This window comes from Cherax quadricarinatus, chromosome 20, assembly GCF_038502225.1.
Source record: "Cherax quadricarinatus isolate ZL_2023a chromosome 20, ASM3850222v1, whole genome shotgun sequence".
Lineage (NCBI taxonomy): Eukaryota > Metazoa > Arthropoda > Malacostraca > Decapoda > Parastacidae > Cherax > Cherax quadricarinatus.
The window spans coordinates 42,266,618-42,410,796 of record NC_091311.1 but is presented as its reverse complement, the minus strand read 5'-3'; the positions used below and the strand labels follow the sequence as shown (position 1 = coordinate 42,410,796).

General features: G+C 39.6%; 4 protein-coding genes across 10 annotated transcripts in view; 2 read left to right on the top strand and 2 right to left on the bottom strand.

Annotated features, from left to right (window-relative positions):
- The window catches only part of LOC128700885 (selenoprotein M-like), a 19,708-nt gene extending 8,718 nt beyond the window's left edge, over positions 1 to 10,990 (top strand). The window contains exons 2-4 of the mRNA XM_053794362.2: positions 9,871 to 9,941; positions 10,387 to 10,456; positions 10,712 to 10,990. Coding sequence (XP_053650337.1) covers positions 9,871 to 9,941; positions 10,387 to 10,456; positions 10,712 to 10,861 — 291 coding nt within the window. The 3' untranslated portion in view covers positions 10,862 to 10,990. The remainder of the gene's footprint in view (positions 1 to 9,870; positions 9,942 to 10,386; positions 10,457 to 10,711) is intronic.
- A 3,400-nt stretch (positions 10,991 to 14,390) lies between these two features.
- LOC128700864 (ribosome biogenesis protein BRX1 homolog) lies at positions 14,391 to 53,935 on the bottom strand. The gene is made up of 6 exons (XM_053794325.2): positions 53,788 to 53,935; positions 42,110 to 42,265; positions 38,332 to 38,452; positions 21,822 to 22,079; positions 20,606 to 20,700; positions 14,391 to 17,965 (listed from the first exon to the last, which is right to left on the bottom strand). The coding sequence occupies exons 1-6, from the start codon at positions 53,890 to 53,892 to the stop codon at positions 17,777 to 17,779; spliced, it is 924 nt and encodes a 307-aa protein (XP_053650300.1). The 5' UTR covers positions 53,893 to 53,935; the 3' UTR covers positions 14,391 to 17,776.
- Positions 53,936 to 64,771: 10,836 nt separating this feature from the next.
- LOC128700825 (metallophosphoesterase MPPED2) lies at positions 64,772 to 97,287 on the top strand. Of its 6 annotated transcripts, none has more exons than XM_070087001.1 (9): positions 64,772 to 64,905; positions 67,192 to 67,326; positions 68,272 to 68,421; positions 72,277 to 72,421; positions 73,252 to 73,367; positions 74,893 to 75,050; positions 79,495 to 79,721; positions 83,535 to 83,685; positions 89,466 to 97,287. In XM_070087001.1, exons 3-8 carry the CDS (start codon positions 68,290 to 68,292, stop codon positions 83,657 to 83,659), a joined length of 903 nt encoding a protein of 300 aa, XP_069943102.1. In that variant the 5' UTR covers positions 64,772 to 64,905; positions 67,192 to 67,326; positions 68,272 to 68,289; the 3' UTR covers positions 83,660 to 83,685; positions 89,466 to 97,287. The 6 variants fall into 6 exon arrangements, with proteins under 6 accessions (XP_069943102.1, XP_053650265.1, XP_069943101.1 ...); XM_070087002.1 differs by lacking the exon at positions 64,772 to 64,905 and adding an exon at positions 64,944 to 65,356; XM_053794290.2 differs by lacking the exon at positions 67,192 to 67,326 and having other exon boundaries at positions 64,777 to 64,905; positions 73,252 to 73,365; positions 74,897 to 75,050.
- Positions 97,288 to 102,462: 5,175 nt separating this feature from the next.
- Positions 102,463 to 143,942, bottom strand: LOC128700878 (fork head domain-containing protein L1). 2 transcript variants are annotated; one of them, XM_070086998.1, is made up of 4 exons: positions 143,919 to 143,942; positions 131,007 to 131,130; positions 104,430 to 104,496; positions 102,463 to 103,543 (listed from the first exon to the last, which is right to left on the bottom strand). In XM_070086998.1, the coding sequence occupies exons 2-4, from the start codon at positions 131,087 to 131,089 to the stop codon at positions 102,644 to 102,646; spliced, it is 1,050 nt and encodes a 349-aa protein (XP_069943099.1). In that variant the 5' UTR covers positions 131,090 to 131,130; positions 143,919 to 143,942; the 3' UTR covers positions 102,463 to 102,643. The 2 variants fall into 2 exon arrangements, with proteins under 2 accessions (XP_069943099.1, XP_069943098.1); XM_070086997.1 differs by lacking the exon at positions 143,919 to 143,942 and adding an exon at positions 137,576 to 137,842.
- Between the last annotated feature and the right edge of the window lie 237 nt (positions 143,943 to 144,179).

The window sequence follows — 144,179 nt, the reverse complement described above, 5'->3', positions numbered from 1 at the left end:
TTAATGTTGTATATTCACTGTAAACATTGAACATTAATATTAATATATGATTATATACACCTGGAAAATACTAGAGGGACTAGTACCGAACTTGCACACGAAAATCACTCACTACGAAAGCAAAAGACTTGGCAGACGATGCAACATCCCCCCAATGAAAAGCAGGGGTGTCACTAGCACGTTAAGAGACCATACAATAAGTGTCAGGGGCCCGAGACTGTTCAACTGCCTCCCAGCATACAAAAGGGGGATTACCAACAGACCCCTGGCAGTCTTCAAGCTGGCACTGGACAAGCACCTAAAGTCGGTTCCTGACCAGCCGGGCTGTGGCTCGTACGTTGGTTTGCGTGCAGCCAGCAGCAACAGCCTGGTTGATCAAGCTCTGATCCACCAGGAGGCCTGGTCACAGACTGGGCCGCGGGGGCGTTGACCCCCGGAACTCTCTCCAGGTAACTGTTCAATATAAATATTGTATACAGGTGTGGATTCCAAACTGATGCTCAAATATGGGCCTGACGTATATGGTATACAGTGTCTTGAATGATTCCTTACTGAGGTATCGGAACGCTATTCTTAAGTTTGCCAGACTCCCGTATGCTGCAGCAGTTATCTGGTTGATGTGCGCCTCAGATGTACTCGGTATTACTCGCCCCAAGATCTTTTTCCTTGAGTGAGGTTTGCAGTCTTTGGCCACCTAGACTGTACTGTCTGCGGTCTTCTTTGCCCTTCCCCGATCTTAATGACTATGCGTTTGGCGGGGTTAAATTCAAGGAGTCTTGCTGGACCAGGCCTGTAGCCTATCCAGGTCTCTGTAATCCTGCTTGATCCTCGGCCGATTTAATTCTCATTAACTTCACATCTGCAAACAGGGATACTTCTGAGTCTGTCCCTTCCGTTATGTCATTCACATGTACCAAAAACAGCACAGGTTCTAGGACTGACCCCTCTGGAACCCTGCTCGTCACAGGCGCCCATTCTGACAACTCGTCACGTACCATGACTCGTTTCCTCCCTGTCACATATTCTGATTCATTTCAGTGCCTTTCCTGTTATGCATGCCTGATCCTCTAGCTTTTGCATTAACCTCTTGTGAGGAACTGTCGAAGGCCTTCTTGCAGTCCAAGGAATAAAACAGGCCCCTGTGACGCATTTCCTTTGTGTTATCCTGGGTGGCTAGCCCTCCTGGTTAAAAATCCGAACGAAGTCTTATCTTAACATCTGAATCGACACGTCACGTTTCGTCTCCCAACTCAAAGGAGGGCTTCGTTATGCAGAGCATTTCGAATTAGTTTTATAACCGCTCAGCATGCTGTTGCGTTCAACGAGACATAGGTTACTTGACCTTTGGGGATACGTAAATATATCTGCATTACACACGGGCCAAAAAAAAGTAGCTGGAGAGCCTAAAAGTACGTACAGTTTTGACAAAAGAAATAGCCATGTGAAGTAGAACATTGTCTAAACTAAACAGTGATTAGTGTACAGTATATACGTGTACCAAGCGTGCTGCCACGCCATTGGTCGCAGCATAGTTACAGGTGTTTGGTAAATGTATATGTACTGAACACCTGTTCTTCTAAACTGTACAGCTGGTTGGTTCCTAATGACAGTTTGGATTTATGTTCATTTTTATTTGAATTTTGTAAATTTGTAATTAATTTTAGTAGCGTGTTAGAAAATTCATGACTTGAATACGTTAAATTAATGAATGTAGAATGCATTATGCTCATGGTCATTCCAGCTCAAAATATTAAGCCTAACTCCTCCGGGGATGTTCCTGGAATATCTGAGAGGGGCTCTTGAACCAAGGAATTAAACCTGTCCTCTGAATGGAACCTGATTGCCTCCCATTCCTTGGTGGTGGCCTGGTGGCAAAAGCTCTCGCTTAACACATTTGGCTTGTTTCCTTACACCGGTTGTCCATGTTCACCCATCAATAAAAATGGGTACCTGGGTGTTAGTCGACTGGGGTGGGTTGCATCAGGAACAAAATTGACCTAGACTCGACCTCATTTGCCCGAAATGCACTACATAACAAGCGGCTTTCTATATAGTAGTATGTCATTGATGTCAGCTAGGCCTGTATACCTTGTTCATGTAAAAATAATATATTATTGGGTAGATCTTGCGACAATTTTCGGTCTTGTTAATTAATTTGTAAATTTTAATTTATAATTTAGTTTCGGTGCTAATTAAAAATGTCTGCATTAAATATTGGTTTCACCTTAATAAACAATTCAGTTCAAGGAAATGGTTTGGAACTAGACATGCGCAGTATTAACATATTTTAATGAACCTTCGTTACAAGAACGAAGCTGCGTACAGTTAATCACAAGCCTCCAAGAGCCTACGGGGTGACCCCGTGGCCTGGCTGGCAAAGCTGTCTTCACACTCGGAGGGCCCAGGCCCGGCTTCGATTCCCGGCGGGGTGGAATAATTTCGACGCGTTTCCTTACATTTATCCTGTTCACCTAGCAGCAGGTGGGTACCTGGGTGCTAGTCGACTGGTGTGGGTCGCATCCTGGGGGACAAGATTGAGGAACCCAATGGAAATAAGCCCTCGATGATGCACTGCCTTTCTTGGGTTATCCTGGGTGGCTCATCCTCCGGGGTTAAAAATCCGAACAAAATTTTATCGCGCGCGCGCGCGTGTGTGTGTGTGCGCGCGCGCGCGTGTTCGCGTGTGTGCGTGTGCGCGCGCGTTTGTGTGTGTTTGTGTGTGTTTGTGTGTGTGTGTGTGTGTTTGTGTGTGTGTTTGTGTGTGTGTTTGTGTGTGTGTGTTTGTGTGTGTGTGTTTGTGTGTGTGTGTTTGTGTGTGTGTGTGTGTGTGTGTGTGTGTTTGTGTGTGTGTGTTTGTGTGTGTGTGTTTGTGTGTGTGTGTTTGTGTGTGTGTGTTTGTGTGTGTGTGTTTGTGTGTGTGTGTTTGTGTGTGTTTGTGTGTGTGTGTTTGTGTGTGTGTGTTTGTGTGTGTTTGTGTGTGTTTGTGTGTGTGTTTGTGTGTGTGTTTGTGTGTGTGTTTGTGTGTGTGTGTTTGTGTGTGTGTGTTTGTGTGTGTTTGTGTGTGTTTGTGTGTGTGTGTTTGTGTGTGTGTGTTTGTGTGTGTGTGTTTGTGTGTGTGTGTTTGTGTGTGTGTTTGTGTGTGTGTGTTTGTGTGTGTGTTTGTGTGTGTGTTTGTGTGTGTGTTTGTGTGTGTGTTTGTGTGTGTTTGTGTGTGTTTGTGTGTGTTTGTGTGTGTTTGTGTGTGTGTTTGTGTGTGTGTTTGTGTTTTTGTGTGTGTGTGTGTTTGTGTGTTTGTGTGTGTGTTTGTGTGTGTGTGTTTGTGTGTGTGTGTTTGTGTGTGTGTTTGTGTGTGTGTGTTTGTGTGTGTGTGTTTGTGTGTGTGTGTGTTTGTGTGTGTGTTTGTGTGTGTGTGTGTTTGTGTGTGTGTGTTTGTGTGTTTGTGTGTGTGTGTGTGTGTGTGTTTGTGTGTGTGTGTGTGTTTGTGTGTGTTTGTGTGTGTGTTTGTGTTTGTGTGTGCGTTTGTGTGTGTGTTTGTGTTTGTGTGTTTGTGTGTGTTTGTGTTTGTGTTTGTGTGTGTTTGTGTGTGTTTGTGTGTGTGTGTTTGTGTGTGTGTGTGTTTGTGTGTGTTACCATTTTGTCCTAGGCACAGGTCGATTAGACACTAGGCCTGTTGTGTGTGTGTGTGTGTACTCACCTATTTGTACTCACCTATTTGTGGTTGCAGGGGTCGAGTCCTAGCTCCTGGCCCCGCCTCTTCACCGGTTGTGTGTGTGTGTATACACTCACCTAATTGTACTCACCTAATTGTGGTTGCAGGGGTCGAGACTCAGCTCCTGGCCCTGCCTCTTCACTGATCGCTACTGGATCCTCTCTCTCTCTGCTTCCTGAGCTTTGTCATACCTCTTCTTAAAACTATGTATGGTTCCTGCCTCCACTACTTCACTTGCTAGGCTATTCCACTTGCTGACAACTCTATGACTGAAGAAATACTTCCTAACGTCCCTGTGACTCGTCTGAGTCTTCAGCTTCCAGTTGTGACCCCTTGTCCCTGTGTCCCCTCTCTGGAACATCCTATCTCTGTCCACCTTGTCTATTCCCCGCAGTATCTTGTATGTCGTTATCATGTCTCCCCTGACCCTTCTGTCCTCCAGTGTCGTCAGTCCGATTTCCCTTAACCTTTCCTCGTACGACATTCCCTTGAGCTCTGGGACTAGCCTTGTTGCAAACCTTTGTACTTTCTCTAACTTCTTGACGTGCTTGACCAGGTGTGGGTTCCAGACTGGTGCTGCATACTCCAGTATGGGCCTAACATACAGTGTACAGTGTCTTGAACGATTCCTTATTAAGGTATCGGAACGCTATTCTCAGGTTTGCCAGGCGCCCGTATGCTGCAGCGGTTATTTGGTTGATGTGTGCCTCCGGTGATGTGCTCGGTGTTATGGTCACCCCAAGGTCTTTCTCCCTGAGTGAGGTCTGTAGTCTTTGTCCACCTAGCCTATACTCTGTCTGTGGTCTTCTTTGCCCCAACCCAATCTTCATGACTTTGCATTTGGCTGGATTGAATTCGAGAAGCCAGTTACTGGACCACATGTCCAGCCTCTCCAGATCTCTTTGCAGTCCTGCCTCATCCTCGTCCGATTTAATTCTTCTCATCTTCACGTCATCTGCGAACAGGGACACTTCAGAGTCTATTCCTTCCATCATGTCGTTCACATATATCAAAAATAGCACTGGTCCTAGAACTGACCCCTGTGGGATCCCGCTCGTAACAGGCGCCCACTGTGATACCTCTTCACGTACCATGACTCGTTGCTGCCTGCCTGTCAGGTATTCCCTTATCCATTGCAATGCCCTTCCTTTTACGTGTGCCTGATCCTCCAGCTTCTGCACTAATCTCTTGTGGGGAACTGTCAAAGGCCTTCCTGCAGTCTAGGAAAACGCAATCTACCCACCCCTCTCTCTCGTGTCTTACTTCTGTTACCTTGTCATAAAACTCCAGGAGGTTTGTGATACAAGATTTGCCTTCCATGAACCCATGCTGGTTTTCATTTATAATCTTGTTCCTTTCCAGGTGTTCGACCACTCTCCTCCTGATAATCTTCTCCATGACTTTGCACACAATACATGTCAGAGAGACAGGTCTGTAGTTTAGTGCCTCGTTTCTGTTTCCTTTCTTAAATATGGGGACTACATTAGCTGTCTTCCATTTCTCAGGTAGTTGCCCAGTTTCAAGGGATGTGTTGAAGATTGTGGTTAGAGGCACACACAGCATCTCTGCTCCTTCTCTAAGGACCCATGGGGAGATGTTGTCCGGTCCCATCGCCTTTGAGGTGTCAAGGTCACTTAAAGAGCTTCTTCACCTCCTCCTCAGTTGTTCGTATGTCATCCAACACTTGTTGGTATATTCCCTCTTGATGTTCCCTTCTGTGCTGTGTTCCCACAGCCCTTCCTGTCTCTACTGTATAAACTTCCTTAAATCTCCTGTTCAGCTCCTCACATACCTCCTGATCATTTCTTGTGAGTTCTCCACCTTCTGTCCTTAATCTGATCACCTGGTCTTTGACTGTTGTCTTCCTCCTGATGTGGCTATACAGCAGTTTCGGGTCAGTCTTGATTCTCGATGCTATGTCATTTTCATACTGCTAAAACTTCCACTACATCATTTGAGGCATTTAGCAGTTCTGTGCAAACAAGTGACTCTGCAATGTACAGGCCAACCCCCCCCCCCTTTTGCCTGTTCACTCTCACATCTGTATAGGTTGTAACCTGGGATCCATATTTCGTTGTCCAAGTGATCCTTTATGTGGGTCTCAGTGAAAGCCGCGAACATTGCCTTTGCCTCTGCAAACAGTCCACGGATGAAAGGTATTTTGTTGTTTGTTGCTGGCTTTAGACCCTGTATATTTGCAAAGAAAAATGTTATCGGACTGGTGGTATTGTTGGTACTGGGGGGGGGGGATTTTTTTTCCGGCATTAGTATCTATCTGTTGGTTTGGAGTGGAGGCCATCGACTGTGGTTCCACTCCAGGAGTGACTGGATTTGGTGTACGATTTCTGCCATTTCCTGCCAGTTTTTTTTCCTTCCTGGCACTAAAAAACCTCTCCCTCTTGGGTGGCTGTGGCTACCCAGGTTTTCCCATGGCCTGGATGTTTTGTATCTTTTTGTCCCCTTTAGATGGTATGCCTGGCAATTTAAGTTATAGCACAGTCTTTCCTGTACTGAAGAGGTACACAGTTCAGGGTGAAAAAGCTTACAGGAAGGGAGTTTGCATTTTCCTGTTGTCATATGGGCATGGCATTTTCTAGGGTGGTCATAGTTGCACGTCCCATCTGTTTTTCCAGATTTCCCATGCCAGCAGATACCGAGTGCATAGTATGTGCACAGGCTTGGTTTCCGTTTGCCTTGGGTTTCTGTGACTGTATTCCCTGTTGGTGCATGTTTCCCTGTCTTACTTCTATCCTCCCTAGCACCAACAATGGAGCTCCCACCATTTGTTTTTGGTAATATATCCTCACTATTGCTAGTGGAGTCCTCTTGTTTGCTATTTCCTGCGGTATTTCTAGTTTGCAATATTGGTTTTCTTATCTTTGACTACACTTGTTTCCCTACTATGGCTCCTGTCCCCTATGAGGTCATTTATATGTATTCCTTCCTGCGTATAATTCCCGACTACCTGGACAAAATCTCCAGCTTCACCATTACTGTCTCCCAGGACAGCACCTCCAGCTTCACCATTACTGTCTCCCAGGACAGCACCTCCAGCTTCACCATTACTGTCTCCCAGGACAGCACCTCCAGCTTCACCATTACTGTCTCCCAGGACAGCACTATCAGCCCCCCATTTACTGACTAGTGTCTAATGGACATTTGCCTAGGACAAAATGGTAACTAACACAGACAGGCTGTTAGAGATGACAGAAACAAGGGGTCACAATTGGAACTTGAAGACTCTGATGAGTCACAGGAATGTTAGGAAGTATTTCTTCAGAGTTGTCAGGAAGTGGAACAGTCTCAAAAGTGAGGTAGTGGAGGCAGGATCCATACTTAGCTATAAGACGACGTATGATAAACCTCATGGAGCAGAGGGGGGGAACCTAGTGGCGGGGCCAGGAGCTGCGAGTCGATCCCTGCAACCACAACTAGGAGAGTACACACACACACACACACACACACCGAAGGTGTAGGGAGGCAAAAACTAAGTGCAACAGAGAATGGAAAAGGTACAGGAGGCATAGGACCCAGGAAAACAAGATTAGTAGAAGAGCCAGAAACGAGTATGCGCAGATAAGGAGGGAGGCCCAGCGACAGTATGAAAACGACATAGCATCGAAAGTCAAATCTGACCCGAAACTGCTGTATAGCCACATTAGGAGGAAGACAACAGTCAAGGACCAGGTGATAAGGCTGAGGAAAGAAGGTGGAGAACTCACAAGAAATGATCAAGAGGTACGTGAGGAGCTCAACACGAGATTTAAGGAAGTATTTACAGTAGAGACAGGAAGGACTCTGGGGGGACAGGCCAGATGGGGACACCAACAAGTGTTGGACGACATACATACAGATGAGGAGGAGGTGAAGAAACTGCTAAGGGACATCGATACCTCAAAGGCAATGGGACCGGACAACATCTCCCCATGGGTCCTTAGAGAAGGAGCAGAGATGCTGTGTGTGCCTCTAACCACAATCTTTAACACATCCCTTGAAACTGGGCAACTACGTGAGAAATGGAAGACAGCTAATGTAGTCCCCATATTTAAGAAAGGAAACAGAAACGAGGCACTAAACTACAGACCTGTGTCTCTGACATGTATTGTGTGCAAAGTCATGGAGAAGATTATCAGGAGGAGAGTGGTCGAACACCTGGAAAGGAACAAGATTATAAATGAAAACCAGCATGGGTTCATGGAAGGCAAATCTTGTATCACAAACCTCCTGGAGTTTTATGACAAGGTAACAGAAGTAAGACACGAGAGAGAGGGGTGGGTAGATTGCGTTTTCCTAGACTGCAGGAAGGCCTTTGACACAGTTCCCCACAAGAGATTAGTGCAGAAGCTGGAGGATCAGGCACACGTAAAAGGAAGGGCATTGCAATGGATAAGGGAATACCTGACAGGGAGGCAGCAACGAGTCATGGTACGTGAAGAGGTATCACAGTGGGCGCCTGTTACGAGCGGGGTCCCACAGGGGTCAGTTCTAGGACCAGTGCTCTTTTTGATATATGTGAACGACATGATGGAAGGAATAGACTCTGAAGTGTCCCTGTTCGCAGATGACGTGAAGTTGATGAGAAGAATTAAATCGGACAAGGATGAGGCAGGACTGCAAAGAGACCTGGAGAGGCTGGACATGTGGTCCAGTAACTGGCTTCTCGAATTCAATCCAGCCAAATGCAAAGTCATGAAGATTGGGTTGGGGCAAAGAAGACCACAGACAGAGTATAGGCTAGGTGGACAAAGACTACAGACCTCACTCAGGGAGAAAGACCTTGGGGTGACCATAACACCGAGCACATCACCGGAGGCACACATCAACCAAATAACCGCTGCAGCATACGGGCGCCTGGCAAACCTGAGAATAGCGTTCCGATACCTTAATAAGGAATCGTTCAAGACACTGTACACTGTATGTTAGGCCCATACTGGAGTATGCAGCACCAGTCTGGAACCCACACCTGGTCAAGCACGTCAAGAAGTTAGAGAAAGTACAAAGGTTTGCAACAAGGCTAGTCCCAGAGCTCAAGGGACTGTAAGAAGGCATTTGACACAGTTCCACACAAGAGATTAGTGCAAAAGCTGGAGGACCAGACAAGAATAACAGGTGAGGCACTGCAATGGATTAGGGAATACTTGTCAGGAAGACAACAGCGAGTCATGGTACGTGGCGAGGTGTCAGAGGGGGCACCTGTAACGAGCGGTGCCACAGGGGTCAGTCCTAGGACCAGTGCTGGTTTCTGGTATTTGTGAACGACGTGACGGAAGGAATAATTCCGAAGTGTCCCTGTTTGCAGATAATGTGAAATTGATGAATTCAGTTGGACGAGGACCAGGCAGAACTACAAAGATCTGGACATGCTGCAGGCCTGGTCCAGCAACTGGCTCCTGGAGTTCAACCCCACCAAGTGCAAACTCTTGAAGATTGGGGAAGGGCAAAGAAGACAGACTGAGTACAGTCTAGGGGGGGGGGGGGGCCAGATACTACAAACCTCACTCGAGGAAAAGGATCTTGGAGTGAGTATAACACCGGGCACATCTGAGGTGCACATCAACCAAATAACTGCTGCAGCATACGGGTGCCTAGCAAACCTAAGAACAGCATTCCGACATCTTAAGGAATCGTTCAGGACCCTGTACATTGTGTATGTTAGGCCCATATTGGAGTATGCAGTTTGAAACCCACATCTAGCCAAGCATGTAAGGAAACTAGAGAAGTGCAAAGGTTTGCAATAAGACTAGTCCCGGAGCTAAGGGGTATGTCCTACGAGGAGGTTAAGGGAAAACGACCTGACGACACTGGAAGATAGGACAGATGAGGGGGGATATGATAACAACGTATAAAATACTGAGGAATCGACAAGGTGGACAGACAGGATGTTTCAGAGATGGGACACAGTTGGAAGTTGAAGTCTCAGATGAATGACAGGGATGTTAGGAAGTATTTCTTCAGTCACAGGGTTGTCAGGAAATGGAATAGTCTGGGAAGTGATGTAGTGGAGGCAGTATCCATACATAGCTTTAAGAAGAGGTATGATAAAGCTCCTGGAATAGGAAGAGTGACCCAGTAGCAGCCAGTGAAGAAGCTGGGCCAGGAGCTGTGACTAGACCCCTGCAACCACGACTGAATACACATTTTTTTTTTTTTTTTTTTTTCAGAGCTGCGGTGGATGACGTCTGAACAGACTCCCCGAGGTGAAGAAATTCATCCACGAGGATATTCCCTTTTTGTATCCTTTCTAACTTGACTATTTAAATGTTACTGTATACAAGTCAAAAATATTAATAAAAGTGGATAGTTCTTTTTAAAATTTAACTAATTTTTTACTATTAACAGGTGTGGCCGCTAAGGAATTAGTGGTTCAGTGGAACCTCAAAAATCGAACTGCTCCCAACACAACCAATTATGTAAGTGTATTTTTGTAAGTGCTTTTATAAGTGTATTTTTGAGGGTCTGAAATGGGCTAATCTAATTTACATTATTCCTGATGGGAATAAATTCATTCGGTAAAGGCACTCTAACAGCCTTCTGGACCGAAGAAAGTTCGATATTTGAGGTTCCACTGTATGTCTATTGTATCTTGGCAGAAAATTTGTTCATTAAATTTTGCTCTGAAATATATTGCTGCAGTTTAGATCACACTATACAAATTTCTTCCTTAACTAGACTATTAGCCACAATGTGAGATATCAGCCTATTGGTGGTGCTCCCCCAGAGTTGGTACTGCTCAATAAATTTGACAAGGTTTGTTTGTTTTTTGTTATCTTCACAAATGTGTGCTAATCCTGTCATACATAGTACGTACATTAATTTTTGTAGTCATAAGGTTTTCATGAAGTTTACACTAAATATTAGTGTAAACTTCATGAAACCCCTCTACTTGCTACACGAAACATTAGTGTAGCAAGTAGAGGGTAATATTTGAAAATGGAAAATTATTATTTTAGCTTTAATTCAATGGGTAGACACTGTTGCATTTTTAATTATTTCTGTCCAAAGGAAGTAGAGCGCATTCCTCTGGAGAAGCTTAACCGCGAAGAATGCAACCAGCTGCTGCTGAAGAAAGGCTTCTACAAGAAGACTACCAAAGAAGAGGAAGTACCAGAAGAGTACCTCAATGGCCCTTATAGGGAAAGGGAAGAGCTCTAGATGAATTTTTAACCATTGTGTCCATTAATGTTAAATTAAATTTTAAGATTGCTTAGTTTCTTTTAGTTTTTAAGATATTTAACTGATGCTTATGACACTGCTCAAATTTCAATATTATGAACCTACTATGAAAGGGGTGGTGTAAAGGGCTAATGGCTCGCATTACTCTTGGAAGCTGCAAGGGTTAGATATTGTTTGTGCTTGTGTTGTCAAAGTACATTCAAAATTTTGTAGTTTGAATAAAAAAAAAAAAAAAAAAAACACTGAAGAGTTTTTCTACCTTCTATCTAGCTCTTTTGAATGCACAAAAATTTTAATTGCCTGTGTAAATGTATTTACCTAAGAAAAATAGTGCAGTAGCATACTTGTTTTGTAGATGGATTTTCAGTGCCTTTTGAAGACTGCTGTCTGCAGGTGCTCCTGCCTCCTATTGTGTAGGTTGCAGCATACTATGGACTATGCCTGCAGCTTAGGCATTTCTGCCTTAGTCATGGTTTTCATGATCACTGGGATGCCTATAGGTTTCTGGAAACTTTTAGGGGGTCTTTTAACATAATGGGTTTTAACTGATGCTACAGTGGAACCTCGGTTTTCATGATTATTTCGTTCCAGAAAGTCTGACGAAAACCGAATTGTGCAAAAACTGAAGCAATATTTCCCATAAGAAATAATGTAAATCCAATTTAGTCTGTTTCAGACACCCAAAAATATTAACAAAAAATACATTTTATAGAGAATAACTATAGTTTTACATACAGAAAACAATGAGAAATTAATATAAATAACTAATGAAATGGATAAATGAGCATTTAACATCACGTTTACCTTTATTGAAGACCCTTGTTGGCGTATGGAAGACGGTGAGGAGAGAGGATGGAGAGGTCTGGAAGGGAAATCCCCTTCCATAAGGACTTCAGGTATCAAGGCCCTATCTGGGGGTTACCTCCCTTTGTCTTTTACTGGCACTAGGACCAGCTTGAGTCACTGTACCCATCACAGAAAAAATTCTGTCCAGAAAGGTCTGTTTCTGGCATCTCTTAAGATTTGCCTAAAATGGGACACGACATTGTCATTGAACAGGTTGCAGACACGGCTTGCAACAGCATTGCTAGGGTGATATTTCTCCAAAACTTTGCAGCTCACTCCACTTTGCACACTTTCTTAATCACTGAAGAAGGCACGTTCTCCCCTCTTCCTCTGAAGCAATTTCCTCGGCTCTGATCTGTTGCAGCTCTTCCACATCCTGGCCACTCACCTCCAACCCCATGGACTTCCCCAAAGTTGCAATAGATTCCACAACAGGCGTAGAGTCGTCAGGGTCAGCCTCGAACCCTTCAAAATCCTTCTCTTGGGTACATTGTGGCCAGTTTTCTCCAAGCAGAGTTCATCGTCCTGGAAGTCACTTCCTGCCAAGCCTTATCTATAAGGCTTGTGGAATTGAGGATACTGAAGTGATTCCTCCAGAACTTAGGGTAAATTAGTGTCCGAGGTGACTTCAAAGCACCTTTGAAACATTGCTTTGGGGTAGAGTTTTTTTGAAGTTTGAAGTGACCTGCTGGTCCATGGGCTGGATGAGCAGTATTAGGTATTGGTCTTCAAAGTCTGGAGGATAAGCAGGAGCATTGTCCGTTGCCAGGAGGCACTAGAGTGGCAATTGATTTTCCAAGAGGCATTTCTTCACACTCGGACCAAACACTTCATTGACTGTCTCAATGAAAATTTGCCTCGTGACTCATGCCTTATTGTTAGCCTTAGCAGTGCCCTTTCCTCCTGCGTGATGTAGGTCCTCTGGCATTTTCTTCCAAAAGGAGGTCTGTTTTGTCACAATTGAAGACTTGTTTGGGGAGGAATCTTTCAGCCTCTACATACTCCTTGAATTCATCAACGAATTCTTCGGCCACGTTTCTGAACTTGCAGCCTTAACACATTGTACGTCAGATGGCTTCTTGAATTTACCGAACCAGCCTCTGCTGGCCTTAAATTCACTAACAGCAGCAATCGTTCCAGGCATTTTCTTTACGAGATCCACATGCAACTACCTTACCTTTTGAACATCAAAATGGTATAGGCAACAGTTAGGCAACTTTATTCCGAAACGTTTCGCCTACTGTGTAGGCGAAACGTTTCGGAATAAAGTTGCCTATGTGTCTTACCTACCTACCTTACCTTTTCACAAATTTATACTCCAAAACACTATCTCCCACTAACCGTTTTTCATTGGTCCACACCAACAACTTCTCTATCATCGATTGTTTGCAATCTGTTTCATTAGCACATACCCCTTTAGCAACATCAGCTTCCTTGATTTCTTTTTTTCTTTGCCAAGATGGAACTGATTGTTTATGCGGATTTCCAGTACATTCTGGTGAAATCGGCCACCCGTATGGCACTTTCGTACTTAGCTATGACATCTTTTTTAAATTCTATTGTTTCTTTTGCCTTCTTTCTCAAAGGGCTGGCACTCGGAACTTTCTTTAGTCCCGTGGTGGCTTATTTAGCAGTTGCGCTCTATAAAAAGAAATGTTTTGGCTGAATGTGCGGGGCGATGCTCGCTCAACGATTAACAAAGGCAGACTAAGTCACTCAGTGCTTGAGTGGGGTAGTGACGCAGGTGGATGCATTCAGTACGGACCATTGTCAACTCTACGAAAACAGGCAAAATTTCGACAGGAGTCGTCGAAAACCAAGGTTCCACTGTACTCGTTTTAACTTGACACAAGCGTGTCGAGTGCTTATGCTCGGCTTTCATTTAATTTCATTTTGTTGACGTTTGTAAAATATTTTTACTGTACTCGGTGACCTACATAGTAAAAGTGCTCTGAAAATATCACTACTGTCTTAGTTTAGACAGGATATGGGTGTCTGGCCCTCTTACAATCCCAGAGATAATCCCTGGACACTAAGGATAAGCTAAGGGCACCTCACCCAGTTCTTTATTTGCAGGTGTCCTTGGCCCTCCTGTGGGACTTTGGGCACGTTGACTGATAAGACAGTACGAAAATTTTAGGCTAATGCTGTTAACAATACTATGACCATAGCTGATACTCAATTTTAAGCAGAAAATGGGCACACCTTACTGTTAACCAACACACAGTATACCATTTTGTAACTGCTGTTTAATTAAAAATTTGACTAGAACATCTGATTATAATCTGTAATTTTAGGCTCTAATTTTAGTAGTAAAGAGGAAATGTTAATGTCCATGGGGAATGTGTTCAGACACTTAACTTTTGAATAGTTTTCAGGAATGCACTAAACTGGGTCCATATTAATACTATGTATTGGAGAGCACTGTTTTTGGATGTACCCTAACTTTTTAACAAAGTAACCTATTATACATCCACTATTATTACAATCAGAACTAAATACTAAACCCTCAAGGGTCACACCTTCACAAACTTTTAACTCTGGCAACTTCAGCACTGACCAATAATTGTTTTAAGCTGTACATGCATACTTTTCAAGAGGGTAATGAAAATGCTTTTTTTTTTTTTTTTTTTTTTTTTTTTTGTAATGTTGATTATAAAACTTCCCGTCACTTTTAGATGGACTGCAAGTTAGATATCTTCTGTCCTGATCTATCTGTACTTGGATGTGGATGATTCTTGGTATTATCGTCCCTGTTTTGGACCCAGGTGACAAGTGAACTACATAGGCACCACACAAGGATTGCTAAACATGCAGGGCACTCGCCTAACTCAACACAGTGGTCTTCAAGGGGTTCTGATGCTGTTGAAGGATTCTTGATAAGGAGTTGAAACTATTCTCCCCATCCTTATATCAGACCCGTTTTCCCCCCTCGCCCCTTCAGTTTCCCACGTGTTATGAACCTTACGAGTTTAATATTTTCCATAAACAAAGCCAAACAGTCATCCCTGCCCTACGTCATTAATTGGTTTCAGAGCTGTGACTTAACCCGACCTTTGGTGTAAACTGGGTTATGTCACTGCTCTTGGAACCAATAAATGTGCCTTAAAATGACGATAAATACAGTAAAGTGTAAATAGCTCGTGAAAGAATATAACTATTGCTAAACTTTAAAGAACACTAAAAACACAGTCATACGTTTTAAAGAATAATGAACAAAAAAATTGACATGTTGCTGAATAAAGCAATGATCACTGAACTGAAATTCTCTAGAAAAGTGGCGTAAAGGCGAATTTGACGTAGGCCAAAATGACAGAGTACGACTATATTTAAGGTTGAAGGGTGTGTGCAGTTAAATTTACACTGCACTCGAGAGGACCAGAGTTATTAGATCTGTCCCAAGGAAATAAATTATAATAATGCGCTAAACCCACTATCCCCCCCACCCACCCCCGTCAAGGGAGGCTCCCTGATGCCCATTGGCCTGGCTGTCAAAGCTCACTTCACACACTGAAGGTCCAGGTTTGCTTCCCAGCAGGGTAGAAACATTCGATGTGTTTCCTTACACCTGCTGTCCTGTTCACCTAGCAAGTAGGTACCTGGGTGTCAGTCGATTGGTGTGGGGTGTATCCTGGGGGGGGGGGGGGTTTAAGATTGAGGACTCCAGCGGAAATCAAGTCCCTCGACACACTGCCTTTCTTGGATTATGCTGGGTGGCTAACACTCTGGGGTTAAAAATCTGAACAAAATCTTATCTGAGGAACACTTTGTGTAAGGAATTAACCTATGCCCCAATTCCTTGAATAGTCTGAATGCCTTCTATTACCTTGGGTGTTGTAAGATCCCCTACAGGTAGTGCTCACTGAATGTAATAATAAATTCCAGATGATGTATCGACCAAAACTAATGGAGGGAACACTCCCAACTAAGATATATAATTTAGAACAATGCATCCCCTCCATGATGCTGGTGAGGGGTTCATGATCTAAGGAATTGGACCTTGAATCAAGACTGAATGTCTTGAATTTCCCCAGGCACTGTATGGCCCCCTATGGGTTAAGCCCTCCCCATGCCTGTAATAACTGCAGCAGCAGTAAAGTAAAAAATTATGAAATATGATTTGCAATCTCATAACACTTGTATTACAATCAAAATTAAGTGCTAAACCATCAGGGTCATACAGCAAACACTACTGTATAAAAAAAAAAAATAGGATCTGAACCCACTAAGAGCCAGTCTATATAAATTTTTCACCAGGTATATCCCCACCCCCACCCTTTTTAAATTTTGATTTGAAACTTACAAACCTCTGGATTATTCAGTGTTGCACAGTATATGGGAATCTGCTTTAATACTTTCAGGGTCAAGACCCCTGATCTCAAATTTGCTCTCAAAGTTGAATTTTCAAAATGAAAATAAAAATTATGATATGAGAGAATTTTTTTCTAAAGGTAATGAAACCGAAAGTACGAAATTTGACGAAAAACTTTTGAATTGCGCTCTTGCAAAGTTAGCAATCTCGGTAATATTTATGCATCAGCGATTTTGCCCATTTTGTGCCCCATTTTTGGCTAATTCCATTGTTCGTCTACCAAACTCGGCTCTTTTGCTAGTATTCCCTTTATTGAATGAGAGAAGAAAGTGCCCATTTACCCATTTCAACTACCCAATAGTGATCAGTAATTTGACCAATTTCACAAGTCAAAAATTGCCAATTTAAAAATAGGGTCCAGAATAAACAATGTAGACATTCCTGGCACTAAAAACATTTACTCTGTTCCTTAGTCACATCTCCAGGCCATTCTTATATTATGCATGCTTTCCATTTTGAATTTTTATCCCCTCGAGGGAGGTTCCTTGATGCTGGTGAGGGGCTCTTGATCTAGAAGATTTACTGTTATGAAGACTACTGCATTATTATAATAATTGTATAAATAATGTCAGTGCATTCCTAAATGAGTATTAGACTGGCAAGCTGGACGCGTATTGGATAAGTGACGTCGCCTGTATACTCTGGAATATTGGCAATAATCAAACATTTCCGCTACTCTGAGCTCAATTTCAAGCTACCTTCAGTCCTGAAACCAATCAAAATCATCTCTATTTCTGTATTATATCTTCTATCAAATGAGACCAAGAAACCGAGAATACAACCATAAAGACCATATGAAAATATACAGCAGTCCCTATTTTAAACCAAAAACTTGTTTTTTTTTTTTCATTATGCACTGCATGCTGCAGGATTATTTTTTTTTATATGGTGCACACTTGCTGCATAGACGTATTCTTTCATATCAAAGCCCAAATTTAACGCTCACAGCTTATCTGAACTGAGTTCATGGCGTTGTACTACAGGACCAACACTGGCTTCAAAACCATTGTATAACGGGACCGACAACGAAAGGGTTGAAGGCACCTCACGGAGGGCAGCCAGAATAAGTGTATTAGGGTATTTAAGTAAAAAATTAGGTTTACTCTTATGAAATGTTTGAGTTTCCAGCACACATTCATGAGCAGTTTTACACTGCCATCAAAAAGTGGAGAAATACCAGCCACTTATAGGAGGCTGAAAAATGAACTGCAGAATATACATAATTTAACTTCATTACTATATCATGAATACCAGGATGGCCAAAACCTAGAAAACAGATTAGAAACAGCAAGCCTCGACTGTGAAAAATCACAGGCCTAAAATTGCTCTGGCAGTCTGGATTAACAAATGAAGCAGAGGTGGAAACAATGAATATGACTGCAACAAGTAGTGCACACAACAACTATGCAAATTATCATTTTAAACTAGGTATTTTTAAATCACAATGAGCAAAAAAAAAAAAAAAGCATATTGTTTAATTATAGGATTGGAACTATTGGTATATTTTCAAGTACATGTATATACCCAGTAGTTGGGCAACATCATTTGATTAATTTGGTTTCAAAATAATGTTCTCAGATCCATAACCATTACACCGTAGATGAAAAATACTAAACATTTATTAAGAGAAAATCATCAGGTCACTGGAAAAACACTGAAATAAAACCAAAACCAAATCAAAACTTTTTACGAATAAAAAGTTGCTTTTCACTACTAGTAGCTTCTTCTGGAGGCTTAGTCTGAAAGATTTCGTTTGTGGGATCACCACGATAAGGCTCCTTGGGCGCTCTTCTCTTAAAGCCTTCTTTCTGATGTACTTTCTTAATGTATTTGGAAGCCCCAACCTTACGTTTCTCACGTCGCATCTGTTAAAAAATTTTATATTCAGTTTCTTAAGGATTAAGAAAATAATCCTTATAGTAATGTGAAATTAATTTTAAGATGTTGTAAAGAATTGTAATTTAGAAAAATAGCCTGCATAAAATGCTAGAAAATTATTTTTATATAAACTAGATCAAGTGTTTACATTGAAGCACATATGTGAACAGTATTTAGATAAAGGTAGGGAAGTTTTTATTGCATTTATGGATTTAGAAAAGGCATATGATAGAGTGGATAGAGGAGCAATGTGGCAGATGTTGCAAGTATATGGAATAGGTGGTAAGTTATTAAATGCTGTAAAGAGTTTTTATGAGGATAGTGAGGCTCAGGTTAGGGTGTGTAGAAGAGAGGGAGACTACTTCCCAGTAAAAGTAGGTCTTAGACAGGGATGTGTAATGTCACCATGGTTATTTAATATATTTATAGATGGGGTTGTAAAGGAAGTAAATGCTAGTGTGTTCGGGAGAGGGGTGGGATTAAATTTTGGGGAATCAAATTCAAAATGGGAATTGACACAGTTACTTTTTGCTGATAATACTGTGCTTATGGGAGATTCTAAAGAAAAATTGCAAAGGTTAGTGGATGAGTTTGGGAATGTGTGTAAAGGTAGAAAGTTGAAAGTGAACACAGAAAAGAGTAAGGTGATGAGGGTATCAAATGATTTAGATAAAGAAAAATTGGATATCAAATTGGGGAGGAGGAGTATGGAAGAAGTGAATGTTTTCAGATACTTGGGAGTTGACGTGTCGGCGGATGGATTTATGAAGGATGAGGTTAATCATAGAATTGATGAGGGAAAAAAGGTGAGTGGTGCGTTGAGGTATATGTGGAGTCAAAAAACGTTATCTATGGAGGCAAAGAAGGGAATGTATGAAAGTATAGTAGTACCAACACTCTTATATGGGTGTGAAGCTTGGGTGGTAAATGCAGCAGCGAGGAGACGGTTGGAGGCAGTGGAGATGTCCTGTTTAAGGGCAATGTGTGGTGCAAATATTATGCAGAAAATTCGTAGTGTGGAAATTAGGAAAAGGTGTGGAGTTAATAAAAGTATTAGTCAGAGGGCAGAAGAGGGGTTGTTGAGGTGGTTTGGTCATTTAGAGAGAATGGATCAAAGTAGAATGACAAGCATATAAATCTATAGGGGAAGGAAGGCGGGGTAGGGGTCGTCCTCGAAAGGGTTGGAGAGAGGGGGTAAAGGAGGTTTTGTGGGCAAGGGGCTTGGACTTCCAGCAAGCGTGCGTGAGCATGTTAGATAGGAGTGAATGAAGACGAATGGTACTTGGGACCTGACGATCTGTTGGAGTGTGAGCAGGGTAATGTTTAGTGAAGGGATTCAGGGAAACTGGTTATTTTCATATAGTCGGACTTGAGTCCTGGAAATGGGAAGTACAATGCCTGCACTTTAAAGGAGGGGTTTGGGATATTGGCAGTTTGGAGGGATATGTTGTGTATCTTTATATGTGTATGCTTCTAAACTGTGTATTCTGAGCACCTCTGCAAAAACAGTGATAATGTGTGAGTGTGGTGAAAGTGTTGAATGATGATGAAAGTATTTTCTTTTTGGGGATTTTCTTTCTTTTTTGGGTCACCCTGCCTCGGTGGGAGACGGCCGACTTGTTGAAAAAAAAAAAATAAATAAATAAACTAAGGAGTGTGACTAGAACCTTTTAAAACAGAAAAACCATTCTAAGCATGAAGAACACGTCAGCATTCCAAAATATAAAGAAAAATTATCATCCTGTAAGAGCAATGCGGAGACAGTCGAGTTTGTCATCTGCCAAATATGAAGTGGTTAAAAGTTATTAGGCAGAAACTAATAATAATCAGAGAACCCTCTGGGATTGGTTGGTGACAGGCTTTAGGTAGTATTCACTATAGATAAAAGTTTTAGCACAAATAAATTGCAGATGGAGGAGGACTTAGAAAAGGTAGGGGAATGTAGACCAAGTGTTTACACTGAAGTGAATAATATTTAGATAAAGGTAGGGAAGTTTTTGTTGCTTTTATGGATTTAGAAAATACATTAGATAGGGAAGCAATGTGGCAGATGTTGCAAGTGTATGGAAAAGGTGGTAGGTTACTGAAAGGTGTTAATTAAGTTTTCATGAGGCTCAGGTTAAGGTATGTAGCAGAGAGGGAGATTACTTCACAGTGAAAGTAGGCCTTAGACAGAGATGCATGATATCACTTTGGTTGTTTACCATTTACAGATGGGGTTCTAAAAAAGTGAAGAGTAGAACAGTTTCACATGATAATTAATGTGTGTGCAATAGTGTCTGGTAGTGAAAGCATGAGCCTCAGTGGAATAAGCAACTTTTAAACTACAATTTCTTGCCACTATAAATGTTAGTAAAATTGCTAAGAAAAATTTAAAAGGTAGCCAAACTCAAATTACTTTCTTATGCTGGAATTAATTTAAGATTATCACTGTGGAGCCACTTTGGTTCTTTATAGGCAATGAGTTACTCTTTATAAATGAAATTTGTAAATAAATAAGCTTTTAACAGAAAATGGATAAAATATAAACTTATTTTAATGCACAGATTTTGTTACAGTGGATAACTAGCTGAGATGTATACAAAACATAATTTATCTATGCAAAACCAAAAGGCCAATTATCTTACCACATTGGGGTTTATAAAATGTGGGTTCTCCCAAAAAGTAATTCCTCCAAAACTGCTATCAAACACCTTAATCGGGTCTAGAACAAATCTGGGACCTGTGAAAATAATGTGATCATATTAATATATCTCCAATCATTCTTTATACTACTGTATCTAACTATCCACTAGCCTCTTTACTCTAAATGGTATACAAGTTGCACTGTCACACAAAAAAAATACAATGTACTCCCAACTTAGTTTATATTTACTGAAAATTTACACTACTTGAAGGGTGGATAAATATTTCCCTTAGTTTAGTTCAGTGTTTCATCAGATTCCTATAAACAATCATATGCTCAATTTTATACATGGTCCATCACAGATTCAAACCATCTAAGATATGAAATGAATCAGTAATTTACTTTTATTTTCAAATTTCCATGAACCCATTCTAGTGTTCCTGTCTTTTGTTCATGAGCCAGACAGGGTCGTGATTAGTGAATGAAGGTTTGAGCTTCTACCACTGAATGACAAGAAATACAACATGAACCCATTCACCAATTGCAGGTTTCATTTTACTCTTATACTGGTGAACAGTTCTTGATTCAAGGAATTGGAGTTACCCTATCTCTATCCTCAGATCAAACCTGACTATCTCCCATTCCCATGAACTCCATGAGTTTAGATAATGATAATAATAATAATAATATTAAAAATAATCCCTTTTTGTGGTTAAGCCCCTAAATATATTTCACAAGTCTACATTAAAACAATTCTCTCCTCTAGCCTCTACATTTATATAATAATAATCTCATCTACTTTATAGACATTTAATATAACTTTCGTTTATAATTTCAAAAAATTAGTCTTTCTTCTGTTACACATGTAAAGTACAAACAGCCTTCTCAAAGTCAGCTATCTTCTAAGATATTTTTAATTAGTATGCTAAGTCACAGTCACAGAAGCAGCCAGTATTCTGAGGCATAACTTACAGGAAAACTGGTTTCGAGACAGAAATCTGTGGCAAGTTAAAAGGTGGCTGATTATCAAGTTAATTTCATATTAAGTTAAATTCTTCAGCCATAAAACAGGACTCTTCATTTTATTTTCTAATGCAAATTTCCTGCAACTTCTGGAGACTGTTGTCTAATAAAGCAGAGCTACACTAACTTTTCATTATAAAGGAAGAACAATACTTAGAATTAAAAAACTGAACAAAAGTAATAAAACCACTAACCAATCTCAGAGAGCTTCCCATCCATTCCTAATATTTCATAGTTGCGGAACCAAATTTTATTATCTAGGATGGAGAAAGTTAAAACATGGTCATGAAAAGGTTGGCTTTTTGGGTGGTGGTTTGGGGTACCAAAACTCTGCACAAAAAGCTCCTTCATCACTGACCAATGGGGTTCATCAAAGGCAGGATCAAAACTTAAGAATGGTCTTGATCCCTTTAGACAATTGCCAGTCATCTTGAGTTCTTTCATGGTGTGTGCTGAAAATTAAGAACATAAGACAACAATTATAGTTTTGTTTGAAAAAAAAAATTCTATGAAATTCTACGAAGTTTCACACTCTGAGAGGAAATTTTCAATACGTATAGTAATAAGAAGCCCATGAAGCTATTTCATTATGGTAGGACTCCAACTTACAAACACTTTAATTATGATGATTGGTAAAGAGAGTGAGTGAGAGTGAGTGTGAGTGTGTGTGTGTGTGTGTGTGTGTGTGTGTGTGTGTGTGTGTGTGTGTGTGTGTGTGTGTGTGTGTGTGTGTGTGTGTGTGTGTGTATGTGTGTGTGAGAGAGAGAGAGAGAGAGAGAGAGAGAGTGTGAGTGTGTGAGTGTGTGTGTGTGTGTGTGTGTGTGTGTGTGTGTGTGTGTGTGTGTGTGTGTGTGTGTGTGTGTGTGTACACTCACCTAGTAGAGGTTGCAGGGGTCGAGTCCAAGCTCCTGAGGGGTGTGTGTGTGTGTGTGTGTGTGTGTGTGTGTGAGAGAGAGAGAGAGATAGAGAGAGAGATAGACAGAGAGAGATAGACAGAGAGAGATAGACAGAGAGAGATACAGACAGAGAGAGATAGACAGAGAGAGAGAGATAGACAGAGAGAGAGAGATAGACAGAGAGAGAGAGATAGACACAGAGAGAGAGATAGACAGAGAGAGAGAGAGAGAGAGACTGGCTTATGCATAGAGATCTGCAGTTACAAACATCTATGACACATTCTTTATACTGTTGTTTTCTATTGGATAATAAGTTCAGGATTGTACATGACTTGCTTGTAAGTTGAAACAGGAATGCAACTCATTCTAAACCCTTTCAGTGTCAGTTCCATTGTGTCACAGCTTTGACACTAGTGTCAGTCCTGTAGTATAATGCCATGAGCACCGCTCACTCAGATAATTTGTGAGTGGTAAATTTGGGCCTAGATATGAGAGAATGGGTCTATGCAATAAATGTGCACCATATAAAAAAATCCTGTAGCATGCAGTGCATGAGAAAAAAATTGGAACTTTTTGGTTTAAAACACATTTTGCAATGTATTTTTGTATGGTTTTTATGGATATATTCCCAGTGTTTTAGTCTCATTTGATAAAATGGAAGATATATTACAGAAATAGAGAAGATTTTTATTAGTTTCAGGACTGAAAGTAGCTTGGAATTGAGCTCAAAGTAGCGGAAATGTTTGATTTTTGCCGATAATCCAGAGTACAGGTCACTTGTCCATTACACATCCATCTAGCCAGCCTAATATGCATTGAGAAATGAAATGACATTATTTACACAATTATTACAACAATATAGTAGTGTGCATAAAAGTAAATTTTCTATTTTTTTGTGAAAAAAAAAATTCAAAATTAAAAGCAAGCGTAATATAATAGGGGCCTGGTGATGTGACTAAGGAGCAGAGGAAATGTTTATTTAGTGCTAGGAATGTCTACATTGTTTATTCTAGACCCTGTTAGGTAAGACACATATGCAACAGTTAGGTATCTTTATTTTGAAACGTTTCGCCTACACAGTAGGCTTCTTCAGTCGAGTACAGAAAAGTTGATAGAAGCAGAAGATACTTGAAGATGATGTAATCAGTCCATCACCCTTAAAGTTTTGAGGTGGTCAGTCCCTCAGTCTGGAGAAGAGCATTGTTCCGTTGTCTGAAACAATATGAAGTTGAAGTGACAGGATGGAGCCTTTTATAATGCCAGGAGGTGAGACGTAGGTTGCGTTGGGAGGGCAGGTCCCTCTCAAACCCAGCCGTTCTCACTTGTAGAGATTGTCGAAGTTGATGGTCTGTATCTTGGTACAGACCATCAACTTCGACAATCTCTACAAGTGAGAACGGCTGGGTTTGAGAGGGACCTGCCCTCCCAACGCAACCTACGTCTCACCTCCTGGCATTATAAAAGGCTCCATCCTGTCACTTCAACTTCATATTGTTTCAGACAACGGAACAATGCTCTTCTCCAGACTGAGGGACTGACCACCTCAAAACTTTAAGGGTGATGGACTGATTACATCATCTTCAAGTATCTTCTGCTTCTATCAACTTTTCTGTACTCGACTGAAGAAGCCTACTGTGTAGGCGAAACGTTTCAAAATAAAGATACCTAACTGTTGCATATGTGTCTTACCTAACAATCTGTCGGTATTTTATACCATTTTAATGTTTATTCTAGACCCTATTTTGAAGTTGGCAGTTGTTGAATTTTGTGTGAAATTGTATTCATTCGACAGAATAGAAGGAATACAAGCGAAATACCAATGAGTTTGGTCAATTGGATACAATGGAATTGGCCAAAAATAGAGCTTAAACTGGGCAAAACTGCCGATGTGTAAATATCGCCAAGACAGCTAACTTTGCGAGAGCATAATTCCCTAAGTTCTCCATCCAATTTTGTACTTTTGGTTTCATTACCTTTTGAAAAAAGATTCTTTATCATTTCATAAGATAAAATATATTTTTTTTTTTTTTTTTTAAATTTTTGACCCTGGGAGCAACTTTGAAAGCAGGAGTCGCAACACTAAAAGGGTTAAGTTGCGGTTCTACTGTGTTATAACTCTTGTTCCACTTGAAGCCAGTAATGGGCTTTTCATTCAAGGAACTGGACCTCATCTTTCTTGAAGTGAACCAGATTACCTACTATCTTAAGACACTGCATGACCCCTTTGGGCTTAATGCTTCTGATAATAATAATAAATTATAATAGTACTGTAATTTTTTTTTAACTCAATGGGCACAACCTACCAAGGCAGGGTGACCAAAAAAAGAATACTAGTACTAATAATACTACTGTCATAATAATAATAATAATAATAATAATGCAGTAGTAATAATAATATTATTAATAATAAAAAGTACCTTCAGGCATTAAAATATTCCTCAGCATACTGGGCACTGTACCCATCAGTTTACAGGTTTTTCTTTATGTTGTATTCTGTACAAAAACTTGAACATACCACCCTTCAAGGGAGGTTCCTTGATGCTGGTGAGGGGCTCTTGATCTAGGGAGTTGGATCTGTGCTCCAGTTCCCTGAATTGAGCCTGAATGCTTCCCATCCCCCCCCCCACATGCGCTTCATAATCCTACGGGTTTAGCGCTCCCCCATAATTATAATAATTGAACATGTCACATTGGATCATTAAAAACAAGCCTTGTATTGTTACTGAGTATTGTACATCCCCATCTTCTAAATTTACAACAAATTTTTTGTAGGTTACTAACAAACTGGCAGACTTACACATAATCTTTAACTACAGGTTGTGCTCCGGGTTATCTCGTGTTTTCACGGTCGCTCTTATGTGCTAGAACTTTAATTAGTGTCATCAATCCTATACGATACATCCCTCTAGCGCCTGGAACCAATCTTGGGCGGAAAACATTATATACTGAGTCAAAAAAGGAGAATTAGTGTGCACTACCTAGCAGAGTTTACTGCCAGAGGGGAATCATAGGCCTGTGTCCCGTGTGGAAAAAAATAATAATAATTGAACTTTTCGTGTCAGAGGAAAGAAAGTCTCCCTGATAACATTGAGTATACATAGTGTATAGTGTATACTACAGTGGCTCCCTAGTATATTGATGATAAAGGCTAAAGTGTCATTTGAAAACAGGTGAATTTGTAAATGAAGTGATAAGCCTATAGAGGCAGGTGCCAGAAGTCGCCAGAAACTTACCACAGGTCAGCTGTTTTTAAAAATCTTCCTGGCTTGCTAGTGTACTCGTATATAATCTAGTGATACCAGTGAATAGCAGAATACAGTGTTGTAGTAGCAACTAACCAGTATTATAATGGTACTTAGTGGAGTGGAGTGACTTTCATTAGTTTCTTTTTCTTGAAATACGAGACGTTACTGTGAATTTCATATAACCTGTAGTTACCAGCGGTCGCAATATACACAACGAGAAGCAATTATTACTACAGAAAAAGCGTCCTTCCTCCAAAATTTGCACCAGTCAACTATAGTGATAATATAGCATTTATTGTGGTGGAGACAAAAAAAAAAAATAGAAAAGCCAGATACAGCGATTGATAAACAAGGGTGGAGGTCGACCGTTCGTCATTGTAGGAGCTGCCAGATATCACCGGCTCTTCAACACGCAAGTTATACTTTTGCATCAGTCAAATCACATATTACTCGGGTAGATAATTTCCAGTAGATCCTTCATGTGTTAGCTCAAATCACCGACCAGTATGTTTTAAATAAGTGACCCACTGATCAGAGCAGATCGACTGGTCCGAACCCTTGACTGGTCCGAACCCTTGACTGGTCCGAACCCGGGACTGGTTTCAAACAGTTTCGTTGGACAATAAAGCAGACTGTAAACGGATGGGGTTGTAGGCGCCCTTATAAACACAAACATTAAAAATCAGGAACGTGACGGTAAGCTGTCCAATATACAAAAAGAGTTAGAAACAGAAATACAAATAGCTAGAGCTTCATTTAAGGTTATTAATATAATATTCAAGAGGTTGCTAGTAGAATTGCAGTAAATCAACCATTCAAATCATTATGAAGCTGTGTGTAGTCTGTGGTCAGTCAAACAAACGGGCTTCCACATGGATAAATTGTCATTTTTGTGGAAATTGGTGTCACGCCCCTTGTGCAGATATCCCAGAACTAGCTACAAGCAGTATTAAAACAGAGAAGTGTTTTTGGGTATGCCCAAATGAGGAAAATCTGTGGACTAAAATCACAAGGGTATTAAAAGAGGACAACATCAAAGCTGCTTTCATAGAAAACCTGGAAGCTTTCTACAACAGATGGGAACATAAAAAGTCTGGGCTGAATGGTACTGCCCTTGATACTGGCCATGTAGTCACAAACTGTAAGGCTGGAGGTGATGTCCTGGTAGTCAGTAAATGTGGGGCTGATAGTGCTGTCCTGGGAGACAGTAATGGTGAAGCTGGAGGTGCTGTCCTGGGAGACAGAAATGGTGAAGCTGGAGATACTGTCCTGGGAGACAGTAATGGTGAAGCTGGAGATTTTGTCCAGGTAGTCGGGAATTATACGCAGGAAGGAATACATATAAATGACCTCATAGGGGACAGGAGCCATAGTAGGGAAACAAGTGTAGTCAAAGATAAGATAAAACCAATATTGCAAACTAGAAATACCGCAGGAAATAGCAAACAAGAGGACTCCAATAGCAATAGTGAGGATAAATTACCAAAAACAACTGGTGGGAGCTCCATTGTTGGTGCTAGGGAGGATAGAAGTAAGACAGGGAAACATGCACCAACAGGGAATACAGTCACAGAAACCCAAGGCAAGCGGAAACCAAGCCTGTGCACATACTATGCACTCAGTATCTGCTGGCATGGGAAATCTGGAAAAACAGATGGGACATGCAACTATGACCACCCTAGAAAATGCCATGCCCATATGACAACAGGAAAATGCAAACTCCCTTCCTGTAAGCTTTTTCACCCTGAAATGTGTACCTCTTCAGTACAGGAAAGACTGTGCTATAACTTAAATTGCCAGGCATACCATCTAAAGGGGACAAAAAGATACAAAACATCCAGGCCATGGGAAAACCTGGGTAGCCACAGCCACTCAAGAGGGAGAGGTTTTTTAGTGCCAGGAAGGAAAAAAAACTGGCAGGAAATGGCAGAAATCGTACACCAAATCCAGTCATTCCTGGAGTGGAACCACAGTCGATGGCCTCCACTCCAAACCAACAGATACAGATACTAATGCCGGAAAAAAAATCCCCCCCCAGTACCAACAATACCACCAGTCCGATAACATTCTTCTTTGCAAATATACAGGGTCTAAAGCCAGCAACAAACAACAAAATACCTTTCATCCGTGGACTGCTTGCAGAGGCAAAGGCAATGTTCACGGCTTTCACTGAGACCCACATAAAGGATCACTTGGACAATGAAATATGGATCCCAGGTTACAACCTATACAGATGTGACAGAGTGAACAGGCAAAAGGGGGGGGGGGGCTGTACATTGCAGAGTCACTTGTTTGCATAGAACTGCTTAATGCCTCAAATGATGTAGTGGAAGTTTTAGCAGTAAAGGTCGAGAACCAAAACCTAGTCATTGTGGTAGTCTACAAGCCTCCGGATGCAACATCCCAGCAATTCCAGGAACAGCTGTTAAAAATTGACCACTGTCTGGAAAATCTTCCAGCTCCTGCACCCAACATCTTGCTCCTGGGGGACTTCAACTTAAGGCACCTAAAATGGAGGAATATAGCAAATAATATTGTTGCAGTAATAACACCAGGAGGCAGCTCTGATGAAATCTCACACAAATCTCTGCACAAAATTCAATTTAAACCAGCAAATAATAGAGCCTACTAGACTGGAGAATACACTAGACCTCATCTTCACTAACAATGATGATCTGATAAGAAATGTCACCATATCAAAAACAATATACTCAGATCACAACATAATTGAGGTTCAGACATGTATGCGTGGAGCCCCAGACCGACAAAATGAGACTAGTCACGAGGGAGCATTCACCAAATTCAACTTCAATAACAAAAACATAAAGTGGGACCAAGTAAACCAAGTCCTAACCGATATAAGCTGGGAAGATATACTAAGCAACACAGACCCAAACTTATGCCTAGAACAGATTAACTCGGTGGCACTCGATGTATGCACAAGGCTTATTCCTCTAAGAAAAAGGAGGAGTAGATGTAAAATAGAAAGAGACAGGCGCTCCCTTTACAGGCTACGGAAAAGAATAACAGAGCGGCTAAAAGAGGTCAATATATCTGAAATGCGCAGGGAGACACTGGTCAGAGAAATAGCAAGCATCGAACTTAAGCTAAAAGAATCCTTTAGGAGTCAGGAATCGCGGGAAGAACTAAAAGCCATAAATGAAATCGAAAGAAACCCAAAGTATTTCTTCTCCTATGCCAAATCAAAATTGAGAACGTCCAGTATTGGGCCCCTACTTAAACAAGATGGGTCCTACACAGATGACAGCAAGGAAATGAGTGAGCTACTCAAGTCCCAATATGACTCAGTTTTTAGCAAGCCGCTAACCAGACTGAGAGTCGAAGATCAAAATGAATTTTTTATGAGAGAGCCACAAAATTTGATTAACGCAAGCCTATCCGATGTTATCCTGACGCCAAATGACTTCAAACAGGCGATAAATGACATGCCCATGCACTCTGCCCCAGGGCCAGACTCATGGAACTCTGTGTTCATCAAGAACTGCAAGAAGCCCCTATCACGAGCCTTTTCCATCCTATGGAGAGGGAGCATGGACACGGGGGTCGTCCCTCAGTTACTAAAAACAACAGACATAGCCCCACTCCACAAAGGGGGCAGTAAAGCAACAGCAAAGAACTACAGACCAATAGCACTAACATCCCATATCATAAAAATCTTTGAAAGGGTCCTAAGAAGCAAGATCACCACCCATCTAGAAACCCATCAGTTACACAACCCAGGGCAACATGGGTTTAGAACAGGTCGCTCCTGTCTGTCTCAATTACTGGATCACTACGACAAGGTCCTAAATGCACTAGAAGACAAAAAGAATGCAGATGTAATATATACAGACTTTGCAAAAGCCTTCGACAAGTGTGACCATGGCGTAATAGCGCACAAAATGCGCGCTAAAGGAATAACAGGAAAAGTCGGTCGATGGATCTATAATTTCCTCACTAACAGAACACAGAGAGTAGTCGTCAACAGAGTAAAGTCCGAGGCAGCTACGGTGAAAAGCTCTGTTCCACAAGGCACAGTACTAGCTCCCATCTTGTTCCTCATCCTCATATCCGACATAGACAAGGATGTCAGCCACAGCACCGTGTCTTCCTTTGTAGATGACACCTGAATCTGCATGACAGTGTCTTCCATTGCAGACACTGCAAAGCTCCAGGCGGACATCAACCAAATCTTTCAGTGGGCTGCAGAAAACAATATGAAGTTCAACGATGAGAAATTTCAATTACTCAGATATGGTAAACATGAGGAAATTAAATCTTCATCAGAGTACAAAACAAATTCTGGCCACAAAATAGAGCGAAACACCAACGTCAAAGACCTGGGAGTGATTATGTTGGAGGATCTCACCTTCAAGGACCATAACATTGTATCAATCGCATCTGCTAGAAAAATGACAGGATGGATAATGAGAACCTTCAAAACTAGGGAGGCCAAGCCCATGATGACACTCTTCAGGTCACTTGTTCTATCTAGGCTGGAATATTGCTGCACTCTAACAGCACCTTTCAAGGCAGGTGAAATTGCCGACCTAGAAAATGTACAGAGAACTTTCACGGCGCGCATAACGGAGATAAAACACCTCAATTACTGGGAGCGCTTGAGGTTTCTAAACCTGTATTCCCTGGAACGCAGGAGGGAGAGATACACGATTATATACACCTGGAAAATCCTAGAGGGACTAGTACCGAACTTGCACACGAAAATCACTCACTACGAAAGCAAAAGACTTGGCAGACGATGCACCATCCCCCAAATGAAAAGCAGGGGTGTCACTAGCACATTAAGAGACCATACAATAAGTGTCAGGGGCCCGAGACTGTTCAACTGCCTCCCAGCACACATAAGGGGGATTACCAACAAACCCCTGGCAGTCTTCAAGCTGGCACTGGACAAGCACCTAAAGTCAGTTCCTGATCAGCCGGGCTGTGGCTCGTACGTTGGTTTGCGTGCAGCCAGCAGCAACAGCCTGGTTGATCAGGCGCTGATCCACCAGGAGGCCTGGTCACAGACCGGGCCGCGGGGGCGTTGACCCCCGAAACTCTCTCCAGGTAAACATGATGCTCTGGTTTCTCACATATTAAAAGGAGAATAAACAACTTTTTCAAGTTATAACAATTTTAATTTATTTTTTAATTTTTATATCTCATGTCCACTTTAGATAATCACTTTCAATTTGGTACATGGACACTATCAACCCATTTGCAAAATTTTTTTTTTTTTTTTTTTTAACAAGTCGGCCATCTCCCACCGAGGCAGGGTCACCCAAAAAAGAAAGAAAATCCCCAAAAAGAAAATACTTTCATCATCATTCAACACTTTCACCACACTCACACATTATCACTGCTTTTGCAGAGGTGCTCAGAATACAACAGTTTAGAAGCATTATTTTTTTTTTTTTTTTTTTTTTTTTATTATCACACCGGCCGATTCCCACCAAGGCAGGGTGGCCCGAAAAAGAAAAACTTTCACCATCATTCACTCCATCACTGTCTTGCCAGAAGGGTGCTTTACACTACAGTTTTTAAACTGCAACATTAACACCCCTCCTATAAAGATACACAACATACCCCTCCAAACTGCCAATATCCCAAACCCCTCCTTTAAAGTGCAGGCATTGTACTTCCCATTTCCAGGACTCAAGTCCGACTATATGAAAATAACCGGTTTCCCTGAATCCCTTCACTAAATATTACCCTGCTCACACTCCAACAGATCGTCAGGTCCCAAGTATCATTCGTCTCCATTCACTCCTATCTAACACGCTCATGCACGCTTGCTGGAAGTCCAAGCCCCTCGCCCACAAAACCTCCTTTACCCCCTCTTTCCAACCCTTTCGAGGACGACCCCTACCCCTCTTTCCTTCCCCTATAGATTTATATGCTTTCCAAGTCATTCTACTTTGATCCATTCTCTCTAAATGACCAAACCACCTCAACAACCCCTCTTCTGCCCTCTGACTAATGCTTTTATTAACTCCACACCTTCTCCTAATTTCCACACTCCGAATTTTCTGCATAATATTTACACCACACATTGCCCTTAGACAGGACATCTCCACTGCCTCCAACCGTCTCCTCGCTGCTGCATTTACCACTCAAGCTTCACATCCATATAAGAGTGTTGGTACTACTATACTTTCATACATTCCCTTCTTTGCCTCCATAGATAACGTTTTTTGACTCCACATATACCTCAACGCACCACTCACCTTTTTTCCCTCATCAATTCTATAATTAACCTCATCCTTCATAAATCCATCCGCCGACACGTCAACTCCCAAGTATCTGAAAACATTCACTTCTTCCATACTCCTCCTCCCCAATTTGATATCCAATTTTTCTTTATCTAAATCATTTGATACCCTCATCACCTTACTCTTTTCTATGTTCACTTTCAACTTTCTACCTTTACAAACATTCTCAAACTCATCCACTAACCTTTGCAATTTTTCTTTAGAATCTCCCATAAGCACAGTATCATCAGCAAAAAGTAACTGTGTCAATTCCCATTTTGAATTTGATTCCCCAAAATTTAATCCCACCCCTCTCCCGAACACCCTAGCATTTACTTCTTTTACAACCCCATCTATAAATATATTAAACAACCATGGTGACATTACACATCCCTGTCTAAGACCTACTTTTACCGGGAAGTAGTCTCCCTCTCTTCTACACACCCTAACCTGAGCCTCACTATCCTCATAAAAGCTCTTTACAGCATTTAGTAACTTACCACCTATTCCATAAACTTGCACCACCTGCCACATTGCTCCTCTATCCACTCTATCATATGCCTTTTCTAACTCCATAAATGCAATAAAAACTTCCCTACCTTTATCTAAATACTGTTCACATATATGCTTCAATGTAAACACTTGATCTACACATCCCCTACCCACTCTGAAGCCTCCTTGCTCATCCGCAATTCTACATTCTGTCTTACCTCTAATTCTTTCAATTATAACTCTACCGTATACTTTTCCTGGTATACTCAGTAAACTTATTCCTATATAATTTTTACAATCTCTTCTGTCCCCTTTCCCTTTATATAAAGGGACTATACATGCTCTCCGCCAATCCCTAGGTACCTTCCCCTCTTTCATACATTTATTAAACAAAAGTACCAACCACTCCAACACTATATCCCCCCTGCTTTTAACATTTCTGTCATGATCCCATCAGTTCCAGCTGCTTTACCCCCTTTCATTCTACGCAATGCCTCACGTACCTCCACCACACTTACATTCTGCTCTTCTTCACTCCTAAAAGATGGTATACCTCCCTGGCCAGTGCATGAAATTACCGCCTCCCTTTCTTCCTCAACATTTAAAAGTTCCTCAAAATATTCTTGCCATCTACCTAATACCTCCCTCTCCCCATCTACTAACTCCCCTACTCTGTTTTTAATGGACAAATCCATACTTTCCCTAGGCTTTCTTAACTTGTTTAACTCACTCCAAAATTTTTTCTTATTTTCATTAAAATTTCTTGACAGTGCCTCTCCCACTCTTTCATCTGCTCTCCTTTTGCACTCTCTCACCACTCTCGTCACCTTTCTTTTACTCTCCATATACTCTGCTCTTCTTATAACACTTCTGCTTTGTAAAAACCTCTCATAAGCTACCTTTTTCTCTTTTATCACACCCTTTACTTCATCATTCCACCAATCACTCCTCTTTCCTCCTGCCCCCACCCTCCTATAACCACAAACTTCTGCCTCACATTCTAATACTGCATTTTTAAAACTATTCCATTTGCAAATACAATACAAAATTAAAGATTTTTTTTTTCTTTTTTTACAATTTTGCCTAATCTTCTTTCACACCTTTGCAATTTACTCCCACACCCCCACAGTTCACTCACACATGCCTACAGTTCCAACAATAAAAATAATACATTAAAAAATCATACACTAAACTGGTAAGGAGTGTGAAAGGGTAAGGGTTCATGAAGGTGGAAGCAGACGAGTGGGGCTGGAGTCAAAGTGCAAAATTGGTATCAAGGCTAGAGCAGCCAATCAAGTTTCCATCAGGAGAATCAATGAGGTCAGTTAAGAAATAATGTAAATCCAATTAATCCATTTCAGATGAAAAGTTTACACAAAAAAATATTTTTTTACATACACAGACAACAATGAGACATGAAGAATAAAATAATAACATCACACTTACCTTTACTGAAGACTCTTGTTGGTGTATGAATAAAATATGTCATTACATATGTTAGAAATTGTGGCGGTGGCAGGGGAGTGTGTTTGGAAGCAGGACAAGATAGTCCTTCAATATGACACTAATATCAACTCTACAGCTTATTTATCACTGTAAACACCTGGTCACACACCCCCTACCTTTCCATCCTTGTTCATCTGCTATCCTATTCTCCGTCTTACTCTTAATTCTTTCAATTATAACTCTACCATACACTTTACCATACACTCAACAGACTTACTATAATGCAATCTCTTTTAATACAAAGGAACTATGCATGCTCTCTGCCAATCCCTAGGTATACCCTCTTCCATACATTTATTAAATAATTGCACCAACCACTCCAAAACTATATACCTGCTTTTAACATTTCTATCTTTATCCCATCAATCCCGGCTGCCTTACCCCCTTTCATTTTACCTACTGCCTCACGAACTTCCCCCACACTCACAACTGGCTCTTCCTCACTCCTACAAGATGTTATTCCTCCTTGCCCTATACACGAAATCACAGCTTCCCTATCTTCATCAACATTTAACAATTCCTCAAAATATTCCTTCCATCTTCCCAATACCTCTAACTCTCCATTTAATAACTCTCCTCTCCTATTTTTAACTGACAAATCCATTTGTTCTCTAGGCTTTCTTAACTTGTTAATCTCACTCCAAAACTTTTTCTTATTTTCAACAAAATTTGTTGATAACATCTCACCCACTCTCTCATTTGCTCTCTTTTTACATTGCTTCACCACTCTCTTAACTTCTCTCTTTTTCTCCATATACTCTTCCCTCCTTGCATCACTTCTACTTTGTAAAAACTTCTCATATGCTAACTTTTTCTCCCTTACTACTCTCTTTACATCATCATTCCACCAATCGCTCCTCTTCCCTCCTGCACCCACTTTCCTGTAACCACAAACTTCTGCTGAACACTCTAACACTACATTTTTAAACCTACCCCATACCTCTTCGACCCCATTGCCTATGCTCTCATTAGCCCATCTATCCTCCAATAGCTGTTTATATCTTACCCTAACTGCCTCCTCTTTTAGTTTATAAACCTTCACCTCTCTCTTCCCTGATGCTTCTATTCTCCTTGTATCCCATCTACCTTTTACTCTCAGTGTAGCTACAACTAGAAAGTGATCTGATATATCTGTGGCCCCTCTATAAACATGTACATCCTGAAGTCTACTCAACAGTCTTTTATCTACCAATACATAATCCAACAAACTACTGTCATTTCGCCCTACATCATATCGTGTATACTTATTTATCCTCTTTTTCTTAAAATATGTATTACCTATAACTAAACCCCTTTCTATACAAAGTTCAATCAAAGGGCTCCCATTATCATTTACACCTGGCACCCCAAACTTACCTACCACACCCTCTCTAAAAGTTTCTCCTACTTTAGCATTCAAGTCCCCTACCACAATTACTCTCTCACTTGGTTCAAAGGCTCCTATACATTCACTTAACATCTCCCAAAATCTCTCTCTCTCCTCTGCATTCCTCTCTTCTCCAGGTGCATACACGCTTATTATGACCCACTTCTCGCATCCAACCTTTACTTTAATCCACATAATTCTTGAATTTACACATTCATATTCTCTTTTCTCCTTCCATAACTGATCATTTAACATTACTGCTACCCCTTCCTTTGCTCTAACTCTCTCAGATACTCCAGATTTAATCCCATTTATTTCCCCCCACTGAAACTCTCCTACCCCCTTCAGCTTTGTTTCGCTTAGGGCCAGGACATCCAACTTCTTTTCATTCATAACATCAGCAATCATCTGTTTCTTGTCATCCGCACTACATCCACGCACATTTAAGCAACCCAGTTTTATAAAGTTTTTCTTCTTCTCTTTTTTAGTAATTGTATACAGGAGAAGGGGTTACTAGCCCATTGCTCCCGGCATTTTAGTCGCCTCATACGACACGCATGGCTTACGGAGGAAAGATTCTTTTCCACTTCCCCATGGACAATAGAAGAAATAAAAAAGAACAAGAGCTATTTAGAAAAAGGAGAAAAACCTAGATGTATGTATATATATATATGCATGTGCGTGTCTGTGAAGTGTGACCAAAGTGTAAGTAGGAGTAGCAAGATATCCCTGTTATCTTAGCGTGTTTATGAGACAGAAAAAGAAACCAGCAATCCTACCATCATGCAAAACAGTTACAGGTTTTTGTTTCACAGTCATCTAATATGACATAATAAACAATATTAATAACAGAAATATAACAAATATTCTAGAATGAATAAAAAATGCCATTACGTATGTCATAAGTGGCGTTGTGTTTTGTTGTTGGGTGTATAAGGGCCACTGAGAGCATAAGCCATACATAGTGGTGGTGGAGGCAGCAGTCCTGTCAGTAGCCCTATATAACTCCAACAACACCGGAAGAGTTAGATTCATGCTGTCCTTTTTCTATCAATTAATCACTTTACATACTTGCTACTACAGTGTTAATGCTACACTTTATCGCTGGCTGGCGCTATAGCTTTTATCGACTCAAGCTGCTTTAGTACTGTACATATCATAGAATCACTGAATCACTGAAGAAAGTACATTCTCCCCTCTTTGTTCTTCCTCCACTTTGGTACTTTGCTACGAGTTCTTTCTTGAATTCTATCATGTTTCTCACCTTTACCAAAGGCCTGGCACTAGGAGCTTTCTTTGGGGCCATGGTGGCTTATTTAGTAGCTGCAAGCACTAAAACAAATGGAATACTACGAAATGTATTGTATGAACGTGTGGGATTGCACACTGGCTGTGAATGGAATGTGGGGCTGCTTGGGGCCATGCATAAACACCTGGGACAAACAACTATTTGTGAGTCAAACAACAATTTGCAAGTCAAAATTTTGATGAAAAAAGTTGCAATTTTTTAAAATTATGACTTCCAATGCTTACATAAAACGAGGGTCCACTGTATTGTAATAATTGTATAAATAACGTCAACCCATTCGTGACTGTGTATTAGGACTGGCCAGTTGGGCATGTATTGGATGGTGACATCATTTGTTTACTCTTGAACATCAGCAAAAATCAAACATTTCCACTACTTTGAGCTCAATTTCAAGGTCCTTTTCATCACGAAACCAATAAAAATCATCTCTATTTCTGTAATATATCTTCCATTCTATCAAATGAGACCAAGAAAACGAGAATACAACCATAAATAATATACGAAAATACACCTCAAAGTCAGCATTTTAATCCAAAAACACGGTCAGAGTTTGTTTTTTTTCTCATTATGCACTGTGTGCTGCAGGATTTTTTTTATACTGTGCACATTGACCACATGTAGGCCCACCAGCTTTCTCCCGCTTGTTTTGAAGCCGTCAGAATTTTGGCATATTAATACTGTACGTCAAAAACACTGGCTTGTAAGCTGTATACATACGACACCAACAGTCAAAGGGTTAAGATACACCAAAGCCATAATATTACTGAATAATTAAAGGTAGATACATTAATACTAAGCCGACTAGTTTCAGTGAAGAAAATCGTTTCATGGTGGGTTTTGGTACCAAAATAAATGTAGAAAGTGCCAATATTAATATGAAGTACTGTATGCTTATTAAAAAAAGGGATAGGAGCACTGAAAATATATGAAGGCACCACAATAAAAGATAGAACAAATAATGATTATGGTACAGCAAAAGATGTTTTATTCCATATTTTTTTTTTTTTCAACAAACCGGCCGTATCCCACCAAGGCAGGGTGGCCCAAAAAGAAAAACGAAAGTTTCTCTTTTTAAATTTAGTAATTTATACAGGAGAAGGGGTTACTAGCCCCTTGCTCCCGGCATTTTAGTCACCTCTTACAACACGCATGGCTTACGGAGGAAGAATTCTGTTCCACTTCCCCATGGAGATAAGAGGAAATAAACAAGAACAAGAACTAGAAAGAAAATAGAAGAAAACCCAGAGGGGTATGTATATATATGCTTGTACATGTATGTGTAGTGTGACCTAAGTGTAAGTAGAAGTACCAAGATGTACCTGAAATCTTGCATGTTTATGAGACAGAAAAAAGGACACCAACAATCCTACCATCATGTAAAACAATTACAGGCTTTCGTTTTACACTCACTTGGCAGGATGGTAGTACCTCCCTGGGCGGTTGCTGTCTACCAGCCTACTACCTAGATTTATTCCATATTATCCTTTAAATAATTTGAGATATGATAAGGTTACTTACTGATTAGTTACAAAAATTCTGCATCACCTTAACAACTGGGCATATTATATGGAATGTTATAAACCACTACAAAACTTGCTCATGTTCCTAGATTAATCTAGACAGCAAAATTTCTTACCATTAAGAATGAGAAACTTGACAGAAGGCCCTTGTGGAACATTGGAGACCCACATGTACAAATCCTTGTTCTTTTTATTCTCAAAGTAGATGCATTTGTTACAGTTCTTCATCTCAGCTATCTATTAAAAAAGAAATTAAAGCATTGTAAATATATATTGATATATATTATCTAACACCACCTATTTCCTATGAATGCAGGGTGACCAAAAGAAAGAGAACACATTAGCCATCACTTATTTCCTATCTGTCTCCAAAAATATATGGACATCAACATGTAAATGGTCTATAGCACTAAAACACATCTTTCAGTGCAGGTATAGTACTTCTCACCTCAGAACTCAAGTCTTGCTAACCAGTTTCCTGAATCCTTTCATAGATATTACCTTGTTCACATTCCTCCAGTATACATAATCCCAAAAACCATTTCTCTAAACTCATTCCACTCTAACATACTTGCACATGGTTTCTGGATACTCAAGGTTCTACTACCATACTCAAAACCCCCTTCACATCCCTCTTGAATATTCACTACACCATCTTTCGTTCACCATCATCATCAACTTATTTGTTCAATCCTTTTTCAACAACACTCTTCTTCCTGAATTACATCCTTCATACCACTACAATGCTTTCTATGCCTTGTATAATATTCATACTACACAATGATCTCAAACACAACATCTCAACTACTTTCAGTCTCCTAACCAGTGGAACATTCAAAATCCAAGCCTAAAACCAATACACACTCACATCTCTTGAATCTCCTCCCTTTCATCATCCATTTTAGCAACTCCAAAATATTCTCTCCAATACCTCAACCTCATCTATCTAACTCTTGCTCTTAAGTGACAAGTTCATTTGCTTCTCTGGCTTTTTCACCTTATTTTTCTCTCCCAAAATTTTCATATTCTTAACAAAATCAGCTGACAATGACTCACTCATTCTCTCCCTAACCATACATTTTAATTTTTTTTATTCCATATACTCTGCTGTTTTTGTACATTAATAAATTATAAAAATTTTGTATAACTCTACACCAAATCTCCATGATGTCCTTCTCATTACATTCAGGTGCACTAGCCAACCTTTCTCCCAACAAATGCTAATAGTTATCACCTTTAACTCATTCACCTCTCTTTAACATATTGACACTATTTTCCATGTACACCTTCCTCTTACTTTTAACTACTCTAGCTAAAGTAAATAATCAATGATATGGTTTATCAGCTGTTCCTGTAAAAGCAAAGTACAATGGACCCCTGGTTATCGGCTACTTCTGTTATCAGCCAACTTGGTGATCGGCTGGTTTTTCGGCGCCCGGTTATTGGCCGTTAATTCAGTGATTGGCCATTTGGGACACGTCCGTCCGCTGGCTGGGGTCGCTTGCGCATCAGCTTGGCTGTCTCTCGGTGGCTGAGGAAGCTTCTGCTCATACATCCAAACATTTCGCTTATTTCCCATGGTAGTTTGTGTTATTTTTGCAGTGCAACTGTGAAATAACTAACCATGGCTCAAAAGAAAGTTCCTGTGGTAAAGAAAGTGAGACACACCATGGAATTTAAGCATGAATTGACAGAAAAGTTTGAGAGTGGTATGAGGGCACTGGAACTTGCCAGGATGTACAGCAAGAATAAATCAACAATTACATCCATCCTGGCAAAGAAACAACAAATCAAGGACATTAATGTTGCAAAAGGAGTAACTTTTCTAACTAAACAAAGGCCACCAATAATGGAAGAGATGGAAAAGTTATTATTATTGTGGATTAAGGAAAAAGAATTAGTGGAAGACAGTGTTATGGAGTCGATTATTTGTGAGAAGGCAAGGCAGTTGCATGAGGATCTTGCAAAGAAAATGCCTGAAACAAGTGATGCAGTTTGTGAATTTAGGGCCAGCACAGGATGGTTTGACAGATTTAAGAAGCGTAGTGTCATACACAGTGTTGTAAGGCATGGTGAGGCTGCAAGTTCTGACAAATGTGTGGCTGAAAAGTATGTTCACAAATTCCAGAACTATGTAAAGGCTGAAGGATTCGAAGCCCAACAAGTGTTCAATTGTGATGAAACAGGCCTGTTTTGGAAGAAAATGCCAAACAGGACCTACATTACCCAGGAGGAAAAGGCACTGCCAGGACACAAGCCTATGAAAGACAGGCTTACTCTTTTGTTGTGTGGTAATGCTAGTGGGGATTTCAAAGTGAAGCCTTTACTCGTGTATCACTCAGAAAATCCCAGTGTGTTCAAGGAAAACAATGTCATGAAGAATTGATTGTGTGTAATGTGGAAAGCTGATCATAAGGCATGAGTCACAAGGCAAATTTTCAAAGAGTGGGTTAATGATGTGTTTGGCCCAAGTGTGAAAAATACCTCCTGGAAAAGAAATTGCCACTCAAGTGCCTCCTGTTACTGGACAATGCTCCTGCACATCCTCCAGACTTGGAAGACCAAGTGCTTAGGGACTTCAATTTTATAAAAGTGAAGATCTTGCCTCCTAACACCACTCCTCTCCTCCAGCTCATGGACCAGCAGGTCATTTCTAACTTCAAAAAACTCTACACAAAAGCAATGTTTCAAAAGTGCTTTGAAGTGACATCAGACACTCAGTTGACCCTGAGAGAGTTCTGGAGGAATCACTTCACTATCCTCCATTGCATAAGCCTTATAGGTAAGGCTTGGGAGGGAGTGACTTACAGAACTTTGAAACTCTGCTTGGAGAAAACTGTGGCCAGATTGTGTTCAAGAGACAGTTTTTGAAGGGTTTGAGGCTGACCCTGACCATGCCAACCTGTGGACTCTATTGTGGCACTGGGAAAGTCCCTGGGGTTGGAAGTGAGTGGTAAGGATGTGGAAAAGTTGGTGGAGGACCACAGGGAAGAGCTAACCACTGAAGAACTGCAAGAGCTTCAACTCCTACAGCAAAAGACTGCAGCTGAGGAACTTGCTTCAGAGGAGGAGGAAGAGGGAGTGAAGAAGGTGCCTTCTTCAGAGAGTAAAGAGGTGTGTGCAATGTGGACTAGGGTGCAAGCTTTTGTAGAGAAACACCACCCTGACAAAGCTGAAACAAGCCATATCTACATGTTTAGTGACAAAACCCTGTCCCACTTCAGGGAAATCTTAGAGAGACGCCAGAAACAGAGCACTCTGGACAGTTATTTTGTTAAACAGGGGTCCAGTGACTCTCAAGCTGGTCCTAGTAGCATTAAAAGACAAAGAAGGGAAGTAACCCCAGAGAAGGCTTTGCTACCTGAAGTCTTTATGGAGGGGGATTCTCCTTCCAAACACTACCTCCTCCCTCTTTCCTCCTCCTTATCTTCCAGAAGCCAGCATTAATCTTCAATAAAGGTATGTAATATTCATATAATTGTTAAAAAAATTATTTTTCGTAAATATTTTTGTCTGGAACAGATTAACTGTATTTACATTAATTCTTATGGAAAATATTATTTCGGTTTTCGGCTGACCTGGAACAGATTACAGCCGATAACCGAGGGTCCACTGTATATCCAGAAGCTGACCCTTCAACCTATTAAACACCAATACAGTTTAGCAAACCGTTGGTAATACTGCATTTACAATCCATCGCTACTTTCTATTTTTTCTCCACAAATTTTGTCTCATGTCTATTAATTATATTACTTACAGCACATCATTTGATCTTATGGGTGGTTCACATTCATGAGGTAAAAAAAAAAAAAAAAAGGTTGGGAATCATAAAAAATACATACTAAGGTAATGCTTCTCCCCCCCCCCCAAAAAAAAAGAGGCCTCTGCATTTACCTCATTAATAACTCTGAGATCATCTTTACGCTCTTTCTTGGCTTCAGGTTTACTGTGTGGTAAGAGAGAACGAATATCATCCATCAGGTGGCGGTCTCGAAATGACATGCCACGAGAGCCAAATACCAGCACACGCTGCTTGTTGGTCCATTTTGGCTGGAAAAGTAACTTTCAATTAATGTGCAACTCAGGGAAAAATTTATTAATGTAAGTTTAAAGTACTGTATTCTAAGGAGTTTGGGAAATTATTCTGTAAGGAAACAAGAAAACAAAATCACCATGATAACAGACGATTATTTCTATTATGCTGTCTGTTAACCCTTTCACTGTGCAGACCCTCAGAGTGTTTACATTTAAAAAAAAAAAATCTGAAATGGGAGAGGATATTTTTCTAAACATATTGACAACAAGTATATGAAATATGATGGAAAACTTGTGGAATTACACACGCACAATTTCCTCATTGACAATTTTGCCCACTTTGAGTCCTATTGCAAGTCAATTTCATTGCTCCATTTGACCAAATTCTTAGCTATTTTGCTAGTATGCCTTCCATTCTAGCAATTGAGGATAAGAAACTGCCCATTCAAGTATTAGAACTACTCTGTATGGTGCACAGAAATCATCAATTTTACACAAAAACAACAAAAAATTCAAATTTATAAATAGTCTAAAATAAACAATGTACACATTCCAGGTACTAAAACATCAATGCCTCTGTTCATTGATCACATCCTTAGGTCTCTCCTATATTACACTTGCCCTCCATTTTGAATTCGTAATCACACACACAAAAAACTGAAGATTTACCCTATTTTTGGTTAAAATATAACCAGAAAAGACTGGTCATGGTTTACATCATCCAAATAATTGAATCAGACTTATTAAAAACCCATAAAACAGACCAGGTGGTGTAGGGGCCTTATCCGTCCTCAGGAAAATTGGCAAAAAACAAATATTTTTGCTACTTTGAGCCAAATTTCAAGCTACTTCCAGTTCCAAAACCAATTACAGTCATCTCTATTTCAGTAGTATGTCTTCTATTCTATTAAGTGATACCAAGAAACAGCCAATAAGAAAAAATCCTAGAAAACACCTTGAAGTGCCTATTTTAAACCAAACACAAGGATGGAGTTTTGCTTTAACCATCATGCTCCGCATAAAGCAGGATTATTTTTTTATACTGCACACTCCAGGTAAACACACCGCACAAACCCATTCACTCAATTTTAGGTTGATACCAATAGTCACCATCAAAATTACCCAATACAAATACCCATACTTTGACACATCCTTAGTTCCAGAGGTCACTCCCTCCTCCTCTCAGCATCTTAGACCAAACCTATGAACTTGGAAAGCTAATTGTGCAGGAAAATTAGCTATTAAGAAATACACAGGAAAATAAAGATAAGTGAATACTGAATGTAAGTAAAAGTTTGCAAGATTTGCCTTTCATCCTTTATACTCATGAGACAGAAAGAAAAGATCAGCAATCCTACCAAGAATGCAAAACATTAAGTTAACAGATTTCCATCTCAAAGTCACAGGATAGAAGTACATACCTCCCTGGATGTTGCTGTCTATCAGCCTACCAATTTAGTAATACCCACTGCCTGCAGTCAGGCATTATAAACCTTTTTATATACAGCTATAAAGGACTGGGACAAAGTAACTAATTTTTGCTAAAGTCAAAACAGCATTTGTATCCACCAGATCAAGGGCAAAGTTAAGGAAAAGATGCTGAAAAGGAAGAGAGGGACTTTTTTATACCATTAACCCTTTGACTGTTTTGGCCGTATATATATGTCTTACGAGCCACCGTTTTTGACGGATATATACTCATAAATTCTAGCAGCTTCAAATCAAGCAGGAGAAAGCTGGTAGGCCCACATGTGAGAGAATGGGTCTGTGTGGTCAGTGTGCACATATAAAAAATATCCTGCAACACACAGTGCATGATGAGAAAAAAACTTTTTTTTAATTAAAATGCCGACTTTGTGGTCTACATATTATAAAAATAGAGGTGATTTTGATTGGTTTTACTATGAAAGGAACCTTGAAATGGAGCTCAAAGTAGCAGAAATGTTTGATTTTTGCCGATGTTCAAAAGTAAACAAATGATGTCATTTTCCAATAAATGTCCAAGTAGCCATTCTAATATGCAGTCATGAATGGGTTGACATTATTTATACAATTATTACAATATTGCAGTAGTCTGCATAACAGTAAATCTTCTATTTTTTGTTTGAATAAAAATTCAAAATAGAAAGCAAGAGTAATATCAGAGGGGCCTGGAGACGTGACTGATGAACAAAGAAAATGTTATTTGAGAGCCAGGAATGTCTGCATTGTTCGTTCTGAACCCTATTTTGAAATTGTCATATTTTTTAAATTTTTGTGAAATTGGCCAAATTGCAAATTTCTGACCACGTTATTGGGTAGTTGAAATCAGTAAATGGGGGGGGGGGGAAGTTTCTTGTACTCAATCGCTAGAAAAATGGAGTTCTAAAGAAATAGCTATGAGTTTGGTCGACTGGAACAATGGAATTAGCCGAAAATAGGGCTCAAAGTGGGCGAAATCGCCAGGGTCGCTAACTTTGTGAGAACGTAATTCTGTGTTTTCCATCAAATTTCGTTCTTTTGGTGTCATTACAATCAGGAAAAGATTCTCTATCATTTCTTAAGAAAACATTATTTTTTTGGTGGGGGGGGGGGGGATTTTGAGACACCAGGAGACACCTCAGGATTTGGGGTTGCGACAGTCAAGGAGTTAATATAATTCTGCACCATGAATACAGAATATACAATGTTGAACTTATTAAGCGTAAAATTAGTAGTCCATACTTTAATTGTAACAGCTAAATACATAATCTGCATTAAGTATAACCATGTAGACAATATGCCATAGAATGTCAGTTACCTCGCCAACATTACAGTCACTGACTGATCAGAATTCTAATATTTTCTTATAAGACTACTTAAGAGTTCTCTTACTACAATTAAATTTAGTAAAACTATCAGCAAGTACTAACCTAGCCTAAACCTAAATTATGTACTCACCTAATTGTGGCTGCAGGGGTCGAGACTCAGCTCCTGGCCCTGCCTCTTCACTGAGTGCTACTAGGTCCCCTCTCTCCCTGCCCCATGAGCTTTATCATACCTCATCTTAAAGCTATGTATGGTTCCTGCCTCCACTACTGATCCTCATCTGATTTAATTCTCATTAACTTCACATCATCTGCAAACAGGGATACTTCTGAGTCTAACCCTTTCATCATGCCATTCACATATACCAGAAATAGCACTGGTCCTAGGACTGACCACTATGGGACCCCGCTCGTCACAGGTGCCCACTGTAATATCTCATCACGTACCATGATTCGTTGTTGCCTCCCTGTCAGGTATTCTCTGATCCATTGCAGCGCCCTTCCTGTTATATGTGCCTGATCCTCCAGTTTCTGCACCAATCTCCTGTGAGGAACTGTGTCGAAGGCCTTCTTGCACTCCAAGAAGATGCAATCAACCCACCCCCCCCCTCTCTCATGTTTTATTTCTGTTACTTTATCATAAAACTCCAGTAGGTTTGTGACACAGGATTTGCCTTCCATAAATCTGTGCTGGTTGGCATTAATACTCTTGTTCCATTCCAGGTGCTCCACCACTCTCCTGATAATCTTCTCCATGACTCCGCATACTATACACATCAGTGACAATGGTCTATAGTTTAGTGCCTCTTTTCTGTCTCCTTTTTTAAATATGGGTACTACATTTGCCATCTTCCATACCTCAGGTAGTTGCCCAGTTTCAAGGGATGTGTTGAAGATTGTGGTTAGTGGCATACACAGCATTTCTGCTCCCTCTCTAAGGACCCACAGGGAGATGTTGTCTGGTCCCATTGTCCGGTCCCATTGCCCTTGAGGAATCAAGGTCCCTTAGCACCTTCTTCACCTCCTCAGTTGTGTGTATGCCATCTAACACTTGTTGGTATATTCCTTGTTGGCATCCCCCCTCTGTTCTGTCCACCCAGAGGCCTTCCTGTCTCCACTGTAAATACTTCCTTAAATCTCTTGTTGAGCTCCTCATATACCTCTTGATTGCTTCTGGTGAGTTCCCCACCTCCTTTCCTCAGCCTGATCACCTGGTCTTTGACTGTTGTCTTCCTCCTAATATGGCTATACAGCAGTTTCGGGTCAGACTTGACTTTCAATGCTATGTCATTTTCGTACTGTCGCTGGGCCTCCCTCCTTATCTGTGCATACTCGTTTCTGGCTCTTCGACCAGTCTCTCTATTTTCCTGGGTTCTTTGCCTCCTGTACCTTTTCCCATTCTCTGGTGCACTTAGTTTTTGCCTCCCTACACCTTCGGGTAAACCAAGGACTCGCTTTGGTCTTCCTATTACGTATTTCTATTGCCCTTGGGAACAAACCTTTCCTCTGCCTCCCTGCATTTTGTTGTTACGTATTCCACTGACGTTACATGTCCCACAGACCCTCCTGCAGGAAGTTCCTCATACCTGTGTAGTCCTCCTTTTTATAGTTTGGTTTTTCCCATCCAACTCCTGTTACCTCTCTCTACTTTTAACTCTACTATGTATTCAAAACACAGAACCATATGATCACTAGCTCCAAGGGGCCTCTCATATATGATGTCCTCAATGTCTGAACTGCTCAGGGTGAACACAAGGTTCAGTCTTGCTGGTTCATCCTCCCCTCTCTCTCTGGTAGTGTCCTTAACATGTTGATGTATAAGGTTTTCCAGTACCACATCCATTAACTTGGCTCTCCATGTTTCGGGACCCCCGTGTGGCTCCAGGTTTTCCCAGTCGATCTCCCTGTGGTTGAAATCACCCATAACCAGTAACTTTGCTCTGCTCAAGTGAGCTCTTCTTGCCACCTCGGCCTGTGTGCCCACTATTGCTCTGTTGCTCTCTTCATATTCCTCTCTTGGTCTCCTGCAGGCCCGGTGGCCTGGTGGCTAAAGCTCTCGCTTCACACACGGAGGGCCCGGGTTCGATTCCCGGCGGGTGGAAACATTTCGACACGTTTCCTTACACCTGTTGTCCTGTTCACCTAGCAGCAAATAGGTACCTGGGTGTTAGTCGACTGGTGTGGGTCGCATCCTGGGGGACAAGATTAAGGACCCCAATGGAAATAAGTTAGACAGTCCTCGATGACGCACTGACTTTCTTGGGTTATCCTGGGTGGCTAATCCTCCAGGGTTAAAAATCTGAACGAAATCTTATCTTATCTTATCTTACATCACTGCAATGACCACCTTATGTTCCCCAGGCTGAAGTGTACCTACTATGTAATCCCTTCCTCCAATCTTGTCCATGCCTTCCATTTCCTCAAATCTCCATCAGTTTTTTATGAGCAGTGCAACCCCTCCTCCCCCTCTGCTTCTTCTATCTTTCCTCAGGATCTGATATCCTGGAGGGAAGACTGCGTCTGTTATTGTCTCAGCGAGTTTCATTTCTGTGACTGCTATGATGTATGGGGACTTCTCACGGATTCTTTCATGCCACTCCTCATATTTATTCGTTATTCCATCTGTGTTCGTGTACAAAAACCTTCAACTTCTTTTCTAATACTGTGATCCTGGGAAAAGATTGGGGTTGAGGGATCAGGAGCCCTGGCGGGGGCCTACAGGGTGGTTGTGGTGGGGGCAGAGTTCCATAGGGGGTTGCTGTATGGGTGGGGTTTGTGGTGTGGGGGGTGGAGGCAGAGGAATCAGTGTGTGAGTGTCAGTTTAGATTGCTCAGTTGCCTTGGGGTTGTCGCGGTTGGAGTCCTTCTGCGAGTTTTTCTGGAGGGTTTTTGCCCTTCCACCTGCATCTGGGTTCTTCTGCTCATCTTTGTCATTTCCTCTCGTTCCTCCTTTCGTTTTTGTACTCTCTTTCAGAATCAACCTTTCCTCTTGTGCTCTGTCTCGATCGAGGCACACACTCTGGTACTCTTGTTTGTCTCTGAGTCATGCTTTCTCCTGCAGAATCATGGTTTGAGCTGATTCTGCCTTGAAAATTACTTTGAGAGGCCGTTTCCGTCCCCTTGCAAACCACCCAATTCTCCAAAAATTTGCCACCTGGGTCATGTTGCCTTCACCTATTGCTTTCATGATACCTTCAATCACTTTTTTCTCCTCCTGTCTCCTTTTATCATAGGTTTCCCCTTCAACTTCCTAGAGCCCGCAGACAAAAACTGATCTCGCCCTTTCATCCTCACACTGTGTCTCCCATTCCGTCCTCTGGGGTGTTTTAGTCCTGCTCAGCTGTTCCTGGCCCCTGCAGGGGGTCTGTTAGAGTCTCTTCATATGCCATAGCCTCTTCATTGTCTTCACACCTCTCATTTGCTCCTCCTCATCTTTGCCTTGGCCCCATGTGGGTCTGATAAGGCCCTTGTATGCAGTATAGCATCTATGCTCCCTCCAGGCCCCTTGTCTGTGCCTGATGCAGAAGTTCCTGATGTTATATCTGTACCGTCATTTTTCTCTTTAAGCTGTTTCATGTTTCTCAGTTCCTCTTCTAAGCACTGTATCTTACCTTCTGCTTCTATGGCTTGTTGCTCCCACTTCCTGCTCTCTGCAGCTATCCTCCCCTCCATTTTCCTGCCAAGCTCTTCTAGTTTCCTTCCCCAGTCTTCCTCCCTTTTTTTGAGCTCTTCCTCCCACTCTTCCCTCCCAGGTTCCACCAGACCCCTGGTTCTTGGCCTTCTTAGGTAACCCACTGAATCCCAGAACAAGCCTGTGAGCTTTCGAGTGAGTTTGTGATAGCTGGGTGTTGTAGGGAAGGGAAGGGGGGAGGGGAGGCAGGGCAGGGAAGAGAAGGATATGAGGTGGGAGGGGTGGGGACAGCAGCAGGGAGAGATTTAAGGGTACTAGGGGATATAGGGAGGGCAGGGGAGAAGAATATGAGGTGGGATGGAGAGGGACAGTAGCAGCAGAGAGATAGATAGATAGATAGATAGAGAGAGAGAGAGAGAGGGTAAACTCTACTAGTAGTCAAGAGAAACCGGACCTCTTTGCCGAACACTTTGCTACCAAAATGCAAGTTCCCGATCCAGCAAGGGACCCTCCTTGGCTAGCTACAAGAACTGTGTCAAAACTGTCAGTGGTGACAATAAGGCAGGAAGAGATGCATTTCCTTCTTAAATCGCTTGACCAAGAAAAGGCTGTGGGCCCAGACAAGTTGAGCCCAAGATTGCTGAGATGTGCAGAACAGCTAGCAGCACCTTCAACTTGCATCTTTCAGCACTGCCTAGTACAGTGTAAATGGCCTTCTCTGTGGAAAAAGGCAAATGTAGTCCCTGTTCACAAAAAGAAGAGCAGAGCAGAAATCAGCAACTACAGACCAGTGTCACTCCTGTCAATCATTGGCAAGCTCCTTGAGACAATAATCTCAAGACAAATGACACAATTTTTTGACTACCACTCACTATTTTGTGACCGTAAATATGGCTCTACTGCTGATCTGTTGTTAAGCCTCTCCACTAAGTGGCACCAGTCAGTGATGAATCCAAAGTCAGCTGTGTGGTAGCACTGGACATTGCTGGTGCTTTCGACTGGGTGTGGCACCAGGACCTCTCAGCAAAACTGCAAGCTCTGGGAATTGCAGGCTCTACGCTATGTCTCCTCAGTGATTACCTTCATGGTAGATCTCTAAGGGTAGTTCTCAATGGAACAGATTCAGCAAGACAGCCTATTGGGGCAAGTGTTCTACAAGGAAGCATTCCGGGACCATTGCTATGGAATGTCTACTTCAATGACCTTCTTCATCTCATCCCAGAATCCCATGCATATGCAAGCGACTGTACACTGATATTCACTTATCCAAGAGAAGAAATGTCAGCTGTTCTAAGCTACATCAATCACAGCTAAGAGCTATATCAACGTGGGGAAAGATGGCAAGTAACATTTGCACCTGAGAAAACACAAATGATGATGATCTCTAAGCACCATGATGGTAATGCTGGTGCAACAGTAAGGATGAATGGGGAAGAAGTTGATATCCTTGGGGTGAAATCTGACTCCAAACTGACCATGAAAAACCACGTTGTAAATCTTGCAAACAAGGCAGCCAGGAAGCTTACAGCACTCTGCCGTATCTTGCAACCCCTGCTTGACAGCAGGGGTTGCAAAATTTTGTACGAGGCACAAGTACGCTCACACCTTGAGTATGCTCCACTTTCTTGGTTCGCCTGCCCTCCTTCTCATCTGCAACTGCTTGACAGAGTAGAGAACAGAGCAAGACATCTCATCTCTCACCTGGACCAATCCTGGATAGATCTGTCATTTCAGCAGAGCCTTCAACACAGGAGGGATGTGGGTGGCCTTACTGTTATGTACAAGGCCAATATTGTCAAAGTAGAACAATTGGATCCACTTCGAGGGCAGTGTGAAGCAAATTTCTATACCACAAGATGGGCAGAAAGCAGCAACTTCACTCTGGCTGTACCCTTCTCCAGAACATCACTTCAACTGATATCATTTATCCCCAGGATGACTCGAGTATGGAGCACATTCATAAAGCATTATGTTGTCAACGAGATAAAGTCAGTTGATAAAATGAAAATGCTGGCCCACAGATGGTTCCAACTTCATCCTGTTCCTTACTTGTATGTCTCATAACAATAAAAATGCTTTCAAATGAACTGTTGTAAGTAATAGCTCTTAGCTTGTCAATAAAGTTAGGAATCCTTAACCTGTAAATAGCTTGTCAATAAAGCTAGGGATCCTTAACCTAATGTTATTGAACCCTGTGTAGAGAGAGAGAGAGAGAGAGAGAGAGAATGAGAGAGATGAGAGAGAGAGATGAGAGAGAGATGAGAGAGAGAGAGATGAGAGAGAGATGAGAGAGAGATGAGAGATGAGATGAGAGATGAGAGATGAGAGAGAGATGAGAGAGAGATGAGAGAGAGATGAGAGAGAGATGAGAGAGAGATGAGAGAGAGAGAGAGAGAGATGAGAGAGAGAGAGAGAGAGAGAGAGAGAGAGATGAGAGATGAGAGAGAGAGAGAGAGAGAGAGAGAGAGAGAGAGAGAGAGATGAGAGATGAGAGAGAGAGAGAGAGAGAGAGAGAGAGAGAGAGAGATGAGAGAGAGATGAGAGAGAGATGAGAGAGAGAGAGAGATGAGAGAGAGAGAGAGAGAGAGAGAGAGAGAGAGAGAGAGAGAGAGAGAGAGAGAGAGAGAGAGAGAGAGAGAGAGAGAGAGAGAGATAGAGAGATGAGAGAGAGATGAGAGAGAGATGAGAGAGAGATGAGAGAGAGATGAGAGAGAGAGAGAGATGAGATAGAGAGAGATGAGATAGAGAGAGATGAGATAGAGAGAGAGAGATGAGATAGAGAGAGAGAGATGAGATAGAGAGAGAGAGATGAGATAGAGAGAGAGAGATGAGATAGAGAGAGAGAGATGAGATAGAGAGAGAGAGATGAGATAGAGAGAGAGAGATGAGATAGAGAGAGAGAGATGAGATAGAGAGAGAGAGATGAGATAGAGAGAGAGAGATGAGATAGAGAGAGATGAGATAGAGAGAGATGAGATAGAGAGAGAGATGAGATAGAGAGAGATGAGATAGAGAGAGATGAGATAGAGATGAGATAGAGAGAGATGAGATAGAGAGAGATGAGATAGAGATGAGATAGAGAGATGAGATAGAGAGAGATGAGATAGAGAGAGATGAGATAGAGAGAGATGAGATAGAGAGAGATGAGATAGAGAGAGATGAGATAGAGAGATGAGAGAGAGAGAGAGAGAGAGAGAGAGAGAGAGAGAGAGATAGAATGATAGAGTGTAGGAGGAGGAGGAGGAGGGGGGGAGGGAGGAAATTGAGGTAACCGCTAGGGTAGGGTGTGCTGTCCTGTCTCCCAAGCCTTTGTTCCTTACTGTAGCAGTAATACAGATCACTGTCTGACCTCTTGGGCTATCCCCAGTTTCCCCTCACTATGCTGCTATGTATGGCAATCCATGCACAGTACCTGTGTGTGCCTGAACTAGCTAGCTTGCAGTATGGGTGTATTTGTCCTAGCCTATGCACCTGCGTGCTTTGCTGGATTCTACCTTTAGCAGTAAAACAGATCTATGTCTTAGATAACTCATAAATATATTTAAGCAAGTCACTAAACCTGCCACCTGGATAACTTGCTTATTTTGGCAACTTGAAATGTCAGGGATTTTGCTGGACTTCCAAAACCTTATCATAATAGTATATTAGTATACAAGTATTACAGTAGGAGTACTTATATTCTCTTTTCTACAGACTTTTCTTGTGATAGGTTGAAAACACTAAATAAATTATTAGATGTAAACTTATAACAAACATGTAATTAGCAATTATAATGCTAGGGGTACACTAGCCAAAATCATTATACATGTACTATGTCACATTTGTATATCTATTTTAATTATATGGTCACTTTTGTACCTGTTTTAATGAAATGGAACCTATAACAAAATGCAAGAATGAATAAAAATGACATACTGTGGGTTTTATATGATTTTTAAGAATGACATACATATACAGTATGTCAAAAACAGAAATCTTGATAAAAATTAATCCAAAGTTTATCCTAAATAAAATCATAACATATTACTCTTTCCATCTATACATTTACTACTGTATAGGCATTTTGTTACAAATCTTAATATTTTTTCATTAGACTACATGAATGCTATTAACCCTTAAACTATCCAAACAGATCTACGTTCCCATGCGTAGTGCTCCAAAAGTAGATCTACGTTTTTTACATATTTTCAAATATAACAAAAAAAAATGTAGATCAAAGTTTTTTTACACATTTTCAAATGTAAAAAAAAAAAAAAAGGTCTACGTTTTCTTACATACTTTCAAATGTTGAAAAAACGTAGATCTACGTTTGGAGAGTTTAAGGGTTAAATTAAATAAATGCCATATACAGATGTTAATTAGGGATTTATTGAAACAGAGTATACCCTTAATTATTATAATACATATATAGAGAGCACTGAGCCTGTAAGTCATACAAAGCTTAGGAAATGGGAAGCAATCAGGTTCAATCTGAGAAAAGGGAGGGTAGCTTGAACTCTCTGAATCAAGGAATGGATATACATACAGTACATCCACAAATTATTATAATCAAAGAAAGCGCTAAACTGACAAGGATCATACAGCGCTGAAACATCCACAAAAAAAAATACCTAATGCTGGTTATAAAATTTAAATATTTCCAATACATGTATATGGTAGAACCTTTAGCTCATACTTGAAGGAGCCAGGCTCAATCCAGGCATGACTGGAAATGTTGGTCATATTTCCTTGTTCCTATTCACCTAACAGTAATTAGGTACAGTTGTGCGTTACATCCTGGTAAAGAGAATCAAAGGATCCAATAAAACAAAGCCAGACTGATTGGCTTCCTTTGGCTAAGCGGAGTTCCTAACCATCTGGATTAATAATCCTAATAAATTCTAGCATTTAATACTAATGGAAATAAATGATAAACGCAAGATCCATATAGCAGAGTATACTATCAACCAATGTCAAAACATCTGTATGTACGAAAACAAATATACAAAGACTTTAACAAGAACACTCGAACATAAATGTTCAGGTTGCACTCGTCACATGGCTGACCACCATACTAAAAGCAGTGTCTTCATGACACACATCTCACACGTTATGCATGAAAAAAAAAATCAACTGGGTTACCTTCTTTTTAACAGGTTCATCTGAATCTCTAACAAGTGGTGGGAGAGGAGGCAATTCAATAGTTTCTTCTTCAGTAACTAGAGCTTCACGCTTCCTCTTACCCATGTTGCTGTTGGGGGTTATTAAGGGACACCGAAGCTTAGGTGTTCCTGATCACAGCCTCATGGGAGACCGGGAAAAATGTTTGCGAAATGTGGGCGGTAATTATAAAGGAAAGGAAGTTACTCTTGAAATAGAAATAGGAAAACAGTGTTCCCATTTAGGTCAGGTGAACCCCTTTACCTAAACTTCGACAGATAAATGGCTCACCTATCTCTGGACTCACAGAGGGCAAATTTCTAGGTCTCCACCTTGACAATGGGCTCAAATTCCAGACACACATACAGCAAATTTCCAAGAAAGTCTCGAAAGCAGTAGGTATCCTTTCAAAGATACGATATTATGTACCACAATCAGCTCTCCTTTCTCTGTATCACTCACTCATTTACCCTTACCTCACCTATGGAGTTTGTGCATGGGGCTCAACCACAGCAAATCACCTCAAACCTTAAATAACCCAACAAAAACTGAAGTCCGATTGATTTCTAACTCCGGCACAAGACAGCATACTCCGCCGCTATTCAAGAGTCAACTTGCTTAATATACAAGACAGCCACACTTATTATTGTGTCTACTACATACATAGAACACTGCACTCAAATATAAACCCTCTTCTCAAAATCCTCCTTGATAACTATAACAGAACACAGCCATAATACAAGACACAAATCACTCTTCGATATCCCTCGAGTCCATCTCTCCCTATGCACATAAAGGGCCCTAAGATTTGGAATTTATTGTCAGAGAACACTGAAGGACCCTACCTGCAAATCAATATAAGGTTCAACTTAGAAATCACCTACTCACCCAAAATTAACCAGACAAACCATACTCAATACCTACCAGTTACTCAGAGGCTATACAAAAAAAAATTTCTAAGTCTACTCAACTTAAACTTAATTCACCATTATATATTGAGCTAATGATTACTCAACTATAAACTCATTACTTCTAAATTAGATGCTTAAATTTCTTTGTATTAAATATTACTAAATTGTAATAATTATTAATTTCATTTAATTGTTCTAAATGATACTAAATTGTAATAATCTCAAATTGTAAATTGTTTTTTAAATTTTCCCATTGTAATAAACCCATATTGTAAATAAATTCCATTTGTACCATTATTTGTAATAATGTCAGTTTTATACGCAAATTTTAATCTGTAATTACTGTACCCACTGTAACACATCAACTGCCTCCCAGCATACATAAGGGGGATTACCAACAGACCCCTGGCAGCCTTCAAGCTGGCACTGGACAAGCACCTAAAGTCGGTTCCTGACCAGCCGGGCTGTGGCTCGTACGTTGGTTTGCGTGCAGCCAGCAGCAACAGCCTGGTTGATCAGGCTCTGATCCACCAGGAGGCCTGGTCACAGACCGGGCCGCGGGGGCGTTGACCCCCGGAACTCTCTCCAGGTAAACAGCCAAATAATAACCTGTTATTATTGCCTTCCTAATCTTAAGTTAATATTAAGCTTGCCCGAAATGCTATGCATAGCGCACAAAATGCGTGCTAAAGGAATAACAGGAAAAGTCGGTCGATGGATCTATAATTTCCTCACTAACAGAACACAGAGAGTAGTCGTCAACAGAGTAAAGTCCGAGGCAGCTACGGTGAAAAGCTCTGTTCCACAAGGCACAGTACTCGCTCCCATCTTGTTCCTCATCCTCATATCCGACATAGACAAGGATGTCAGCCACAGCACCGTGTCTTCCTTTGCAGATGACACCCGAATCTGCATGACAGTGTCTTCCATTGCAGACACTGCAAGGCTCCAGGCGGACATCAACCAAATCTTTCAGTGGGCTGCAGAAAACAATATGAAGTTCAACGATGAGAAATTTCAATTACTCAGATATGGTAAACATGAGGAAATTAAATCTTCATCAGAGTACAAAACAAATTCTGGCCACAAAATAGAGCGAAACACCAACGTCAAAGACCTGGGAGTGATCATGTCGGAGGATCTCACCTTCAAGGACCATAACATTGTATCAATCGCATCTGCTAGAAAAATGACAGGATGGATAATGAGAACCTTCAAAACTAGGGAGGCCAAGCCCATGATGACACTCTTCAGGTCACTTGTTCTATCTAGGCTGGAATATTGCTGCACACTAACAGCACCTTTCAAGGCAGGTGAAATTGCCGACCTAGAAAATGTACAGAGAACTTTCACGGCGCGCATAACGGAGATAAAACACCTCAATTACTGGGAGCGCTTGAGGTTCCTAAACCTGTATTCCCTGGAACGCAGGAGGGAGAGATACATGATTATATACACCTGGAAAATCCTAGAGGGACTAGTACCGAACTTGCACACGAAAATCACTCACTACGAAAGCAAAAGACTTGGCAGACGATGCACCATCCCCCCAATGAAAAGCAGGGGTGTCACTAGCACGTTAAGAGACCATACAATAAGTGTCAGGGGCCCGAGACTGTTCAACTGCCTCCCAGCACACATAAGGGGGATTACCAACAGACCCCTGGCAGTCTTCAAGCTGGCACTGGACAAGCACCTAAAGTCAGTTCCTGATCAGCCGGGCTGTGGCTCGTACGTTGGTTTGCGTGCAGCCAGCAGCAACAGCCTGGTTGATCAGGCTCTGATCCACCAGGAGGCCTGGTCACAGACCGGGCCGCGGGGGCGTTGACCCCCGGAACTCTCTCCAGGTAAACTCCAGGTAATACAATGGGGCTTTTGGCATGTACACCCATCTATTATATTCTTCTGTACAACTATGTGCCATGTCAAAATTAAATTATTATTATTATTATTATTATTATTATTATTATTATTATTATTATTATTATTATTATTATTATTATTATTACACAACCGCGCCTGAGTCAACAACAACAGTTCTTATTATAGCTTAGAATCTAATACATGGCGCCTCAACCAATTACCATATTTATTGATTTCAATTAGTGCTACAGTGTGCTATATTTAATTCAGTTAATGCTAAAGTGTGCTCTATTTGATTCAGTGGCTCGCTCCCTTGGCTAGTTAGACAACGCTCTAGCTGTTCAGTCCCCTGCCGGGTGGAAATGCTGGGCGTTTCCCCTCAACGATGAGAAATTTCAATTATTCCGATATGGTAAACGTGAGGAAATTAAAACTCCATCAGAGTATAAAACAAATTCCAACCACACAATACAGCGAAAAACTAATGTCAAAGACCTGGGAGTGATCATGTCGGAGGCTTTCACCTTCAAGGACCATAACATTGTTATCAATCGCATCTGCTAGAAAAATGACAGGATGGATAATGAGAACCTTCAAAACTAGGGATGCCAAGCCCATGATAACACTTCAGGTCGCTTGTTATATCTAGGCTAGGATATTGCTGCATACTAATAGCACCTTTAAAGGCAGGTGAAATTGCTGACCTAGAAAATGTACAGAGTACCTTCACGGCACGCATAACGGAGATAAAACACCTCAGTTACTGGGAACACTTAAAATTCCTAAACCTTTACTCCCTAGAATGCAGGAGGGAGAGATACATGATTATATACACTTGGAAAATCCTAGAGGGACTAGTACCAAACTTGCACACGAAAATCACTCCCTATGAAAGGAAAAGACTCGGCAGACGATGCAACATCCCCACAATGAAAAGCAGGGGTGTCACTAGCACGTTAAGAGACAACACAATAAGTGTCAGGGGCTCAAGACTGTTCAACTGCCTCCCAGCATACATCAGGGGGATTACCAATAGACCCCTGGCTGTCTTCAAGCAGGCACTGGAGAGGCACCTAAAGTCAGTATATGACCAGCCGGGCTGTGGTTCGTACGTTGGATTACGTGCGGCCAGCATTAACAGCCTGGTTGATCAGGCCCTGATCCACCATGACGCTTGGTCACGGACTGGGCCGTGGGGGCGGTGACCCCCAGAACTTTCTCCAGGTATTACACCATGATCGCAAAGTCTGCGTATACTACATCTGCATTTTGTTTGTCCTCCAGTGTATCCAAGACCATGTCATAGTGGTCCAGTAGTTGGGACAAGCAGGAGCGACCTGCTCTAGACTCATGCTGTCCTGAGATGTGCAATTGTTGGGTATCCAAGTGGTCGGCGATCTTGCTTCTTAGAGCACCTTCAAAGATTTTTATGATGTGGGACGTAAGCGCTATAGGTCTGTAATTCTTTGCAATTATTTTACTGCCTCCCTCTCCATAAAATATTTAAGGCACGTGAAAGGAGTTTCTTGCTATTCTTGATGAACACAACATTCCACTATTCTGGGCCTGGGGCAGAATGCATGGGCATGTCTTTTATTGTTTTTTCAAAGTTCTGTGGTGTTAGGATTATATGAAATTCTTGATTTAGCCAAATTTTGAGTCATGGTCATAAAAAAAACCATTTAGACTGTCGACCCTTAGTTTGATTAGCAGCTCACTAAACGCTGATTCGTACTGGGATTTTAGTTTCTCACTTATTTCTTTGAAGTCATATGTGTGTAAATCCCATTTCGTTTAAGCAGGGGACCAATACTGGATGTGGTTTTAGCCCTACATTTGGCATAATTTTTTTTCCAATTTAATTTATGGTTTTAAGTTCTTACTGTGTTTCTTGGCTCTTGAATGATTCTTTAAGCTTAAGTTCGACACTTTCTATCTCTCTGGTCAGTGCCTCCTTCCATATTTTAAACAGACTGGCCCTTTGGAGCAGCTCTGTGATTCTTTGCCTTTGCCTATAGAGGAAGCGTCTCTCTCTTTTTAGATTACATTAGGGAAATGTGCCTTAGGCATACCTCAAGTGCAACAGACTTATTAATTCTTTCTATGCAAAGGTTCGAATCCGTGTTGTTGAGGATATCTTCCCAGCTTGTTTCATTTAAGGACATGGTTACTATGATCACATTGTGTATATTTCCGTTATCGAAGTTGAATTTGGTGAAGGCACCCTCATAACTGATGTTATTTTGCTGGTCAGGAGCCCTGCTTCGATTATGTTATGTTTCGTACCAGATCATTATTATTAGTGAAGATAAGGTCAAGTGTATTCCAATCTTTCTGGCTCCACTCTCTGCTAGTTTAAGGTGAATTTGTTGCAAAGATTTAATAGTTCATGTGTGTATTCATCTATTTGTGGTTGCATGGGTCGTGTCACAGGTCCTGGCCCAGCCTCTTCGCTGGTCGATACTAGCTCATGTTTGTGTGAATTTTCATCTGAGCTGCCTCCTAGGGTTATATCTGCTAAAACATTATTTGCCACATCCCTCCATTTTAGGTGTCTTAAGTTGAAATCCCCCAGCAACAAGATATTTGGGGCTGGAAGTGGAAGATTTTCCAGACAGTTGTCAATTTATGAAAGCTGTTCTTTGAATTGTTGAAGCTGCATCTGGTGGCTTGTATATAACAACAATGACAAGGTTTTCAAGCTTTACTGCCAAAACTTCAACTGCATCATTTGTTTTACCTGGAGACCTGGAGTTTACCTGGAGAGAGTTCCGGGGGTCAACGCCCCCGCGGCCCGGTCTGAGACCAGGCCTCCTGGTGGATCAGAGCCTGATCAACCAGGCTGTTGCTGCTGGCTGCACGCAAACCAACGTACGAGCCACAGCCCGGCTGATCCGGAACTGACTTTAGGTGCTTGTCCAGTGCCAGCTTGAAGACTGCCAGGGGTCTGTTGGTAATCCCCCTTATGTGTGCTGGGAGGCAGTTGAACAGTCTCGGGCCCCTGACACTTATTGTATGGTCTCTTAACGTGCTAGTGACACCCCTGCTTTTCATTGGGGGGATGGTGCATCGTCTGCCAAGTCTTTTGCTTTCGTAGTGAGTGATTTTCGTGTGCAAGTTCGGTACTAGTCCCTCTAGGATTTTCCAGGTGTATATAATCATGTATCTTTCCCTCCTGCGTTCCAGGGAATACAGGTTTAGGAACCTCAAGGGCTCCTAATAATTGAGGTGTTTTATCTCCGTTATGCGCGCCGTGAAAGTTCTCTGTACATTTTCTAGGTCGGCAATTTCACCTGCCTTGAAAGGTGCTGTTAGTGTGCAGCAATATTCCAGCCTAGATAGAACAAGTGACCTGAAGAGTGTCATCATGGGCTTGGCCTCCCTAGTTTTGAAGGTTCTCATTATCCATCCTGTCATTTTTCTAGCAGATGCGATTGATACAATGTTATGGTCCTTGAAGGTGAGATCCTCCGACATGATCACTCCCAGGTCTTTGACGTTGGTGTTTTGCTCTATTTTGTGGCCAGAATTTGTTTTGTACTCTGATGAAGATTTAATTTCCTCATGTTTACCATATCTGAGTAATTGAAATTTCTCATCGTTGAACTTCATATTGTTTTCTGCAGCCCACTGAAAGATTTGGTTGATGTCTGCCTGGAGCTTTGCAGTGTCTGCAATGGAAGACACTGTCATGCAGATTCGGGTGTCATCTGCAAAGGAAGACACGGTGCTGTGGCTGACATCCTTGTCTATGTCGGATATGAGGATGAGGAACAAGATGGGAGCGAGTACTGTGCCTTGTGGAACAGAGCTTTTCACCGTAGCTGCCTCGGACTTTACTCTGTTGACGACTACTCTCTGTGTTCTGTTAGTGAGGAAATTATAGATCCATCGACCGACTTTTCCTGTTATTCCTTTAGCACGCATTTTGTGCGCTATTACGCCATGGTCACACTTGTCGAAGGCTTTTGCAAAGTCTGTATATATTACATCTGCATTCTTTTTGTCTTCTAGTGCATTTAGGACCTTGTCGTAGTGGTCCAATAGTTGAGACAGACAGGAGCGACCTGTTCTAAACCCATGTTGCCCTGGGTTGTGTAACTGATGGGTTTCTAGATGGGTGGTGATTTTGCTTCTTAGGACCCTTTCAAAGATTTTTATGATATGGGATGTTAGTGCTATTGGTCTGTAGTTCTTTGCTGTTGCTTTACTGCCCCCTTTGTGGAGTGGGGCTATGTCTGTTGTTTTTAGTAACTGTGGGACGACCCCCGTGTCCATGCTCCCTCTCCATAGGATGGAAAAGGCTCGTGATAGGGGCTTCTTGCAGTTCTTGATGAACACAGAGTTCCATGAGTCTGGCCCTGGGGCAGAGTGCATGGGCATGTCATTTATCGCCTGTTCGAAGTCATTTGGCGTCAGGATAACATCGGATAGGCTTGTGTTAATCAAATTTTGTGGCTCTCTCATAAAAAATTCATTTTGATCTTCGACTCTCAGTCTGGTTAGCGGCTTGCTAAAAACTGAGTCATATTGGGACTTGAGTAGCTCACTCATTTCCTTGCTGTCATCTGTGTAGGACCCATCTTGTTTAAGTAGGGGCCCAATACTGGACGTTGTTCTCGATTTTGATTTGGCATAGGAGAAGAAATACTTTGGGTTTCTTTCGATTTCATTTATGGCTTTTAGTTCTTCCCGCGATTCCTGACTCCTAAAGGATTCTTTTAGCTTAAGTTCGATGCTTGCTATTTCTCTGACCAGTGTCTCCCTACGCATTTCAGATATATTGACCTCTTTTAGCCGCTCTGTTATTCTTTTCCGTCGCCTGTAAAGGGAGCGCCTGTCTCTTTCTGTTTTACATCTACTCCTCCTTTTTCTTAGAGGAATAAGCCTTGTGCATACATCGAGTGCCACCGAGTTAATCTGTTCTAGGCATAAGTTGGGGTCTGTGTTGCTTAGTATATCTTCCCAGCTTATATCGGTTAGGACTTGGTTTACTTGGTCCCACTTTATGTTTTTGTTATTGAAGTTGAATTTGGTGAATGCTCCCTCGTGACTAATCTCATTATGGCGGTCTGGGGCTCCGCGCATACATGACTGAACCTCAATTATGTTGTGATCTGAGTATATTGTTTTTGATATGGTGATATTTCTTATCAGATCATCATTGTTAGTGAAGATGAGGTCTAGTGTATTCTCCAGTCTAGTAGGCTCTATTATTTGCTGGTTTAAATTGAATTTTGTGCAGAGATTTAAAAGCTCGCGTGAGTGTGAGTTTTCATCAGAGCTGCCTCCTGGTGTTATTACTGCAACAATATTATTTGCTATATTCCTCCATTTTAGGTGCCTTAAGTTGAAATCCCCCAGGAGCAAGATGTTGGGTGCAGGAGCTGGAAGGTTTTCCAGACAGTGGTCAATTTTTAACAGCTGTTCCTGGAATTGCTGGGATGTTGCATCCAGAGGCTTGTAGACTATCACAATGACTAGGTTTTGGTTCTCGACCTTTACTGCTAAAACTTCCACTACATCATTTGAGGCATTTAGCAGTTCTGTGCAAACAAGTGACTCTGCAATGTACAGGCCAACCCCCCCCCCCTTTTGCCTGTTCACTCTGTCACATCTGTATAGGTTGTAACCTGGGATCCATATTTCGTTGTCCAAGTGATCCTTTATGTGGGTCTCAGTGAAAGCCGCGAACATTGCCTTTGCCTCTGCAAGCAGTCCACGGATGAAAGGTATTTTGTTGTTTGTTGCTGGCTTTAGACCCTGTATATTTGCAAAGAAGAATGTTATCGGACTGGTGGTATAGTTGGTACTGGGGGGGGATTTTTTTTCCGGCATTAGTATCTGTATCTGTTGGTTTGGAGTGGAGGCCATCGACTGTGGTTCCACTCCAGGAATGACTGGATTTGGTGTACGATTTCTGCCATTTCCTGCCAGTTTTTTTTCCTTCCTGGCACTAAAAAACCTCTCCCTCTTGAGTGGCTGTGGCTACCCAGGTTTTCCCATGGCCTGGATGTTTTGTATCTTTTTGTCCCCTTTAGATGGTATGCCTGGCAATTTAAGTTATAGCACAGTCTTTCCTGTACTGAAGAGGTACACAGTTCAGGGTGAAAAAGCTTACAGGAAGGGAGTTTGCATTTTCCTGTTTTCATATGGGCATGGCATTTCCTAGGGTGGTCATAGTTGCACGTCCCATCTGTTTTTCCAGATTTCCCATGCCAGCAGATACCGAGTGCATAGTATGTGCACAGGCTTGGTTTCCGTTTGCCTTGGGTTTCTGTGACTGTATTCCCTGTTGGTGCATGTTTCCCTGTCTTACTTCTATCCTCCCTAGCACCAACAATGGAGCTCCCACCAGTTGTTTTTGGTAATATATCCTCACTATTGCTAGTGGAGTCCTCTTGTTTGCTATTTCCTGCGGTATTTCTAGTTTGCAATATTGGTTTTATCTTATCTTTGACTACACTTGTTTCCCTACTATGGCTCCTGTCCCCTATGAGGTCATTTATATGTATTCCTTCCTGCGTATAATTCCCGACTACCTGGACAAAATCTCCAGCTTCACCATTACTGTCTCCCAGGACAGCATCTCCAGCTTCCCCATTACTGTCTCCCAGGACAGCATCTCCAGCTTCACCATTACTGTCTCCCAGGACAGCACCTCTAGCTTCACCATTACTGTCTCCCAGGACAGCACCTCCAGCTTCCCCGTTACTGTCTCCCAGGACAGCACTATCAGCCCCCCATTTACTGACTACCAGGACATCATCTCCAGCCTTACAGTTTCTGACTACACGGCCAGTATCAAGGGCAGTACCATTCAGCCCGGACTTTTTATGTTCCCATCTGTTGTAGAAAGCTTCCAGGTTTTCTATGAAAGCAGCTTTGATGTTGACCTCTTTTAATACCCTTGTGATTTTAGTCCACAGATTTATCTCATTTGGGCATACCCAAAAACACTTCCCTGTTTTAATACTGCTTGTAGCTAGTTTTGCTGAGTAATTCTGAGCAAATGAGCGACTCTTGTGACATACAGGTCAACAACCCACTTGTTGCCTGTTCTGTCTCATCTGAACACAACAACCAAATTCTGTAAATTCAACATTGTAATCTTTATAGAGAATAAACTTTGAATTTGAATTTGAATTTGAATCTGAACATGTACCCTGGGATCCATATTTCGTTGCCAAAGTGATGTTGTATATGAGTCCCGCAAAAATTGCAGTTGACTCTGTGATTAGTCCATTGATGAAAGGTATTTTGTTGGTTGATGGTTTTAGACCATGTATATTTGCGACGGGAGGGTGAATTTGGGAGCGCTTGAGGTTCCTAAACCTGTATTCCCTGGAACGCAGGCGGGAGAGATACATGATTATATACACCTGGAAAATCCTAGAGGGACTAGTACCGAACTTGCACACGAAAATCACTCACTACGAAAGCAAAAGACTTGGCAGACGATGCAACATCCCCCCAATGAAAAGCAGGGGTGTCACTAGTATGTTAAGAGACCATACAATAAGTGTCAGGGGCCCGAGACTGTTCAACTGCCTCCCAGCATACATAAGGGGGATTACCAACAGACCCCTGGCAGTCTTCAAGCTGGCACTGGACAAGCACCTAAAGTCAGTACCTGACCAGCCGGGCTGTGGCTCGTACGTTGGTTTGCGTGCAGCCAGCAGTAACAGCCTGGTTGATCAGGCTCTGATCCACCAGGAGGCCTGGTCACAGACCGGGCCGCGGGGGCGTTGACCCCCGGAACTCTCTCCAGGTAAACTCCAGTGGAACGGAATCCCCTCAAAGAAGGTTTCTTGATGCTGGTGAGGGGCTCTTGATCTAGGGAATTGGATCTGTGCTACAGTTCCCTGAGTACCTTCCACATCCCCCCACAGGCGCTGTATAATCCTACGGGTTTAGCGGAGGGAATGATGAGTGGTGGGAGGGAGGGAGGATTTTGTTGTGGGAGGGTTTGCTGGTGGGAAAGGAGTGGGAGGGAGGTAAAGAAGGGGATGTGGGAGGGATGGATGGTTGGTTCAATTCAATTCAATTCAAAGTTTATTCTCTATAAGGATTACAATGCTGAGTTTACAGAAATTTGGTTATTGTTTGTGGGAGGGACGGATGGTATGGTGTTGGAGGGTGATTTCGGTGGAAGGGAGGGATGGTGGAGAGGGAAGGATTGAGGGAGGGAGGGATGGGTGGTGGGAGGGTGAATTGGGAGATAAATGGGGGGTGCCCATGTGAAAACAGTGACAGGCAGCAGCAGCTGAGCCATGCGCACTTATTTACAACAATCATACTGATGTATGGTTTTGGTGTATATACGGTAAGTAGTGTTAATATATAGTTATCTCCATCTCATCCCTTATAGAGAATAAACTTGAATTGGTTATACAAATAGAGGGAAGCAGGCTGGTGGTCCCTCAGACAATGAAGGAATATATAAAATACAGACACAATAAATGAAGACAAATGCAGTGTAATGTGATACTTTATTAACAATGTTTCACTCACGTTGGGCTTCATCAAGTCACAGATCTGTGGGGTAAACGTTGTTAGTAAAGGATGGCATTATACAGTATTTGTGGCCATCCTCAGGCAGGATCAGGTGTGCACTCATAAACTGTGACTTTCGTTATCACAATATGAGTTCAGCACCCGTGCTGGTGCACAGTGTATGAAAAATAATACCCCATTTATATTCAGTTTTCTCTCAAAACCTAAATATACCAATGAAGGGAAGCAGAGGATATATAAATTTTGAAGTCCCTCAATTGGTATGTACGATATGCATTATTTACAGTATATAATAGGTACTTACAATTTAGCCCTGATAAGACAGGATATAAAAACACTGCCTGTAAAAACATTAATGGAGTACTGAAGTAGGCCTACCTCACTACTCATGCAGTACCCATGCTAGGTGGGTTCAACTTGTACCCAACCACAGGATATGGAAACACTACATGTATTGACTACTGGTGCAGAAAAAATAATTTGCTGCCATCTGTGACCCCTCAAGGAAGGTTCCTTGATGTTGGTGAAGGGCTCTTGATTTAGGGAATTGGATCTGTGCTCCAGTTCCCCGAATTAAGCCTGAATGCCTTCCAAATGTGGCCAAATTCTGGCCACAAAATAGAGCGAAACACCAACGTCAAAGACCTGGGAGTGATCATGTCGGAGGATCTCACCTTTAAGGACCATAACATTGTATCAATCGCATCTGCTAGAAAAATGACAGGATGGATAATGAGAACCTTCAAAACTAGGGAGGCCAAGCCCATGATGACACTCTTCAGATCACTTGTTCTATCTAGGCTGGAATATTGCTGCACACTAACAGCACCTTTCAAGGCAGGTGAAATTGCCGACCTAGAAAATGTACAGAGAACTTTCACGGCGCGCATAACGGAGATAAAACACCTCAATTACTGGGAGCGCTTGAGGTTCCTAAACCTGTATTCCCTGGAACGCAGGAGGGAGAGATACATGATTATATACACCTGGAAAATCCTAGAGGGACTAGTACCGAACTTGCACACGAAAATCACTCACTACGAAAGCAAAAGACTTGGCAGACGATGCACCATCCCCCCAATGAAAAGCAGGGGTGTCACTAGCACGTTAAGAGACCATACAATAAGTGTCAGGGGCTCGAGACTGTTCAACTGCCTCCCAGCACACATAAGGGGGATTACCAACAGACCCCTGGCAGTCTTCAAGCTGGCACTGGACAAGCACCTAAAGTCAGTTCCTGATCAGCCGGGCTGTGGCTCGTACGTTAGTTTGCGTGCAGCCAGCAGCAACAGCCTGGTTGATCAGGCTCTGATCCACCAGGAGGCCTGGTCACAGACCGGGCCGCGGGGGCGTTGACCCCCGGAACTCTCTCCAGGTAAACTCCAGGTAAACATCCCCCCCCAGGCGCTGTATAATCCTCCGGGTTTAGCGCTTCCCCCTTGATTATAATAATAATAATAATGCCATCTGTGAGGCCTGAACATATACAACCCATCCTTTAATAACTGTGTAACACTTTAACATAGGGTTTGTAGCTCATTTTTATGTTAAAATGGGATAGGCTAGGTTACAACAGAAAAACTATAAATATAAAATGAAAGCCAATAAGATAGTTTACCACATAAACTGGAAATGGGCAGCCACTGGGCACGACTCCTGTAATTGTCATATTTCACTTGATCAAGGCTTTATCAACAGTGACCCATTTGACTTTTTACAACAGTGCCATGTTGTCTGGTTAAGAGGACAGGCTACCTTTCTACATCCTGTAAGCCCCTCAGGGAAGGTTCCTTGGTGCCAGTGAAGGGCTTCTGATCCAAGGCAGGATCTAATCTACTCTTGATTGAACCTGATTACCTCTGATTCCTCCAGGCATTGTAAATACCCTATGGGTTTTGCACTTCCTCCTGAATATATTAATAATAATAATAATAATAATAAAAAAATACATCCTGTAAAATTTAAATAGAGTTTTAGTGCTTGCTTTTGAATATAATAATATTTATGATACAGTACTTAACAGTGATTGGAAGTAATCATGTAAGCACCTTTTTATCATTGTTATTCAATAAATTATTATTTATTCATGAAACAGATTTATCCGTTATCTATTAATGGTTCTGGAGATTATCTTTCCCATGGCAAAGTCTCAGACCAGGTCTCCTAGATTCGAAAGAAAATACAGCATTACGGGATTAAGAACTATTAAGAAGCACATAGGAAAGTAAAGGTATGTATATACTGTATGTAAGTAGAAGTTTGTAATGAGTTACCTGTCGTTTCAAGTGTTCATGAGACAAAATACAGCTCATTTATCCTGCCAGAATGCAAAAATATTTGATAAGATGGTAATATCTACCAATCTGTACTACCTGTAATTTCATCATTATTATTTCCACAAGCTTTTTCTCTGACACAAATCACTATCATCTGGATTGTGCTACACCAAGTCCTAAGTTTCTAAGTTTATTTATAAATGAAGAAGCTATACTTCTCCAGTTGATCTTGAATTTTTATTATAAAATAAAATAAAATATTTATTTCTTTGCTAAGGTTACAATGTGTGTTTTCATATCATAGTATGGTTGGAGCAATGAAAGCCACTATCGTGCTTATGTATTACAGGCAGACTTAACCTAATACTTATAGACTACTTAAGTCTAGACAGGTGAAGAGTGGTATAATTGTCAATATTCACTCTATTGTTAATATGAGGTAGTACAAATTGTGACAATCTTGCAGTTTTAAGTTCGAAATTAGGTTCTCTTACAATGGTAGAATACAAATACACATGTATTCTATATTTCACTCTTATTATTAATATGAGGTAGTACAATTTATGATACAATCAATTTATGGTAGAGAGCACCCAGGGCTCTGATGTAATCGGCTGATATTTTAAAATGTTCGTGTTATGGAATTTTATTATAATCCTGAGTTGCATAATGTATCGCAGTTGATATTTTTTTCTTAATTTGCCAGAATGATTGAAGAGTTATTGATTATGTGATATCAAACAGAATAATTTTTAAATAAGGCTCACACAAACTTCTTTAACTCTGCTGACGTGATACATATACAGTTCTTTACTGGGTATAGAGTCCATTCAGCTAGTTGTAGAAAAAAATTAAATTTCATTATACAGTTTTGTTAAAATTCTGATTTGCCTTTGTAGAATCCTATCAGATTGAGCATGTCGGGGTTGAGTATACCAATTCACCCTATTACGCACAACCCGACTGAAGCTTGGGAGCAGATTAAACCCACACAACGAGTTATCAAGCTAAATGTCAAAACTCCCACAACTCCACAGAATGAAAATATGGTAAGATGGTTTGCTTTGTAGTGAATAAAAAAAGCATATAGTGGGTCTGGTGATGTTGCCCTGTTTCCTACAAAATTGTTCCTTCAGGGTGCCTTGATGCTTGTGAAAGGCTTGTCATCCCTCCCTTTGGATCAAATTTGATTATCTCCCAAGATTCCTATAACTCATGTTGATATAGCATTTCCTCATGATTGCAATAATAATTCTCCAAAAGTATAGTACTAGATTTCATTATAATGTGTTAGTGAAGAAAAAATAGAAGTTGTATACAGATCAGGATTAGAATTTTATACCTGAAGAATACAGTAGTGCATTAATTTTCTGAGCATGTGCATATGCATGTGTGAGCTATACATATGTAGTAGAAACACTGCTCACTAGAGGTCTGTAGTCAGTGCACCTTGTTGGAAGAAGACATAAAATGCAAACACTAAGAAATTTTATTGATCCTGGGACCTTGGTCACTCCAAATGTATATATGGGTAGGAAGACATGAGCTTATATGTATAGTCAGGAAGGCACCTGAGTGTCAAGGAGGTAAGTTGGTTTAAATTCTTAAATAGCTTTAACCACCTAACCTCACTGCCAATCCGGTATGTTCTGATTATACAAAATTATATAATCCTACCCTTATGCATATTTGAATTGTCTAAGGTCCTGTGATCAAAATGTTTCTAATAAAATGTTTTAATGTTCGTATTTTGTGTCTTTATCCAACTACCTGTTGGTATTATATACCATTTTTACCAATGTACTTTGTGACTGTAAGGGAAGCAGCAGGTTAAAACAGATCCCGTTTGTCTAGTTATGGCTAATGTTTTGTTTTTATTTGATTCCACACTTTTATATTGTTTGATGGCTTAAGAATTTTTTTCATTGCTGTGGAATTTTATCTTGGGAGAGGAGTAACCTACTGAGTAGTATACAGTTCAGATTTTGGTCTAAAGATTCCTGTACAGCATACCAAATGTACCTACCATCCGACTTACGACCTGCTCGACTTACGACCACTCGACTTAGGACCGTGTTTTTTATGCCAAATTTCTGGGAAATAAACAACTATTTGTTGTACACAGTGTTTATCCTAAACCTTACAGTATAAAATACAGTACTAACAACATAAAAAGTAAAGTAAAACATGAAATACCAAAATAAAACAATAAAATAAAGTCATGACAAAAATGTTTTGTTGATATTCAGTAGTAAAGTTCGACTTACGACCATTTCGACTTACGACCGGTTTCTCGGAACCGAACTCGGTCGTAAGTCGGATGGTAGGTGTATATTAAGCTAATGTGACAGTCACAGAAATTATTCAGGAACAATGGATGGGCAGATTCATTGATCTAGTTTTTCAGGTTTTTGATGCTGGGGAGGCTCTTGATACAAGGAATTGTACCTGTCCACCCTTTCATATAATGGAACCTGATTGTCTGCCATTCCCCAAGCACTGTATGATCCTTAAGGGTTTAGAGCTTGCCAGTGGATATAATATAGCACAAATAGTGGTGAAAGACTGAAATACTGTAAATTGAAATTGGAGGTAGTAAGTGCTACAACCATCAGGAACTAAAAAAAAAAAAAAAAAAGATGAACATAATAATGAAGATGAGACACCAGTAGTATAGTTCTGTTCCTGTAGCTATGAATAAGCACTTACATAATTTATCTTTCCACCACCTCATTTTCTTATCATGACATACATTCAGTGGCCACTTTATTAGATACACCCTTCTGGTACTGAGCATGGCACCCATTTGCCCTTACAACAGCCTGAATTCTTTGTGGCATGGATTCAACAAGGCACTGGAGACATTCTTTAGGGATTCTGGTTCATGATGACATGATAACATCGTACAGTTGTTGCAGATTTGTCAGCTGCACATTTATGCTGTGAATCTCCCATTTCATCACATCCCAAAAGTTTATGCCAAATTCTGACCTTACCACCTGCATGTCACAGTAGGAATTATGATTCATCAGACCAGATGACATTTTTCCAATCTTCAGCTGTCCAGATTTGGTGAGCCTGTACCCACTGTAGCCTTAGTTTCCTGTTCTTAGCTGACAGGAGTGGAACCCAGTGTGATCTTTTGCTGCTGTTCCCATCCACTTCAAGGTTCAATGTGTTGTGCATTCAGAAATGCTCTTCTGTATACTACTGTTGTAATGTTTACTTGGAGAGGGTTTCAGGGGTTAATGCCCCCGTGGCTCAGTCTGAGACCAGGCCTCGTGGTGGATCAGGGTCTGATTAACCAGGCTGTTACTACTGGCTGCACACAAACTGACGTATGAACCACAGCCCGGTTGGTCACGTTCTGACTTTAGGTACCTGTCCAGTGCCTTCTTGAAGACAGCCAGGGGTCTATAGGTAATCCCCCTTATTTATGCTGGGAGGGAGTTGAACATTCGTGGGCCCCAGACACTTATTGTGTTGTCTCTCAGTGTACTCATGGTGCCCCTGCTTTTTATCAGGAATGTTGCATCTCCTGCCGAGTCTTTTGCTTTCATAGGGAGTGATTTTCACGCGCAAGTTTGGTACTAATCCCTCTAGGATTTTCCAAGTGTATATTATCATGTATCTCTCTCGCCTGCGCTCCAGGGAATACAGATCAAGGGCCTTCAACCATTCCCAGTAATTTAGGTGCCTTATCGTATTTATGTGTGCCGTGAAAGTTGTGTGTACACTTTCCAGGTAAGCAGTTTTCCCTGCCTTGAAAGGGGCAGTTAGTGTACAGCAGTATTCCAGCCTATAGAGAACAAGCAATTTAAAGAGAATCATCATGGGCTTGGTGTGTGGTTATTTGAGTTACTGTTGCTTTCCTGTCATCTTGAATCAGTCTGGCTATTCTTCTCTTACCTTTCTTATTATCAAGGTGCTTTTTTTTTTTAGCAAATCGGCCGTATCCCACCAAGGCAGGGTGGCCCAAAAAGAAAAACGAAAGTTACTCTTTTTAAATATAGTAATTTATACAAGAGAAGGGGTTACTAGCCCCTTGCCCCCGGCATTTTAGTCACCTCTTACAACACGCATGGCTTACAGAGGAAGAATTCTGTTCCACTTCCCCATGGAGAAAACAATAATTATAAGATAATAAGAACTGCTGCTCACTGGATGATTGGTTTCTCTCACCATTCTCTGTAGACTGTAGAGACTATTGTGCATGAAAATCCTAGATCAGCAGTTTTTGAGATACTCAAACTACCCTGTCTGGCACCAATAATCACTATGATCAAAGTTACCTAGATCACATTTCTTCCACATTCTGATTTTTGTCTGAACAACAACTGAACCTCTTGACCATGTCTACATGCTTTTGGGCATTGAGGCACTGCCATGTATTGGCTGATTACATATTTACAGTAATGAGCAGGTGTACCTATTAAAATGGCCACTGAGTGAATAGGATATGTTGTTTCAGTATAGTCTTTGAAAATTTTTTACACCATATCATTGCCACATATTTTCTGTCCAATAATAATTCACATTCAAATTCAAATTCTTTGCATAGTATACAATGTGTAGTTTACATGTAGTAAAATATTGTGATGCACAAAGAAAGCTACTTATATGCATGAGCATACATGATGTGTAAAATTAAATATAAAATTGATAATGTAGTACATTGGATCCACACTTGTAATTACCATAGTATATAGTTCTGAACTCTTAGCATACATTTCTGCAGAATAAAAACACCATGTCATTTCTAACACCACACATATAATATTCAAACATACTGTACTGCACTGTATCTATGAATTATCTGGGGTTCGAAGCAATTTGTCCTGCTTAAGCCATTTTGTGCATAATTTTTTTTTTTAACATTTGGTAAAACAGTATTTGCCTTTCAGTTAAGATTTGTGTGCATGAGTGACACGCATTGCCTCACCTCCCACCTTCAGTTTGAGATCCCTGATGGAGATGTCTTTGTTCATGCTGGAGACTTTACACGGTGTGGCAGTGCAATAGAAATTGAAGAATTCAACAGTTGGATAGGTGAGGTTTTAACTGAAGTATGTGTTTGTTTTGTTAAATTGCATATTGGTTATGGTATTTAATATTATTTTTTAAATATAGTGACACAGATCTTTTTAAGTTACTAATACAGTACAGCATTTTATGTTGAGCAATTTGTCAAGATGTGTGTTTTTATTTCCTCTGTCTTTTACATTAAATAATTAGTCTGCTTATTTAATTTTAGCATGAATTAATTTATTTCTATGTCTCCCTCTCTGTATATCTATACACTATGACTCAAGGTCAGAATCCCAGTGGTAACTCTTGAAGGCATTAACCATGACATAATGCTTCTATTGTGCACTTTGTCAAGTGGTAGGTTGGTAAGTTATGTGGTAGGTTGGTAAATTAGGTAGTAAGTTGGTAAGTTAGGTGGTAGGTTGGTAAATTAGGTGACGATAGGTTGGTAAGTTAGATGATAGGTTGATAAGTCAGATAATTTTTTTTTTTATGTGCTGGGAGGATTGCCAATTTTTTATTCTTACTGTCTCATGAACATGTAAGATGGCAAACTTCTACTTTTTTTTTTTTTTCAACAAGTCGGCCGTCTCCCACCGAGGCAGGGTGATTTCTACTTACTTCTACTTACATTCAATATATACATACCTTTACTTCCCTATGTGCTTCTTAATAGTTCTTAATCCCATAATATTTACTTTCCATTCTAGGAGACCTGGTCTTGGACCAGGCTGTTGGAAGGATTATCCCCAGAACCTTTAATGGAAAACAGGTACCATGACTAAGTGAAAGTCTGTAGCTTGGCACATGTGTGCAGTATAAGTGATATTAAAACATTTACTATGTTTCAGGTTCACTTCCTCACAAGCATAAAGTGGTTATTGCTGGAAACCATGAACTTAGTTTTGATCCCAAGTTTACATGCGGCCCAGCAGCCCGACAGCAACACAAAAACGCACACACAGGTACTTTCCAAGTTTTTAAAATGTGCACATGATACAGTATCTTATATTTTTTTGCTAATGGATAGATTTTCCTTTTTTGAGATGAATACAATATGGTACTTGAAAATATTTTTTTTCACTCTTTGCTTTCAGACAACAACTTGAGAATACAGTGGACCCCTGACTTATGATATTAATTCATTCCAGAAGTCTGTTCGGGTGCCGTTACCGAACGAATTTGTTCCCATAAGGAATATTGTAAATTAGATTAGTCCGTTTCAGACCCCCAAAAATACACGTACAAAAGCACTTATAAAAATACACTTACATAATTTTCGAGTTGGGAGCTTATTGTAAGGTGGGGGTCCACTGTATTAGCACACTTGTCCTAGTGCCCAAGAAAAAATTTTCATTACTGGACAGTAACAACAAATTTGCTGTTTTGCTTCCCTTTTGGTACACACTTTACTTAATATTAGGCAATGTGCAGAAGAGATAACATTTATGTAGTGAAGGGATTTTTTTTTTTTAACATGTCAGCCATTTCCCATTGAGGTAGGGTGACTTAAAAAGAAAGAAAAAACTTTCATCATCATTCAGCACTTTCACCATGACTTACATATAATCACTGTCTGCAGAGGCACTCAGATACAACAGTTTAGACATCCCTTCAAACTGCCAATATCCCAGACCCCTCCTTTAAAGTGCAGGTATTGTATTTCCCACCTCTGGCTCACCAGTTTCCCTGAATCCCTTAACAAAATATTAACCTGTTCACATTTCACCAGCTCGTCAGGTTCCAAAAACCATTCATCTCCATTCACTCCTATCTAACATGCTCACCCATGTCTGCTGTATGTCAAGCCCGCACACAAAAGCTCTCTTACTGCCTCCATCCTTTCCTATGATGACCCCTACTCCTCCTCCCTTCCACTACAGATTTATACTTCCAAGTCATCCTATTTTGTTCCAGTGTTACAATAATAGTGACAGCCTTAGATGTCATTGTAACACAAAGAGTATACATGTATATAAAACACTCAGTATCTTTAAGATACTTGAAACTTTATAAAGTTTCCAGACATAATCAAGAGAGATGTGGAGCTCATGGAGGATGTAAACAAACAGAATGGTGTGCAGATGCTGTAATAACGAGTCAGGAGCCATATAAAAAAATTTTTGGGTGTAATCTGAAATGTCTGTATTAGTAAAGTGCCATAAAATGGGGCACTCTTGTACTGTACAGTAATCGGAATTGCTCTTCTACAGTCATTTGCAAATTTTGAAGTATGATCAAAATTAAAAGTTTTGGAAAATATTCTGTTGGCAAATGTCTACATTTGAGAACTTTTCCAGATTTAAACTCTTCATTAAAAATATTAAATTTTCTAAACTTTTACCAAATTTTTAATTTCCAAAATTTGAAATATTATTCTAAATTATTACTCTTCTTTTCAGAATTTGGGAAATTTAAATATAAAAAATCTGAATAAGCAAAATTATTGTAAATTAGTTTAATTTATCAATGTTTATATTTGGGCAACTGGTGGAGGACTGATAAACGAGATCCCTGACTTGGGCATAGAGCGTGCAAAGCTGAAGGCTGCCGTTGAAGCAGAAAACACCGTCAACTTGATCACCAATGCTACATATTTACAGGATGAACCTCTTACTATATGTGGCATTAAGCTCTATGGAACACCCTGGTATGTATGAAAATTATTTCTTCAAGCTCTGCAGTTTATCATAGTTTTAAGATATGGTATACGTATATTTAATCTTGATCATCTATAATGTTTAAAGGTAGTAGGTTGGTAGACAACAATCACCCAGGAAGGTACTACCGTCTTGCCAAGTGAGTGTAAAACGAAAGCCTGTAATTGTTTTACATGATGGTAGGATTGCTGGTGTCCTGTCTGTCTCATAAATATGCAAGATTGCAGGTACGTCTTGCTACTTCTACTTACACTTAATTCACACTACACATACGTGTACAAGCATATATATACACACCCCTCTGGGTTTTCTGCTATTTTCTTTCTAGTTCTTGTTCTTGTTTATTTCCTCTTATCTCCATGGGGAAGTGGAACAGAATTCTTCCTCCGTAAGCCATGCGTGTTGTAAGAGGCGACTTAACTGCCGGGAGCAAGGGGCTAGTAACCCCTTCTCCTGTATATATTACTAAATGTAAAAGGAGAAACTTTCGTTTCTCCTCTTGGGCCACCCCGCCTCGGTGGGATACGGCCGGTGTGTTGAAAAAAGGAAGGATCTATAATGTTTATATGAAAAATATTTGGATTAAAGTTGTTTGTATATGACACACTTCTGAATGTAAGTAATTTAGACAAGTAATTAAGTCATGTAGTTTACATACTGTACCAAAGAATGAGAAATTAAAATAATTGACAACTGAGTATATATTGAGTGAGAGCACAAGATATTATACTAAAGATAAACTATATACAGTGGACCCCCGGTTTACAATATTATTTCATTCCAGAAGTATGTTCAGGTGCCAGTAGTGAACGAATTTGTTCCCATAAGGAATGTTGTGAAGTAGATTAGTCCATTTCAGACCCCCAAACATACACGACTAAACGCACTAACATAAATACACTTACATAATTGGTTGCATTGGGCGCTGATCGTAAAGCGGGGGTCCACTGTAATTATTAAAGAGTCCATAACTAAAATATCAGAGAATGGAAGAAGCTGAGTTAGTGCAGTGTTTGAGCTAGGTGATAAAAGTTAGATTATATGTTGGTGGATAAAAGGTTGATGGGTAGGCTTCAGGATGTACATGTTTATAGAGGGGCAACTGATATATCGGATAATTATTTGGTTGTAGCTACAGAATAAGAGGTAGATGGGACAAAAGGAAAATGGCAAAAACAAGTAAGAGAGAGTTGAAAGTGTATAAACTAAGTGAGGAGGAAGTTAGGGTGAGATATAAGCAACTATTGGCAGAAAGGTGAGCTAGTGCAAGTATGAGTAGTGGGGAGGTTGAAGAGGTTTGGAATAGTTTTAAAAATGCAGTATTAGAATGTGGGGCAGAAGTTTGTGGCTATAGGAGGGTGGGTGCAGGAGGAAAGAGGAGTGATTTGTGGAATGATGAAGTAAAGGGTGTGATAAAAGAGAAAAAGGTAGCTTATGAGAGATTTTTACAAAGAAGAAGTGTTATAAGAAGAGCAGAGTATATGGAGAGTAAAAAGAAAGGTGAAGAGAGTGGTGAGAGAGTGTAAAAGGAGAGCAGATGATAGAGTGGGAGAGGCACTGTCAAGAAATTTTGATGAAAATAAGAAAAAAATTTGGAGTGAGATAAACAGGTTAAGAAAACCTTGGGAACGAATGGATTTGTCAGTTAAAAACAGATTAAGGGAGTTAGTAGATGGGGAGATGGAGGTATTGGGTAGATGGCGAGAATATATTGAGGAACTTTTAAATGTCGATGAAGAAAGGGAGTCAGTAATTTCATGCACTGGCCAGGGAGGTATACCATCTTTTAGGAGTGGTGGAGAGCAGGATGTGAGTGTGGAGGAGATGCATGAGGCATTACATAGAATGAAAGTGAGTAAAGCAGCTGGAACTGATGGGATAATGACAGAAATGTTAAAAGCATGGGGAGATATAGTGTGTGTGATGAATGGTTTTGAAAACCGACAAGTTGAAGAATTGAGACACTTACGTAACATACGGGAATCTTTATTGAAGAAATGTTTCGCCACACAGTGGTTTTAACAGTCCAATACAAAGTAGAAAGAAGGGAATGTATGAAAGTACAGTGGTACCAACACTCTTATATGGGAGTGAAGCTTAGGTTGTAAATGCTGCAGCAAGGAGGCGGTGGAGATGTCTTGTCTAAGGGCAGTGTATGGTGTAAATATTATGCAGAGAATTCGGAGTGTAGAAATTAGGAGAAGGTGTGAAGTTAATAAAAGTATTAGTCAGAGGGCTGAAGAGGGGTTGTTGAAGTGGTTTGGTTATTTAGAGAGAATGGATCAAAGCAGAATGACATGGAGAGCATATAAATCTGTAGGGGAAGGAAGGCGGGGTAATGTCGTCCTCGAAAATGTTGGAGGGAGGAGGTAAAGGAGGTTTTGTGGGCGAGGGGCTTGGACTTCCATTAAGCATGCATGAGCGTGTTAGATAGGAGTGAATAAGGACAAATGGTATTTGGGACCTGACGAACTGTTGGAGTGTGAGCAGGGTAATATTTAGTAGGTTGGTAGACAGCAACCACCCAGGGAGGTACTACCGTCCTACCAAGTGAGTGTAAAACGAAAGCCTGTGATTGTTTTACATGATGGTAGGATTGCTGATGTCTTTTGTCTGTCTCATAAATATGCAAGATTACAGGTATGTCTTGCTACTTCTACTTACACTTAGGTCACACTACACATACATGTACACATTTATTTATACACACTCATCTGAGTTTTATTATGGGGAATCAAATTCAAAATGGGAATTGACACAGTTACTTTTTGCTGATGATACTGTGCTTATGGGAGATTCTAAAGAAAAATTGCAAAGGTTAGTGGATGAGTTTGAGAATGTGTGTAAAGGTAGAAAGTTGAAAGTGAACATAGAAAAGAGTAAGGTGATGAGGGTATCAAATGATTTAGATAAAGAAAAATTGGATATCAAATTGGGGAGGAGGAGTATGGAAGAAGTGAATGTTTTCAGATACTTGGGAGTTGACGTGTCGGCGGATGGATTTATGAAGGATGCGGTTAATCATAGAATTGATGAGGGAAAAAAGGTGAGTGGTGCGTTGAGGTATATGTGGAGTCAAAAAACGTTATCTATAGAGGCAAAGAAGGGAATGTATGAAAGTATAGTAGTACCAACACTCTTATATGGATGTGAAGCTTGGGTGGTAAATGCAGCAGCGAGGAGATGGTTGGAGGCAGTGGAGATGTCCTGTCTAAGGGCAATGTGTGGTGTAAATATTATGCAGAAAATTCGGAGTGTGGAAATTAGGAGAAGGTGTGGAGTTAATAAAAGCATTAGTCAGAGGGCAGAAGAGGGGTTGTTGAGGTGGTTTGGTCTTTTAGAGAGAATGGATCAAAGTAGAATGACATGGAAAGCATATAAATCTATAGGGGAAGGAAAGAGGGGTAGGGGTCGTCCTCGAAAGGGTTGGAAAGAGGGGGTAAAGGAGGTTTTGTGGGTGAGGGGCTTGGACTTCCAGCAAGCGTGCATGAGCGTGTTAGATAGGAGTGAATGGAGACGAATGATACTTGGGACCTGACGATCTGTTGGAGTGTGAGCAGGGTAATATTTAGTGAAGGGATTCAGGGAAACCGGTTATTTTCATATAGTCGGACTTGAGTCCTGGAAATGGGAAGTACAATGCCTGCACTTTAAAGGAGGGGTTTGGGATATTGGCAGTTTGGAGGGATATGTTGTGTATCTTTATATGTGTATGCTTCTAAACTGTTGTATTCTGAGCACCTCTGCAAAAACAGTGATAATGTGCGAGTGTGGTGAAAGTGTTGAATGATGATGAAAGTATTTTCTTTTTGGGGATTTTCTTTCTTTTTTGGGTCACCCTGCCTCGGTGGGAGACGGCCGACTTGTTGAAAAAAAAAATAAAAAAAAAATTCAGGGGAAACCAGTTATTTTTATATAGCCGGACTTGAGTACTGGAAATGGGAAGTACAATGTCTGCACTTTAAAGGAGGGGTTTGGGATATTGGCAGTTTGGAGGGATATGTTGTATGTATATCTTTATACATATATATGCTTCTAAAGTGTTGTGTTCTGGGCACCTCTACAAAAACAGTGATTATGTGTGAGTGAGGTGAAAGTGTTGAATGATGATGAAAGTATTTTCTTTTTGGAGATTTTCTTTCTTTTTAGGTCACCCTGCCTCGGTGGGAGATGGCCAACTTGTTAAAAAATATATATATATAGATCAGGGTGAAAATTCATAAATTACTTTATTTATATTTTTTATAATAAAAAGAAGGTAATGTAAAGAGGAAGACTAGAGACTTTGTGTAATATTTTATTTTTATAAAAAAAAAAAATGGATTTTAAAGGTTTTATGTGCTATATGCTATAACAACTAGTATATTTTAGTGATTTCTGGCCTTCCTTTTCCAGATTCCCATCTTTTTATTTACTTTTTGCTCTTCTCTACAGGCAACCCGAGTTTTGCAACTGGGCATTTAATTTACCGAGGGGTAAGCAGTGTTTAGATAAATGGGATGCTATACCTGCTGAAACCGATGTCCTTATCACTCACACTCCGCCTGTTGGTCATGGAGACTTGTGCTGTACAGGGGTCAGGGCTGGATGTGTTGAGCTGCTTTCAACTGTTCAAAGCCGGGTCAAACCCAAATACCACGTATTTGGTCATATTCATGAAGGTTAGTTAATTCATTGAGGAGTTTTCAAGTAGTCAGCTTTATTCAAAAGGATTGATCAGTTACGGTAAATATGAAAGACTACACTTCTCCGAAGAACATTTATAATAATATGGTTTGTTATTTGTGTAAATACAGCATGTTAAATTTGAAAAAGTGCTTCATTACAAATAATGAGTAACTCAAATTGTTGCGTAATGGCATAATTGCTTCATTAACCTGTTAGCTGGACTTAGAGTCCTGGAGGTGTGAAATACAGTGCCTTCACTCTGAAGTAGGGGTGGGGATATTTACAGTTTTGAACTGTAGTATTGGTGCTCCTCTGGCAAGACAGTGATGGAGTGATTGATGGTGAAAAAGTTTCTTCTTTTTTTTTTGGGGAGTCACCTTACCTCGGTGGGAGATGGCCGGTCTATTGAAAAAAAAAAAATCAGGAGATTGGAAGTGACTTTTATTTAGCTACCAGAGTTCTTGAATTAGAATTATCAGTATAGTACTAGTAAATTATGATTAAATTATCATTTATATAAATTCACAGAACAGATATTTTCATGCAATTTTAACTTGAGCTGGAGAAATTAGTTTATAAGAGTATGTACTGTAATTTGAGTTTTGTTGTATTGATATTCTTGACTTCAAAATTTTAAGTACATACTGTAATAATGTTCCTTTAGAATTGTGGAAAGCATGTTGTGTACAGCCCTGTCCCAAGCTGTAAATAATACACTTTGTATCTCTACATAAATCATACCCTGGAAGCAAACTGTGTGTTCATGGTTTCTCATAGACCATAAACCCCAGCACCCTGTAACTCAGTATATACAAGAGGCATAATATTTTTGTGCCTTAAAGCCTTCAAGAGGCATAGGAGTTGTAATTCGGCTCTCTTAAGAGATCTGGGAGCCATAGCTCAGATTTACCAAGCAGTCTATGAAGAAAAAAAGGCACAATACCATGACTGGAACAGTACACAAATAACCCACACATAGGATACTGATGACATTTTGGTTTGACTTGGACTATTGTGACTAGTTAACCCTTTGAAGGTCGACAGGCCCTCTCCGAAACTCGTTCTCAGGGTCGGCCAAATTTAAAAAAAAAAAATAATTTTCTCTTATGAAAAGATAGAGAATCTTTTCCCGATCATAAGGACACCAAAAGTTTGAAATTTGATGGAAAACTTACGGAATTATGCTCTCACGAAGTTAGCGGTCTCGGGGATGTTTACGCATCGGCGATTTTGTCCACTTTGAGCCCCATTTTCGGCCAATTCCACTGTACTAGTCGACAAAAAACATGAATATTTCGCTAGAACTCCATTTTTTCTATCGAATGGATGCAAAGTTCTAAATGTTGGACAGGACAATAACAGTGCCACATATAAACTAAATAACATTATGTAGATCTTAATATTACGGATTGCGAACTGGAAAATGTACAAAGGAGGATGACAAAGTTGATCCCATGTATCAGAAACCTTCTCTATGAGGATAGACTAAGGGCCCTGAATCTGTACTCTCTAGAAAGACGTAGAATTAGGGGGGATATGATTGAGGTGTATAAATGGAAGACAGGAATAAATAAAGGGGATGTAAATAGTGTGCTGAAAATATCTAGCCTAGACAGGACTCGCAGCAATGGTTTTAAGTTAGAAAAATTCAGATTCAAGAAGGATATAGGAAAGTACTGGTTTGGTAATAGAGTTGTGGATCAGTGGAACAAACTCCCAAGTACAGTCCTAGAGGCCAGAACGTTGTGTAGCTTTAAAAATAGGTTGGATAAATACATGAGTGGGTGTGGGTGGGTGTGAGTTGGACCTGATTAGCTTGTGCTACCAGGACGGTTGCCGTGTTCCTCCCTTAAGTCAAGGTGACCTGACCTGACTAGGTTGGGTGCATTGGCTTAAGCCGGTAGGAGACTTGGACCTGCCTCGCATGGGCCAGTAGGCCTGCTGCAGTGTTCCTTTGTTCTTATGTTCTTAAGAAACCACCCATTTATGAAATTCAACTATCCAGTATAGTGGTCAGAATTTAGCAATTTTGCCAATTTCATACAAATTTCAAAAGATGCCAATTTCCGAATAGGGTCCAGAATAAACAAGAAAGACATTCCTGGCACTAAAATGACATTTCCTCTGGTCATTAGTCACGTCTCAAGGCCCCTCTTATATTCTTTTGCTTTCCACTTTGAATTTTTATTCTCACAAAAAATATAAGATTTACTGTTATGCAGACTACTGCATTAGTGTAAAAAATGGTATAAATATTATTGGCGCACTTGTGAAAGAATATTAGACTCAACAGTTGACGTGTATTGGACCATTGGCACGATTTGTTTACTTTTGAAATTTGGTAAAAATCGAACATTTCTGCTACTTTGAGCTCAATTTCAAGGTATCTTTCATTGTAAAACCAGTCAAAATTATCTCAATTTCTGTAATATGTCTTCCATTCTATAAAATGAGACCAAGAAAACTAGAATACAACAATAAATACCATACAAAAATACAGTGCAAAGTCGCTGTTTTATTCCAAAAAAACGGTCAAAGTTTTTTTTTTCTCATTATGCACTGTGTGCTGCAGGATTTTTTTTAGACTGTGCACACTGACCACATAGACCCATTCTTTCATATGAAGGCCTACCAGCTTTCTCCCACTAGATTTGAGGGCGCTAGAATTTAGGCGTACTAGTACGTCAAAAACCCTGGGTCGTAAGCCGTACTAGTACGTCCGAAACCCTCAAAGGGTTAATGGTCTAGGTGAGATCAAAACATAGTCATAAGTTTCAGTTGCCTATGTGCAGGTTATTTGTGTACGAGATCTGTGAGCTGGAGATCAACACCTTCAAGAGGCCTAGAAGTTTTTAACTTAGCACTATATGGCCAAGGCATTTGAAAGGGAAGCACCTTAATACCAGTAAAGGGCTCTTGATTCAAGGAACTGGATATATTCTTCTTTTTCATGAACTGAACCTGAAGGTTTCATACCGCATGTGCTATATGACCCTTGCAGATTTAGCACTCTCATCTAATTAAAAAAATGTTTACCTCAGCAATCTGAAAAAGCTAACTTTACTAAATTTGTCAGAGTTCATCAAGCTATAAAAATGTGAATTTTCATTTTTTATCTTTCTTTTCGTAGTTATGTTTAACCAGAAAAGCTTTAGAAAAACAAAAAAACTGGGGAAGCTAACCGTGTGACTTTGTAAATGGTCCAAGTTGAACCAAAACATCATCATAAGTACCTCCTCTCTTTTGTGTGGGTCATTTGTGTATTCAACATACTATAAAAATTATTTTTCCTTTTTCTTTTTTTTTTATTAACACATCGGCCATTTCCCACCAAGGCAGGGTGACCCAGAAAAGAAAAAAACACTTTCATCATCATTCATCACTGTCTTGCCAGAGGCATGCCTACACTACAGTTATATAACTGCAACTTATCAACATCATTTTTTCAAATAGCTGGCTAAAGCAGTTCTACTAACACTGCATAGATTAAGGGTTAAAATAAATTTTCCAAATTGACACTTACATAGTCCAGTTACATTCCAGACCTTCACTGAAAGTTTGAATCTAATAACTCTAATTCTAATTCATTTATTAATAGTATGGAAACCAATACCACACTTCCTCAATAAAATTGGCACCTGTACACCCCAAAACCAATCCAAACCTTTTTTTAAGTGTTGAAAATTTGAAGTGAGTCAAAAGAGGCATTCTCCAGTTATTGCATGGAAACCAATATTTCAATTTGTGTTAAGTTTCATCTCCAAATTGTGGGTTGTGAATTTTTCCACTGACTTATTCCTTTTCAGGCTATGGTGTGACCAGTGATGGAAAGATAATTTTCATTAATGCCTCCACATGCAACATCAACTATGTTCCTGTCAACCCACCTATTGTGTTTGATGTTCCCATTCCACCTGGGTTCTCAAAATGACCTCCCCACTAAGCTAGTTAATATAGGTTTGTTTGTGTTTATAACCATTTATTTGGACACTGATCTTAGTAATTTTTGTCTACCTATCTATATATTTTAGCAGTCTACCTAAGTGTGTGGTTTAATTAAATTTGATTCATAATTTATTGTCTGCATTTAATTATATTTTCTTTTGAAATTATATTTTGTGCAAAAGTTATAGAACTATTACAAAGAAAGCACAGATTTTGAAAATAAATCAAGAACAGAAAGGTACAATCCTGAGACTGGAATAATACACAAATATCCCACACATAGGAAAGAGAAGCTATGATGATGTTTCAGTCAGACTTGTAAATGGTCCAAGTCAGACCAAGACGTAATCATAAGCCCCCTCTCTCTCCTATGTGCAGATTATTTGTGTAAAGAATTGAATGCCTGCCTTGGGATCTGCGACAAGTGTATTACATAAATAAAAATGATCTGCTTGTTGAAGACGATCGAGGAGTAAGAATCAAAATACAATACAGTAGAACCCCCATATCCACTGATTCAGTATCCATGGTTTCAGTTATCCACAGTTTATTATGGCCTAAAAATACCTCTTAACCCCTTGACTGTTGCAACCCCAAATCCTGAGGTGTCTTCTGGTGTTGCAAAATTTCCGAAAAACAAAAATTATTTTTCTTACGAAATGATAGAGAATCTTTTCCTGATTGTAATGACACCAAAAGAACGAAATTTGACGGACTTATGCTCTCGCGAAATTAGCAACCTCGGCGATATTTACGAATCGGCGATTTCGCCCACTATTTTTGGCTAATTCCATTGTTCCATTCGAACAAACTCACAGCTATTTCTTTAGAACTTCATTTTTTCTATCGATTGAGTACAAGAAACTGCCCATTTACCGATTTCAACTACCCAATAACGTGGTCAGAAATTTGCAATTTGGCCAGTTTCACAAAAATTAAAAAAATATGACAATTTCAAAATAGAGTTCAGAATGAACAGTGCAGACATTCCTGGCTCTAAAATAACATTTTCTTTGTTCATCAGTCACGTCTCCAGGCCCCTCTGATATTACTCTTGCTTTCTATTTTGAATTTTTATTCAAACAAAAAATAGAAGATTTACTGTTATGCAGACTATTGCAATATTGTAATAATTGTATAATTAATGTCACCTCATTCATGACTGCATATTAGAATGGTTACTTGGACATTTATTGGAAAATGACATCATTTGTTTACTTTTGAACATTGGCAAAAATCAAACATTTCTGCTACTTTGAGCTCCATTTCAAGGTTCCTTTCATAATAAAACCAATCAAAATCACCTTTATTTCTATAATATGTTTTTCATTTTATCAAATGAGACCAAAGAAACGAGAATACAACCATAAATACTATACGAAAATAGACCACAAAGTCGGCATTTTAATTAAAAAAAACGGTAGGTTTTTTTTTCTCATTATGGACTGCGCGCTGAAGGATTTTTTTTATATGGTGCGCACTGACTGCACAGACCCATTCTCTCACATGTGGGCCTACCAGCTTTCTCCTGCTTGATTTGAAGCCGCTAAAATTTATAAGTATATATACGTCAAACACGGTGGCTCGTAAGACGTATATATATGGCCGAAACAGCCAAAGGGTTAATTTTGCATAATAATGGCCCCAAAGTGCAAAAGCAGAAAAGCTGGCAGTTCTTCAAAGCCTAACAGAAGCCTTGAAGTGCTTCCTATCAATGAAAAAGTGATAATTCTCCACTTATTGTGCATAATTTATCAATTAAACTTTATAATAGGCATGTATAGGACTTATATCTAAGGTTTGCTACTATGCACGGTTTCGATATCCATGGCAGTTCCTTGGAACATATCCCTTGTGGATACAGGGGTTCTACTGTATACAGTTTTTATTTTGTTGTATTTTCAGAGTATGTGTTATCTTTGTAATATGTGTCATAATGTTATACTACTTTTAGATGATTTATGTAAGCATGTAGATGGGATACAAGGAGAATAGAAGCATCAGGGAAGAGAGAGGTGAAGGTTTATAAACTAAAAGAGGAGGCAGTTAGGGAAAGATATAAACAGCTATTGGAGGATAGATGGGCTAATGAGAGCATAGGCAATGGGGTCGAAGAGGTATGGGGTAGGTTTAAAAATGTAGTGTTAGAGTGTTCAGCAGAAGTTTGTGGGTACAGGAAAGTGGGTGCGGGAGGGAAGAGGAGCGATTGGTGGAATGATGATGTAAAGAGAGTAGTAAGGGAGAAAAAGTTAGCATATGAGAAGTTTTTACAAAGTAGAAATGATGCAAGGAGGGAAGAGTATATGGAGAAAAAGAGAGAGGTTAAGAGAGTGGTGAAGCAATGTAAAAAGAGAGCAAATGAGAGAGTGGGTGAGATGTTATCAACAAATTTTGTTGAAAATAAGAAAAAGTTTTGGAGTGAGATTAACAAGTTAAGGAAGCCTAGAGAACAAATGGATTTGTCAGTTAAAAATAGGAGAGGAGAGTTATTAAATGGAGAGTTAGAGGTATTGGGAAGATGGAGGGAATATTTTGAGGAATTGTTAAATGTTGATGAAGATAGGGAAGCTGTGATTTCGTGTATAGGGCAAGGAGGAATAACATCTTGTAGGAGTGAGGAAGAGCCAGTTGTGAGTGTGGGGGAAGTTCGTGAGGCAGTAGGTAAAATGAAAGGGGGTAAGGCAGCCGGGATTGATGGGATAAAGATAGAAATGTTAAAAGCAGGTGGGGATATAGTTTTGGAGTGGTTGGTGCAATTATTTAATAAATGTATGGAAGAGGGTAAGGTACCTAGGGATTGGCAGAGAGCATGCATAGTTCCTTTGTATAAAGGCAAAGGGGACAAAAGAGAGTGCAAAAATTTTAGGGGGATAAGTCTGTTGAGTATACCTGGTAAATAGTATGGTAGAGTTATTATTGAAAGAATTAAAAGTAAGACTGAGAATAGGATAGCAGATGAACAAGGAGGCTTTAGGAAAGGTAGGGGGTGTGTGGACCAGGTGTTTACAGTGAAACATATAAGTGAACAGTATTTAGATAAGGCTAAAGAGGTCTTTGTGGCATTTATGGATTTGGAAAAGGCGTATGACAGGGTGGATAGGGGGGCAATGTGGCAGATGTTGCAGGTGTATGGTGTAGGAGGTAGGTTACTGAAAGCAGTGAAGAGTTTTTACGAGGATAGTGAGGCTCAAGTTAGAGTACATAGGAAAGAGGGAAATTATTTCCCAGTAAAAGTAGGCCTTAGACAGGGATGTGTGATGTCACCGTGGTTGTTTAATATATTTATAGATGGGGTTGTAAGAGAAGTAAATGCGAGGGTCTTGACAAGAGGCGTGGAGTTAAAAGATAAGGAATCACACATAAAGTGGGAGTTGTCACAGTTGCTCTTTGCTGATGACACTGTGCTCTTGGGAGATTCTGAAGAGAAGTTGCAGAGATTGGTGGATGAATTTGGTAGGGTGTGCAAAAGAAGAAAATTAAAAGTGAATACAGGAAAGAGTAAGGTTATGAGGATAACAAAAATATTAGGTGATGAAAGATTGGATATCAGATTGGAGGGAGAGAGTATGGAGGAGGTGAATGTATTCAGATATTTGGGAGTGGACGTGTCAGCGGATGGGTCTATGAAGGATGAGGTGAATCATAGAATTGATGAGGGAAAAAGGGTGAGTGGTGCACTTAGGAGTCTGTGGAGACAAAGAACTTTGTCCTTGGAGGCAAAGAGGGGAATGTATGAGAGTATAGTTTTACCAACACTCTTATATGAGTGTGAAGCATGGGTGATGAATGTTGCAGCGAGGAGAAGGCTGGAGGCAGTGGAGATGTCATGTCTGTGGGCAATGTGTGGTGTGAATATAATGCAGAGAATTCGTAGTTTGGAAGTTAGGAGGAGGTGCGGGATTACCAAAACTGTTGTCCAGAGGGCTGAGGAAGGGTTGTTGAGGTGGTTCGGACATGTAGAGAGAATGGAGTGAAACAGAATGACTTCAAGAGTGTATCAGTCTGTAGTGGAAGGAAGGCGGGGTAGGGGTCGGCCTAGGAAAGGTTGGAGGGAGGGGGTAAAGGAGGTTTTGTGTGCGAGGGGCTTGGACTTCCAGCAGGCGTGCGTGAGCGTGTTTGATAGGAGTGAATGGAGACGAATGGTTTTTAATACTTGACGTGCTGTTGGAGTGTGAGCAAAGTAACATTTATGAAGGGGTTCAGGGAAACCAGCAGGCCGGACTTGAGTCCTGGAGATGGGAAGTACAGTGCCTGCACTCTGAAGGAGGGGTGTTAATGTTGCAGTTTAAAAACTGTAGTGTAAAGCACCCTTCTGGCAAGACAGTGATGGAGTGAATGATGGTGAAAGTTTTTCTTTTTCGGGCCACCCTGCCTTGGTGAGAATCGGCCAGTGTGATAATAAAAAAAAAAATACTAAATGTTTTCAATGAAACTTAATATGAGTATAAAGACTGAAATCATTTTGTAGGTATCATACTGTACTGTATTTGAAATGTTACTTCATAATAGGTGCAGGATTGCATTTTTAGTTTAAGTTAAGTACTGTTGAAAAAAGAAAAAAGAAAATCAAATCATAGTTAAATGTGTGATTTTGCATACCATCTTGTTTACATTATTATTTTGGACTCCATATCTCATATATACATAGAAAATATTTAAAGGCTGTGCATTTAATTTGCACACTAAGATAAAAGCTAAAAGGAGTAGAGATCCAGGAGGAACTGTAGAATAAGCCCAATAATAAGTAGGATCTGTTGTACAAACAATTAGATAGCACTTACTTAACATCCAAGGTCCATGATTCTTTACCTTTCTTCCAGCAATTACTTTTGAAGAAATATTACTAGAATATAAAAAGAAATCTTTGGGAGGAATCAAGACAAGTTCCTGCAGGAAATGTGTAATTAGATATGATGGTTATGTGATCCTAGAAAATGTAGGCAGAAATTAGCTTGGCTTATCAGGCAGCTACCCAGAAGGCTAGCCTCAAGCCAGGCTGCGAGTCAAGTACTAGTCAAAACTGGCATCTTTCAGGCACTTTTATATCTACATAATAGAGCCCAGATTATGAAACAAGAAAACAAATTGCTACAACTATTTATTTATTTGTTTTTTTCAACAAGTCGGCCGTCTCCCACTGAGGCAGGGTGACCCAAAAAGAAAGAAAATCCCCAAAAAGAAAATACTTTCATCATCATTCAACACTTTCACTTCACTCACACATAATCACTGTTTTTGCAGAGGTGCTCAGAACACAACAGTTTAGAAGCATATACGTATAAAGATACACAACATATCCCTCCAAACTGCCAATATCCAAAACCCTTCCTTTAAAGTGCAGGCATTGTACTTCCCATTTCCAGGACTCAAGTCCGGCTATATAAAAATAACCGGTTTCCCTGAATCCATTCACTATTTATATCTTGTATAAATAACACAAAAGGCACAATACCGTGACTGGAACGATACACAAATAACCCGCACATAGAAGAGAGGAGCTTACGACGACATTTCGGTCCAACTTGGACCATTTACAGTCACACTGGTCCAAGTCGGACCAGAACATTGTCAAGCTCCTCTCTTCTATGTATGGGTTATTTGTGTATATCTTGTATTATTTCATATCTCTCTTGGTATATAACCAAAATTAAGATTCCTTCATATGATGATGCCTGTCCTCACAATAATGTATTTTTTCTGACTACTGTGTGTTGGTTCTGGAGTTTTCTTCCTCTTTGTTTCTAACTTGATTTCTACTTTTGAAATGGTAATTACATTATCAATCTTCACAGAGTTCATTCTTCATGGAAAGCTCTTTTGATGCCAGTGAAGAGCTGCTAATCCAAGGAATAGGAGCTACCATCCATGATAACAATATATTAATATTTCACAAAGAGTTTTATCAATGGTGCTGCAACCCATGTTCAATATTAAAACAGTTTCCATGATGGCTCAGCCAGTATTGAAGCAGTTACTTTCTATTAGTAATTCAATAAAACCTATCATATCGGTAATGTCAGGACTGAGACTGTGATTGCTAATGATATATTTTATGGCATACCATATGTCACTACCCTAAACTTATTTAATATCACCATGAACTTATATACTCTACAATAATTTTTAAAGTTTAATTACAAAATATGGTGAAGTTCATTGACTGAGCAGTTAGTGGCCTGGCAAGAGAGAATGACATTTTGGAAGGCATTATATAAGTAGTTTCCTGTTAAACATTTTGCAGGTCATAACACTAACTAGAGGTCAGATAAACAAAAACATGAATGTGTATTCTGTAGTTATAACAAATGTACACCTGAACACCCCTCCCATGTCAGTGTTTGTTTTGAATTGTAATGAACAAAAAATATGAGAAATGTACAGTACAGATATTGAAAGTTCTTGTTAGTTATTGGGACACTAGATGTGACCCATTATATTATGTGGCATGTATGAAATTATACTGAAATTGCAAAGTAGGGTTCATTAGCCTTACATTTGAGATTACCATTTTTATTAGTATATAAAGGGCACATAGAGCTTCCTGTAGCATTATCTTCTAACCATTAGCTAAGACATAATTGAAAGAAAGAACTCAAACCTAACTATCTTCATAATAAAATGTTTAGAAAGGCAATGCAAACTGCAAATATAGATGTGTGTGAAGCTTAAGTTCATATTTTTAATAAGCAGGAAATGGTATTAATGAGACCCATTTTCTTATTGCATTATAGTACATGCTCCTTGATGTTGGTGAGGGGCTCTTGATTTAGGGAATTGGATCTGTGCTCCAGTTCCCCGAATTAAGCCTGAATGCCTTCCACATCCCCCCCAGGCGCTGTATAATCCTCCGGGTTTAGCACTTCCCCCTTGATTATAATAATAATATAGTACATGCTGTTAAATCTTATTGACTCCCATAATCCTACATTTTAGTAACTTAAAAGGCTTCTGAAAACAGTAGGTCTTGATTTCAAATTTTTGCATTACTTCATGCATGAATTTTACTTAAAAAAGTGATTAATGAAGGAGTATAACTAATGAGATCGTTTCTTAAGTATTGCCTTGAGGGTTTTGTAAATTTTATATTTATGTTTTATAGGAAAAGAGGTTGTATGGGGTTTGCTTCTACTTTTTATAACTTCATTTCATTCCACTTTTACACTATTCTTATATTGAGTTGTTTTCTGACATCCATAGGGCTCATCTGGATCTGTAGTTTCCAATTACGTATGGTACATCGTGATCATATTACATATTTCTCTATCCCTTTAGTGACATAAAAACTAGATCACATTTTTTCTTTGTATCATATTTTCCTCAAATACTTTTGATTTACTCCTGGGAATGTTCCCACATTTCAGTTTGCTTTATACTAGGTGTGGGTTTTACACAGACATTGTATACTCATGTGTTGCACATGTGGGGTAAATAGTGTTTTGGACGAGCCTTTGTCTGAAAGCTGATCTATTCTTTCTGTTTCATGAATGTGTAAGATAGTAGGTAAATCTTGCAAACTCCTATGTGCCTGCAGTATACATATACATATATACTTTTCTTTGTTTCTTAATGTAGTAGTTCTTATTTCTTTAATATTTCTTTCCAAAATTAGGAGACTCAGAATGATTCCTAGAAACATTAGCAGATATAACAGGTTCCTGATTGCTTTTCTTATGGTTGTGAGCTTTGACTGTGCTACTGATGTTACTCTGTTTGTGTGTTTGTAATTACATACAGTATTTGTGACTACCATCCTTAATAGTAGTTACAGGAGCAGAGTTATGCTCATAATATCCAATATTTTAGGTTTACTTTCTTATAGCATTTTGTAAGTTACTGGAGGTTATAATAATTCCACCATCTCTTGATTACATTCCATGCATGCTCATATTTACAGTTGACTGTCGGATAACACAGTAGTTACATTCTTGAGAACAGCATGTAATAAAAAATGAGTGTAAACTAAACTGAAGAACACATGGGAAAAATAGGGTTACTGTGAAATGGAGTGGAAAGAATGCTGGTGTGCCACATTTTTCCCTACATGTACTTTTATAGTGTGTTCACCAAAAATATGCCAAAATTTTCCAACTGTGTTAGAGTGAAATGTGTTAACAGATTGTATGTTACCCGATGGTCTACTGTGGTTATTTTGCAATTATTATAAAAAGTTGACCTGTGTTAGAAAAACCTAGCTTGCTTATAAAATAAACTGCTAGGCTAAAGTGGTAAAATTAAGTTACATTAGGATGCAGCTTAGGGGTTATAATGGAATGTTGAAATAATATCAGTACTTGGAGCTCAATGCATGTATTTCTAGCTTTTGTCTTCATATCATTGTGTAATATATATTTGAAGCATATTGTAATATATATTACCAGTAGTTTTGAATTTTAGTGATTTAATTGCTCAGAATTACAATTTTAAGGTTTGTATTACTATACAAATATTCCTACCACAAGATTAGTGTAGATGAACAACTCAGTTATAAAAGCATTTTATACTCATAGGCTAAGATATGGGATAAAATATATTGAAAGATTTTTGTACTAAGGCATTCTAACAAGTATATTTAATATGTGACTGATCATAAGTTAATGTTCTTCACTTAGCAAGTTAGAAATATTTATACATAGATATGCAGTACTATACCTCATGTTCGGCCAGTGAGTTGTGGAACATGATTGGTTGTGGATCTTGTTTTAGTGTTGAACATGTTTTTAACCAAATGTATCTGATTTACTTTTGAATGTCTGTTAAACAATTTCGGTATAAGAAAAAAATTCTGAATGAATGTTTCTTCTTTTGAACATTTGTCTTTAATTAATTTTTAATTTCTTTCAGTCACAATTATCCATTGATATTAAAAATTCCACTGACGTTTACAGCTGTTATTTTTTCTATGTCTTTGTTATTTTTATCTTGTCCCCACTTCGTCCATTTCCCTAAAATTATGCATTTGTAGCCACCAGCGAAACTATTCTCATGGTGTTCCAAAGTCAATAATTAATCTACTATATAATTTATCATTTCCAAAGGTTGTACCTATTACTGTCTCTTCTTTTAACCCTTTGAGGGTGTATCCTGTAGTTCTATGGCTTTGAAGCCAGGGTCCAAGCCCCAGTACTACATCATGAGCTCAGCTCACTCAGATAAGCTGTGAGCGGTAAATTTGGGCCTAGATATGAGAGAATGCATCTGTGTGGTAAGTATGCGCCATATAAAACAAATCTTGCAGCACGCAGTGCATAATGAGAAAAAACTACAACTGTGTTTTTGTATTAAAACAGCAACTTTGCAGTGTATTTTCATATGGTTTTTACGGTTGTACGTGCAGTTTCTTGGTCTCATTTGATAGAATGGAAGATATATAACAGAAATAGATATGATTTTGATTGGTTTTTGTACTGAAAATAGTTTGAAATTGAGCTCAAAATAGCAGAAATGTTTGATTTTTGCCAATGTTCAAGAGTAAACACATCACATCACGTGTCCAATGCACGTCAACTGGTGGGTCTAATGTGTGTTAACAAATGCACTGATATTATTTATACAATTATTACAATATTACAATTTTTTTGGTGCGAATAAAAATTCTTTATGAATAAAAAATCAAAATGGAATTCATCTGTAAAGCCTGGAAATGTAACTAATAAACAGAGTAAATGTTATTTTAGTGTCAGGAATGCCTGCATTGTTTATTCTAGACCCTATTTTGAAATTGGAATATTTTGAACCTTGTGTGAAATTGGCCAAATTACCAATTTCTGATCACTTTATTGGGTAGTTGAAATAGTTGATTGGGCAATTTCTTGTGCTCAATAGATAAACTGGGACACATTCTTGCAAAATAGCTAAGAATTTGGTATAATTGAACAGTGTAATTGGCCGAAGATAGGACTGAAAGTGGGCAAAATCACCGATGTTTAAATGTCGCTGATACAACAAAATTCACAAGAGCGTAATTTCGTCATTTTTTTTTTTTTATCAAATTTTGTCAATTTTGTTTTATTACCTTCAGAAAAAGATTCTCTACCATTTCATAAAAAAATATAAATTTTTTTTTTTTTTTAATTCTTGGACCCTGTGGGGAATTTTCAGATTGGGGGTCTGGACCCTCAGAGGGTTAATCAATTCCACTACTATACTGTATATATATACATGTATATATAAAAATTTAGTATACTTAGGGCTGTGTTGGTTAATTGACCAGCTGTGGCAGTTTTGTTCCTTTCATAGTGGCTGCTGGTTTAGTGAGAATGAGATAAATTTATCATGTAATGGCATGATGATAATAGCACAATTCTTGTCAGCTACACTTGGCCTTCACTGCACAAACAACAGCTTTATTTGATGCTAGTCACTAAGATAATTATATTGTCATGTATTGCAGGTGTGTACACTTTCTTGGATTCCTGGAATCTCTGGATTTCAGAAGCATTAGTTACAAATTAGGAAAATCTTAAGAGCAGATTGTAGTACAGTATTTGTTATTTAAAAAGAAATCATGGACAATGTCATAATACTTCTTGAGAAGTGTTTAATATTAGCTATTTCTAAGTTTTTTTTTTTTTAGTAGTGCTACAACCCATATAGCATTTTTGTGAATATTATAATAATGGGATTTTTATAAGAACTGATTATACTTTCACCTTGATAATTGGTGTAATATTAGATTCACCTCAGGAGCTGTTTATTTGTGATTAAGTATTGCTTAGATTCTTTAGCTTTGGCACATAGAAGAGTATAGCAAACATCATAGAGAAGGAAGCAGGAGGCATTAAAAGCAGGTGAACATATGTAAAAAATTATGCTTTCTAATTTGGAAGAAATCACACACATTGCATACTATTTTTGTGCCACTTAACTGGTAAATTGTGCCCTTCCACTGGGAAGATTCTGTAATCTTTCTTAGAAACAAATATTATTCTATAATCTTTCAGTATGGCTTAATCTTGAGCTACAGGCAGTCTGTGATAAAATTATGTTAGTATGTAGACACAGTGCACTTTAATGAGAGGTTTGGGATATTAGCTGTTTGGAGTGACATCTAAATTGGTGCCTCTGCAAAGACTGATTATGTGTGAATGATGGTGAGTGTTTCTTTTTTGGGCCACCCTACCTTGGTGGGAGATGGCTGACATATTGAAAAAAATGTAGAAACACAGCAGAGATGGCTCAGAGGGCTACACATTAAAGTTTAGTGTAGTTTTAAAAATAGGTTAGATAAATACACGAGTGGGTGTAGGTGGGTGCGAGTTGGACCTGACTAGCTTGTGCTACTCGGTCTGATGCCGTGCTCCTTCCTTTAGTAGAAGTGACCTGACTAGGTGGGCCATTGGTTTAAGCTGGGGGGGTGACATGGACCTGCTTCGCATGGGTCAGTAGGCCTGCTGCAGTGTTCCTTCTTTGTTATGTTATTTTGAAATTATGCTGCTGCTCTTGCTTTTGCATATCTGAATTTCTTATCGCTCAGTGAGTCATCACACTTTTCAGAATAACTGCATGGGAGCAAGTTTGAGAAAATCTCTCTTCTCGAGGGTGCCTTGATGCTGGTGAAGGGCTTCTGATCCAAGGAACTGGAGCTACTCTCCCCTTCCTCAAATCAAATCTGATTACCTCACATTGTCATTCACTGTATGATCTTCGCAAGTGTAGCGCCTCCTCATGAACATTATATGAAACTTGATTGTTCAGATTAACATGAGAGCCACACTTCAGTATCAGCCCAGCAAACAATTTAATGTGAATACTTGTTAAATCTGATACATTTTCTAAACTAACATGTATTTTAAGGGCTTACAGTCTTTAAAGCAAATTCTTGTAAAGTGAATAATTATAAAGCAGAAACTGCCTGTCCAGTATGCTCTATGATCTCTACAGGGTTATACAAAAGCAGTGTGTGATTTAATAATTCTTAATGTGATAGTCCTGCTGTGCCTTCCACTGTGAAAAATTGAAGTGGCTATTTGAATCTTAGGAAGAACTTAAATGATGTGCTATTTTTTGGAGTGAAATTTTTAAAGATGGTTTAGAGAAAGTTTTCTTGCAGTCTTCTAGGATAGCAAGTACAGTATAGTCAGGTATAGAGTGTACAGAAAGCTTACTTGCTTGATTAATTCTGTAGAATAGATTGATTTTGTCCCCAATCAGGTTTTTTCAATGGGAGGTGGGGTTTGGCCTGGTGTTGGTGAATGGCTCTTTATCTAAAGAATTGGAGCTTCCCTCCCTTCCCCGGATTAATCGAACCTGATTTTCTAACATTCCCCTGGTGCTGTATGACTACAATGGGTTGACCTCTTGCCCATAAATGATAGTAATACTGTACTGGTAGAATTGTGAATATAATGATACGAAGAGGGAGGAATAGTATGGATAGGCCTGACTCAGAAAGAAATCTAGTAAGTATTATTTTAATGTAGGTGATCCAAAAGTAACATACTTGCCCTTGGTGTGTACAGTGTGGCATTTATATAATTTCTCCTTCTTAATATTGCTATATTCATTTTACAGTGGTGAAAAATGTGTTTATATTGATAGGAACGTAAAAGTCTTATGAATGTATGTTGTATCTGAGTTGGCACTGAGATGCCTATAAAAAGTGATTTGAGAAATAGTTTGAGAAGGGGGAAAAAGTAACATTGAGAGGGGAGGGGATATTATAATCCTAGGATTCAAGTAGATCTGTCAGTGTGCTTTTCTCATACCCATGGGGTCAGTAGTTGGAGACCAATATAATTTTACTCTTGGATACCACATTATTATCTGGGTCACACTACCAGGGTAACTGATGTCTCACAAAGCCTTTATAAAGTAGTAGTGATTTTAAGGCTTGTATATGACCAAGAAAAGTGATGAAAACACTAACTATATATATGTTATTATTGTTATTAAAAAATGAAAGATTCCTTAGAAACACCTTTATGGCAGAAAAATACTGTAGTAGAATATAGTTACTGGAATGGGAAAGCCACATAAAATGTATGTTGATAATGATAAGTGAAGTGTAAGAGGTGAGTGTGGTGGTGTACAAGGTCAATGGATACATCAGAAAATCTAGACAGATAACACTGAACTGATTGCTGAGAAAGGCATTACAAATGTTAGGAGTTTTATTTCTGATTACACAGCATTACTGTACATGTATATAGCCAAATCATTTTTAGCAAGCTAATGATTGTATGTCCTACAGATAGATTGTGGAAAACAGTGTGAGAGTGACTGGAATGACAGGATTTACCTGATGAAAGAACTTAGTATGCAGAATGAATAATTAATTGTTCTGGTAGTGTAGGGGAACCTGTACATTCACTTTATGTAGTAAAAATAAACTGTATGTATGTTACTAAGCTACATGAGTCAACTCTACCCCATATATAATGGGGATGGAAAGGAATTTGATAGGTAATTTGTATTCTATGTTAATGTTTTCTTTTACAGCTATAATATTGTAAAATGCACTTAAGTGCATAGTGAAAATTCGATTCAACTATCCAATGGGGCAGACGATGGTGTCTGATAATGCCCCAAATAATGTTAAAAATAACAACAAAAAAAGCACTACTGTATACATAATAAAAGTACTGTACATATAATTTTTTTTTTTTTTTTTTTTTTTTCAACAAGTCGGCCGTCTCCCACCGAGGCAGGGTGACCCAAAAAAGAAAGAAAATCCCCAAAAAGAAAATACTTTCATCATCATTCAACACTTTCACCACACTCGCACATTATCACTGTTTTTGCAGAGGTGCTCAGAATACAACAGTCTAGAAGCATACACATATAAAGATACACAACATATCCCTCCAAACTGCCAATATCCCAAACCCCTCCTTTAAAGTGCAGGCATTGTACTTCCCATTTCCAGGACTCAAGTCCGACTATATGAAAATAACCGGTTTCCCTGAATCCCTTCACTAAATATTACCCTGCTCACACTCCAACAGATCGTCAGGTCCCAAGTATCATTCGTCTCCATTCACTCCTATCTAACACGCTCACGCACGCTTGCTGGAAGTCCAAGCCCCTTACCCACAAAACCTCCTTTACCCCCTCTCTCCAACCCTTTCGAGGACGACCCCTACCCCGCCTTCCTTCCCCTATAGATTTATATGCTTTCCATGTCATTCTACTTTGATCCATTCTCTCTAAATGACCAAACCACCTCAACAACCCCTCTTCTGCCCTCTGACTAATACTTTTATTAACTCCACACCTTCTCCTAATTTCCACACTCCGAATTTTCTGCATAATATTTACACCACACATTGCCCTTAAACAGGACATCTCCACTGCCTCCAACCGTCTCCTCGCTGCTGCATTTACCACCCAAGCTTCACACCCATATAAGAGTGTTGGTACTACTATACTTTCATACATTCCCTTCTTTGCCTCCATAGATAACGTTTTTTGACTCCACATATACCTCAACGCACCACTCACCTTTTTTCCCTCATCAATTCTATGATTAACCTCATCCTTCATAAATCCATCCGCCGACACGTCAACTCCCAAGTATCTGAAAACATTCACTTCTTCCATACTCCTCCTCCCCAATTTGATATCCAATTTTTCTTTATCTAAATCATTTGACACCCTCATCACCTTACTCTTTTCTATGTTCACTTTCAACTTTCTACCTTTACACACATTCCCAAACTCATCCACTAACCTTTGCAATTTTTCTTTAGAATCTCCCATAAGCACAGTATCATCAGCAAAAAGTAACTGTGTCAATTCCCATTTTGAATTTGATTCCCCATAATTTAATCCCACCCCTCTCCCAAACACCCTAGCATTTACTTCCTTAACAACCCCATCTATAAATATATTAAACAACCATGGTGACATTACACATCCCTGTCTAAGACCTACTTTTACCGGGAAATAGTCTCCCTCTCTTCTACACACCCTAACCTGAGCCTCACTATCTTCATAAAAACTCTTTACAGCATTTAATAACTTACCACCTATTCCATATACTTGCAACATCTGCCACATTGCTCCTCTATCCACTCTATCATATGCCTTTTCTAAATCCATAAATGCAATAAAAACTTCCCTACCTTTATCTAAATACTGTTCACATATATGCTTCAATGTAAACACTTGATCTACACATCCCCTACCCACTCTGAAACCTCCTTGCTCATCCGCAATCCTACATTCTGTCTTACCTCTAATTCTTTCAATTATAACCCTACCGTACACTTTTCCTGGTATACTCAGTAAGCTTATTCCTCTATAATTTTTACAGTCTCTTTTGTCCCCTTTCCCTTTATATAAAGGGACTATACATGCTCTCCGCCAATCCCTAGGTACCTTCCCCTCTTTCATACATTTATTGAACAAAAGTACCAACCACTCCAACACTATATCCCCCCCTGCTTTTAACATTTCTGTCATGATCCCATCAGTACCAGCTGCTTTACCCCCTTTCATTTTACGTAATGCCTCACGTACCTCCCCCACACTTACATTCTGCTCTTCTTCACTCCTAAAAGATGGTATACCTCCCTGACCAGTGCATGAAATTACTGCCTCTGTTTCTTCCTTAACATTTAAAAGTTCCTCAAAATATTCTCGCCATCTACCTAATACCTCCATCTCCCCATCTACTAACTCCCCTACTCTGTTTTTAACTGACAAATCCATATTTTCCCTTGGCTTTCTTAACTTGTTTAACTCACTCCAAAATTTTTTCTTATTTTCATTAAAATTTCTTGACAGTGCCTCTCCCACTCTATCATCTGCTCTCCTTTTGCACTCTCTCACCACTCTCTTTACCTTTCTTTTACTCTCCATATATTCTGCTCTTCTTATAACACTTCTGCTTTGTAAAAACCTCTCATAAGCTACCTTTTTCTCTTTTATCACACCCTTTACTTCATCATTCCACCAATCACTCCTCTTTCCTCCTGCACCCACCCTCCTATAACCACAAACTTCTGCCCCACATTCTAATACTGCATTTTTAAAACTATTCCAACCCTCTTCAACCCCCCCATTACTCATCTTTGCACTATCCCACCTTTCTGCTAATAGTCGCTTATATCTCGCCCGAACTTCCTCCTCCCTTAGTTTATACACTTTCACCTCCCTCTTACTTGTTGTTGCCACCTTCCTCTTTTCCCATCTACCTCTTACTCTAACTGTAGCTACAACTAAATAATGATCCGATATATCAGTTGCCCCTCTATAAACATGTACATCCTGGAGCCTACCCATCAACCTTTTATCCACCAATACATAATCTAATAAACTACTTTCATTACGTGCTACATCATACCTTGTATATTTATTTATCCTCTTTTTCATAAAATATGTATTACTTATTACCAAATTTCTTTCTACACATAGCTCAATTAAAGGCTCCCCATTTACATTTACCCCTGGCACCCCAAATTTACCTACTACTCCCTCCATAACATTTTTACCCACTTTAGCATTGAAATCCCCAACCACCATTACTCTCACACTTGAGTCAAAACTCCCCACGCATTCACTCAACATTTCCCAAAATCTCTCTCTCTCCTCTACACTTCTCTCTTCTCCAGGTGCATACACGCTTATTATAACCCACTTTTCACATCCAATCTTTATTTTACTCCACATAATCCTTGAATTAATACATTTATAGTCCCTCTTTTCCTGCCATAGCTTATCCTTCAACATTATTGCTACTCCTTCTTTAGCTCTAACTCTATTTGAAACCCCTGACCTAATCCCATTTATTCCTCTCCATTGAAACTCTCCCACCCCCTTCAGCTTTGTTTCACTTAAAGCCAGGACATCCAGCTTCTTCTCATTCATAACATCCACAATCATCTCTTTCTTATCATCTGCACAACATCCACGCACATTCAGACTTCCCACTTTGACAATTTTCTTCTTCTTATTCTTTTTAGTAATCTTTACAGGAAAAGGGGTTACTAGCCCATTGTTCCCGGCATTTTAGTTGACTTTTACAACACGCATGGCTTACGGAGGAAAGATTCTTATTCCACTTCCCCATGGATATAAAAGGAAAATTAATAAGACCAAGAACTATTAAGATAAAATCAAAGAAAACTCAGATGAGTGTGTATGAATAAATGTGTATATGTATGTGTAGTGTGACCTAAGTGTAAGTAGAAGTAGCAAGACATGCCTGTAATCTTGCATATTTATGAGACAGACAAAAGACATCAGCAATCCTACCATCATGTAAAACAATTACAGGCTTTCGTTTTACACTCACTTGGCAGGACGGTAGTACCTCCCTGGGTGGTTGCTGTCTACCAACCTACTACCATATAATTTACTAGTATAATAAACACTGGAAATAGAAAAGTTAAAGAAAAGTTAAAAGTACAATAATGTAATTTTGTTTTACCTTTTGTGGTGAACAGATAAGGTTATTTTGCTGTGATCATATAGTGGGAACTTGGAACAACATTTGTTCTGAGTCATAGGAGCTGTGAAACTTTGGTGACCTACTTATATATAGATAACTGATGCTGTGTCCTTATGATCATTTCTCTAAAAGCACAAAAGTGTTCATAATAGGCCTGCATATTTAATTGATCTGAAGCATCAGTGTAATTGATGAGAATCTTTATTTTTATTTCTTTCAACATCAGCACTCGCTGTAGAGGTCATTCTTAATCACAATGTATTTTATATTATAAAACGATTAACGCAAAGTGGCTGGTAGGTGGCACCTCGGTTTGTTATTGCTCACTCTTCATTTTCCCTGAATTTACTATGTTAATTTTTTTATTATAATAAAAATTATTATAAATTATAAAAAAAATTAACATAGTAAATTCAGGGAAAATGAAGGGTGAGTGAAGGTTCTACTTCTGCGGTGCCACTCTGTGCCTTAACAAACGGATAATTCTGTATCAGGTGAATTTTATTAATTTCCGAAATACATTAAATGAAGATTCGTTAAATCAAAGTTTCACTGTAGCACTTTTTTTGTCATCAGTTTGAATGTACTGTATCAAGAGAATTTGAGATAATATAGTTGTTGGAAAAGCTGTATGGTGAGAGGAACCATTTTTTCATAATTTTGTACAGTGTCAGTTACCAAAGTGAGCTAATCTGTAATTAACATTCTTATAATTATCTGTAGGAGGGCAAATTTTTTAAATTTCTTTTAAGTATAATGAAGCAGTCAAAATATTTTATATCTAATTTATTTTTCATAATAAAAATTATGGTTCTTGTCTAGTTAAATCAAGGGCTCTTGATCCAAGAAATTAGAGCTACTTTCCCCCCTTCCCCTCAAGATCAAACTTGATTACCTCACAGGTGCAGTATGACCCTTAGGAGTTCAGTGTTTTCCCATATATAAGAGCCTGGCTTGGGCAGTCTGCACAGAATTGATTAATTTAATTACATTCCACTAGTTATCCTTATACAGATCCTTAATAGTGATCCAGTAACTTAGACCAGTCAGGTTAATGGTTAATTAAAAGGAGCAAAAGTGTGCATTATGCCAATGCTCTTATTGTTAATGGTTGTAGAACCAGCACTTTATATAATTTTTTCTTTGGAAGTTAGCAGGTGCTTCAAATTTTACTCGCCTATTTGTGGTTGAAGGGGTAGAGTCACAGCTCCTGAATCCATATGAACATTTCTTTGGTTCCACACATAAATTAGTTTTTAATATTTAGATATATGTGATCATGTACAGTATAATTGTTTCTCTTGTTCAGAGTTCAGGTAATGATGGATAGTATGTGTTCTAACATTCATTGGCTACCTACTGTAAAAATTTTGTGAGTATTGAAATAAAAATAATAATAATAGACCATCATTTTTTATTCCTTTATATAGAAGTTTTAGAGTAAAATTGCCTTTTTATAGCTTCAGAAACAGTAATGCACCCTGAATAATAATAATAATAATTTGAAAGTTGCTCTGGTTTAATCTTATTACTAAATTTTAAATACATATTTCTAAATTGATATTATTTTATTTCAAGCTAACTTATAAGGTTCTCAATAAGGAAACTTTTACCTCTTGAGCTAGAGTTCTGCAAGTCACGTAGAGTGAGATCTTGTCTCTTAATGGTCAGTTCAGTAGTTGCTGATCTGAGAACTACTTTACTTTTAGTACTTTCACTGTCATTCATTTGACTGCCTTCAAAGCTCGCAGTGAGTTCTGTAAATTTTGGGAAAGTCTTTGCTTGGATTTGCATACACTCTGCGTTAAAGTTTGTGTTCTTTTCTACTCTTGAGTCACTCTTATGGGTGACCTCCTCAGGTTTTAGTTCTTGAGGGAGAGGTAAGTGCTTCAGGACTGACCATGGACGACAGCGTTGATCTTTGTATTTAAAGCTTCTCTCAGTAATCTCAGACAAATTATATTTTTCACATTCTTCGGTTTTATTCAGTAACATATTAACGTGTGTTGAGGTGTCTGCTGACTTCTGTTGCATGCTTGTGTCTCCTAGAATTTCTCTTGCAAATTGCTGGGCATTTTTCAGGAAGTCAGTTTCTACTGGAATATTTAACTCATTGGATATCCTTGTGATGCCCTTGAGACTGTTCAAATAGTTATATTCCAGAAATGTCTCTCCAAAGCAAGATGACACTGGGTTCCGTACTTCACGAATTCCTGAATGTAAACTAGTATCTGTAAGTGATGGATTGTCATTGGCATCATTACTATAGTTAATGGCTTTTAATTCATCTTTCTGAAGCGATAATTTTCCCGTCTTCAATGCATAATCTTGCTCAACCTTAGAGGAGCCGGTTGCATTTGTGCTCTGTCTCGGCCGTCTTTTTCTACGTCGATAATTCCCATGTTCAAACATGTCAGAAGAGCCAGGGTCGAGAGCCCAGTAGCTGCCTTTGCCTGGCCTTCCCTTCTCCCGAGGAACCTGTGAACATATACAATTTTAAAATAAAATTTTTATTTCTTTATGCCGTACAAATAATGTAGTTATATGTAATAAAACTGATAACCACAAAAGAAAGCTACTAATTATGCAAGATATAATAAAAATAATATGAAATTAATAAATATAGCTAGGCAAACAATGGAAAACTACAAAAAGTTTTGATAGCTAAGCAAATTACCCTGGTGATGAACCATTTGTGCAGTGCTGTATGACCCTAGTGGGTCTAGTGCTTTCTTTTATTATAATAATGTGTGACCCTGGTGAGTTTAGTGCTTAGTTCTGATTGTAATAATAATAAACCATTTATAGATTAATGAATTAGTTATTAATAATTATTATAATTGTATGAGTTGCTAGTACAGACATGAAATCGGCTCCAAGAACATTAAGATGTAGCTTATATGTATGGTTTGGTGATACACCACTGTGGATGTAACAATGGCATTTTTTTGAACATTTATAAGCGAGCTGCCTTCGAATTTGTAATTTTTTCACATTCCAGCAAATAATGGCGCAGGGTGTGACAATAGTGTCTGTGACAAAGTTTACATTATGTTATGTCTGTATCAACCGAGGGTACAAACTTCCTCATAGCTCAGCCAGCCGAAGCCAAGCACTAGTGATATCAAGTTTTTCTCCTACGTAGGTGAGTACATCTTAACAGTACAACTCAGTGAGTGCAAATACACGAGTAGAGCTTTCTGAGAGCAAGTAAGCATAATTGAGTACAGAAAGTGAGCACAGCTAGGTGAATACAGCTTAGTGTGTATTTTTAGGCAAGTGTTGTTTGAGTACAAGTAGGTGAATACAGTGTTTATGAGTACAAGGTGAGTGCAACTAGTTAAGACCAGGAGAATACACTTACCTTGATGAAACAATCGTTGAGGCTGAGGTTGTGACGTATACTGTTCTGCCATCCCTGTCTGTTGTGTCTGTAAGATGGTCAGTGCTGTTATACTATATCTCACTAGTGTTACACTTACATCACTATACGCATTGGCATGTATATATGTATGTATGTATATATATATATATATATATATATATATATATACACATATATATATATATACACATATATATATATATATATATACATATTTATTATTTTTTTTTATCATCACACTGGCCGATTCCCACCAAGGCAGGGTGGCCCGAAAAAGAAAAACTTTCACCATCATTCACTCCATCACTGTCTTGCCAGAAGGGTGCTTTACACTACAGTTTTTAAACTGCAACATTAACACCCCTCCTTCAGAGTGCAGGCACTGTACTTCCCATCTCCAGGACTCAAGTTCGGCCTGCCGGTTTCCCTGAACCCCTTCACAAATGTTACTTTGCTCACACTCCAACAGCACGTCAAGTATTAAAAACCATTTGTCTCCATTCACTCCTATCAAACACGCTCACGCATGCCTGCTGGAAGTCCAAGCCCCTCGCACACAAAACCTCCTTTACCCCCTCTCTCCAACCTTTCCTCGGCCGACCCCTACCCCGCCTTCCTTCCACTACAGACTGATACACTCTTGAAGTCATTCTGTTTCGCTCCATTCTCTCTACATGTCCGAACCACCTCAACAACCCTTCCTCAGCCCTCTGGACAACAGTTTTGGTAATCCCGCACCTCCTCCTAACTTCCAAACTACGAATTCTCTGCATTATATTCACACCACACATTGCCCTCAGACATGACATCTCCACTGCCTCCAGCCTTCTCCTCGCTGCAACATTCATCACCCATGCTTCACACCCATATAAGAGCGCTGGTAAAACTATACTCTCATACATTCCCCTCTTTGCCTCCAAGGACAAAGTTCTTTGTCTCCACAGACTCCTAAGTGCACCACTCACTCTTTTCCCCTCATCAATTCTATGATTCACCTCATCTTTCGTAGACCCATCCGCTGACACGTCCACTCCCAAATATCTGAATACATTCACCTCCTCCATACTCTCTCCCTTCAATCTGATATTCAATCTTTCATCACCTAATCTTTTTGTTATCCTCATAACCTTACTCTTTCCTGTATTCACCTTTAATTTTCTTCTTTTGCACACCCTACCAAATTCATCCACCAATCTCTGCAACTTCTCTTCAGAATCTCCCAAGAGCACAGTGTCATCAGCAAAGAGCAGCTGTGACAACTCCCACTTTGTGTGTGATTCTTTATCTTTTAACTCCACGCCTCTTGCCAAGACCCTTGCATTTACTTCTCTTACAACCCCATCTATAAATATATTAAACAACCACGGTGACATCACATATCCTTGTCTAAGGCCTACTTTTACTGGGAAATAATTTCCCTCTTTCCTACATACTCTAACTTGAGCCTCACTATCCTCGTAAAAACTCTTCACTGCTTTCAGTAACCTACCTCCTACACCATACACTTGCAACATCTGCCACATTGCCCCCCTATCCACCCTGTCATACGCCTTTTCCAAATCCATAAATGCCACAAAGACCTCTTTAGCCTTATCTAAATACTGTTCACTTATATGTTTCACTGTAAACACCTGGTCCACACACCCCCTACCTTTCCTAAAGCCTCCTTGTTCATCTGCTATCCTATTCTCCGTCTTACCCTTAATTCTTTCAATAATAACTCTACCATACACTTTACCAGGTATACTCAGCAGACTTATCCCCCTATAATTTTTGCACTCTCTTTTATCCCCTTTGCCTTTATACAAAGGAACTATGCATGCTCTCTGCCAATCCCTAGGTACCTTACCCTCTTCCATACATTTATTAAATAATTGCACCAACCACTCCAAAACTATATCCCCACCTGCTTTTAACATTTCTATCTTTATCCCATCAATCCCGGCTGCCTTACCCCCTTTCATTTTACCTACTGCCTCACGAACTTCCCCCACACTCACAACTGGCTCTTCCTCACTCCTACAAGATGTTATTCCTCCTTGTCCTATACATGAAATCACAGCTTCCCTATCTTCATCAACATTTAACAATTCCTCAAAATATTCCCTCCATCTTCCCAATACCTCTAACTCTCCATTTAATAACTCTCCTCTCCTATTTTTAACTGACAAATCCATTTGTTCTCTAGGCTTTCTTAACTTGTTAATCTCACTCCAAAACTTTTTCTTATTTTCAACAAAATTTGTTGATAGCATCTCACCCACTCTCTCATTTGCTCTCTTTTTACATTGCCTCATATATATATATATATATAATATATATAATATATATACCATATATATAATATGGTAGTAGGTTGGTAGACAGCAACCACCCAGGGAGGTACTACCGTCCTGCCAAGTGAGTGTAAAACGAAAGCCTGTAATTGTTTTACATGATGGTAGGATTGCTGATGTCTTTTGTCTGTCTCATAAATATGCAAGATTACAGGCATGTCTTGCTACTTCTACTTACACTTAGGTCACACTACACATACATATACACATTTATTCATACACACTCATCTGAGTTTTCTTTGATTTTATCTTAATAGTTCTTGGTCTTATTAATTTTCCTTTTATATCCATGGGGAAGTGGAATAAGAATCTTTCCTCCGTAAGCCATGCGTGTTGTAAAAGTCAACTAAAATGCCGGGAACAATGGGCTAGTAACCCCTTTTCCTGTAAAGATTACTAAAAAGAATAAGAAGAAGAAAATTGTCAAAGTGGGAAGTCTGAATGTGCGTGGATGTTGTGCAGATGATAAGAAAGAGATGATTGTGGATGTTATGAATGAGAAGAAGCTGGATGTCCTGGCTTTAAGTGAAACAAAGCTGAAGGGGGTGGGAGAGTTTCAATGGAGAGGAATAAATGGGATTAGGTCAGGGGTTTCAAATAGAGTTAGAGCTAAAGAAGGAGTAGCAATAATGTTGAAGGATAAGCTATGGCAGGAAAAGAGGGACTATAAATGTATTAATTCAAGGATTATGTGGAGTAAAATAAAGATTGGATGTGAAAAGTGGGTTATAATAAGCGTGTATGCACCTGGAGAAGAGAGAAGTGTAGAGGAGAGAGAGAGATTTTGGGAAATGTTGAGTGAATGCGTGGGGAGTTTTGACTCAAGTGTGAGAGTAATGGTGGTTGGGGATTTCAATGCTAAAGTGGGTAAAAATGTTATGGAGGGAGTAGTAGGTAAATTTGGGGTGCCAGGGGTAAATGTAAATGGGGAGCCTTTAATTGAGCTATGTGTAGAAAGAAATTTGGTAATAAGTAATACATATTTTATGAAAAAGAGGATAAATAAATATACAAGGTATGATGTAGCACGTAATGAAAGTAGTTTATTAGATTATGTATTGGTGGATAAAAGGTTGATGGGTAGGCTCCAGGATGTACATGTTTATAGAGGGGCAACTGATATATCGGATCATTATTTAGTTGTAGCTACAGTTAGAGTAAGAGGTAGATGGGAAAAGAGGAAGGTGGCAACAACAAGTAAGAGGGAGGTGAAAGTGTATAAACTAAGGGAGGAGGAAGTTCGGGCGAGATATAAGCGACTATTAGCAGAAAGGTGGGATAGTGCAAAGATGAGTAATGGGGGGGTTGAAGAGGGTTGGAATAGTTTTAAAAATGCAGTATTAGAATGTGGGGCAGAAGTTTGTGGTTATAGGAGGGTGGGTGCAGGAGGAAAGAGGAGTGATTGGTGGAATGATGAAGTAAAGGGTGTGATAAAAGAGAAAAAGGTAGCTTATGAGAGGTTTTTACAAAGCAGAAGTGTTATAAGAAGAGCAGAATATATGGAGAGTAAAAGAAAGGTAAAGAGAGTGGTGAGAGAGTGCAAAAGGAGAGCAGATGATAGAGTGGGAGAGGCACTGTCAAGAAATTTTAATGAAAATAAGAAAAAATTTTGGAGTGAGTTAAACAAGTTAAGAAAGCCAAGGGAAAATATGGATTTGTCAGTTAAAAACAGAGTAGGGGAGTTAGTAGATGGGGAGATGGAGGTATTAGGTAGATGGCGAGAATATTTTGAGGAACTTTTAAATGTTAAGGAAGAAACAGAGGCAGTAATTTCATGCACTGGTCAGGGAGGTATACCATCTTTTAGGAGTGAAGAAGAGCAGAATGTAAGTGTGGGGGAGGTACGTGAGGCATTACGTAAAATGAAAGGGGGTAAAGCAGCTGGTACTGATGGGATCATGACAGAAATGTTAAAAGCAGGGGGGGATATAGTGTTGGAGTGGTTGGTACTTTTGTTCAATAAATGTATGAAAGAGGGGAAGGTACCTAGGGATTGGCGGAGAGCATGTATAGTCCCTTTATATAAAGGGAAAGGGGACAAAAGAGACTGTAAAAATTATAGAGGAATAAGCTTACTGAGTATACCAGGAAAAGTGTACGGTAGGGTTATAATTGAAAGAATTAGAGGTAAGACAGAATGTAGGATTGCGGATGAGCAAGGAGGTTTCAGAGTGGGTAGGGGATGTGTAGATCAAGTGTTTACATTGAAGCATATATGTGAACAGTATTTAGATAAAGGTAGGGAAGTTTTTATTGCATTTATGGATTTAGAAAAGGCATATGATAGAGTGGATAGAGGAGCAATGTGGCAGATGTTGCAAGTATATGGAATAGGTGGTAAGTTATTAAATGCTGTAAAGAGTTTTTATGAAGATAGTGAGGCTCAGGTTAGGGTGTGTAGAAGAGAGGGAGACTATTTCCCGGTAAAAGTAGATCTTAGACAGGGATGTGTAATGTCACCATGGTTGTTTAATATATTTATAGATGGGGTTGTTAAGGAAGTAAATGCTAGGGTGTTTGGGAGAGGGGTGGGATTAAATTATGGGGAATCAAATTCAAAATGGGAATTGACACAGTTACTTTTTGCTGATGATACTGTGCTTATGGGAGATTCTAAAGAAAAATTGCAAAGGTTAGTGGATGAGTTTGGGAATGTGTGTAAAGGTAGAAAGTTGAAAGTGAACATAGAAAAGAGTAAGGTGATGAGGGTGTCAAATGATTTAGATAAAGAAAAATTGGATATCAAATTGGGGAGGAGGAGTATGGAAGAAGTGAATGTTTTCAGATACTTGGGAGTTGACGTGTCGGCGGATGGATTTATGAAGGATGAGGTTAATCATAGAATTGATGAGGGAAAAAAGGTGAGTGGTGCGTTGAGGTATATGTGGAGTCAAAAAACGTTATCTATGGAGGCAAAGAAGGGAATGTATGAAAGTATAGTAGTACCAACACTCTTATATGGGTGTGAAGCTTGGGTGGTAAATGCAGCAGCGAGGAGACGGTTGGAGGCAGTGGAGATGTCCTGTTTAAGGGCAATGTGTGGTGTAAATATTATGCAGAAAATTCGGAGTGTGGAAATTAGGAGAAGGTGTGGAGTTAATAAAAGTATTAGTCAGAGGGCAGAAGAGGGGTTGTTGAGGTGGTTTGGTCATTTAGAGAGAATGGATCAAAGTAGAATGACATGGAAAGCATATAAATCTATAGGGGAAGGAAGGCGGGGTAGGGGTCGTCCTCGAAAGGGTTGGAGAGAGGGGGTAAAGGAGGTTTTGTGGGTAAGGGGCTTGGACTTCCAGCAAGCGTGCGTGAGCGTGTTAGATAGGAGTGAATGGAGACGAATGGTACTTGGGACCTGACGATCTGTTGGAGTGTGAGCAGGGTAATATTTAGTGAAGGGATTCAGGGAAACCGGTTATTTTCATATAGTCGGACTTGAGTCCTGGAAATGGGAAGTACAATGCCTGCACTTTAAAGGAGGGGTTTGGGATATTGGCAGTTTGGAGGGATATGTTGTGTATCTTTATATGTGTATGCTTCTAGACTGTTGTATTCTGAGCACCTCTGCAAAAACAGTGATAATGTGCGAGTGTGGTGAAAGTGTTGAATGATGATGAAAGTATTTTCTTTTTGGGGATTTTCTTTCTTTTTTGGGTCACCCTGCCTCGGTGGGAGACGGCCGACTTGTTGAAAAAAAAAAAAAAAAAAAAATATATATATATATATATATATATATATATATATATATATATATATATATATTTTTTTTTTAACAAGTCGGCCGTCTCCCACCGAGGCAGGGTATATATATAAATATATATATATATATATATATATATATATATATATATATATATATATATATATATATATATATATATATATATATATATATATATATATATAAATATGTATATATATGCCTGCACTTTAAAGGAGGGGTTTGGGATATTGGCAGTTTGGAGGGATATGTTGTGTATCTTTATATGTGTATGCTTCTAGACTGTTGTATTCTGAGCACCTCTGCAAAAACAGTGATAATGTGCGAGTGTGGTGAAAGTGTTGAATGATGATGAAAGTATTTTCTTTTTGGGGATTTTCTTTCTTTTTTGGGTCACCCTGCCTCGGTGTGAGACGGCCGACTTGTTGAAAAAAAAAAAAAAAAAAAAAAATATATAAATATATATAAATATATATAAATGTATATAATTTATGTAATTATATAATTATATAATTATATATAATTATATTATAATTGTATTATGAATGTAATTTCATGCACTGCCCAGGGAGGTATACCATCTTTTAGGAGTGAAGAAGAGCAGAATGTAAGTGTGGGGGAGGTACGTGAGGCATTATGTAGAATGAAAGGGGGTAAAGCAGCTGGAACTGATGGGATCATGACAGAAATGTTAAAAGCAGGGGGGGATATAGTGTTGGAGTGGTTGGTACTTTTGTTTAATAAATGTATGAAAGAGGGGAAGGTACCTAGGGATTGGCAGAGAGCATGTATAGTCCCTTTATATAAAGGGAAAGGGGACAAAAGAGATTGTAAAAATTATAGAGGAATAAGTTTATTGAGTATACCAGGAAAAGTGTATGGTAGGGTTATAATTGAAAGAATTAGAGGTAAGACAGAATGTAGGATTGCAGATGAGCAAGGAGGTTTCAGAGTGGGTAGGGGATGTGTAGATCAAGTGTTTACATTGAAGCATATATGTGAACAGTATTTAGATAAAGGTAGGGAAGTTTTTATTGCATTTATGGATTTAGAAAAGGCATATGATAGAGTGGATAGGGGGGCAATGTGGCAGATGTTGCAAGTATATGGAATAGGTGGTAAGTTACTAAATGCTGTAAAGAGTTTTTATGAGGATAATGAGGCTCAGGTTAGGGTGTGTAGAAGAGAGGGAGACTACTTCCCGGTAAAAGTAGGTCTTAGACAGGGATGTGTAATGTCATCATGGTTGTTTAATATATTTATAGATGGGGTTGTAAAAGAAGTAAATGCTAGGGTGTTCGGGAGAGGGGTGGGATTAAATTATGGGGAATCAAATTCAAAATGGGAATTAACACAGTTACTTTTTGCTGATGATACTGTGCTTATGGGAGATTCTAAAGAAAAATTGCAAAGGTTAGTGGACAAGTTTGGGAATGTGTGTAAAGGTAGAAAGTTGAAAGTGAACATAGAAAAGAGTAAGGTGATGAGGGTATCAAATGATTTAGATAAAGAAAAATTGGATATCAAATTGGGGAGGAGGAGTATGGAAGAAGTAAATGTTTTCAGATACTTGGGAGTTGACGTGTCGGCGGATGGATTTATGAAGGATTAGGTTAATCATAGAATTGATGAGGGAAAAAAGGTGAGTGGTGCATTGAGGTATATGTGGAGTGAAAAAACGTTATCTATGGAGGCAAAGAAGAGAATGTATGAAAGTATAGTAGTACCAACACTCTTATATGGGTGTAAATGCAGCAGCGAGGAGACGGTTGGAGGCAGTGGAGATGTCCTGTCTAAGGGCAATGTGTGGTGTAAATATTATGCAGAAAATTTGGAGTGTGGAAATTAGGAAAAGGTGTGGAGTTAATAAAAGTATTAGAGGGCAGAAGAGGGGTTGTTGAGGTGGTTTGGTCATTTAGAGAGAATGGATCAAAGTAGAATGACATGGAAAGCATATAAATCTATAGGGGAAGGAAGGCGAGGTAGGGGTCATCCTCGAAAGGGCTGGAGAGAGGGGGTAAAGGAGGTTTTGTGGGCAAGGGGCTTGGACTTCCAGCAAGCGTGCGTGAGCATGTTAGATAGGAGTGAATGGAGACGAATGGTACTTGGGACCTGACGATCTGTTGGAGTGTGAGCAGGGTAATATTTAGTGAAGGGATTCAGGGAAACCTGTTATTTTCATATAGTCGGACTTGAGTCCTGGAAATGGGAAGTACAATGCCTGCACTTTAAAGGAGAGGTTTGGGATATTGGCAATTTGGAGGGATATGTTGTGTATCTTTATATATATATGCTTCTAAACTTGTATTCTGAGCACCTCTACAAAAACAGTGATTATGTGTGAGTGTGGTGAAAGTGTTGAATGATGATGAAAGCATTTTCTTTTTGGGGATTTTCTTTCTTTTTTGGGTCACCCTGCCTCGGTGGGAAACGGCCAACTTGTTGAAAAAAATAAAATAAAAAATATATATATATATATATATATATATATATATATATATATATATATATATATATATATATATATATATATATATATATATATATAACTAAAGTGTAATAAACACTTGTCAGTGTCAATAATAACCCACATGGATATGCAGCCTCTCTAAGTCGGACCAAGAAAAAGGAATCCAAAGAAAATTTTCCAAATTAGGATACCCTGACAGATTTGTAAAACAATGGGAAAATAAACAAATATCAGCTATTACAGAACCTCAATTCACAAAAACTCAATGTGGAAAATTTTTTGGTTTTCCGAAGCTATAGCGCCTAATGGGTGTTTAATGTGTCGATGAGTCAAAAATGTATTTGACAATAGGACAGAACCAAGAGTTCCCTTTGCGCATGCGCGGATGTGCGGGGGTAGAGGTCGACTCGGGGCATGGGGGAGGCGGGAGTGTTTTGAATGTAGTGAGGAGGCTGGGAAAGCATGGAACCAGGAAATTGGCGTTCACGGCAGCCTAATGATTAATATAGGCCTCATTTCATAATACGAAGTGTCGTAACTGTTCCTGGTGGAGAGTAAGGGAACGTGATTTACGGGACCACCGTAATAAAGTGGTAAAATGAGTGAATAAGAGTAGGACTGGGTGACTGGCGCGTCACCATGGACTGTGTCCCGGGGAAAATTACCCTTGGTTTAAAATTACCCTTGGTTTTATCATCACTCGTCGATCTCAGATCTTAATGGAGTGATCTCTAATGTGTATAATAATTATGAGACATTAAATCGTCTTGTGAATTGTAATGTAATTAATGATAATAACGCTAAGTTAAGAGAATGCGTGAAGTGAAATAAGTCGCCTTGCTCCGAGTGAACACGTTAGACCTCGTTGTTCTCGAGACGAGGAAAGTGAAGTTCATTGAGCCACGACTTCTAAACCGGGACAAACCAACGGATACCTCTTCCTGCTGGAATGAGAACCGTGTCGGTGTAGCAGGACATCGAAATGAGATGGTGAATGGAGGAAATAAGGAGTATCAATCACCCACAGTTAAGTAACCCTTCTAGTTATAGCAGACTGATACTGGCCAGTTAGGTATGTTGTAATTGGATAGGTTATGAGTGATCCAGCTACATCAAGTGACGACCAGAGAATATCTGGTAAGTGGAGAGATTATGTATAAGTGGTTTTTCCTTGATGGATACATCCATGTGTGACCTACCAAACCCCCCCCCCCCCGCCTTCATTCAGTTACACTAATATAATCTATACAGTCCACAATTAATTAGTAGCACCGTACTTGTGGGTGCTATCCAATCCATACTGGTCTCGGATAGGTATGGATAAGATTGTGAGGTCGAAGGGACCACCTGCCGTGACCAGGGGTGGTTAAGTTTTCTCACATGTCTACACGGGGTGACTACGGTAAACAATATGGTTGTCTACCAATGAGATTACTTGTATGTATATAATGTTGAGGTACATAAAGGTATTCACCCCTATAAAATTTTCCACACTCAAACTCCATCCAGCAAATCTCAACCAAGGTACAATCAATCGTTTCAACAAAGTGACCAACAAATTCACTTAATATCCTAACAAACTGGGGAATCTCTTTTCCAAGAAACACAAACATTTAGCTATGCAAGACACACCAGAACTCTGCCAGATAACACGCAAAGACTGCAACCAAGTTTATACTGGACAGACAGGCTGAATACTATCCATGAGGATCATCGAGCATCAGAGACTAATACGTTATGCACAGGAGAGTTCAGCCGTTTTTCAGCATATCATACAATCGGCTTTTCAACATGTCAGCATCAACAACCACAGTATTCATTGGGTAGCTGCAACCATCAAACACAAATCACACTGCAGTTAAAAACGCAAAATCATAGAATCTGTCCTCATAGCTACCACCTTAAATTTCAACATCTCACAGGGACAATGGAAACCAGACGTCATTTCAAAATTCACCCTTTGCAAGTAGTACATACCAGCGCCCAGCAGCGCTGTATAGCCCTTATGGTTTAGCGCTTCTTTTTTATTATAATAATACCAGCGCCCAACCTAATACAGAATGCCAGTCCAAGATCAGGAATTTCATAGCATAAAGGATTGGAGCTTCCTACACAAATTGTAAGCTTCCCTACAGGACCTGTCATCACACTCACTCTTAAACCTTTCCTCCTTGACAAGGTGGATAGGGGGAGGATGCTTCAGAGATGGGACACAACTGGAAGTTGAAAACTCAGATGAGTCACAGGTATTGTGGAAAATACTGTATATATTTTCCAGAAATTCAGTATTTATATGTAAATAGATGGCCATACTGTATTTAATAATATTTATGTCATAGAAAACGAAAAGCCTGCGTCTGCACAGACGAGACTCTCCATCTTGGTTTTGAATTTTGTACAAACGTTGGTGTAATGGGAAGAATTTTTCGTGCTCTAGAGGTTAAAATTGTGTTGGCGCCTCTCAGATAGGAGGCGAAGTTGGTGGATGTGCATTCCTGCATATTTATTTATTTATTTATTTAGTAATTTTAGCATACCACAGTCGATGGCCTCCACTCCAAACCAACAGATACAGATACTAATGCCGGAAAAAAAATCCTCCCTCAGTACCAACAATACCACCAGTCCGATAACATTCTTCTTTGCAAATATACAGGGTCTAAAGCCAGCAACAAACAACAAAATACCTTTCATCCGTGGACTGCTTGCAGAGGCAAAGGCAATGTTCGCGGCTTTCACTGAGACCCACATAAAGGATCACTTGGACAACGAAATATGGATCCCAGGTTACAATCTATACAGATGTGACAGAGTGAACAGGCAAAAGGGGTGGGGGGGGGGGGGGGGTTGGCCTGTACATTGCAGAGTCACTTGTTTGCACAGAACTGCTTAATGCCTCAAATGATGTAGTGGAAGTTTTAGCAGTAAAGGTCGAGAACCAAAACCTAGTCATTGTGGTAGTCTACAAGCCTCTGGATGCAACATCCCAGCAATTCCAGGAACAGCTGTTAAAAATTGACCACTGTCTGGAAAATCTTCCAGCTCCTGCACCCAACATCTTGCTCCTGGGGGATTTCAACTTAAGGCACCTAAAATGGAGGAATATAGCAAATAATATTGTTGCAGCAATAACACCAGGAGGCAGCTCTGATGAAAACTCACATTCACACGAGCTTTTAAATCTCTGCACAAAATTCTATTTAAACCAGCAAATAATAGAGCCTACTAGACTGGAGAATACACTAGACCTCATCTTCACTAACAATGATGATCTGATAAGAAATGTCACCATATCAAAAACAATATACTCAGATCACAACATAATTGAGGTTCACACATGTATGCGCGGAGCCCCAGACCGACATAATGAGACTAGTCACGAGGGAGCATTCACCAAATTCAACTTCAATAACAAAAACATAAAGTGGGACCAAGTAAACCAAGTCCTAACCGATATAAGCTGGGAAGATCCCATGGTAGAAAAAGTGTTATGCTTAGATTCCACTCACATGACAAGAAAAAAGACTTAATTATTGCATCTGTTAAAGTAAAGAAAGAGGTATACATAAACGAGTGTCTTACCAAAAAACGTCAGAACCTCCTGTATAGAGTCAGAAAACTTAAGCGAGAGAATAATGACACAATACACCAATGCTTCACACGGGATGGGAAAATTCTAGTTAGGAAAACAAATGTAGGTCAACTGTACACAATCACGAACGAGAATGATCTATCACGATTTCTCAGGGATACTAATCTTACAGAGAATAACTAAACAATGTCCAACTTAAAAGCCTACGTAGTGTTAGTGTATGTTTTGCTCCATTATTGTTCAAATTTCATTGTACAATCTCTTAGTAATTAAATAATCAACTACCTCATTTTGTGATTTTACTAGTAAGCATAAGTCACCTTATGTGATTTTCTTATTTACTATTGTTCGCTTAAACATTAGCTGAATTGATACTTTCTCTGTCCATATTACCTCATATTTTTTTAAATACTATCAATTGATATTACTTACTAAAATTAATAAATATCATTTTTACTAAAATTTCAATTTACTCTTAACATTTTTGACATTTAATAACCATTACTTGTCTAATTACCTTTACCTGTTTTAATACCACATTTACTATCCTAGATTACTCTTAATTACCTTGTACTGCCATATAGCCTCAAGTATAACTACCAGTGCAATATTGAATGAAATAAACATTACTTTTTCACTTTTTTGTAATCATTATTACTTACTAAAATTTTATTAAACACCATATTTACTACCAGTCAATTTTACTTTTGTACATTAAACATTATTTTATACTCCCCATAACATTTTGTAGCCAAATTTTCAAGTTTTTATATTCAACCCCAACCTTTATATTATCCCTTGTACCTGTGTACCTGTCTACCCTCTTACTATCATATTATAACCAAGACATTACCATTGTTATTTTTTTTACTATTATTCTTTTGGTACTTTAATTGTGAATTTTGTTTTGTCAATTTAAATCTAGTTATAATCTTGATCTTGTCAACAACCTATACCAGACTAGTGCAATTGCAAGTACCATTTCAAATTGTATTTTTATATTATAAGTTTATATTATAATTCCTACCATCTGTCCATTTAACCTTGCTTACCATTACTTAATTTTAGTCCCTTATATAATTTCTCCTTTATTTTAGCTTTATATAACTATCCTAGTTTATATATTCACAATTGTTAAAATAATCAAGGTGCTATTCTTAGGTGCTAAAGTAGAATAAGTTCACAATTTTGCCATTATATTCCAAAGCTCATTTATTTGATTACCACTTTATTGTTCACCACAACCTATATTAGTCCCTTTTATATTATAATTTTATACTATAATTCTAACTTTAAAAAATTACCTTTATAGTACTACCTACTATCATATTCCCAAGCTCCACTATTTGATCATCACTTTATTTGTATTAGTCCCTTAGCTCATTATTTTACATTTGTTAAATAATCCAGGTGCTATTTTTTAGCTTAAGACTATTTACTTTGTTTTATACTTAATTCTAACTATAGATTCACTACAAATCTTATGATTACAAGCATTGATCCTGATACCAACCTCTTATTTAATGACTTAAATGAATCAAACAGTTACTGCAATTACTACACTGCAGAACAATCAAAGGCACTTCTCAGTGCCAACAACAACATAACTATCTTTAACTACAATATCAGATCTTTAAGCAAGCATTACGATGACCTCATAGCATTACTAAATTCCTTACATGCCAATATGTCCATCATTACACTAACTAAAACCTGGCTAAAGCCTGATAGTACAGATGTCTATGCCATTCCTGGTTACACACTCATACACAACTGTAGGCCAGACCAACAAGGGGGTGGCACAGCCATATACTACTCAGACCAACTAGAATGTATCACTAATACTTGCAGAAGGGATGAACATGGGGAATATATAATAGCTAAATTCAAATCCAAGTACCTACAAAAACCTCTCACATTGATAAACATCTACAGAGTTCCACAGTCAAACATTAGCCAATTTAGTCAAAATCTAGGAAGTATGATAACTGATGCACGCATGAACAAAGATCACTTACTACTCTCAGGTGACTTCAATATAAATCTCCTGCAAGACCAGGACCCACACGTTACTGAATTCACAAACACAATGAGTAACTGTATGTTACTACCAACAGTAACAAAACCTACAAGAGTTACAGAGACTAGTGTTTCCCTACTTGACCACATCTGGACCAACACCATATCCCCTTTAAAATCAGACATAATTACAGATAATACGGTGATGAATGTTGCAGCGAGGAGAAGGCTGGAGGCAGTGGAGATGTCATGTCTGAGGGCAATGTGTGGTGTGAATATAATGCAGAGAATTCGTAGTTTGGAAGTTAGGAGGAGGTGCGGGATTACCAAAACTGTTGTCCAGAGGGCTGAGGAAGGGTTGTTGAGGTGGTTCGGACATGTAGAGAGAATGGAGCGAAACAGAATGACTTCAAGAGTGTATCAGTCTGTAGTGGAAGGAAGGCGGGGTAGGGGTCGGCCTAGGAAGGGTTGGAGGGAGGGGGTAAAGGAGGTTTTGTGTGCGAGGGGCTTGGACTTCCATCAGGCATGCTTGAGCGTGTTTGATAGGAGTGAATGGAGACAAATGGTTTTTAATACTTGACGTGCTGTTGGAGTGTGAGCAAAGTAACATTTATGAAGGGATTCAGGGAAACCGGCAGGCCGGACTTGAGTCCTGGAGATGGGAAGTACAGTGCCTGCACTCTGAAGGAGGGGTGTTAATGTTGCAGTTTAAAAACTGTAGTGTAAAGCACCCTTCTGGCAAGACAGTGATGGAGTGAATGATGGTGAAAGTTTTTCTTTTTCGGGCCACCCTGCCTTGGTGGGAATCGGCCGGTGTGATAATAATAAAATAAAAAAACCACAGACCACTACCCTACTTTCCTCATAACAACTCTTGGTAAACTACCCCAAGACACTACTAAAGTCACCTTCAGACTTCACAATGAGGCAGCCATTAATAACTTCACAACAGCAATAGCAAACATTGATTGGCACACTGAGCTAGAAACCTATACAGATATTGATGAATGTATTAATAATTTTCTAAAAAAAACCCAATACCTCTATAACAAGCACTGCCCTAAAAAAACTAAACAGATGACAGCAAAGAGACTGAACAGTCCCTGGTTAACACCCAGCATTCTCAAATCCATAAATACAAAACACCAATATGAAAAACAGTACAGAATGGGTCACATAACCAGAGACCAAACAAAACGTTACTCGTCAATCCTAACCAGCCTGATAAGAAGGGCAAAAAAATTGTATTATGAGAACAGATTATCCAACTTACGAGGTGATATAAAAAAGACCTGGAAAACCCTATCACAAATTCTGGGAACAAAAAAGATATCACGAAATAGCGAAATAAAATTAGCAAAATCAGATGAACCCCAACTCCCACCAACAGAAACAGCAAACAGACTCAATGATTTCTTCTCCACTATAGGACAAAACCTTGCCAATAAAATCCCAAGCTCAGATACCCCACCAAATGACTACCTCACCGGCAACTACCCGAACACACTGTCCCTAGCTCCGACTAACCCATACGAAGTCTCCCTTATTATCAACGCACTAAAAAACAAGGCAGGAGATTTAAATACCTTACCACCCTTTACATACAAAAAAGTGTCACAAGTGCTATCACCAATCATTGCAACACTCTTTAACAAATCCATTGAATCCTCCACCTTCCCTACAGTACTCAAAATAGCAAGGGTCACCCCGATCCACAAAGGAGGAGACCAAACAGAGTTGAATAACTATAGGCCAATATCCAACTTACACCCTCTCTCAAAAATCTTCGAAAAATTAATTCATAAACGAATCTACTCCTACCTTATCTCCCAAAACATACTCAACCCCTGCCAATTTGGATTCAGGCCTAATAAGAATACTAATGATGCTATTATACACATGCTAGAACATATATACACTGCAATAGAGAAAAAAGAAGTCCCACTGGGGATCTTCATTGACTTACGTAAAGCTTTTGATACAGTTGACCATGACTTGCTCCACGTAAAATTGTCACACTATGGTATAAGAGGGCACTCCCTCAACTATCTCAAGTCATACCTCAGCAACAGAAGCCAATATGTGTACACAAATGGGGCAAACTCTTCTGCGCAACCAATTACAGTTGGTGTCCCACAGGGAAGTGTCCTTGGCCCTCTTCTCTTTCTCCTATACATAAATGACCTACCAAATGCTTCGCAATTACTCAAACCCACACTTTTTGCAGATGACACTACATACGTCTTCTCTCACCCGAGCCCAGTCACGCTAGCCAATACTGTAAACACCGAATTACAGAAAATATCTACCTGGATGAGGACTAACAAACTTACACTAAACATTGACAAAACCTACTTCATTCAGTTTGATAACAGAGCTACAGATGTCCCTCTTAACATAATGATAAACGGATCACCTATCACAAAACTAACAGAGGGAAAATTCTTAGGAATCCACCTTGATAATAGACTCAAATTTCATACACATATACAACAAATTTCTAAGAAAATTTCCAAGACTGTAGGCATACTATCGAAGATACGGTACTATGTTCCACAGTCAACCCTCCTGGCCCTATATCACTCTCTTATTTACCCCTATCTCACCTATGGAATTTGTGCATGGGGCTCAACAACAATTAACCATCTCAGACCACTAATTACCCAACAAAAGGCTGCAGTTAGAATGATAACAAATTCTCACTACAGGCAGCACACTCCACCAATATTCAATACACTAAACCTACTCACCATACAAAACATCCATACTTATTACTGCACCTATTACATACATAGAACACTTAACTCTGATATTAACCCTCCCCTCAAACATCTCCTTGCCAACCTCAACAGAACACATGACCATAACACAAGGCACAGATCACTCTTTGATGTTCCTCGTGTCCATCTCACACTATGCAAAAACTCAATGCACATAAAAGGCCCTAAAATCTGGAATTCATTACCTGTAAATATAAAAGAAACACTACCTGTTTATAAATTCAAGTCTCTTCTCAAAGATCACTTACTCACCCAAAACCAAATAAATACTGAATAACTGAACCTTATAAATTGTATATCTTAAATGTTTCTCACAATTATATCACATAAATGTTAAACCTAAAACCGAATCTAACTTTATTATTTTTTAAATACACTACCTAACAGAATCCTTCATATGACTGAATGCAACCATATGACCTGTCTTTGTAATACTCACTTGTGCTTTATAGTAATCTGTTTACATTAATGTTTTATCACTGATTTCATCATTGCTTAATTAATCTTAAGTTAATTTTAAGCCAGCCCGTAATGCTATGCATAGTATAAGTGGCTTTGGCATGCTGCTCTTATCTGTATTTTTTTGTACCTCTGTATGTGTGCTCAAATTGGAAAATAAATAAATAAATAAATAAATAAAGCAACACAGACCCCAACTTATGCCTAGAACAGATTAACTCGGTGGCACTCGATGTATGCACAAGGCTTATTCCTCTAAGAAAAAGGAGGAGTAGATGTAAAATAGAAAGAGACAGACGTTCCCTTTACAGGCGACGGAAAAGAATAACAGAGCGGCTAAAAGAGGTCAATATATCTGAAATGCGTAGGGAGACACTGGTCAGAGAAATAGCAAGCATCGAACTTAAGCTAAAAGAATCCTTTAGGAGTCAGGAATCTCGGGAAGAACTAAAAGCCATAAATGAAATCGAAAGAAACCCAAAGTATTTCTTCTCCTATGCCAAATCAAAATCGAGAACAACGTCCAGTATTGGGCCCCTACTTAAACAAGATGGGTCCTACACAGATGACAGCAAGGAAATGAGTGAGCTACTCAAGTCCCAATATGACTCAGTTTTTAGCAAGCCGCTAACCAGACTGAGAGTCGAAGATCAAAATGAATTTTTTATGAGAGAGCCACAAAATTTGATTAACACAAGCCTATCCGATGTTATCCTGACGCCAAATGACTTCGAACAGGCGATAAATGACATGCCCATGCACTCTGCCCCAGGGCCAGACTCATGGAACTCTGTGTTCATCAAGAACTGCAAGAAGCCCCTATCACGAGCCTTTTCCATCCTATGGAGAGGGAGCATGGACACGGGGGTCGTCCCACAGTTACTAAAAACAACAGACATAGCCCCACTCCACAAAGGGGGCAGTAAAGCAACAGCAAAGAACTACAGACCAATAGCACTAACATCCCATATCATAAAAATCTTTGAAAGGGTCCTAAGAAGAAAGATCACCACCCATCTAGAAACCCATCAGTTACACAACCCAGGGCAACATGGGTTTAGAACAGGTCGCTCTTGTCTGTCTCAACTATTGGATCACTACGACAAGGTCCTAAATGCACTAGAAGACAAAAAGAATGCAGATGTAATATATACAGACTTTGCAAAAGCCTTCGACAAGTGTGACCATGGCGTAATAGCGCACAAAATGCGTGCTAAAGGAATAACAGGAAAAGTCGGTCGATGGATCTATAATTTCCTCACTAACAGAACACAGAGAGTAGTCGTCAACAGAGTAAAGTCCGAGGCAGCTACGGTGAAAAGCTCTGTTCCACAAGGCACAGTACTCGCTCCCATCTTGTTCCTCATCCTCATATCCGACATAGACAAGGATGTCAGCCACAGCACCGTGTCTTCCTTTGCAGATGACACCCGAATCTGCATGACAGTGTCTTCCATTGCAGACACTGCAAGGCTCCAGGCGGACATCAACCAAATCTTTCAGTGGGCTGCAGAAAACAATATGAAGTTCAACGATGAGAAATTTCAATTACTCAGATATGGTAAACATGAGGAAATTAAATCTTCATTAGAGTACAAAATAAATTCTGGCCACAAAATAGAGCGAAACACCAACGTCAAAGACCTGGGAGTGATGATGTCGGAGGATCTCACCTTCAAGGACCATAACATTGTATCAATCGCATCTGCTAGAAAAATGACAGGATGGATAATGAGAACCTTCAAAACTAGGGAGGCCAAGCCCATGATGACACTCTTCAGGTCACTTTTTCTATCTAGGCTGGAATATTGCTGCACACTAACACCACCTTTCAAGGCAGGTGAAATTGCCTACCTAGAAAATGTACAGAGAAGTTTCACGGCGCGCATAACGGAGATAAAACACCTCAATTACTGGGAGCGCTTGAGGTTCCTAAACCTGTATTCCCTGGAACGCAGGAGGGAGAGATACATGATTATATACACCTGGAAAATCCTAGAGGGACTAGTACCGAACTTGCACACGAAAATCACTCACTACGAAAGCAAAAGACTTGGCAGACGATGCACCATCCCCCCAATGAAAAGCAGGGGTGTCACTAGCACGTTAAGAGACCATACAATAAGTGTCAGGGGCCCAAGACTGTTCAACTGCCTCCCAGCACACATAAGGGGGATTACCAACAGACCCCTGGCAGTCTTCAAGCTGGCACTGGACAAGCACCTAAAGTCAGTTCCTGATCAGCCGGGCTGTGGCTCGTACGTTGGTTTGCGTGCAGCCAGCAGCAACAGCCTGGTTGATCAGGCTCTGATCCACCAGGAGGCCTGGTCACAGACCGGGCCGCGGGGGCGTTGACTCCCGGAACTCTCTCCAGGTAAACTCCAGGTACATACAGAGGTACAAAAAAATACAGGTAAGAGCAGCATGCCAAAGCCACTTATATGCATAGCATTACGGGCTGGCTTAAAATTAACTTACGATTAACTAAGCAATGATGAAATCAGTGATAAAACATTATTGTAAACAGATAACTATAAAGCACAAATAAGTATTACAAAGACAAGGTCATATGGTTGCATGCATTGCTGTACATTCAGTCGAATGGAGTATTCTGTTAGGTAGTGTATTTAAAAAAATAACAAAGTTAGATTGGGTCCTAGGTTTAACATTTGTGTGATATAATTGTGAGTAACATTTAGGATATACAATTTATAAGGTTCAGTATTTATTTGGTTTTGAGTGAGTAAGTGATCTTTGAGAAGAGACTTGAATTTATAAACAGGTAGTGTTTCTTTTATATTTACAGGTAATGAATTCCAGATTTTAGGGCCTTTTATGTGCATTGAGTTTTTGCATAGCGTGAGATGGACACGAAGAACATCAAAGAGTGATCTGTGCCTTGTGTTATGGTCATGTGTTCTGTTGAGGTTGGCAAGGAGATGTTTGAGGGGAGGGTTAATGTCAGAGTTAAGTGTTCTATGTATGTAATAGGTGCAATAATAAGTATGGATGTTTTGTATGGTCAGTAGGTTGAGTGTTTTGAATATTGGTGGAGTGTGCTGCCTGTAGTGAGAATTTGTTATCATTCTAACTGCAGCCTTTTGTTGGGTAATTAGTGGTCTGAGATGGTTAATTGTTGTTGAGCCCCATGCACAAATTCCATAGGTGAGATAGGGGTAAATAAGAGAGTGATAAAGGGCCAGGAGGGCTGACTGTGGAACATAGTACCGTATCTTCGATAGTATGCCTACAGTCTTGGAAATTTTCTTAGAAATTTGTTGTATATGTGTATGAAATTTGAGTCTATTATCAAGGTGGATTCCTAAGAATTTTCCCTGTTAGCTTTGTGATAGGTGATCTGTTTATCGTTATGTTAAGATGTACATCTGTAGCTCGGTTACCAAACTGAATGAAGTAGGTTTTGTCAATGTTTAGTGTAAGTTTGTTAGTCCTCATCCAGGTAGATATTTTCTGTAATTCGGTGTTTACAGTATTGGCTAGCGTGACTGGGCTCGGGTGAGAGAAGACGTATGTAGTGTCATCTGCAAAAAGTGTGGGTTTGAGTAATTGCGAAGCATTTGGTAGGTCATTTATGTATAGGAGAAAGAGAAGAGGGCCAAGGACACTTCCCTGTGGGACACCAACTGTAATTGGTTGTGCGGAAGAGCTTGCCCCATTTGCGTACACATATTGGCTTCTGTTGCTGAGGTATGACTTGAGGTAGTTGAGGGAGTGCCCTCTAATACCATAGTGTGACAATTTTACGTGGAGCAAGTCATGGTCAACTGTATCAAAAGCTTTACGTAAGTCAATGAAGATCCCCAGTGGGACTTCTTTTTTCTCTATTGCAGTGTATATATGTTCTAGCATGTGTATAATAGCATCATTAGTATTTTTATTAGGCCTGAATCCAAATTGGCAGGGGTTGAGAATGTTTTGGGAGATGAGGTAGGAGTAGATTCGTTTATGAATTAATTTTTCGAAGATTTTTGAGAGAGGGTGTAAATTGGATATTGGCCTATAGTTATTCAACTCTGTTTGGTCTCCTTTATGGATCGGGATGACCCTTGCTATTTTGAGAACTGTAGGGAAGGTGGAGGATTCAATGGATTTGTTAAAGAGTGTTGCAATGATTGGTGATAGTACTTGTGACACTTTTTTGTATATAAAGGGTGGTAAGGTATTTAAATCTCCTGCCTTGTTTTTTAGTGCGTTTATAATAAGGGAGACTTCGTATGGGTTAGTCGGAGCTAGGAACAGTGTGTTCGGGTAGTTGCCAGTGAGGTAGTCATTTGGTGGGGTATCTGAGCTTGGGATTTTATTGGCAAGGTTTTGTCCTATAGTGGAGAAGAAATCATTGAGTCTGTTTGCTGTTTCTGTTGGTGAGAGTTGGGGTTCATCTGATTTTGCTAATTTTATTTCGCTATTTCGTGATATCTTTTTTGTTCCCAGAATTTGTGATAGGGTCTTCCAGGTCTTTTTTATATCACCTCGTAAGTTGGATAATCTGTTCTCATAATACAATTTTTTTGCCCTTCTTATCAAGCTGGTTAGGATTGACGAGTAACGTTTTGTTTGGTCTCTGGTTATGTGACCCATTCTGTACTGTTTTTCATATCGGTGTTTTGTATTTATGAATTTGAGAATGCTGGGTGTTAGCCAGGGACTATTCAGTCTCTTAGCTGTCATCTGTTTAGTTTTTTTAGGGCAGTGCTTTTTATAGAGGTATTGGGTCTTTTTTAGAAAATTATCAAAACATTCGTCAATATCTGTATAGATTTCTAGCTCAGTGTGCCAGTCAATGTTTGTTACTGCTGTTGTGAAGTTATTAATGGCTGCCTCATTGTGAAGTCTGAAGGTGACTTTAGTAGTGTCTTGGGGTATTTTACCAAGAGTTGTTATGAGGAAAGTAGGGTAGTGGTCTGTGGTATTATCTGTAATTATGCCTGATTTTAAAGGGGATATGGTGTTGGTCCAGATGTGGTCAAGTAGGGAAACACTAGTCTCCGTAACTCTTGTAGGTTTTGTTACTGTTGGTTGCAACATGCAGTTACTCATTGCGTTTGTGAATTCAGTAACGTGTGGGTCCTGGTCTTGCAGGAGATTTATATTGAAGTCACCTGAGAGTAGTAAGTGATCTTTGTTCATGCGTGCATCAGTTATCATACTTCCTAGGTTTTGACTAAATTGGCTAATGTTTGATTGTGGAACTCTGTAGATGTTTATCACTGTGAGAGGTTTTTGTAGGTATTTGGATTTGAATTTAGCTATTATATATTCCCCATGTTCATCCCTTCTGCAAGTATTAGTGATACATTCTAGTTGGTCTGAGTAGTATATAGCTGTGCCACCCCCTTGTTGGTCTGTCCTACAGTTGTGTATGGCTCTGTAACCAGGAATGGCATAGACATCTGTAGTATCAGGCTTTAGCCAGGTTTTAGTTAGTGTAATTATGGTCATATTGGCATGCAAGGAATTTAGTAATGCTAGGAGGTCATCGTAATGCTTGCTTAAAGATCTGATATTGTAGTTAAAGATAGTTATGTTGTTGTTGGCACTGAGAAGTGCCTTTGATTGTTCTGCTGTGTAGTAATTACAGTAACTGTTTGAATCATTTAAGTCATTAAATAAGAGGTTGGTATCAGGATCAATGCTTGTAATCATAAGATTTGTAGTGAATCTATAGTTAGAATTAAGTATAAAACAAAGTAAATATTCTAAAGCTAAAAAAATAGCACCTGAATTATTTAACAAATGTAAAAAATAATGAGCGAAGGTAGTTTTTTAAAGCTAAAATAAAGGAGACAATATAAAAGGGACTAAAATAATTTGTGGTGAACAAATAAAGTGATGATCAAATAATGGAGCTTGGGAATATGATAGTAGGTAGTACTTTAAAGGTAATTCTTTAAAGTTAGAATTATAATATAAAATTATAATATAAAAGGGACTAATATAAGTTGTGGTGAACAATAAAGTGGTAATCAAATAAATGAGCTTTGGAATATAATGGCAAAATAGTGAACTTATTAGCACCTTGATTATTTTAACAATTGTGAATATATGAACTAAGGTAGTTATATAAAGCTAAAATAAAGGAAAAAAATATATAAGAGACTACAATTAAGTAATGGTAAACAAAGTTAAATGGACAGATAGTCACTATGAAATAATATTGGTTTAGGAGTAAGATCTGATTTGTAATATTAAATAAGTTGAGCAGTTTATTGCACAATAAAAAGTAAAAAAAAATGAGGTAGTTGGTACTAGCTAGCAAAAGATAGTTTTGGTACTTGTAAAAAAGTAATTGGAATATACACTAATTGCACACACAATAAAAAGTGACTAAAAAAAACAAGTAGTGGTAAACAAAATTAAATGGACAGGTAAGAACACTGAATAATATTAATTTGGAGTAAGATTTGACTTGTAACACAAAATTATGAGCAATTAATAGCAGTAAGAAAGAAGTAAAAAAGTATTGGAGGTAGTTAGCATTAGCTAGTGATGAAAAAAATAATAACGCACAATATAATAGTAACATACACTATATGCACCACACGTATATATGTATTAAGGGCACTTATCTAATCCGTTACAGAAATGTCAGCTTTTCTAAGGAAGGTAGAGAAATCATTGAGATATCGGACGACTGGACAGGACAGCTCCAGGAACCTCTGATAAGCTCTCTAGATTTGTGTGTAATTCTGGCCAGCATTATTTTCATAGATTTAGTTAGAGTGAGGTTTTCTGAGTATGATACACATTGGTCTCCAGTCAAACTGGTGAGTGATATTAGGATATATTTTCCTTCTGTTATGTAATTGTGTATATACATAACCATTTATTATTTTTAATATACAGTCCACAAATTTATATATTTACGGGCTGTGGCTCGTACGTTGGTTTGCGTGCAGCCAGCAGCAACAGCCTGGTTGATCAGGCGCTGATCCACCAGGAGGCCTGGTCACAGACCGGGCCGCGGGGGCGTTGACCCCCGAAACTCTCTCCAGGTAAACTCCAGGTCTCTCCAGGTATTCCTGGTGTATGTATATTTCATTTAATTAATAGGTCCAGAGCAACTTGTGGTTATGACAGTGGTAGGTATCGAAGGGGGACATTTTTTGCGACCTAGATGTCCCAAATTCCTACTTGTCTATGTAACATTGATAAATAATAATTATCTTTGTTATTATTTACTGTTATGTACATAATTAGTTACATTCAGATAAATGCAATTTTCCACAGGTATATTAGGAAGCATTTCTTCAGCCATAGACTTGTCAGGAAGTGGAACAATCTGGAGAGTGATGTAGTGAAGGCAGGATGCATACATAGCTTTAAGGGCGCAGTTACTGAGTCTGAGCCTAAATACACCAAAAAATCGAAAAAAATATGGAAAATGAGTTATTCATACAGAAAAATAGCTTAACTCTTTGGCAACACAATGGTACAAGAATCAATGTTCTACAACATTTCTACAAGAAATTATAGTCATTTATATCAGGTATGGTGGCGGCGATGTAGGCCATAATATAGAGAGAGTCCACCAGCAATATTCGATATAAATGAGTTACTCCTCGTCCCCTTCTTCTATTGTTTGGTATGTGAGTGATAGAAAACGGTGTTTTGAAGAGGATAACTGCACTAGAACATCAGTTTACTAAGAAATACACGGAAAAAAACACGATTTCCGTGCAAAAAAAAATTTTTTTTGAGACGGTAGGCCTGCCGACGTTCTAGGCCTATATCTCGGAAGTAACTTATTCACTTATTTCGCTCCATAACTCCATTATTAATGATTGTATTGAAATGATTTTCACAGACAATATAAAACAAAGTGTGTTTGAAATAGAGACGTAAAATTTTTTGGAATATCTCAAATATTTTTGATTTTATGTGGGGTTAAAAGGCAGATATTTTGGCGAATGCCAAAAATTTTGTCAAATGTATTTTTTTTTAATTTGATAATAAGATATATTAGATGAAATGGCTATGTTAAAATGTCATGCTAGTTGTATTCTAACAGTTGGGAATGTCGGAAGTGCCACTCGTAGTGCCAATTTGTCAGGGGATGCTGCCATATATAAAAATTATGTTTATATTTTTTTCTCTGTTGTTTGTTGGCCAATCATACTGAAACTTTGTCACATGCTTCTACATATGCACCTCTAAAAGTACACCAAAAATAAAATAAATCGGTTGAAAAATAAAAAAAAAAAAAAAAAGTTAGTAACTTTGTCACATGCTTCTACATATGCACCTCTAAAAGTACACCAAAAATAAAATAAATCGGTTGAAAAATAAAAAAAAAAAAAAAAAAGTTAGTAACTGAAGAGATACAACAAAGCTCATGGAGCAGGGAGAAAGTGGACCTACCAGCGGTCAGCGAAGAGGCGGAGTCAGCTGTGAATCGACCCCTACAACCACAAATAGGTGAATACACACACACCGCAGAGGCTTGTAGCCAAAGGCTGCAAACCTCACCAAGGAAAAGGATCTTGAGGTGTGTATAATACCGAGTACATCTGAGGCGCACATCAACTAAATAGCTGCTGCAACATATGGGCGCCAGGCAAACCTAAGAAGAGCGTTTCGACACCTTATTAAGGAATCGTTCAAGACTCTGTACACCGTGTACCTCAGGCCCATATTGGTGTATGCAGCATTAGTATGGAACCCACACCTGGGTCAAGCACGTCAGGAAATTTGAGAAAGTGCAAAGGTTTGCAGCTAGACTAGTCTCGGAGCTAAGAGTATGTCCTACGAGAAGAGGTTAAGGGAAATCAACCTGACGACACTGGAGGATAGGAGGGATAGGGATGGGGGACATCATAACGACATATAAAATACTAAGAGGAATTGACAAGGTGAATAGGGACAAGATGTTTCAGAGATGGGATACAACAACAAGGGGTCACAGCTGGAAGTTGAAGACGCAGATGAGTCACTGGGATGTTAGGAAGTATTTCTTTAATCATAGAGTTGTCAGGAAGTGGAACATTCTGGGAAGTGATGTAGTAGAGGCAGGATCCATACAGAGCTTTAAGAAGAGGTTCGATAAAGTTCACGAAAAAGGGAGAGTGGACCTAGTAGCGATCAGCGAAGAGGCGGGGCCAGGCGGTATGAATCGACCCCTGCAATCACAAATAGTTGAGTAACCCACCCCAACCCCCATCCCCTACCTGTAATAGGGAAATCGATCCATGATGAATCTATAAATCCCAGCTAGCGTCACTTTCTGTCCGGGGGCGCTCCTGATGGCCATGGCGATGAGAGCGATGTATGAGAAGGGCGGTTTCTGGTGCACTGTGTGGCCAGAAAACACTATTATTGGACTATGTGTGTGTGTGTGTATATATATATATATATATATATATATATATATATATATATATATATATATATATATATATATATATATATATATATATATATATAGATATATGTGTGTGTATATGTATATATATATATATATATATATATATATATATATATATATATATATATATATATATATATATATATATATATATGTATATATATATATATATATATATATATATATATATATATATATATATATATATATATATATATATATATATATATAATATATATATATATTATATATTATATATATATATGTAATATATATATATATATATATAATATATATATATATATATTATATATATATATATATATATATATATATTGGTGGATGAATTTGGTAGGGTGTGCAAAAGAAGAAAATTAAAGGTGAATACAGGAAAGAGTAAGGTTATGAGGATAACAAAAAGATTAGGTGATGAAAGATTGAATATCAGATTGGAGGGAGAGAGTATGGAGGAGGTGAACGTATTCAGATATTTGGGAGTGGACGTGTCAGCGGATGGGTCTATGAAAGATGAGGTGAATCATAGAATTGATGAGGGAAAAAGAGTGAGTGGTGCACTTAGGAGTCTGTGGAGACAAAGAACTTTGTCCTTGGAGGCAAAGAGGGGAATGTATGAGAGTATAGTTTTACCAACGCTCTTATATGGGTGTGAAGCGTGGGTGATGAATGTTGCAGCGAGGAGAAGGCTGGAGGCAGTGGAGATGTCATGTCTGAGGGCAATGTGTGGTGTGAATATAATGCAGAGAATTCGTAGTTTGGAAGTTAGGAGGAGGTGCGGGATTACCAAAACTGTTGTCCAGAGGGCTGAGGAAGGGTTGTTGAGGTGGTTCGGACATGTAGAGAGAATGGAGCGAAACAGAATGACTTCAAGAGTGTATCAGTCTGTAGTGGAAGGAAGGCGGGGTAGGGGTCGGCCTAGGAAGGGTTGGAGGGAGGGGGTAAAGGAGGTTTTGTGTGCGAGGGGCTTGGACTTCCAGCAGGCATGCGTGAGCGTGTTTGATAGGAGTGAATGGAGACAAATGGTTTTTAATACTTGACGTGCTGTTGGAGTGTGAGCAAAGTAACATTTATGAAGGGATTCAGGGAAACCGGCAGGCCGGACTTGAGTTCTGGAGATGGGAAGTACAGTGCCTGCACTCTGAAGGAGGGGTGTTAATGTTGCAGTTTTAAAAACTGTAGTGTAAAGCACCCTTCTGGCAAGACAGTGATGGAGTGAATGATGGTGAAAGTTTTTCTTTTTCGGGCCACCCTGCCTTGGTGGGAATCGGCCGGTGTGATAATAAAAAAAAAAAATAAATATATATATATATATATATATATATATATATATATATATATATATATATATATATATATATATATATATATATATATATATATATATATATATATATATATATATATATATATATATATATATATATATATATATATATATATGTCGTGCCGAATATGTAAAACTGGTCAATTAGCAAGAACTCATTTAAAATTAAGTCATTTCTAAAATTTTCTCTTATACGTTTAAAGATATATTTTTTTTCATTAATGTTAATGTAAAAATTTATAATTTTGCACCAAAAGGAACTTAGAAAACTTACCTAACCTTATTATAACAAGAACAATTTATTTTAGTCTAACCCAACTAAACATTTTTTAGATTTGTTTACAATAATTTAATACCAAACAAACACAGTGAAATATATTTTTTTTTGTTAGGTTCAGAATGATTTTGGCGAAATTATTGCATACACAAATTTTCACTTGTCCTATGGCAAGATGAACGTTGCTATTTAAGCCAAGATCGCAAGTTCTGCCTATTCGGCACGACATATATATATATATATATATATATATATATATATATATATATATATATATATATATATATATATATATATATATATATATATATATATATATATATATCGTGCCGAATAGGTAAAATTGGTCAATTAGCAAGAACTCATTTAAAATTAAGTCTTCTAAAATTTTCTCTTATACGTTTGAATATATATTTTTTTCATTTGTGTTAATGTAAAAATTAATAATTGTGTATCAAAAGAACCTTAAAAAACTTACCTAACCTTACCTGGAGAGGGTTTCGGGGGTCAACACCCCCGCGGCGCCTGGTCTGAGACCAGGCCTCATGGTGGATCAGGGTCTGATCAACCAGGCTGTTACTGCTGGCCTTTATTATAACAAGCTCAATTTAATTTAGCCTAATTCAACTAAATATACTTTAGATAAGTTTACAATAATTTAACAATAAACGAACACAATGAAATACATTTTTTTCATTAGGTTCAGAATGATTTTTGCGAAATTATTGCATACACAAATTTTCACTTGCCTTATATGGCAAGATGAGCGTTGCTATTTAAGCCAATATCGCAAGTTCTGCCTATTCGGCACGACATATATATATATATATATATATATATATATATATATATATATATATATATATATATATATATATATATATATATATATATATATATATATATATATATAAACGGGGACCACCTGGTGCAAATTGTGGGACCCATATCCTCGGAGAAGTGGATAAAAAGGCTTCAAGGAAGAATATTTGATTTTTTTTCCTGAAGCCATTTGAATATTCCACTTCCCCTACCACCCCATTTTTTCATTCTTTTTTACCAATAGGTATATTTTAATACATAACATGGTACAAAAGATTTAAGAGATACATTGTTGATATAAAGATGGCATATATAGTACATGAGGTGAACATGAGGTACATGTCTAGTACATATTGTTACGTGTTTGTCACTGATTATAATGCGAAAATCTCATCCAACTCCTCAGAGCTGGGGCGTGTGCATTACCCCTCTGAACAGCAGCGCTGAGTCGCTGGAACAGAAAAATAGCTACCCTGGGATCCCTAGTTACCCTGATGAGTCTTTTGCCTAACTCCTTAAGGAACTTAGATGCACTCTTTCCCCATGAGACAAGGGTCTCGGAGCCCATGAGAACAAATATATAATGATGGGCAAGTTCTCCGTATTATCTAGACTTTTGGGATTCCCTGAAGCTGGAAGCTGCTCCTCCTTCCTCCCTGGTGTATTGGAGATAGGTATCAGCACATGTGTAGTCCCACACCACCTGTTTGCCGTTTGTCCAGGCTCGAAGGGTGATACCATCTGGACGCTTTCGGCTCCCATCAGATCTGCATAGTTGGGGTGGCTCTCTAATGCTGGGCATCCGGCTGTTATGAGGCTCCTCTTGATAATGTTATGAACCTCTTCATGTCTTGTAATCTTTCCCTCGGATTTACGGCACACAAGACCATGGTACCTGAATCGGTCTGCTGCTTCACTGCCACAAATACACCTGTTTTCGGCGAGAATAGGGGTGGCAAGTCGAAGGGCAACACCAGTGCGGATGGTCTGTGGGTCGAAGTGTGTGCCAAGACTGGAGTTGGGAACAGCCAACAGAAAGTCCCCTGCATGAGAAGATCTCACTGCCTGGAGGCGGGCTCTATCCTTCCCCGACACACTCTGAAACCATGGTTGAGGCTATGTTCTCCACTACTGGGCCATCCCAGTGTGACTGTTTGTAGTTGTTGGGGGGTGCAGGTCTAGTTTCAGAGCCCGTTAGATTATCCCAGATCATGGCTCCGTCAACGAACTTTTGATCATGGACTCCAATCTTGTCCCTAAGATGTACAGGGAGAATCGCTGCTACAAGTCCACTGAATGCAACGGATGAGGACAGGAAAGCTGGTTGCGCAATTCATGATAACTTGCGGACACCAATGCCTCCTAGTCTGACTGGAAGTGTAGCTTGGTTCCACTGCCCATCTTCTAGAGTAAGGTAAAGTACTTTCGTAAAAATCTGCCTCAAGCAAGATACTGTCATATTCGTGCAGTATAGGGTTATCATATGAAGGAAATGTGTTAAGCTGGGAAGACTGAAGCACTTTGTGAGAAGGTACAGGCATGATGGGTGTCAGGATTGCCTATTCATATATATATATATATATATATATATATATATATATATATATATATATATATATATATATATATATATATATATATATATATATATATATATATATATATATTGCTAACAGCATCACTGATTAATTGATTTTGCTATTAGCTACTTGAGCTGAAGGACTCACACTCGTTGAGTAAAATTGATTGATTGATTAGAATACAATGATGTCTTCACCTGTCATTGTAAATGTTACTACAATCAGAGGTAAACAATGAAAGTTAACCATGCCAGAGGTGTGGTATGGCATTTGTTTAACAAATACACACAAGCAGTTTGTACAAAATGTTTGCGTCTTTGTTAAACAAGCGAAGTTGTACTATGATAGTTGAAGACAGGTGGTGACACACCTGGCACTGTTGTTAAACCGTTAATCTTGTTATCTCTCCTGGGGTGTGAACATTAAGCTTTTTACACAAACGCACAAACGAAATGGGCCTCAGAAACAAATATTAAGTTCAATGAGGACAAATTTCAATTACTCTACTATGGAAAACCCGCGAAATAAAAACTGGATCGCAGTATAAAACAATTTACAATCACAAAATAGAGAGAAAACTAATGTGAAGTGCCTGAGAGTGATATTGTCAGTGAATCTCACTTTTAAAGATCACAGCAATGTCTCCATCACATCTGCTAGGAAAATGATAGGATGGATAATGATAACCTTCAAAACTAGGGTTGCCAAGCCAATGATGGTTCTTTTCGAATCGCTTGTTCTAGTGCTGTGCACTAACGGCCCCTTTCAAGGAAGGCGAAACTGCAGACCTGGAGAATATACGGAGAACTTTCACTGCACGTATAAGTAAAATAGAGCACCTAAATTACTGAGAACGGTTGAAGTCTCTTGACCTGTACTCCCTGGAATGTAAGGAGCGCTGCAATAGGCCTTTTGGCCCATGCGAGGCAGATCCAACTCACACCCACTAATGTATTTATCTAACCTATTTTTAAAACTACACACGGTTTTAACTTTAATGACGCTACTTGGGAGTTTGTTCCACTTATCCATAAAATATATACTTGGAAAAATCCTGGATGGACTAGTCCCAAATCTGCACACGAAAATCACTCCCTACGAAAGCAAAAGACTCGGCAGGCGGTACAACATATCCCCTCCCAATGAAAAGCAGGGGTGCCATGAGTAAGAACATAAGAATGGAGGAACACTGCAGAAGGTCTACTGGCCCATACAAGGCAGATCCTTATCAAAACCACCCCTTCCCAAAGCTACCCAAAAATTTACTCCCGTACCCCTCCCGCTGCCTACAACTGCTTCACCTCACCTGTCTGTAGTATATAAGCCCCTTGGCACATATGCTGTATTCTTATAGAGTAATGAACTGATTACATCGATTTCAGGCTGAGGGACTAGTTATCTCAAAACTCCTGATCTTCACCATTTTTCTTTGTACTGGACTGATGAAGCGTGGCTTCAGCAGTCTAATTTCCATAATAAAGATACCAAAGTGTTGCAAATGTGTCTAATTTACGAAATACAGACTTAATGAACCACATTCAGGAGATAGGCCTCACAGTCAAACTATATCGGTAGACACAATTATGTCAGGTTTTCACTGTAAAGCGCCTTCATCAGTCACTAATTTGACTCTTTACAACAGTGAAATGATGACTGTGATTAAGAGGAGGATCTGTCTGCCCTCAAGGGAGGGTCCTTGAGGGGCTCTTGATCTAAGAAACTGGACTAATTCTTTACTTCCTTTGAATGAACCTGAGTGTCTACCAGAAGCTTGGCGCTTCCCTGTGATTGAAATGATGTGTGGTATTATGAGGCATCTTATAATCAAGATGTTAGAAGGCTGATCACAGGGCTGAAGCAAGAAAGAAATAACTCGTCTAAAATATATGAATTATTATAATTATAATCAAGGGGAAGCGCTAAACCCGGAGGATTATACAGCGCGTGGTGGGGGGGATGTGGAAGGCATTCAGGCTTAATTCGGGGAACTGGAGCATAGATCCAATTTCCTAAATCAAGAGCCCCTCACCAACATCAAGGAACCTTCCTTGAGGGTAAAAAATACATGAAACTTGTACACCAATAATACAAACGTTTCTCTTATACAAGTCAATAAAATTATGAAACAATCAGAAAGAGTATCTCATAAGCGCTGCATTCAGCATCAGATTTGTTTAGCGTTTTCAAATATTATTTTAGGTTGGGCTAAATGTTGCTAGGTTAGGCCGAGTTTGGTTATGTAAACGTATAAAAACTTATATTCAACAGTATATAAACAAAGACACGTGGAAAATTTGCGAGAGCATCACTGTTGGTGGTGGGAGACTGTTATTGTAGACGAGGTTGCTTACCTTCACTCTCCTGTGTTGGAGCTCCCAGACGATTTGACGGAAAGAGGAGGGAAGCAGACAGTGAGGACGGGTATGAAGCTGGGAATGAGGAGGTAATGAGGTGCGAAAAATAGAAGGGAGAGGGATAAAAGGGAGACAGAGGGAGGTTGGGATAAGCGGTGGTGGAGGCAGATAGCGCATTCATTATGAATTCAGGTGTTGTTTTGGACCTGACAATATAGATGAGGGAGATGACAGACAGCTTCCCCGTGCGACCAACCAACGGCAACTAAACGTGTCTGCCAGAGAGACATCTTATTTAAAGGCCAAGTTAGTTTGTTTGAGTTTACTCTTGTGTTATTGTTTACAATGGGAGGCCAAACATTTGCTCCATTGAAGGGTGCCGCGAGGGACCACCACAGCGACCTTCTGTTTGTTTTCATACACACACACACGCCCACCGTACGCATATACACACGCCCACCGCACGCACACACACACGCCCACAGCACGCATACACAACGCCCACCGCACGCATGCACACGCCCACCGCACACATGCACACGCCCACAGCACGCATACACACACCCATCGCACGCATACACACGCCCACCGTACGCATACACACGCCCACCGCACGCATGTACACACGCCCACCGCACGCATACCCACACGCCCACAGCACGCATACACACGCCCAGCGCACGCATGCACACACGCCCACCGCACGCATACCCACACGCCCACCGCACGCATGCACACGCCCACCGCACGCATGCACACACGCCTACCGCACGCATACCCACACGCCCACAGCACGCATACACACACGCCCGCCGCACACATACACCCACCGCACGCACACACACACACACACGCCCACCGCACGCACATACACGCCCACCGCACGCACATACACACACGCCCACCGTACGCATACACATATAGACAAACACACAAAGAAGACCACAGAGTCACAGACGGAGTACAGGTTAGGTCAAATGCTGCAAACCTCACTCAAGGAAAAGGATCTTGGGGTGAGTATCATACTCAGCACATCTCCAGAGGCGCACATCAGTTAAATAACCGCTGCAGCACACGGTCGCCTGGCAAACCTAATACATGTAATAGCGTTTCGACATCTGAGTAAGGCGCCACTCACGACACTGAACATCGTGTACGTCAGGCCAATATTGGAGTATGCCGCACCAGTATGGGACTCACACCTGGTCAAACACGTTAAGAAATTGGAGAAAGTGCAAAAGTTTACAACAAGACTAGTTCCCGGAGCTAAGGAATATGTCCTATGAGGAGAGCTGAACCTGACGACACTGGAGGACAGGACGGATAGGGAGGACATTATAACGATATATAAAATACTGAGGAATTGATAAGGTGAATATTGCCAGAATGTTTCAGAGATGGGACACACGACCAATGGTACACAACTGGAAAACGAAAACTCAGATGAGTCATAGGGATGTTAGGAAGTATTTCTATAGTCAAAGTTGTCAGGAAGTGGAACAATCTGGAGAGTGAAGTAGTTTACCTGGAGAGTTCCGGGGGTCAACGCCCCCGCGGCCCGGTCTGTGACCAGGCCTCATGGTGGATCAGAGTCTGATCAACCAGGCTGTTACTGCTGGTTGCACGCAATCCAACTTACAAGCCACAGCCCGAGTGGTCAGGTACCGACTTTAGGTGCTTGTCCAGTGCCTGCTTGAAGACAGCCAGGGGTCTATTGGTAATCCCCCTTATATATGCTGGGAGGCAGTCTTGGACCCCTAACACTTATTGTGTTGTCTCTTAACGTGCTAGTGACACCCCTGCTTTTCATTGGGGGGATGTTGCATCGTCTGCCGAGTCTTTTGCTTTCGTAGTGATGAGATTAAGACACATGTGCAACATCTGGGTATCTTTATTGTAAACGTTTCGCCATCCAGTGGCTTTATCAATACAAATTCTAGGACATAACTTGAAGACAGTAGAATTATGTACAGAAGATGAGGTAATCAGTCCCTCAACCTAGGAGTAGGTGCAAAGAGCACCTACTCCTAGGTTGAGGGACTGATTACCTCATCTTCTGTACATAATTCTACTGTCTTCAAGTTATGTCCTAGAATTTGCATTGATAAAGCCACTGGATGGCGAAACGTTTACAATAAAGATACCCAGATGTTGCACATGTGTCTTAATCTCATCTTGTCGGTATTATATACCTTTCGTACACAGCTTTCGTAGTGAGTGATTTTCGTGTGCAAGTTCGGTACTAGTCCCTTTAGGATTTTCCAGGTGTATATAATCATGTATCTCTCCCGCCTGCGTTCCAGGGAGTACAGGTTCAGGAACTTCAAGCGCTCCCAGTAACTGAGGTGTTTTATCTCCGTTATGCGTGCCGTGAAGGTTCTCTGTACATTTTCTGGGTCAGCAATTTCACCTGCCTTGAAAGGTGCTGTTAGTGTGCAGCAATATTCCAACCTAGATAGAACAAGCGACCTGAAGAGTCATCACATACATATACATACACATACATACATATGCACACACAAAACAAATAAACAACAGTAGCGACCAGCGAAGAGGCAGGGCCAAGAGTTGTGAATCGACTCCTACAATCACAAATAGGGAAGTACAAATAGGTGAGTACACACACACACACACACACACACACACACATAGGGAGCTAGGAGCTGTGAATCGACCCCTGCAACCACAAATAGGAGAGTACACACACACAGGAGTAGACCAGGAAAGACTACAACTGGACCTAGACAAGCTGCAAAAGTGGTCAAACAAATGGCTACAGAAATTTAACACCTGCAAATGAAGTCATGCAAATTGGAGAAAGACAACAACGTCCAGAACAGCGTACAGGTTCGGGGAACAAAGGCTGCAAACTTTCCTGAAAGAGAAGGTTCTCAGGGTGAGCATAATTCCGAGCACTTCACTTGAGGCACACATTAAACTAAACAGCCGCTGCAGCAAACTTAAGACTGCCAAATTTAAGGGCAGCTTTCAGGACCTTACACACAGCATATGCCAGGCCCATCCTGGAGTTTGAAGCGCCAGTATGTAAGTTTATTCAGGTATACACAAATACAGTTACATAGATTATCATACATAGCAACATATGTGTAGAGAACCTAGGATAACCCAAAAAGTCAACGTGACTTATTTCCATTGGAGTCCTTTATGGAACTCACATCTGATAAAGCATGTAAAGAAGCTGGAAAAAAGTGCAAAGGTTTTACAAGGAAACTAGTCTCAGAGTTAAGGGGTATGACCTATGATAAGAGGCTATAGGAGCTAAACCTGAAGACACTAGAGGACAGGACAAGAGGTGACAGGATTGCGAAATCCAAAATTTACTTTGCTTGTGACAATGCTAGCAGATTCAAAATCATGTCCCGATACACAAATAACCCGCACATAGGAGAGAGAAGCTTACGACGACGTTTCGGTCCGACTTTGTCCATTTACAAATCACACTAACACAAAAGGGAGGGAGTAGTATATATAGGCGAGGGGAGGGGGGCAGGGATGGGACAAAGAGAGGAAGGAAATTCAATTTAATTCAAATTCAAAGTTTATTCTCTATAAGGATTACAATGCTGAGTTTACAGAAATTTGGTTATTGTGTGGTTTACATGTAGTAAAATAGTGATTACAGAGTGTACCACTAGAACGCTTAGCATGGCTAGGCATTTCGGGCAGACTTAGTTTTATTCTTAATTGTAAAATATTACAAATTATGAGGTAAGTTGGTATTATGGCTAAGTGACTAAATACTAGTTTGTGAGTTTAGCAATGTGAATGCTTTTGTTTTGGCACAGTACATAGTTTCAGTATTGGAGTATCACAGGATTCATTATTTTAAGATTAATATTTCTGTTTATGGTCAAATGAGTGAGTGAGTGTAAGTGTGAACCACCAGGTGGTATTCGTGTAGTTAGTTGACGGGGTGTATCAGGGAGATAAGATGTTTTCTAATGGTAGTTTTGAAGGTGATGAATGTGCCTGCAGTTCTAGAGTTCTCAGGTAGGGTATTCCAGATTTTAGGGCCTTTGACATACATTGAATTTTTGTAAAGGTTTAGTCGGACACGGGGAATGTCGTAGAGATGTTTGTGTCTGGTGTTATGCCTGTGGGTTCTGTCACAACTATCAAGAAAGCGTTTTAGGTCAAAGTTGTAGCGGTAGTGATAATGCTGGTAGTGGTAGTAGAAAGTAGTTTTAGTGCCGCAAGAGATAAAAAGGGTAGTGAAAAGTGAAGGGAGGTAATAGTAGTGGTAGTATCAATAGTATTAGTAACGGAGTGGTAGTCGTAGTACCACATGATATTCACATGGACCAGTAGGCCTGCTGCAGTGCTCCTTCTTTCTTATGTTCTTAAGGGGTAGAACCAAAAACACGGGAAAGGGGGAGAGAGGGAGGAACTGAAGGACAGAACACACCTAGTCAAATATTGAAACATATATTGTGAACTGTGAATATTATGCAAAGAAGTCGGGGCTTGAAGTAAGAATGTGTGTGATTACTACAAATATAAGTCAAGAGGGCTAACGTGGGGTTGAGGTGGTTTGAGCACTTGGAGAGGAATAATTATTATTATAATCATAACTAAGCGTTAAACCCACAAGGATTATACAGCGCTGCAGAGGAGAGGAAGACTACAATGGTTAAATTTTTTTTTAGTTGTTTCCTAAGCGGCTAGTTCACTGTGCACCTCACGCTCACCTTGTTAGCATTAGCGCAAAAACAGGACTACAGAGGTCACAGTGGGTCTTCATCAGACACTACTGAACATTGTTACATCACTAGAAAGAAATATTACTCATTTCATATTTTACAATTACTTCATATAGTTAATGTACACAATACAGCAAGGAATACAATAACAAAAAATTAAACTGTACAGTCGTATGTTAGGTAAAAGGACACAAGTGCAACTAATGTGACATTTTATTGTGGTCTGAAGTTTTATGACTGATCGCGGGTTCTATTCCCACCCGTGGTATGGTTTCTTAAGTAGTTTCCACACGCTTGATAACAACAAATACGACACAGTTCAGTTTGTAAGGTGGAAGCCCATTTATTAATCCTAATATAAATCTGGGGTGGAAGGAAGGGCAGGGGTCGTCCAAGGGTCTGAGGGAGAGGGTAAAGGTGGTTTCGAGTGCTGGGGGCTTGATCATTCAACAGGCTTCTTTGAGCGTGTTAGTTCGGAGTGGAAACGAGTGGTTGTTATGGCTTGACGTGCTGTTGAAACATGAACAAGGTAACATTTATGAAGGGACTCTAGGAAACTGGTTAGCCGGACTTGAGTACTAGAGGTGGGAGGTGCAGTGCCTGTACTCTGAAGAAGGGGATGGGATAATGAAGTTCGGAGGGCCATCTGAACTATGGTGGCAGAACACTACTGGCAAAACAGCAATTGAATGAATGATGGTGAACGTCTTTCCTTTTTGTCTGGGGTCACCCTACCTCGGTGGAAGACAGTTGGTGTGTTAAAAATAAGGAAGCTCCACTGCTTTTATCACCTGGTCGTGATTACAATCAGAAAAAAATGTCTCCGTCTCCTACATTCACCATAGCTTCCTTGTGTCACTTTCTCTTTGTTAGTATTTAACTTCAGATGAAGACAAGAGACCTTTCAGTAGCTTCCTGGGTGTTAAAACTGTCTTTGTCAAGGTTAGGAAAAATGGTAGCGATTGAGAGATGGGGTGAGGAAGAGATGGAATGAGGGAGGAGAGTGTTGGAGGAGTGTGTTAGAAGCAAGAGAGCAGTGACTGGGGCCACACTCGTCGTGGCTCTCCCTCTCCTCTTGTTGTAAAACATCATTTGTACCGGAGACGTTTATTTTGTTTATTTTTCTGCGAACACTTGTAACGGTTTTTGTGTGTGAATAATTCACGAAAATTTATGTTCAGTTTTAAAGAAGGTGGCATTTTTTCTTTGTGTTAAAATTGATGTTTAGATATAAAACTATTTATGTAACTTCCGTTACTCCCTCTCTTAATTTGCTTATAACATAAAACATAAATTTCTAATATATGTCTTAATTTACCCGTCTTAACGCTTTTAGGAAGTAGCATATAGGCCTTGTGTGTAGTCATATGCTCCTGCTGCTGTCCATAGCACAATGTTGCCAAATCTGAAAATCTACGGTAATTAGCGCAAAAAAATATACTTAAAACTGGTGTATGTGTGTAGCCTCTATGATGCACATGGCTGGCTACACCATGTCCAAATTTGTGTCATTAAATGCTTTATAACTATATTTAGAGGGAAGTTCTAAACAGGTAGGAGTCATACAGCGTCTAGGGAATGGGGGGCAATCATATCTGATCAAAAGAAGAAAAAGGTACCTTCAGTTCCTTAGATCAAGAGCTCTTCACCGACATCAAGATGGTGGGTTCCCGTGACAACTGGTTACTGAGCAGTGATAACTCCCGGCCTCACCCAACACCAGCCACTCCTAACATAAGAATGACATATTTACTGGAGCTTGATCCCTAAGGGTTGGGCGCATTTTGCGATAATGACGGCTATTTAGAATGTATTAGCCAACTATTACTAAAATATAGCTATTAAGTACTCAAGATTAAGCTATGCATGATGTCATTCAT

Coding starts and splice junctions, on each gene's coding strand:
- LOC128700864 (XM_053794325.2), bottom strand. CDS start 53,892: ATGGGTAAGAGGAAGCGTGAAGCTCTAGTTACTGAAGAAGAAACTATT. Junction 38,453..42,109: donor ATCTCAGAGTTATTAATGAG/GTAAATGCAGAG, acceptor CTTTTTTAATAG/ATAGCTGAGATGAAGAACTG. Junction 20,701..21,821: donor TGGGAAGCTCTCTGAGATTG/GTTAGTGGTTTT, acceptor TTATTTTCACAG/GTCCCAGATTTGTTCTAGAC.
- LOC128700825 (XM_070087000.1), top strand. CDS start 64,882: ATGTATGGTTTTGGTGTATATACG. Junction 73,368..74,892: donor ACAAAAACGCACACACAGGT/ACTTTCCAAGTT, acceptor TGGGCAACTGGT/GGAGGACTGATAAACGAGAT. Junction 75,051..79,494: donor AAGCTCTATGGAACACCCTG/GTATGTATGAAA, acceptor TCTTCTCTACAG/GCAACCCGAGTTTTGCAACT.
- LOC128700878 (XM_070086997.1), bottom strand. CDS start 137,759: ATGAATGCGCTATCTGCCTCCACCACCGCTTATCCCAACCTCCCTCTG. Junction 104,497..131,006: donor GATCGATTTCCCTATTACAG/GTAGGGGATGGG, acceptor ACCATCTTACAG/ACACAACAGACAGGGATGGC. Junction 103,544..104,429: donor TCAACGATTGTTTCATCAAG/GTAAGTGTATTC, acceptor ATATGTTCACAG/GTTCCTCGGGAGAAGGGAAG.